The sequence below is a fragment of the Salvia splendens genome, chromosome 4 (assembly GCF_004379255.2).
Source record: "Salvia splendens isolate huo1 chromosome 4, SspV2, whole genome shotgun sequence".
In the NCBI taxonomy this organism is placed as follows: Eukaryota; Viridiplantae; Streptophyta; class Magnoliopsida; order Lamiales; family Lamiaceae; genus Salvia; species Salvia splendens.
The window spans coordinates 11,574,131-11,716,738 of record NC_056035.1 but is presented as its reverse complement, the minus strand read 5'-3'; the positions used below and the strand labels follow the sequence as shown (position 1 = coordinate 11,716,738).

The following is a 142,608-nucleotide window of genomic DNA, read 5'->3' as shown; positions in this document are numbered from 1 at the left end:
GGTCATGCCCCCCATCCCCATCCCCGGCCCCGGCATCATCATATTTGGGGTCATGCCCCCCATCCCCATCCCCATCCCCATCCCCGGCATCATCATATTTGGGGTCATGCCCCCCATTCCCGCAGCCTTGGGCATCATACCACCCATCCCACCCATCCAATAGTACATATAAGGGGACATCATCCCACCCATTCCACCCATCCCCGACATTGTCGGAACTATTGTCGCATTTCCGCTAACGTTTCCCTCCAGGTCGATGGGAAACGCCGGAGTCTGCGACTCGCTCGTGGCAGGGGAGTTCCTATCGTTCTCCATTAAGTAGAAATGAAATATGTAGTAAAAGAATAGAGAAACTTGTTAATACAAGTGGTGCGAATGAAATGAAGTTCAACGAGCCGTATATATAGAGTTTTAAAAAAAAAATAATTACCCGACGTCCGACCCAGTCCACAGTGGCGGACGTCCGCCCGCCCGTCGCCGGCACGTCCGAGGACACGCGACGTCCTCACGGGACGTCCGTATCCGACCTTCGACGCCACAATGGCGGACGTCCCGGTCTCCATTGGAGATGCTCTAAGGCACGCCCTATGGCGCGCCACGTCAGCAGTTTTATCCTCCTACCTCCCCACCTGCAGTGGGGCGCCCTAAGGCGCGCCCTATAGCGCGCCACGTCATCATTTTTTTAATATTTACAAAATCCATACGAATTTTAAAAAAATAATACATTAAAATACGAATTTCATAAACTTCATTTCATTTAATAAAAATTAATACATTACAATGCGAATTAAAAAAAACGCAAACTCAGCGACGGCGGTTACGAGCCCACACTTCTTCAATCATGTCACTCATGAGCTGTGCATGCTCCTGTTGGTTGCGCATTGAGGCCTGTCTAGATAGAACCTCTTCGAAGCCTAACGGTAACCCTCTATCGGGTGTGTCGGTCGATGTGTCGGAAGAGCTAGATGCACGGTCGTTTTCATTCCAGTCGGTGATGCTTCCGCCTTCACTCTCGACTATCATGTTGTGCATGATTATGCACGCATATATGACATCGGCGATGACTTCCTTGTACCAGAAACGAGCCGGCCCTTTCACAATTGCCCACCGTGATTGGAGCACCCCAAATGCCCGCTCGACATCCTTCCGCGCCGCCTCCTGTTTTTGCGCAAATAAAACCCTCTTCTCACCAATTGGGCAGCTGACCGTCTTTAGGAAAACTGGCCACCGTGGGTAGATGCCATCGGCCAAGTAGTACCCCATATGGTATTGGCGTCTGTTGGCAGTGAACTCGATGGCCGGGCCGTTGCCGTTACATTGGTCGGTGAAGAGGGTGGACGAGTTGAGGACGTTGATGTCGTTGTTCGACCCGGCTACGCCGAAGTAAGCATGCCAGATCCAGAGCCGATGGTCAGCGACGGCTTCGAGGATCATCGTCGGGTGTCTGCCCTTGTATCCACTTGTGAATTGGCCTCTCCACGCCGTCGGACAATTCTTCCACTCCCAGTGCATACAGTCGATGCTCCCGAGCATCTCGGGAAACCCGTGCGCCCTCTCGTGCATCTGCATCAGACCCTGGCAATCAGTGGTTGTCGGCTTGCGCAAATATGTGTCGCCATAGGCCTCTACTATCCCCCGACAAAAGCTCTTCAGACACTCGCGACCTATAGTCTCTCCATGGGTGGAAACAAATCACCATTTCTTTTCTCTCTACACGACATTAGGTTAGGTCTAATTAACTATTTAGTTTTTAAAATTACCCTTTTGACATCGTCTTTGTTTTGAGAAAGTAATCTGATTTTCAATTATTAAATTTCAATGTTTGGTAAAAATATGGAAAGTAATATGATTCCTAATTATTAATATTTCATGTTTGGTGAAATTATAAGGAAATAAGGAGAGTAATCTAATTCTTAGGTGAGGTGAGAGGTTTGAACCTGTTTTTTTTGGTGGAAGAAAATAAAAAAGGGTATGGATAATCATATTATTAATGTGGCAACCGAAGTTACACGATACTTATTTGTGTGACAATGTTTTTCTAAAGTGAATTTCTGCTGCCATTAATTAACTAAATGTATCCTTGCAAATCATGAATTAACTTTTGAATCAAACATTGGAACAACTTTATAACCTTGTCCATTATTTTGGCAACGATCAATAACATACATCAATCTTTTATTTCTCATCTAAGAGACAATTGTCACTTTAACTCATCCACATACAAAGATGGAACCTCATAGGGCCAACTCTCCTTTAAATTTCTTTAAACACGTGTCGAACTCAAATGAGACTCCTAAAATGGGACAAAGGGAGTAGTATTTTGCGCAATAAAATAAGAGACATAATGAATGAATGATATCTCAATAGTAGTATATATTGACAGAGAGTTTTTCAAAAAAATTGGAAATGAGACTATTCTTCGGCGATTTCAAAAGATGGGGACTCGTCGAAAACAAACTACTATTAAAAATAAATATTTTAATATTAATTTTTTAAAAAAATTTAGCTCCGGCTTATATAATTTTCTGATTCCGTCAGTGTCCATATACATAGATAGACGATGAAACACAACTTAATTAACCGCTCCTTAATCCTAGCTTATTATATTTAGGAGTCTTAGGACTAAAAAGGCCAATATTCACGTAATGTTCATGTCTTCTAAAACTCTGCTAAATTATTACCTTTGATGTCTGAATCTTCTACTCGACTCCTTGTGATCGAGTACGTTTTGTTAAAAATTTCATATCAATTATCTTTCAGTATATGTTTGACATTATTTCTTTCGAAGTGGCAAATTAATTAATAATAACCAAATCATATTACCCCTATAATTTCACTTCCACATATTAATCAACCACATAATACATGTAAACTATCGAAGTAGGTCGACTAATTCAATTCAAAGTGTCGACAAACACTTCAACTTACATTTCGGGAGAAATTTTCAGGATTATTTGGCTAAAAATTAGTGAATTATTCAACTGATTTTAAGAGAAGAACTAGAATATTTTTTTCCTATAAAGTATTTGATTTTTTTTTTAAATGATATACTTACTAGTAATAAAGAAGAGATAAATCTGGATGGGTGACGGTAGGGATGTCAATGTAGCCCGCAACCTGTGGGCTGGCCCGAATAGCCCGCCAAATTTATAGTGTTAGGGCTGGAAATTTCTAGCCCGATAAAATTAAAACCGGATTACCCCGCACCCGATTAACCCGCGACCCATTAGGGCCAGACCCGAAAACCCGATGGTCTGGCCCGAAAATCCGATAAAATTTCTATTATTATATTTTTTACTCCTAATTCGACACTTCATTGATTAATTTTATAATATAGATAACTAAAAAAATAACTTTCAATTTTATATTAAATATACAAATTATATATTAAATTTTTATTAATATAATAATTGATAAATAAATTAAAAACTTCAAATTCACTTAAAAAATATTTAAATTTCTAAAACATGCATTAGAATTTTACAAAATATCTCAAATATTAGTATTTAGTCATGTTTATGATTGAGTTTGACCATATATCTCAAATTTATCATAATTAAATATTTTATATTTTATGAATATAACTAATTTTCATCATTATTTATTGAATTGATGGTATGTTAATCTTATCGGCAGCAACCCGATTAACCCGCACTCAATTGACCCGCAACCCGAATAGGGCCAACCCGAAACCCGATGGGCCGGCCCGATTGACATCCCTAGGGGACGGTTTGTTGATTCAACTACCAACAGTTTAAAAAATAGGAGTACCAACAATGCACATTAATTCTGGCACAGCTCCTAATCGCAATGGCAGTAATCATTTTCACTATTCCAAAGACTAAAAATTGTTTTATTGAGTAAATAATAAGCATTCGTGTTTTCTGCACAATTACTAAACCGCTGTACAATAATCTTGGATTTATTTCAGGCACATTTAATTTTTGGTGCACTTGTCTTGTCTTTATTGGTGATAAGAATTCTGAGTCTTTTTATTTCAAATTTTAGAAAAAAAAATTACTATAGTTATAATTTTGTTCAAATTATCGACTGTAACAATAGTTTGATATTATCCGCTTTAGGTCAAGCCCGCACGGATTTATTTTTGGGTAATTCAAAAGGCCTCGTACTGATTAGGGTTGGACATGAATTATATACACCTTCCAACTTTCCTCAAACTCTCGATGTGGGATGGATTTATACTCAACAGTTATTTATAGTAATGTAATGTGTTTTTATCTATAAAACATCAATTCATATAAATTTCATTGTTAATTTATTAAAAATTGATTGGTGATCACAGATCATTAAATTTATTTTGCACGCAGATATTTTTTATTAGCAAATAATTAATCCCATAAATTTAATAGTCACGTTATTATGTATTTGAATAAGGAAATTTAGATCATGTCAATAAACCACTTTACTACTAGATCCACGCACCTATAGAAAGAATTAAAGATATAAATTTTATTATTATGAGTGAATTATAAAAACAGTCTCTGAGGTGGTCCATGAAATTTAAAAATATATTCAGTATTCCTTGAACTAAGAGTTTATTTCACTAGCAGTATTTTTGCACTTTTCATGTTAGATTTCACCTGAAAATACCCCCAAAAGGGAGATAGGGTATTTTTGTCCATCCACAATTTCACCTTTTCGAACTTGTCACTTTCAAACTAAATCTGATATTGTTTCAAACCATGCAATGCATGCGATATTAGTTTTTAGTATTGAATTTATTATGCATTGCATATACTAAATCTTATATTTTTTTCAAAACAATTTCTTCTTCCCTCTCCCTCCTCCACGCAGTGCAAGTAGTTTGAAATAATATCATTTGAAAGTGACAAGTCTGAAAATGTGAAATTTTGGATATACAAAAATGTCCATCTCACTTTTAGGGGTATTTTCGGGTGAAATTTGTCGTGAAAAATGCAAATGACCGCTGGTAAAATAAACCATTAGTTCAGAGATTACTTGAGATATTTTTTGAAGAACTACTATTATAATAAACTCTTAATTCAAGAATATTTTTTTTAGAGTTCACTCTATTATTATTACTTAGAACCATACTAAAGTTTATTAGGACGAATCAATTGCACAAATATCACTCATTCTGACATACATTTATTAAAAGTGATTTATAGGTTCAATTTTTACAATAAAATAAATTTTTTAACAACACGCTATATTGGTTTAGTTTAATTACAAAATTTATTGGTTATTAATTATTAGGCACGTATAAATGACATTGGTAGCTCAAGAATGTAATGATGAGACCACGCCGTCATAATTGTACATAAGTTGGGTACCATCATTCATGGCATTATAATAAAAATTTATGACGACGAGTTAATGAATAATTTTATCAAAGTAGATGTATACCTAAGATTAATGAATAGTGGGAATGGAGATAAATACATACAGTACTTTTATAATCAATCCGACAAGGGAGAATAATTGTGGAAAATCATTCAAGATTTCAAGTACTATAATTGATTACTGTAGTAAGAACATTAATGAGTCACACGATAATGGTCAATGTTGTATATACTCCTATAAATACATGACCACCATTCGTTATCTTTCATTTAATTCAGTCTCATTTAGTCCCTCCTTCCCACAATAATTCTTGCTCTTTTCTATCCGTCCTACAATAATTGTCACTCTTTTCCATTCTAGTCCGCCACACAATAATTTTCACACTTCATTTTTATTATTATTGGTAAGTAGGTCTCACATTCCACTAACTCACTTCACTCACATTTTATTATAAAATCAATATAAAAAAGTATATCTCACCTTCCACTAACTTTTCCAATCAACTTTTCTTTACATTTCTTAAAACCCGTGCCCACAATAAGAGTGACAATTATTATGGGACGTAGGGAGTATATCCTAAATATCTGCATGGTCTTTTTTTATAACTAATGATATTATTTATGTATATCTGGATAATCTTACTAATATGGACTTAATACTTATTTTTATTGTTTAATTAATAAAAAAAAATAAAAGTCACAGTCAAAAAGTGAAGTTGATACATACTCCTTCCATCCCCAAAGAATATGCACCCTCCGTCCCCAAAGAATATGTACTTTGGGTCTGACACGGGTTTTAATGCAAAATTGGGAAAGTAAGAGAGAGGTAGAGAGAAAACGTAATTAAAATATTTTTAGTGGAGAATGAGTTCCACCTCATTAGAGTGAGAAGAGTTTCCAAAATTGGAAAGTGCACATTCTTGTGGGACAGACTAAAAAGGAAAGAGTGCATATTCTTGTGGGACGGAGGGAGTACTATTTAATACTTCCTTCGTCCCTTAAAAATATGGTCAATGGGTATGGTGCCCGTAGGGGCAGCGTAGTTGGCAACGGAAGAGCAGATCTTGCTGCAATGCAATGGGTATGATACGGGAATTAAGATAAAATTAGTAAAGTAAGAGAGATTAGTAGAAAGGTATGATAAAGTAAGAGAGAGAATGATAGTTAAAGTATGGTTAGTGGATAATATGACTTACATTATTAAATTGATATAACTTCCAAAAATAGAATGCACATATTTTTATAGGACAAACGAAAATAGAAAGTGCACATATTTTTATGAGACGGATGGAGTAGTAAATATGACTACAAATAGTTGATACTTTAAAAATTAATGTTCTATTCATGTTCTCTAAAACTCCGTAACATTTGATGTTTGAATCTTCAACTCCAGTCTTCGTTATACATACTTAGGGATGAATACATATGAAATTATTAGAGAACACAGTAGGACAGAACGTGATTTGGAGGGGTAAATTACACATTACATACAAAATGTTTCATTAATGTTTCAATTTAGTATAAAAAGTTTTATGTTAGTATTATATCATACAAAAAGTTGATTAGTGTTTCAAATTAGTGCATCCCGTTAAGAATCACTAACATTGTTACTTTTTCTATTTTTCATCCTATTCCCTGTACATTCCGTTGAGTTTTTCACTTGTTTTTTATGAAACATTTTCAAGAAAATCTGCAAGCATCTGTAGAAGTTTATGCAACAGCCAAGCTCCCAAAAAAAAGGAAAAGGAGGAAGCTTTGTGTATATATCATTGTAGACAAACGTAAAAGTTAAAACAATAGCAATGTAATTACCCCTTAGATGGAAGAAGGAGACAAAAGGATTTCCTCAACATATCTCTAAATCATTGGCATCTATCTTCTTGAAGTTGTGGTCGTTCTGGACCTCTGAATGTATGATTGTGATGATATTTAGTGGCAGTAGATACAGTGCTAAGGTATGTGGACAAGCAAATAATGATTTGAAACGAGATACAACATCTTTAGTCTAACAAGAGATAAACTAGGTATTAAAGGATTCCGAAATCATGCTAATGCCTAATAGAGACTAAAACTTTATGCCAATAGTTTCGTAATCGTTCTCCTACTCTAGTTTACATTTCCTCTTTTTTTTTCTTATTTTGCAGGGAGTTTACATTTCCTTTTTTTCCTTCTTTGTATTAGATATTTTTTTTAGTTTACATTTTGCAGGGCATGATTTTAGAGATGAAAAATAAGAAAAATGTAATGGTGTTAGTGATATTTAACGGATGTACTAATTTGAAACACTAATTGAACTTTTTGTATGATATATGCTAACTTAAAACTTTTTGTACTAAATTGAAACATAGATGAAACATTTTGTATATATATATGTTGTAATTAGGAGAGAAATTGGTGGTTGTAAGAATGATTGGTTTTTCACGAAAGAAGAAACAGTAAAAAATGGAAATGATAAATATTTTATTTAATTCGTTGTTAATAATAATAAAAGACTCTACTCATTATAATATACTTAGGGCGGGCTCGGGTGGTAGGCTGTAAAATTATTTTCATGACTTTGTAGATATGGGCTTTTCCCACTTTCATAGTGGGCTGTTTGGTACATCCAATAAAAATTATGCAGCCCATTATGTGGTGTTTGGTTGAGTCCACCAAGCCTTGAAAAGGTAGATTAAATGACACAACCATCCCTGGCCGTACAATTCTTATCGATCGAATCAATGAAAAGGTTGAATCTACAATCTACCTATCGTCGAATTACAACAACAATTTGTGGCGGAATTCGAACTGCCGGTCTGAATTTGAGGAGAAAACGAGGTGGGAAAAGCTGCACACGCCTACACGGTGGCCGACGGGAGCTGTGGCGTGAGTATCCCCGAGGGTATAAACGGCCTAACACAGCGACACCTTGAAACTAATACCTCGCTTCAACCCTGATAGAGAGAGTTGACATGAATTGAGTGCAAAATAGTATATGGGGGTGTGAAACCCGGCTGCAATTTACCGGGTCGGAACAATGGTTTCAGGCGTACCAAAACACTCTGCTACCCTTCTCTTTCACCCCATCCCTTATGTGCTAAATAAAATCTCTATGGAAACAAATAAAATCTAAACAAATTAATATACTCAAATGTTAACACTTATCATTTTTCATTTGAATGTATGTTCGATGATTGGAAATTCTTCTTTCAATTCTCCTCTCTTTAAATCCCTTCTCTAATCGTGGTTTCTCCTACCTTACTATATTTAGCAAAGTACAGTTATGAATGATAATTATATTAAGCATATTTTTAGGGAGGTAATTTAGGAGTGTATTAATATAATATGTTAACAGAGAGTACTATATAATATTCCATCCGTCTTATATTATTAAACTCATCCCAAATTAATTACAGTATTTCTAGGAATTATGGTATTTAATTTATACTCCATATTATAGTAGTTAAATAAGTGTTCCCTTATTAAGTGATTTTTTTGTTTGATCACAAGTGTACCGAACTTGCTTTGGGAGGAATCAGACTAATCATGCTCGACCAGGTTTGCGGATTAAGGCCGAAAGTCACCCAGTGGGTAGTGGCGTTTCAACCTATGACCTCAAAGTCGCCACAACTCTATGTTGCCAACTGTGCTACCGACCAATTGATTTATTAAGTGATTTCTCATTACACTACAAAGACTAATTTAATTACACTAAAAAAATTCAATCTCAAATTATGACCTAAAAAGAAAATTACAAGTAACATATGATAGAGGGATTATTGCAAAACATATTTTTAAACTATGCTATAAATTTAGTCTAACAAATAAATTTTTGTTTAGGTAAGCAGTAACTAACAATTATCTCATACTTATATTTTGCTATTTTGTTATCTATTTATTTTAAATTAGGGTTGGATCGGTACGGTATACCGTACCGAAATGAGCATACCGCATACCGTACCGAAAAGTATGGTATGAGAAAACATGATACCGTATCGTGCCGATTTTTTCGGTATACCGAAAATTCGGTATATGAAAATATGAAAACCGTTACTGTACCGACATTTCGATATACCGTACCGTGCTGCGGTATACCGCAAATCATACCTATTTGATATATAAAAATATAAAATATTAAAAATAACATTTGAAAATATAAAATATTATAAATAATAAATATGTTAAATATATATAATTATTTACGGTATATAACGCAAAATTGCGGTATATACCGTAACTTTGCGGTATGATGCGGTATAACGCAGTATATACAAAATTCATACATTTGTCGTAACTAAATCTGTCGGTAAGGTATCATTGCGTACTGAAAAGTGCGGCATACCGAAAATTCGGTATTTTTTGATGGGGTAAGTGCGGTATTTTGATATTTCGGTATATTTTGCCAGCCCCATTTTAAATATAATTAGAGTACTTCTCATCTTTTTTACATTACATTGGATTATTTAATCAGAGCACGCAGATTTGATTTAATTATGCAATAACGTATAGAATGACAAATGCGCATTAAAAATAAAGGTTCTAATTCCACGTCATGAAACCCAAAGTGAGGTGTCAGTCGGAGCCTCAGGTCGTATTACCACGTAGGCTCGGACAACGGTTTGCCCTCCAAACCTCCCTCATTAAATTATTAACACTTCTCATTAAAAATATTGCTGTAGAAGTGAACCGTCTTGTTAATATCACCGCAAAAAACGCGCAAGGGAGAGAAAACACAACGACAACATAAACCTGAGAATTAGTGAGAGTAATAGACAACAACAAACCGCACCACATTTCCATCTACTCTCCTTCTCCAACACCATCAAAACCCCCACCATTTTCTTCATTCTTCATCACAACTTTCGATCTCTCTCTCAAACCTGCTAGTGAGAAAGAAACACAACGCCGACAACGATATATCTGCAGGATGCACACTGCTTATCCCTCTACATTTTGGGCATGCCTGATTCTGCTACTGCGATGCGGGATTCTAGCAAATGCATTGCTAGATCCGAATGATTTCTTGGCACTACAATCAGTCAGAAAAAGCTTCAACGATTTGCCGGGCTCCAACTATTTCTCTTCCTGGGATTTAACGGCTGATCCCTGCAGTTTCTCCGGCGTCTTCTGCGACGCCGACCGCGTGATCGCCCTCAATCTCGGCGACCCACGGGCCGGGTCACCCGGGCTGTCGGGCCGGATCGACCCGGCTATCGGCAAGCTCTCCGCCTTAGCAGAGCTCACCATCGTCCCGGGCCGGGTCGTCGGCCCGCTCCCCCGCACCCTCTCCCAGCTCAAGTCCCTCAGATTCCTCGCCATCAGCCGCAATTTCATCTCCGGCAACATTCCGGCGGGACTCGGCCAGCTCCGGCGCCTACAGACACTCGACCTCAGCTTCAACCAGCTCACCGGAGCTATACCCCGCCCCGTCGGCGCGTTGCCGGCGCTGGCCAATGTGGTTCTCAGCAACAATCACCTCACCGGCCCGATTCCTCCTTTTGTCTCTCTCCAGCTAGCCCGCCTCGACTTAAAGCACAACAACCTATCCGGTTCAATCTCCTCGCTCGGGTTCCCCCCATCGCTCCAATACATCTCTCTGTCGTCCAACCGCCTTTCCGGTTCGTTAGACCGGGTTTTCTCCGGTTTGAACCAGTTAAACTACCTCGATCTCAGCATGAACCAGTTGACCGGTTCGATCCCGGTCGAGCTTTTTAGTTTCCCGATCAGCAGCCTTCAGCTCCAGAGAAACCAGTTCTCTGGCCCGGTCGAACCGGTTGACAAGGTGACGATCGCGACGGTGGATCTGAGCTTCAACCGGCTGTCGGGGGAGGTATCGCCGATGCTGTCGACCGTTGTGAATTTGTACATGAACAACAACCGGTTCACGGGGCGGGTGCCGAGAAGCATGGTGGACCGGTTATTGGAGGGCAGCATACAAGTGCTGTATCTACAGCATAATTTTTTGAGCGGGATCGAGATAAAACCGACGGTGGCGATTCCTCTGAGCTCGTCGATTTGTCTACAGTATAACTGTATGGTGCTGCCCGTAGACACGGCCTGCCCACTCAAAGCTGGTCCGGACAAATCAAGGCCTACTTCGCAGTGCATCGAATGGAAAGGCTAAAATGGGTAATTCATTTATTTCGTTGGGTAAGGCTAAAATGGGTAATTCATATATATATTCATTTTCCTAATTAGACGTGATGACTAATTACTTAATGAGCCCATTAATGCTAATTAACCAAAATCATAGTAGTATTCTCTATTAAAGTCAAGTAATTCTCCGTTAACTTTTAAATCCCTCTTCTCCTCGGAAAATTTGGGAAGAGAATCAGCGCCCATTTTTATGAGTTGAAAACCGGTTTAGTTAAAAGTATCGGAAATTGGATCAGAAAATTCAGATTCTATACTTATACCAAAATGTAATAACGTTTAATTTCAACTCCCCAACAATACTTATTATCACTACTCCGTCAAAATATGCATCTCTGTCTCTCTCTAGCATACACATTAGGATTGGAAGAATTGATTGATCAATTCAAAAAACTGATTCTCCTGACTTTGCCAATGTCAAAAACCGCGTTGCGGTTGTGTTGCAGGAAAAATGTTTGATAAAATGCGTGTGTGGCGTCAGATTCTAAAGTGGCATTGCAGTGGATAAGTTCTTATCCTTTTAAAATTCCTACACATCAGCCACACTATCCCCCAAAGGTAATCTCAACATGAATAAAGGATTTTAATCCATAATTTACATCTATTTGAATATAAATTAGAATGTTGATACGAAATTATGCAGAGGAACTTTGTTGGTATAAAATTTGTGGTGGAATCATAATGAGTAACAACTGTACTTGTAAATGATGAGAGACAAATTTTCTTATCCAAAAAATCCTACTACATGAGTGTCTATCTATAAATAGAAGCATGGACAAGCCTCCTCTCAACAACATAGTAAGTAGAATTAAACACACAAGTATTAAAGGGGAATTAATGGAGATAGTGAGAGAGGTAGCAAGGAAGAATGCAGCAGTGATATTCACCAAGAGCTGGTGCTGCATGTGTCACAGTATGAAGGCCCTCTTGTACGAGCTAGGAGCCAGCCCGGCTGTGTACGAGCTCGACCAGCATGTGAATGGCACCCAAATGGAGTGGGGCTTGAGGGCTCTTGGCTGCTGCCCCGTCGTCCCTGTTGTGTTCATTGGCGGCACCTTGGTGGGCTCCGCCGAAGACATCATCTCTCTCCATGTTGATGGATCACTCAAGCACATGCTCATCAATGCCAAGGCTATTTGGTTATAAATATAATCTATCTATTTGGGACCCTCCCACCCTTGTAATTGTAAATTCATACTCCTATATACTTTCATCTTTCTTCAACCCAATCTTAACCTAATCTTGATTACCAGTTTTATCTCCACTTTCGTTTCTAACTCAACTCACATTTCTCAAAATTCATGTCAAAATATAACTGGACTTCTAATTATAGATAGAGAGAACATTAAATTTCTAAAATGTGTAGAATTCTTTATTCTCAAATTGAGTGTTCTGTGAATAAATGCTCTACTTTGACTGAGTATATTCTAACAAATGTAAAATAAAGTGAGTGAAAATAAGTCAGCAAAATATAAATCATATTTCATGGAGTACTTCTTATAGTAATAAAAAATAAGTGAAATGAGTTAGTAAAATTCATAATTTATTTACTTAAACTAGAAAAACTAAAATAAAACATTTGAGGGTACGTAGATAACTCAAAATGATAATAGTATGAGATATTTAATGATGAACATGTGCATTTTATGACAACTTAATTAATTTAAGTAGATAGTGAGGCTACTCAACTCATTTACACTAATTACTCGGGACGTTTTTTTAATTTAAATAGAAACATACGTTTTTTAATTTAAATAGAAACATTAATTTTTGTTCATAGATGAACCACGATGCTTCAAAAAAATGTCGCGATTGTTAGTATCTCAAATAAATATTGGACGCTTTTAATATTGTTAGTATCTTTTAAACTTGTAATGCATTTTCTAATTATTAATTTAATATAATTCTGTTTATCATTAAGCTCGCCCCTGTCAACATCATGAAACTGTGGAACCTCTTCATTAAATTAAAGACGTTATGTTAGTACTAAAACACATAGATTCCAAATCAATAAAACTATGCACCTACCCACACAAGACTTTATTTGTAGATATACAAAATTAAAATATTAAAAATTACCCAAAAAAGCCTTATGTGGCAGGCATTTAATTAGCATCACTCTCAATTTATAATATTAGATCGGATCAAGCAAAAAATAACTAACATATCAGGTCAGGCCAGATGGGCTTAGGCCTATAATCTTATTGGTTGTTCACTCATTTTTTTTTCTTGAGAAACATATAATCGTTACAACACCACTTCAGTAACATACACACATGCATGCACAAGTTTTAAGCCCAAATAGTTCCAACAAAAGTTCATAGTACTAATTAAATACGTTATTGCAGTCATTAGTACTTATGCCCCAATTAATTTCGCTGTAAACCTTAAAACTTGGAAATTATGTAAAAACAATAAAATTTAATAATAAAGAAAAATTAGTTAAGGTTTTAATTAAAGACTCCAAATAGTAAAATAGAGTATTTCGTGAGCCTAAAATAAATGTTCAACAACAATTAGGGGATAAAATTAAAATTGTTTTCACCACACATATAGTAGTATATTTATTGGGAAAGAGATTCAGTTGAAGCAGATGCAAGTTGTTCAAAGATTCACAGCGCACCGAAGTTATTCGTGATCACTTCAAAGACCAAGAAAGAATATATTATTCTTCCTTGAAATTATTTTTCAAGAATCCTGTTTCATTACTAAATTGACCACTCCATTTTCATTATATTCTTCTTATTTTTCCATAAAGCGTCCAATTATTATTCCAATAGTAGTATATATTTCCTCCAATAAATTCAGTATCTAAATTTATGGAATATTTACTACTACTCCTTATCTGTAATTCTGCATATCACACGGTCAAAGATGTTACTTTCACAAAGAATTTATTCATCATCATTAATTCAGTGGTCTAACTCTAACCACAACTACCTATCTCCCATTTTCTTCTTTTAATCGCGCTTTCGAATCTTCCTAAGCATCGGCATCACAAACTTTAGTTTTACATTAGATATTATATTTGTCATATTTACTTACTTTTTTTCGAGTTTAATTAATTAATTAGGATTTTTTCAAATTTATGTTGTTAAAATTTTACAAACAGATCTAAATAATAATTTCTCGCCTTTGATTTAGAGTTCTTCACGTGTATATATATTCAGAATACATGTAGAAATATATTTTAAAAATATTATTTGAGCATTAGACTACATTTTTATTATTTTATAGGTAATTTAACAGAAGAGAAGTGGATGGATGGCCTATTTTTTGGAGAAAGTGATAAATTCGTATTGGGATTTTAGACGCAATATATATGATTGAATATCACAACTATATAGTATTTTATCAAGTCGGTTCGAACTGGGATTGCATAATTTGCATCTCCTTGTGAATTTTGAACAAGTGTAATCAATTTCCTGTGGAATGGAGGAACGATTCCAGCAAGAATGAGATTCAATGTCCCACTATCGTATATATCTCGTTTACTATGCTTCACCACTTTATTAGTTACTTTTAAAATATCTATTATAAAATAAAATTTGTATTAATATAACACTTCATTATTTGTCGCGCTCAAATTATCACATCTTTTTGACATATTAAGCGCCAATGGGGTCGTGCATTTTGTCCTAGGCATGCGAGTGGTTTAACTTTTACCCCGATTTTAAATTTTAAACTATAAAAAATCAACTTTATAATGTAAAATTATTTTTTTAAATAAAATATAATTAAAATTTTACATGAACATGCATAAAGTTAGAACGTCCATAAATTAATAAATACGATTATATATTTTTTGCATATAATTCTGTGCATAAGAGAAGGAAGTAATTAATTTCTTTATTGCATGGATGGGGATGAAGCCTTTTATAGGTAGTTTTTCTACTCAAACATTGCTTATGATTTATGAGTAAAATGTATGTAATTTTGTATTTAAGGGAAGTTTTTATTGTTTTTCATAAACGTCTATTAGATATAGATACAAAATCAATACTTAGCTTCATAATATTTGTGCCTTATTAATCAAAATCTAAAGATTTAAACATGATGAATAAGAATAAGAAATTATATTAATAATACAAAATTTAACAAAAATATAGTAGTACCCAATTAAAAGAGTGAACAGTATATCCAAAAGTGAAAAGAGTACTGTACTAGAGTTTACATAGAATAATACAGTCTACATATAATAAGACACAAAAAGTAAACCATATTGAATCTCATGTAATCCAATGGTGGTTTCTATACTGGAATAGTGGTTTCTATATACTACTACTATAAAAAAGAAAATTTGTGATTTAAATCATGATTTTTGGTTGTTTTCTAGTTAATTCCATAACTTTTAAAAGTAGTTTATTAAATTATAATTTTATTGTCTCAAATAATTAAAATTTTAATGAAAATTTTCATTTAAATAATAAGTTTTAGTTAATTTATGGATAAATTTGGCATTGTTCTACATTATGGTTGTTGGTTTCTAGATGGTTATTATGTAAATGATGAAGATATAATGACGAAAGTACAAAATCACAACAAATTTCATCGAAAACTATATGGAACAATTGAGAAATGTGCAATAGTATGATTTAAATGACAAATTTTCCTTTAAAAAAAGTAAATGTATTGTCTTTTAAAATTTGGATTTCTAATGTATTTTTAATAAGAAAATATTGAATTCATTTATTCCAAAGCATGTAAGTACTAAAATGCATAAAATTATTAATTTTGGCCTTTTTTAAAATGTACGAAATATGTCGGGTGATCAAGAGATAGTATAATTATTTTTTATTCTCGATGCTATCCATAGAGTTATTAATTAATATTCATGGGATGTAAACATGCATCGTGATGCTTTGATTTAAATAGTTACTACTACACATTTTATAAACGCGTGGTTTGCGGCATGGTTATGATAATGCCTCTGGAATTAATATAATATAGATTATCAACAATTTGAGGTTTAAATAATGATAAATTCTGCTCCATTTTTTAAATAATTAATCAGCCTTTAATTTTGACTATACACTTCGGAACAAATCGAATCCTGTCCTCTTCCTACATGAGTGAAACATGACTTTCTACACATTCAAAATTAGTTTGGAAATTTCATTCAAGTGTTTAACACTAAGAACTCGATAAACACTAACTACAACGGCCGAAATCTTGCAACTTTAGGGAGTACTCCATATAAATATAAATATAAGTAAGTAGGGTCATCTGCTATTGCTTATAGTATCATAATCCAAAATTAATACCAAATCACCACCTTTAGATTTTAAAATGAGTGGATGAGATTAAATCTTACGAATCTCAATAAATAGTAAACAAAATATCAACAAAAGGGTAAGATCGTCATTCTGTTATATCAACATAGTGTATTATAAATATCAACACAATGACATGAATATTTCAACACAAGTACACGAAAATATCATTACAGTTTTATTGAGATTTCACATGCATTATATTGAGATTTTTTAATGTATTTATTGATAAAAAAAATTTGATTATCACCATGTACGAAAACTGAAATACAAATCATCAAATTTTATCATCCAAACGTCGTTGGAACATATGCAATTGAGATCTCGTTAGAATCCTTATAAAAATTACCTTTAATTTGATATATTTTTTGTGAAAAAATAATTTAAATTGAGAAAGTTACGTAAATTTAAAGTTTTAGGATAATTTTAATAAGAGAGAACGGACATTAATGCCCTTTACTTTTATTTAATAATTATTTAAATTTAAAATTTAATTCACTTGCCATTATATCAATCACTAGATTTCCAAATCTAATTGGTCTTAATTTTGAATTGCTAATTAGTTAGCAATTTATCACATCCATATATATAGTTATATTAGTATATTCTAGTAATACTTAAAAAATATTAACGCAATAAATTCCAAAAATTAATTAATTAAAACTTAAAGTTCAAAAGCAATAGCAAAACAATTCATACGGAGTACAACGCAAGTAAATGATTCTATTAGCAGCGATAAACAAAATACACGACTAGTATTGGTTTTGAATTATTTTGCTTCTCCAAAATATTCAGTTTTTTTTAAAAAAATGAATGATATTCATATACTCCTATTTGGTAAAAACAACTTAAAAGTTGTACTCCTATATTTTGTAAAATAGTAGACCATTATAAGTTAAAATATGTAAAAAAATTATTAAAAGTATTACTCAGTTTTTAAGATTAATACATGTAATATGAATTTTCAAACCTTCTTCTCCATAAAACCATCGTCTGTTTTATCTTTAGGCGTGTACCGTTCTTTTTACCATAGAGTCGTCGACAAAATAAATATTTTTATACGCAAAACAACGGAAAGAATTGAAGTATCTATATGGTTTAGTATCTTTAAAAAGTGCCATTCTAGCTGTTTTTTAGCATCAAAGAAGTGAAGCCCCCCCACTTTTCAATGTTCTTTTCTTTCTAAAAGTAAAACGAATAAAAGTAGTCCATTCTTTTTGTACCCTTGTTTTTATATAAATAGAGCTACAAATCCATCTCAAATTCAAACAATACAAACCTTAATCGCCCAAACCCAAGCTTCTTCTTCTTCTTCTTCCCTCCAATACAAAAAAAAAATCTAAAACATAACAAACCCATCATCACACTTTGTTGAAATACTATATTAATTTGGAAATGGAGAGAATAGTAAAACTTGCATCAGAAAATGGGATCTTGATATTCAGCAAGAGCACATGCTGCTTATGCTATGCAGTTCAGATTCTGTTCAAGGAGCTTAGGGTGCAACCTCGCATCGTTGAGATCGACACCATTCCAGACGGTCTTGAGATCGAGAAGGCGCTCAAGAGGCTGGGCAGCAGCGGCCCTCTGCCATCGGTCTTCATCGGTGGCAAGCTCGTCGGATCAACCAATGAGGTCATGTCGCTCCACCTCAGCGGCAACCTCGTACAACTTCTCAGACAGCATGCAGTTTAATTAATTTCAAGATTTTATCTTCAATTATAGAATAAGGTGTTGCCATGGCATGATGTTCATCACTGTTGATTAATTATCTCTAAGTGTGGTATAAATATAGGGTTAATTAGGTGATCAAGAATTATAGTACTATGTATATTTATGTCATAATGTGTTGCATTTGATTTTTCTCTATTAAATGAAGTTAGTTTTTAAATTACTTTTGTCGTGTGAATTGTGGTTTCCCAAGCTAATTTACTTTTATGTATAGAGTAGAGAATAAGCGACTAATGAATCTTGATATAAAGTCTCATTGATAGTTACTAGCTAGTAAGACAATATGGCCATGCACCACTAGTTATTGACATATATTTATATACTAGTACGTGTTAGCTAAATAGGACAGATAGTATACCTCAGGAGTAATAATTAATGGAGCTTATATAAATTTATGAGTAAAGGCCAAAATTGGTCCTGAACATATAGCCATTTTACGATTTTGGTCCTAAACATTATCTTTTGGATTTTTTGGTCCTGCACATATGGACATTTAATCATTTTGGTCCTCCGTCAATATTTCCGTTAAAAACTAACGGTCAACATTATCTTTTGGATTTTTTGGTCCTGCACATATGGACATTTGATCATTTTGGTCCTGCACATATGGAATTTTGATCATTTTGGTCCTCCGTCAACATTTTCGTTAAAAACTAACGGTCAACGGCCGATTTTTGACTAAAACAATGGGTTGGGTCGGGTCGTGTTTGGGTCGGGTTTGGGTTATACGTTAAGAAAAAAATAATATTTTCTTAAAATCTAAGCATAATATTTTCGTTAAAATCTAAGCATAATATTCTTAAAAAATTAATTAATATTTTTTAAATAATAAAATTAAAGTATAGTATTTTTTAATTAATTTTTTCATGAATTTGAAGAAAATATTATGCTTAGATTTTATTAAAAATAATTTTTTAATTATTTAATTTTATTATATAGATTTAATATTAATATACTTTAATTTTATTATTTTGATTAAAAATGATTATTTTAATTTGGTAATTTTTTATTTTATTGTGTAATATCATGTTTAAATCGTATAATAACATCATGTTTTAGTCGTTATAATATTTTTAATCAACAAAATAACTAAAAATTAAAGTTTTATAATTTTTTAATTAATAAAAAATAATTATTTTTTTTCTTAACGTGTAACCCAAACCCGACCCAAACACGACCCGACCCAACCCATTGTTTTAGTCAAAAATCGGCCGTTGACCGTTAGTTTTTAACGAAAATGTTGACGGAGGACCAAAATGATCAAAATTCCATATGTGCAGGACCAAAATGATCAAATATCCATATGTGCAGGACCAAAAAATCCAAAAGATAATGTTGACCGTTAATTTTTAACGAAAATGTTGACGGGGGACCAAAATGATCAAATTTCCATATGTGCAGGACCAAAATGATCAAATGTCCATATGTGCAGGACCAAAAAATCCAAAAGATAATGTTTAGGACCAAAATCGTAAAATGGCTATATGTTCAGGACCAATTTTGGCCTTTACTCTAAATTTATTTATAACTAGTTTACTCAATATTATAACACAATTTTATAAATTAAGCAATAAAACTATTGAATCACTACTTTCTAATTATGGTGTGTTTTTAAATATAGAGGTATAACATTTTGTTTGTATAGAAGTAAGTCTGATGCATTTTTATTCATATCTTAATTATAGTACTATTCTATATATATACGTGAAGGATAGTGATATAATGAAAACCATATATCTAATATAAACTCAAAACTTTAATCTTAGCCATTAATTATTATAGATCAACGCTTATTATGTTTCCAGATTAAAATTTTAATAACTTTTATGAATCTATCAACACATGGTTGAAGGGGCTGGCAGCGGAAGCGTGCGTTCAGAACGGATCACATGAATTTAATCTATTTAGCAGATTATTTAGACAAAATCTATTCGCGTAATTATCACATGTATCATGCTCATAACTTGAATTAAAACATGCTTTAGCACATAAAATTCCTAAAACATGCTTACTACGGAATTAGCCAATTTACCTCGTTGATTCAATCAAGAATCGATGATGGCTTGCTCCGTCTCCACGTGAAGATCTTCAATACAAGACCTCGGATCTTCTGACTGGTGTCCCGGACTATACGCTGATATTTGTGTGGGCAAATCTCACCAACGTACTAGGACTCGAATAATGGAAGACAGAACTCAGCTCACGGAGGGAGCACAATCTCACCAACGTACTAGGACTCGAATAATGGAAGACAGAACTCAGCTCACGGAGGGAGCACAATTTTCGAAAACTCTCTCAAGAGGGGGGGACGAGAATTTTGTAAAATAATTGTTGTGTTTTCTGTCTCCTTTATTCTCCTATTTATATAAGTCACATATTGGGCCCAGTCAGGGATCTAAGGAAGAATCTGGAACAGGCCTCACCCAATTAGCTTTTTACTAATCAAATTGAACCCACAATTTAATATAAGCTTATATTGGAATATTACGAGCAGCCACTACATAAGTAATATTGCACTGCCATCCAAATCCGAAATTACAAGTATTCCGGGTTTCCTTTAATTGTATTTGATTTATTTCCCGCGCTTAAGATGGAAACATCCATTAATTAATTAATGTCTGCTATAGACTTAATTAATTAACATATTTCGAATTCCAAGAGTGGACTTAGCAAGGAACTCTTATTTATTATTCATAGAGTAATCAAACTCCAACTAGCTAGGTTCCGAATAATAAAACCTCGTTTCGAGCTCCTCTTGTGGATGTTATCAAACGAGACTCTCCTCGTGCACGTTTCAACATAATAGCAATCCTAGCACCTCTAGATAATGATCACCACTACCCAATATACCTGGATCGTTGGGTTACGAAAAACCCGCACCTTTGGTAAGTCAAAGTAGTGGATACTCAATATCGTATGCTCAATGCTAACGTACATTGATTAAGAAATTAATTCTTAAGACCTCGTCTTTCAGTAGATAGCATAAAGACTCGTCTTGCTGTTAGATCCATTCAGTGCTATACCACACCAACGTCATCTTATTTCAATAAGGTTTAGAAATAATCGGACTGACATTGCAACCTTTCGCAATAGGTAGTCTACGCCTATCTAGGTTGTGAAATTCTTATTTTTCTTTGTTTAGAACTGACCGTGTTACCTTAAATTGGACGACGCCCACAACTGGTCTACTAAAACAAAGACTTAGACTTTGTTACGTTTGCTCATACATTTAAATATGCAATAAACAACCATTAAATGTAAAACATAAAAACATTATGACAAAAATAATCTGTTGCATTTATTGGAAAATAACCATTAGAGTTTTACAGTATCCAATCACTCGAAAGGTGATTTCTAGTATACAAAACCCTAACAATGGTATATTAGACATTTTCATAATACCGTGAATCATTTAATTATAGAATAATTGTGTAATACAGATTTCGTCGTTCTCTCTCCTTCCACTATTCACGTTAATTAAACTGTTTCAATTACTCCCCCTCATTCCAACTTTTTACCTTTTCGTCGTTCTCTCTCCTTTTCGTCGAAAAAATTGCTTGAATTTTGCGGTGAAATTGCGTTGATTCTTTGTTGATGTTGAATTTTGTGTTGAAATCGTGATGATTCTATGTTGATTCTAAATCTATGTTAATTTTATGAAGATTTTTTTGTTGAATTTATGTTAAATCGGTCGTGTTGCTTTTTTGTTGAATTCTGAAATATGTGTTGATTTTTTGCGCTGAAATTTCGTTGATTCGTTTGTTCTGTTGTTGGTGATTTTTTGCGATGAAAGTGTGTCGATTCTTTTGTTCTACTGATGTTGAATATTTTGTTGAAATCGTATTGATTATAAAATATGTCTTGATTTTTGGTAGATTTGTTGAATCAACCGTGTTGCTTTTTTGTTGAATTCTAAAATCTGTGTTGATTTTTTGCGCTGAAATTTCGTTGATTCTTTTGTTCTGCTTTTGGTGATTTTTTGCGTTGAAATTGCGTTGATTCATTTGTTCTGCTGATGTAGAATATTTTGTTGAAATCGTATTTATTCTATGTTGATTCTAAAATCCGTGTTGATTTTTTGTAGATTTTTTGTTGAGTTTGTGTCCATTGTTTGAATCGTGTTGAATTGCTTCTAGAATGATTGAGACTGATACACAAAGTAGCCAAATCTCAACAGAGAATTAAAAAAATGGACTCGCACAACAGTTATATATATATATCAATATAGAATCAACAAAAATGTCAATCGAATTGCAGCATAGAATCAGCCGTAGCTTACAAATGTCAACATAGGATCAGCCATGTGATACGACATATCAACAAAAATTCCAATAATTTCAACACAGGTTCAACGGAAAAACAAACACAATTTGAATAATAATTTGTATTCGCAATCGACTCAACATACGGACATCTACATCCTAAGAATCTGAAAATCACAAATCTGGAAATGAAAAATCTTTAAAATATGGAAATCACGAATCACGAATGTGTCAATCTTCGACATATAGAAAACACAAATCTGGAAATGAAAAATAAAAAATCAAAAATCTTCCGTGGCATTAAGATTAACCTATAATTCTCATTACCATGAAATTACCTTTATCGGCGTCAGAACCTTCCATATAATAAAAAACCATTGTGACACATAATACATGATTTTATGAAATATGAGATTCAGCCGGATAATATTACGCCGATGACGGTACATTCATAAAATAAATTCTTGAAAACACCGGTAAAGAAATCAATTTAAGTCTTCAAAATAAAGTTTTAACGTCAATTACAGTGGTGTTAAAGATCCTTTCGAAAATGTGAATATTTTCAGTTTTGGAAGGTAAGAGAGAAATTAGGAACGCAAGAACCGTTCAGAAACTTAATTTACAAAAATACTCCTTGTTGACAAAATACATGCTCTTGTTGAGATGGAAATTCTACGCAATATTAACCACATATCTGTTATAATTAATAGGTAGGATTAAAGTTTTGAGGTTGTATTAGATATATGATTTGCATTTGATCACATACTATATACGTGAACGTATCTATTATTGAAAATGTGACTTGGTAATAACTTAGTATTTGTTTTTTGTAACATCACTATTTCAAATAATATTTCAAACCTTACACAAACATAGTAAATATTTTTAGAGAAATGCTTTAGAGACATAATGGCAATGCCATAATGGGGGCTAAGTGGTAATTTTATATAATATTTCATTTCTTATTAAATTAACATTTTGTAAATATACATTCCTATCCTTATAACCGTTTCTCTCTTTTAATTAAGATGAATGAGATATGCTATTCCTATAATTATGGCATACTCCTAATACTTTCTTAATTAGATCATTAGTTACAACAAATTTCTATTTGATAATTGTATTGGTTAAAAGTTGATTGTGATTCATTTAAAATTCGCAAATGTTAATAAGTTAAATTGATTATTTTTTAGTTTAGTATTATTAATAAAATCAATACTAATATTAAAAAATACAAAATACAAAACAATAAAACATTTAATAATAAGTTAACTGAAGATATACCATGCAAAATGAAATAAATTAATAAAGTCATATATGAATTTCTTTTAATCAAAATAATTAATTAGTTCAGGATAAAATTTTATAAGTATTTTATTTTCTCTTTTTCTTTATAGAGGAGTATTAGAGTTAGCTCAATTACTGCATTATGAGACAAATTAAAATTTGATTAATGACTTTAGTTATATTAATTGAATTTAGGATTTTGATTTGAATTCTTTACATTCTAAAAGTTTAATTTCTACAAAGTCTTTTTAGAGTGTTACAGTTGAACTTTGATATAAAAAAATACATATTTTTAATTCATTTATTTAATAATTTAAAGTTGTGTAGTTAATATTTTGTCTTTTATGCTATAAAATTATTAGAGTTTTTAGGTCAATTTTTATTATGAAACAAATTAAAATCTGATACATGATATATTAATACTTACTGAGTTTATGTATTTGTTTTTAAAAATTTCATAATTTTTATTTTAACTATTTACTTTTTAAAATTCTAATTTCATTTAATTCTTATTTTTTAGAACATTGCAATTGAATGTATCTTTTAATCTAAGAACAAAAATATTAATTTTTGGAGTAATTTTTATACGATGTTGAAGTGCAACTTAATTGGTAACATGCTTCCATTCAATAGGTCGAAGGGTTTGAGTCATCACATGCTAGATGCAAAACGACTATTGATCTTTTAAAAGCAATACTTTCCATTGATCATAACAATAATTTTTATTCACAAAAATAATACAGAAATTTTTTATTCAAAATAATGATATTATATATTAAAATAATAAATTTTATTAGTAAGAAGAATAACCTTTTTTTAGTAAAAAATATTAACTTTTACTCAAAAGAATTATAATTAAAATAGTAAATTATATTTTCAAGAGCAATCATTTGTAATTTTATATATTAAAAATTATATGAGCTCTTTCTCGTACAACATATGTGTATTTTAAAAATTATTATTTAATTGATAACTTTTACACAGTTAAGTATGTATTAAAGAATAAAAAAATCAAATTGTCACACCATTTCATAAATTATAATTAAGACGTTAAATACTCTAACTAAAACTATGGATACATTAAATTACTAGCTAATTTAATTTTCATAATGTAAGCTATCTTTCTAAAACAACATTAGGGTATATAAGTCAAAATATAAATTATACTTATGGCAAACTGACATAGGGGCATTATGGCATAGAGACATTATGTCTCTAAATCACTACCCATATTTTTATACCAACGATAGTATATTAATTAATGCTATACCTCTCTTACCTAATCTTTGGTCGATACCAAACCCAGCTTCAAATCAATCCCTTCACACCAACCAATATGTGCGAGTAAAATGTCGAATAAATTGATTTTAATAGAAATATGAATTTTGTTTCTAATTCTGGGGGATGCAATTGAGTTAATAAGATGTAATTCCTCCAATTTGAAATATGTAATTCATTTTCATATTAGAACTATGCGCAAGTAAAATATCTGTGAATTTTATCTATCTGAAGGATTATGAAATTCCTCCAAATATATTTTATAATATGTTTAATAGTTCGATTTTATAACATTAATTATTTTATTCATAACAAGTATTCCGTACTCCACTACTAAGAGAGGCTTTTATATTTTTAATAGTCACACCCCATACAAATCTTGAATGCTAATTTTGAATATATTGATGCAAGAAAGTATGTTGGCATTATTTTGAATTGTGTTTTAGTTTTTCCCTACAATTGTAAATAAAACAGAAAAGGACTGATAAGCTGACAACAATAAGATTCAAACACCACCGTTTTCGCTCTGTAATCTTTGGCGGTCGTTCCACTTCTTTGGAAGTGTATCATAATCTCATTTCACCGGAATTCCTTTATCTCCCCCGATTTCCGATCTTCCTCTAAATGGGCTCTTGATCAGGTTATTCTACACTATACTTTTCTTCTTTTTTTTTTTTCCTCAAGATTTGATTTTTACGCCTTCTTGTTTATTGTAATCGGTCCAATTTCTGTATGATTTTAGAATTTATTGATTGTGTATTCGGTAGGCTCTGAAAGAAATTTTTCGAACTAGGGTTTTGATCCTTATGTGGGATTGAGTATAAAGTTTCAATTTCTATTCGAATTTCTGGTTGCTGTTATGCGTGATTTTTTCGGGAAATGTTTTTTATAATTACTTTTGAAGAGGAAGGTACTTTTGCTGTACAAATACAATTGTGGCAAACATGGTGCAAGTGAAGTTCATACGATTCATTGAGCTGAAGTTATGAAATTCTTGAAACTGGACATTATGTGTGTGAACTGTGAAGAGAGCTTCCACATGCTAGTAGATTCCTTAGACGAGCACTTTACATGTAGTGTGTGGTGGTTTGTGATGCAGGGGCCTCTTTGAGTTTTGTGCTAATTGGATCATATGAGGTGGTTACTCGGTTCATTGGGCGATTCACATGTACAATTGCTGGTGTGTTTTTACTTTTCTTCAATTTGCATGTGAAAGGGATTTAGTTTAGTTTTGTTGTCCTTCAACCGATGTCAATCTGTATACTATTACTTTCAAGCTTCAGCTTAAATTTTGTTGTTAAGAGTCATGGATGATTTATCTTCTTCCTGAATTCCTTTTTGACAGGTGGATTTTAGCGAATTGAATTGTTTTACGCATAAGCCTGTCAATTTATCACATTGGAATTCCAGTAATATAGCAGAGGGAGGCTACTATGGCTGAGGGAGTCGAGCAGCTTAAACTTAAGTTCAGAATCTTTGATGGGACAGATATAGGTCATGGTTCCTATTCGCCATCAGTCACTGTTGCAACTCTTAAGCAAAGACTTCTTTCCGAGTGGCCTCAAGGTTGCAATTCTGCTCTTTATGTTTGCGTTTGTTAACTTGTGTTAGTGAGGTGGTCTTGTTTCCTCTTGGCATGTGTTTTCTAACAAATACTCTGATTTCATTGTGTTGCACGATAGTTTTGTGATATGCTTAGTTTTTGTTTTACCTTTTCTTATATTATTAGAAAAAAGTTGCTAGAATAGCTAGCTTGCTTCTGTAGCTTTGTGTTTTGGATGTGAAGCAGTGGTAGAATTTCCGTCCGCAGTGATTTTATGTCTAGAGAAGCAACATGCATTGTAATAACTCCACCGAGTTAGAATTAGGTGCTAGGACCAGTTTTTGATTGTTTAATAAGATGAGCTGTTTATAACTTGTGTCTGTTTCACCAAATTTTATCTAAGACTTTGATTGAGCCTCTTTCCGTCTTCATTGACAGATAAATCAGTAGTCCCAAAGTCGGTAAATGATATGAAAGTAATCCATGGGGGAAAAGTTTTGGAGAATGACAAAACACTTGCCGAAGCTAGCGTGCACACCAGTGACCTTCCTGATGGAGCTATTACAATGCATGTTGTTGTACAGCCAGTTGTTAAGAAAAAGACAGGTTCGTTTCGCTGTACATTTGGCATGAAAAGTTTCCAGTTTATTTGCTACTTTATCGAAATATCCCCACTTTCGTATCATCCCAAGTTTGATCTGATGACAGTAACTATCAAGCATACATAAGCCTGTTTCTTGATCACTATTTACTTGTTGCACAATAGGGTCTAATCGCGAGCAATCGCCTTCTAAATTTCTTGTTCTTCTGCTCAATTCAGGTAAGAATCTATCCAGGAATCAAATACAGTGCTCGTGTTCCTGCACTATCCTTTAATAGTGCACGGGAGCATCAACGATGGAAAGGTCGTTCAGAAACGAAACAAATTGGCTTATAGAAACGAAACAAATTGGCTTCTATAAGTTGGAACTTTGCCTTCATACATGTACTCAATCTTTGTGATGTTTGGGGCTGGCTTACAATGAGGATCAAGATTTCTCCCCGCTCTTGTTTACTTATTCATTTATTTGTCTATTTATGGATGTAATTATCTTTAAATAAATTAATACCTTTACTTGTATTAGAAGTTTTTTTTCTTTTTCATTTTTACCACAAAAAGCCACTATAATTTCACATTCTAATCATATATTTTTGTCCAATTTTTTAAAGGGTTATTGGCGCCTAATATTACGAAACTTTCCAAAAGTTTGTTTTATCACACGAACTTTAAACTTGACACATAATATCATGAACTTATATAGTTATTGCATTTTTATCACTGCAACGAAATTTGACTACATTAAAATGAGATAAATAATCATATTTGCAATCTAGAGACTTTGTAATCATATAACTATAATTTTTCAGTGATAACCATATCTGACTTGTTATGATGGTAAGTGAAATGTAGTTGGATTTTGTCGCCGGTGATAAAAATGCAACAACTATATAAGTTCATGATATTATATGTCAAGTTTAAAGTTCATGTGAAAAAACAAACTTTTAAAAAATTTCGTGATATTAAGCGTCAATACCTCTTTTAAATGACCAACTATGTAATTCATGCTTAAAGGGGCATTTTGGTCCCAAAAGTAGTCAAAAACTGAAAAAGTACCATGAAAGCTATTTTCAAAATCCATGACTATTTATGTTCATACCTGAAAGATTAACGATTGTTTATGTAGTTCACTCTTTCAAAAAACATACTACACCGTCAGGAGATTGAGCCGTTTTGGACTGAATGAACCGGACGGTTCGACCGGGAACCGCCAACCGGTTGAACCGATTTTCAATATTTTCACCAAAATTTGGGGCCAATGGGATTCTAACCATAGACCTCTTGTAATACCCCGACTTTTTCTATCTTTTTATTTGTTCTTGAAGTGACGTCGTTTGTGTAGCCGAAAAATTTCCTTCAATTCATTTAAATGTTGATGGAATAGCCAGTGTTTTTATTATTGAATTTGGGTTAGGATCTTTTTTCTTTATTTGTACGAAGCTCAATTCTTCGTCACTAACTTTTGGAAGTCCTTTTGAACTTCCTTTTGGGCCTAGAGCAATTATTTCTTTTAGCCCAATTTAAAATCTAATTATTATGAGCCCAAATAATTTATTAATTTTCATCTCACTTTGAATATGCAAGAATTTAACGTGAGATTAGTCTCGCCCAATTTCTGTTCCATAAAATCCGGTTTCTACTTACCATGATTTCAAGAAATCGGTTATCTACGCATACATATCAGCCCACAACTCCACGATTTTATCTGATTCAACCAATTTCGCAATTATCACAATCCTTTTCACCACTTCCATAATTCCAAAGAAACAGAGAAACCGAGATTGCAAAGAGGAGTTTATCAAATGCAGTTCTACATATCAGAGATTAGAGAGAGTCGAGATGGCAAAGTCTCACTATCCGAGCAGCAGTGACGAATCAGGCGGTGGCGATTGGACATTGGAGTTTGTGTTTGGGAAGTCAAAAGAGAGGAGAGAAACCGAGAGAGAGTTAGAAAAGAGAGAAGGGGGCGGCGGTGGTGCAGTGTTGAGAAGCAGACTGCGCAAGCTCCAGCAGCAAGGACAGCGGCGTGGTTCCGAACGGAGCGATAACGGCGGGGCGGACAGCAGCAGCAGCCACGGTTGCTCATGATGGACATCAGCTATAATGACGGAAGCGGCCGGAGCAGAGATGGCGACGGGAAGAGCTGGCCAAGAACAGAGGAGAGTTGGCGATGGCGGCGTGACATCGAGCAGGCCTGAGCAGCAACGTGACTGGACAACGGTGGAGCTGCGAAGTGAGGAAGGGGGACGGCGATGTACGGAGGTAGAAGGAGAGAAAGAGAATTACCGAGGAGGCGGTGTGGTGAGCTCGTCGCTGTGAACGCGGTGGCTGTGGCAGAAATTGAGACCGGGAAGATGGAGAGAAACGACGGCACTGCTCGGCTACCCGGCGAATCTCGAACAACAGCAGCGGCGCTCTCCGTGAACAGCCGAGGCTGGAGTCAGCGAGGGCGGCGGTGTCTCGCACGCCAGTGAGCGGTGGAGGACAAAGGCGAGGGCGGCGGCAGAGTTTCGCGGGTGTGACTCGGGCAGCGCTGAAATTTCGTTGAGAAGAGAGGGAACGCAGCAGCGAGATCGATGGAGAGATGGAGGAGGGAAGCGAGTTCTTTTTTTCAAATTTTGGATCGGAGATGTCGACGAATTTGAGAGAGAGCAGCAACGAAAAGTAGAGGTACGAGCGAGGAGAAAGAGAGAGAGAGATTAGTTTCTCTGAATTTGGGAATTCTCAATTGTGAAGAAATTGAGGAGAGAGAGATCGGTGTTAGAGTTTTGGAGAAAAATCATTTGGGAGTTTTAGCTCCTTTTATTTATTGTTGGGCTTTTTTTAAATAGGTGGGTTAGGGAGTTTTAAATTGGGCTACCCTTTGATAAATGATGGACCAACATATTAATCTAAGTGTTGGGTTGATGGAGAATGATGCAAAGGCTGCTCTAATTAAATCGTGGGAATGTGAAACCAGCCGGACAAACGGAAAATTTCAGAATTTCGTAAATATGGTCCAAGGGTAAGATTTAATTTCAATGTTGTTTTAATTAAAACTATTTTCTTAAAGTCTAATTTTTTAGTATTATGGTCTTTTAAAAAAAGGGTGATTTTTGCATGCTATTTGAGAACGGAAAGGATTGACAAGTGAAGGATTTAAGAGAACGAGGTGGGCTTTCTTTTAAATAAGGATTATGTCCTAAGTATATTTATTTTTGTGAAATATGTTTGTCATGCCATATTTTTTGTGTTGCTATGGGACCTATCTGAATTGGCTTTTGCCATGTATGGTTAATCGAATTCGGGTCTGACTAGGGAGTGAGTCCCTACTCAGGCTAGTGTACACCCCGTAGACCGTGTGCTATCTCTTTGAGTTGGCCGGTCTAGTGGCTTGGAATGTGACCACATTCCTTGTCATGTATGTTCAGATATGGTATGGTGATGTGAGGATGTTGAGGTTGATGATGATGATGTTGGTGAGATGTTTTAGTGACTCGGGCCCTTTCAAAGTTAAAACCCAGAGGTCACTCGTTAATGGCATGATAAATATTTTTATGAAAATATTTTCGGCATGAGTCCACTGAGTGCATCAAGTACTCAGCCCTGCATTTCTTTTTTAAAAATGTGCAGGTTGAGCTGTGACGAGCGCGATGAGTGTTGAGTAGGGCTGGTGAAGAATTGTGTTTGCTTTTAAATGTTCTGAATATATTGTGTCTTCATACATAATATTATTCTTCTCTCGAATGCTTCCGCTAAATATTGTTTCTTTTGAGTTCGTGTATTGTTGAGATATTTTCATTTGGAGTTGTTGATTGTTAAAATGATACTCTGATTTTATTCGAGCTACTCCCGTTTGTTTCGAGCTATGGTCGAGTTGTGTTGATTTTCCCCTTTCTCCCCCGCTTCTTTAATCCTCCCCTAGTTGCGATCAACCGTGTTTTCTATCCTTAGAAAATGCGGGCGTGACACCTCTTGTGTATAAGTCCAATTCCATTACCACTCCATCACTTCAATTGTTGTGATATAACAATAACTTTAGTTATTCTTATAATCAATGAATAAATTCATTCTATGATTAATTATTAATTTTATAAATTGGTTAATTAGTTATAATTATTTGTAAAAAAAATTTGTTATTATATATTTATTATTTAATAAACTTTAATAGTAATTTATTACACTAAATTTGAATATTGTGTTATATATATACATATATATATTTAATTAAATATAAGTTTTAATATATTAGGTGCATATTTATATAATTATATTTATATTTCACTAAAATTTAATTATACTTATCCACAATTAAGTTTAAAAATATTTTATTATTCACTAAATTATATATTTATATATATATGAATTTGATCAAAACTACATTTAATTATATAATAAATTTGATGTATTTATATAATATATATTTAATTATATTTGCTACAGTAAAATGGTCCGACCAGTTGTTGGACCGGTCCGACCAGTGGTTGGACCGTGAACCAGTAGCTTCGCCGGTTCGCTTGCCGGTCCGGTTTTTAAAACATTGGTTTTAAGAAATGTAAAGAAAAGTTGGTTGAAAAAGTTAATGGAACGTGAGACCCACTTTTTTATATTGATTTTATAATAAAATGAGTTAGTGGAATGTGAGACCTATTTACCATTTATGTTAAAAATGAAGTGTGACAATTATTGAGGGACGGAAGAGTGACAATTAATCGGGGACGGAGGAAGTATATTATAAAACTATAATCTATACTAATATAAAGGGAGAGTTTTGGGGGTATTTATGGAATTATCATTTAACCTTACTGATGTGTAATTTTTGAGTTCAAATATCAAGTGCAAGATCACACAAGTTTAATAAAAAATAACTATAATATTACAACGATACTGCAAGAATACAACGTCGAATGTAGTACTTTGAGTGTCGATCCACAAGGAAGGCAAAGATTATTTAATTCTAAAGCAAAGAAAGTACATTAAAATAAGAACTTTTAGTTTGAAGATTTGGTTTCAAAATCATGTAACAACAATTAAAAGAAATAAAATGAGCAAGGCGAATCAAGGGATGAGATTGTTACTCCAAACATGCACGGATAAAACGGTGATTCATTTTAATATTCAACTCTATCTTATGAATTACGAGACTTTAAAATCAATTCATGATGCTAGCACAGAACATGCTTGACATACAACAGTTTAAGAATAGCTGAACACATATTCTATAAACTAATTTTCATTAATCTAAAAATCCTACGGATGCGCGAGACTCAAAGATCAACTACTATTAGCACATGAAATCCATTATCAAATTATCATTTGAACAATTCTAATTGACAACTCTTTACCACAAAGATTCATCTTATTCAAAGTTAAAGAGGCATTTGAATAAGAATAAAGATCTACTACAAATGATGCACCAAAAGTAATAGATTCAAGCACTAAAATTGTGATAAAGACGAACATAAGATAAAAGAAGAACATAAAATAAACCACACGAACAATTTATCCGTTACATGTTTGGAGCAACACTAAAATTTTTAGCCAATCATAATTAAACTAGGATTAATTACAAATGGATAGAAAACCAACCATGGAGCTTTGCAGAGACTGAAACTTTGACGTGGAAAATTTTCTCAGTTTGTATTCAATAGCAACCCACGTCAATTTCCCTTTCACTATCTTCTCCAAGTCTCCACAATTACTCCACGAGTCGTCCCTACCAATTACACCAAATCAATCCCTCAATATTTGATGAATCGAATTGCTCTCCAGATCCGTCTCCCCTCTCTCCCCAGATGCTACCCTCTCTCTCTTTTCTCTCTTTTCTTTTCAAAAACCGTCCAAAATTGACGAGAAACTGCCAATTTGCAGTTAGAGATAAACCACCCGGTCGGGTGGATTTTGAAACTGAGCAAATCACCCGGCCGGGTGATTGAAATTCCACCCACTCTGAACTCCTCATGCCTTACGAATCTCACCCGATCGGGTGTTTTGTTGGTGAAAAATTCACCCGACCGGGTGATACGATCTGGAGTCTCCACGCCTTGAAGAAGTGGCCCGGGCGGGCGGTGCGATGGCTACCCGGGCGAGTGATTGTTGCTGCTGTGCTGAATTTGGAACTATTAATCAGTGCCCGCCAAGTGTTCGATGAAATGCTTCAAAGAGGATCATGTACTTGTATTTTGCATAGCACACCAAGTGTTTGATAGAATGTTTGAATGAGCTTCAGCCAGCTTTTCACATCCTAAACTTCGATGAAAACACGATTTGATGAGTTATAATTTATATAAAAATGTATAGTCTAAGGGGAAAAATGTAGGAAATATGCTTCGCATCACTTACCATTTTGAAATTTAAAATCACATACGGAAGTTTCATATGTACTACTATAAATTTAATCCACGATGTAAAAAAATTAATTTTCCCAATAATCATGCGGTTAGGAATTTGTATCATATGTACTACTATAAATGTAATCCACGATGTAAAAAAATTAATTTTCCCAATAATCATGCGGTTAGGAATTTGTATTAGTATTATGTAGTAGTAATGCCCAATTGAATTAGATGTAATTTCCATATTAATTTTTAAATCAATGTGATGCCGTTGCGCAATTGAAATTAATATTAGTAAATGCTAATAATGCCCAATCATTGCACCGCTTTGCTTCATATGTATATGTAAATATCGAGTCCTCATTTTCAACCTCCAATTTTATGGTCATTTTCTTTCAAGTTTTCTCTTTTGTTTCTTTTCTTATTTATTTATGCTTCCTAATTATATTTATTCGTGTTTAGGTCTATTTTTAGAGTTTATGGATTCTGCTTCAAATACAATTGATATGACACTGAAAGAAAAAAGAGAGCAACAAAAGGAGGACGTTTTGCATTGCAGCAGTCTTAATATTCTTTGAAGGTGTCATTTTCTCTATTATCCAAATTTTTTCTATTGTCCTTTGAATGTGCAAGGCTTAATGCAAATAAGAATGCACCCCATGTCGACTATAAAAAATTAGCATTTAATGCCAAGGTCTTGCAAGGTCAGTCGTTGGGATAACAACGCAAATAGGAATTGTGCAATGTATTCATGGATCCATGGATCGACGTCGATATGGTGCTTATATCTTATTGTGTTTCCATTTGTTATCAATCCTTTATATGTTTGAAAATCTTATATAACCATCTATTACTTGTGAATTCTGGCATAATCTTATTTAGGATATTCCATGTTTGGTTTGAAAATTGCAGAAAATTAAGCGTGAAGCAGAAGATGAGGCGCTACAAGCATGACGAAAGGAAGCGATCATTTTTTTAAACATGGTTGACTCTATTCAATAGAAATAGGTCAATTTGATAGTTAACTTAATTGAGTTAGTGGGTTTCAATATAAATTGGCTCAATTTATATTTGTATAGCTGTATTCGGCTAAATTATTTAATGCTAAGAAATTATTGTAAAAAGGATTTAGGCCTTAGAGTTTTGGGTTTCCATAATTTTCTATAGAACCCAATTATAATATTTTTAAAAAAATATGACTCTAGACGTAATAAAAGGTAATATTACTTTTAAATACTACTCCCTTTGTTCAATAGTAGTGGAATCATTTTGTCATTTTGGTACGTTTCATAATAGTTGAGTCATTTTTTCTTTTAGTAAAATTCAACACATTTCTCCTCACTTACTTTATTCTCTTCACTTCTCTACCTTTTTCATTAACTACTTTATTTTTCCTTCACTTAACTCACATAACACAATAATTCTTAATTCACTACTATGACTGAGGAGTACTATATAAAATCACATAAAATACATAAATAAATAGAATTAAATTATTTACGGAATATCTTATTCAATGTATTTCTATGTGACGTATACTAAAAACAGAGTGCATATTGTATGTATATCTTATTCAAACCTACGAAATATATCAAAATAGTGTTGGAGCAATATAGAAAATTTAAGAAACTAAGTTAATGCATAATAATATAGAATGACCTATTTATGTAGGTGACAAATGAGAAATCAATTAAAAATAAATTATACAATGAAAAATAGAATTATAAATATATAACATAAGAAAAAGAATAAAATCTCAAATTTTTATTATACAAATGGAGTAGGACATTGCCTAACCTGTGATTAGAATTATCAATCTGATAAACTTTGTGCACTGACAAATATGTGTACATTATTAATTATAGTGATCCATGAATTAAACTATAGTTTATATTTTCAATTCTACTGACAAATTGAATATATGAGTTTATGAAATTTAAATTAATTTTCTGTAATTAATATACAAAATTTAATTTTATTTTAGGTTTAATACTCATACACAATATTTGTGTGTTATATTACTGATGAATTTCTTAAATTTAATACTATTAGTATAAGATAAATATTATGCATACATATTTATTTAGCGTTCAAAGCTATAATGGCAATTTTTTTTCTTATAATGTAGGTAGGGTAATATTAATTGTGGAATTTAAATGTTGAATCACAAAACACATTTAAATGTTTTTATGATAATAGACAATAATAAATTATTATTATTATGCATATTTCAATAAAATTAGAAATTGGAAATATTTTTTTGTTTTTATGATAATTAGGCGAAGAGGAAGTGAGAAAGTTTATGAAAATTAATACTAATACATATCTCCATATAATTGAGATGAAGGTAACGGTTTAGATCCAGGGTTCAATGTTTAGCGTTTAGTGTTTATGATTAATGGTTTAGGGTTCAAGTGTATCGAGCCATGCTAATTGATCTCAAATCTAGAAGCTAATAGGGTTCAGGGTTTAGTATTTATGGTTTAGAGTTCAAAGTTTAGTGTTTATGGTTTAGGATTCAAATGTGTCGATCGAGCCACTCTTATCGATCCAAAACTCTTTTTATATATGTATAGATTTGCACAAATTTAAAAAAAAAAACAGAATGTGATCATGTTTTTTTAATTAAAATTTCACTATAATACTATATAAAAATGAGACTCATGCTTCATCAATTTTTTTTATATTTATTAAAATTCTTACCGAACTTAATCGAGGCTCTAATCGCGTATCGATGAGTATTATTTTTTTATTTACGTAAAGCACATATCCTTAAAGCACAACAATCAATTCTTATAGTATTCGAAAAAGAAAATTATCAGTCAATTGCTATTTGCTACCATAAAATCCAAAAAATTGTGAATCCCAATTAACTGTAATATTTTAGTTATATGAAAATAATAAAATTGGAAAAGATGAGCAACCGAAATTGCAGGGCCACAACTTAAAGAGATAGTGCTGGGGAGAGTAAGCTTTTTCTTTTCTTTGTTAGTACTTTCTTTTTCGTTATTTCTTTTTCTTTATTTATATCTTTTGTTTTTTCAGTTGTGGAGTAGTATTTGTTTTTGTTTATCACGTTACTCTGTCTACATATGCATCTGTTGTCCCTCACAACCTCTCTGGTTCACTGTCAAAAATAGAAGGTAAAATTCAACAATTCCTTTAATTAAACTCAGTAAGCTTTCTTAAAATCTAGTTTTCTATCTGAATCCTTCACGTGTATTTTCTCTATCTTTCTCTCAAGGTAAACTTGATAAACATTGACCAAGCAAAGATATAGTGAGATTGTTATAAACAAGATAGAGACCCAAAATACCCAACTTATCAACAACCATTTCAACATCAAAACACACAGCAAATCGGAATCTGAAATGAAATTTAAACGCTTTATTGCTGGGCATAGACATCTAATAATAATGGAACAAAATCAATAATACAATTACAATAGTGGAAGTTTCTGTAAGAAAAAAGAAAACAATCAGCCTCCTAAAAGATTGACTATGTAAGTCTACATTAGTACACGAGTTACTCGTACAAACTCACACAACACAAGATACAACAGAGAGTTGGCCTCAAATGGGAACGGAACAGGTTGCGAATAATATCTCCGCCAAGTAAAACTCAATGCAGACGAGATGCCCATTTAGGCGTCTCCGCTCATTCCCACTTCCACTGGCAGTTCGGTCACATAAACCTTTTTTCTGATATAAAAAAACTTGAACAAGTGTAAATTAGGAGCAATACCTGCTTCAGCTGAAGGAATGTTTATAGCTCAACAGCACCATTGCTCACAAAAACCTCTGGGCTCCCTGGGTTTTTGTCCATCGTCCAGATGAAATCAGGCATGTCGACTCTCCGTCCTGCAACTGTCCGGTAGATGTAGAGTTTCTCAACAGGGCAATTTTCTGGTCGGGAATTAGGGTGACCTCTCTCATCTATAACTTCAACATTGAGCCTGGGCATCTTTTGAGCAAGCAGCTTACACGCTCCATAGCTCACCAAGCATGATGACATCCAAAGGGATCGCATTGTCTCTAGCTTTGCAGCATTTGCTAAGAGAGCTTTGTCCCCAAATGGACAGTCCCTGATTTCCAGTTTCCGCAGGCTATCACATCCAGACAAAACATGATGGAGGCCGATGTCACTATCCCCGGCAAAAGCTATGGAAAGCATCTCCAATTTCTTAGCATGCTTCCCAATACATTCAAAAACTCGATCCGTAAGGAGGCCGGACATGGAAAGGCGTCGTAATTCCTTGCAGTTCTCTACTATGGCTCCAAAACCAGTATCAAGTGGTTCGAGTGTCAGGTAGTCAGGAGCTTGAGGCTCAATGATACAAAGTCGAAAGCGGACCATCTCTGGCCGGTTCCTTGCAATTGTAATCAAGGCAGCATTTGACATTTGACGACAAAAGTATAGAACAGACTGGAGCTTGGGGCAGCCTTCAGAAACGGAGACAAGCCCCTGTTCTGTCAAAGCAACGTTAGCTTCTGCCTCAAGATCAGAAGGGAACACCCGAAGTTCTTGCAAATCCTTGCAAGATGCAGCCAGGGCTTCCAGACCAGCATCTTCAATGTAATCCAGAACCTGTTTGCAGGAACATGGTTGATTAGCCAAAGGAATTAATGCAACAAATGACACACAACCAAACTGAATATTAAAACTGTAGAAACATAAAATATTTAGGCTCAGAAGGCATAAATAAGTTATCATGAGCCAATGGAGCATTTACATTCAGAGATGGGGTACAACCGTACAAGTCTTCCAACCAGAGAAATGCCTTTATTTTGCTGGTAGGTTCTTCACAGTATATTTAATTATAACTAGTATCTACTACAGTCATTGGAAACTCTATTGAAGATAGTATTAAATACAGAAGGAAGAGTTGCATACCCAGAGACACTGTACATGCGGACATAGGCTAATAATTTTTACAAGATCAGGACTTTGAATCGCTGCAGAAGTCAAATCCAGAGAAGTGATTCCGGCACAGGCTGAATACATAGCAGGAAGATAAGCTGGAACAACATCCCAAAACCCGGACAAGCCTCTGAGTTGCTTACAGACTGAAAATGCTTCTGCCACGTTTGAGTATATATCAGGTCGGATTTCAGCTGAGTAGGCCCCGGTTCCAAATTCAACCAATTGGGGGGCCCGGTGAAGCAGGTTGGGCAGCTTCTCAAGGGGTACAGCACGGTTTAGCTGAAGAGTCCTCAAATTAGGGCACCGGCCAACCAGGCGCTCCAAGGCAGGGAAATTAACCTCTGAGCCTAAACAAGACATGTTAAGTGACACCAGTGAAGTGCAGTTGTCAGGGAAATCACTAAGCCAATTCCCACTTAGGTCCTCCACTTCACTCTCCCGCAAATCTATCTCTCTAAGGTTCCTATATGCAAACAAACCCTGATTATCAAGAAAGTTGAATGCTATGAAAGAACAATGTACCTAGAAAAAGTAATAGCTACAAGAGCACAATAGTTTCGTAGTTGAAACATTATTGTTGGTCCCAGAGAATCTTAGCCGAGCAACACTGTCATTACTGAAGATAAAATACCATAACAACCAACATTCAAACATGCCAGTAAACATTTTTCAAAGTCACAAAAATGCAGTTAATTTATTTGGACAGCCAGTAGAGCAGAGATCTATGCTCCATCCAGAGCCATCTTAAAAGAGCATTGAACCCTCACAGTGGCAAAGTAATTCCATGTTATGCGCATGATCATGGGTTAGCGACAGTAAATCAACTCGTCCCAGAATGGTCATTATGCCAAAAAAAGAAAAAGAAAGTAAAAGGATGAACTTCATTTCTCGCTCGCTGTATTTCCAAGGTATCTTTTCAGGTGCCCACACAAAGTATGTTATGCGGTACAAGATGAAACAACAAATTACAGCATCCCATAATCCTTCCACTAAAGCAACTCTAATACTTTGAGCAAACAATAAAGAAAATATATTATTGGTGTCCTAATTCAATCATTATCGCAAAGAAGGAAAGGTAGAATATTAGAATCTACTCAATAATCCAAAAAACCACACATCCACCAAAGAATAATACAGGTCACAATATTCCATGGACAACTGACAAGGAATCTTCCTCAAATGAGAAAATCAGACAAGCCAATCAAGCGGTTGTGTACTCAAGGATCCCGTTTATTCAATACACTGAACTTACAATTAAGAATGGAAATCAGTTTGACACAATAATATTCCCCCAACCAAAACTTACTATTCACCGCTACGGAAAGTATGTATTTCACGAGTGAGAAGAAAATCTAACTAACTCCATTTAGGGATCTAATATACCACAGGCAAGAGAATGGAGCAATGAGTTAAAAATGAAATGAATTATAGCATCAAAAAGTAAGCTTTTACACCTTCACAGTCGCAGTTTAAATACATCCAAATGCTGGACTTTCAACTAAATCCATATCAAATCCAATTTATCACACAGACACAAGAACATTAACCAGATATCAAGCTTGGACGCCGATGAAAGATCTAAAAGATAAAATTAAAAAAAAACACTGAACCCCATGGGGAAAAACTTACCTTCATTCATCCATTAGAAAAGGGTAAAGTCAAATTTAAGAGAGAGAAAATTGTAGTAGTAAGAATTAAAGGCATTATAAGTCCAGTTTCAAATTGAATAACCTGCAATTAGCAGCAATCGAAGCGAGGCCGTCAGTAGTGAAGCCCTCACAGGAAGCGAGCACCAAAACCTTGAAATGCTTAAACGATCTGGCGATCAGGTCGAGGCTTTCGTCGGTGACGACCATCCGCTTGAGCCTGATCTCCTCGAGCGAGGGGTAGGACGCCGCCATCGCCCTAATCCACGGCTGCACGTAGCCGCCCCAGCCCTCCGGCACGAGGTTGAAATCCGCGAAATGCGGCTTCCCCTTCATCTCCACCGCCCGCACCTCCGGGAACCGCCGAATCACTATCTCCGGAGACACGGCGTAGCAGTTCCCGATGAAGACGCGGTGGCGGCACCACCGCTCGATCTCGTACCACGACCGGCACACCAGCGACACCGCGTTCCGGTCACGGTCGGACCTTAGGAAAGAGAAAACATGCTCGAGGACCTCCTCTGGAAACGAGTACGCCATGAGCTGGCGGTTTCAGCTCTGGATCTGAAAGATTCCTGCAATGTCCAGTGAGAGAGAGAGAGAGAGAGAGAGCTGAGATTGAAAAGATAAGTTATTTGGGGTTTTTAACTTTGATGAGCTAATGACTGAACTAGGGTTTGAATTAACGGCTCCCGGTAGCAACACGTGGCAACGGCAGATCGTGGCCGCCGATTTCGGAGTGGGCCCAGTTATCTATTTGAAACGAAGCGCGACCGTAGAAATTTGTCTGTGTGACGTGGCGCCCAGGACCAGGTAATTTAATTTCACAATCTTTGTTTTCTACTGTAATCACTATTAATAACCACCATATTTTTTAATATATCTATATCCCTATTTAAAAAGAGGTATATAGTGAGAGATTAAAAAAACAATTTAAAATATATTAAATATATATGGGGTGAAAAATATGAGGTAGGGCAATTGGCCCTCCCCACCCACCTCCACGTAGATCCGCCCTCTATGTCAACCAAACTTAATTTTGTTTTTAGTTCCCATTAATTTGATTCTCAACCATCCAATCCCACTTTGGAATTACTAATTCTGTATATGTAGTGTTACATGATTGGTATAAGATGCAACTGCCATTATAGGATTATTGTTTTTCAATGCTCAAAATGTTGAAAATTACAAGAGAATATTAATACACTTAAAAGTTAAACCCCCAAAAACTAATAATTGCTTTATTAATGGTCTATAATGAAAATGAGGTTGATAAGAGACATAATAAATGTAGTGGATCCTCATGAATTGTGACGAGTCCCATTTTCACGATTTGCAATCGACCATCAATTACTTCAATTTTTTTTATAGCGTATACAGTAGTACATAAAATGGAATGTTTATTTGTGATCCTTAATTGAAAGGAAAGCTACTTTGCATTTGAGGTGTCTTTGGAGATGGGTCATCACTCAATCATCTCTAGTGGGGAAAATATTTGGATGATATACACGCTCAAAAATATTCACAACGTAGTAATCAACGATTAAACTCGAATAACTTATTTTTTGCAAAAGCAATGTTATATTTTGTAGTATCACTATATTATTATAATTCTCAATTTAACCATTTTATGACAATTAAAAAAATTATAATTTTTAATTCCATTTTCAAAAGTTATAGAATTGATTAAAAATCAACAAATTACTATTTAGATGATATTAATTCTTAATTAATTATTTTAGATTATCTCCAATATGAAAATAACAAACTCATGATTAGGGTATGCTAAGGGCATAATGCCAAGAGAGAGATTAATGCCAATGCCAACGGCAACACCAAACACCTTCACAGGTCCAATCACATAACTTCAATGGTAAGCACAAATTGAACGATTGTCATACTCACCAAAACAAAAGAAGTCAAGAAAAGCGCAGACTTGAAGTATCCAAAACTTTAGAGAGCAAACTGCTATCGGTCAAGCGGGAGGTTATTAACTGAGACTCACTCCATTCCCAAGTGCAACAAAGTGCACATCGGACTTTGTATAGATCGGGATTTGTATTTGTTGCAAAAGCAGACATTTCACGAGGAAGTACCTTACTTAGCCTTTAGGTGCACAAAAATGTTACGTGTTAAATTTTGCATTCAAATTGGATTACTTTTTCATTTGATTTGAACTAAGTACAGTCACATGAGTTGTAATGCTCGTAAAATTGAATATTTAGCTTTAAAATATTACAATTAAGAAAGAATAATCTTATACTATATGATTATTAAGCACACGCATGGCTCTCCGGGAATTTCTCTTTCCCCTCTAGGCTCTAGTGATGTATGAAGACTGAAGTTCACCTATGATAAATTGTTGTATGTATTAAATAAAGTCCAAATTTTAAAAATTTATTTGTTTCAAGCTGTCAATTTTTTATACTATCAGATTTTATCTGCAATATGAATAAATAGCAATCACTACATTGATACTTAATATACTCCATAACGTTTGTGTACTCTTTGCGCCTCCCTTTGTTGATTTGAGTATTTAATTTGTTGAATGAAAACAATACAGTATATAACTTGAAATTGAGCATTTTGTTGAATCGAAAATATGTAAACTTGAAACTTGTGGTGAAAAATATGTTAATTCATGATACATCCGTAATTGCATTCGTGACATAAAATGATAAATAACTATCACGAGAATTAATTGTCGTTTGAATTATGAATTGACAAAACAAGATGTACTATAATAGTTTTATTTTATAATACCCGAGTAGATCGGACTAATGCTATATTCTACTCCATTTCTTAGTAAATGCATTCTTGTTTATGAGAAATCAATAATTGGAGTATTTTAATGATATTAAATTAGTAATTAAATGCAAAAATTTACAGACTTTTGTATGCATTATTTTAAATGGCCATTATTAAATGCTATTGTATAATGCTATGCAGTATTTTATTATGGACTATTTGCCCATGCTTGGAGGTTCATTGTTGTTTATGCACATGGACTACATGTTACAGTAGCTTGTACACTTGTTTGTCGTCCTATATTTTTTTCAAACAATTGTTAGTAACGTGATTAAATAAACATTGGACTTTTAATGATTTATAAGGCCATCTCAAACCTTAAAAACTTTACTTACAAGTAGATAGTGCAAGAAACTCAACTGATATATTTTACTAATCCAAAATTCTTAATAATTGAGATGATTAGAGACAATTGTTTTTTGAATTCGGATTAGGTAAGAATTTTGTGGGCTACGAACCACTTATTGATCACACCGGAAAACTCAGTTTGCAACAAAAATTTACTAAGTGTCCTGTCAAATTATTATGTGGGACTTTAAAATTAGTGTGATTCATTGAGTAACTTTTAGTGTTCTTTTATTACAATTATGGTGTACAACTAATTAATATCCGTCGACATTGATTTAATTTCGTATGTTATTTAATTAACATAAGGTGTATATAGTATTTACAATATCTTTGGAATGTGCTAGAATTTCTAGCACGAAGTATTGGTGTCAGACTATAGTATATGACAAATAAAGGAAAGTTGTAAGTATATGACAAATAAAGGAAAGTTGTACGAAAATCACTTGATTAACACCATTATTGGAAATCTCTCACTACAATTTACAGATCTAATTATAGTTATCTTAGTACATTAATCAAATTCTCTGATCACAAGTATAGTTTTTTTATTACCTTAATCAAAGATCTAGAGATTTAATTTTTTTTAATAGTTATGGAATAATTTACAGTAGTCTAGATGCATAGTTATAATGTCGTAGACGCAATGTACATAATAAATTTGATTTATTGTTATAATGTTGTCAACATTTCAAATTTTTTATGTTGCATATTACTTTCAATGAAAGTTGGAAATTTTAATATATTTAAAAATAGTTAAATTTTAATATATTTAAAACTAGTTCAATTTTACATAACTCTTCCAGTTCAAATTATTTTTTCATATACTATATATATCAAATTAAATGTAATTTTTTAGGATTCTAACAAAATATCAATTGCATATGTTGCATAAAAAGTTTTGTGCTAAAATATATATAATGTTTATGATGCCTCAGTTTAATTATATAATGATCTAAAGACAATATATATAATGCAAAACAATATATTATACTAATACAACTAGTTCAAATCGTTTGGTTTAAGTTTTTTAAAACTGTAAACCTTGTTTGGAGTGATAATTCATATCAATACGTTTTTTTCCATAATTTAATTTTAAAATTTGTCTAACTATTTCTAAACTGAATTGACCATATACACATCTCTTTGTATTCAAGAGCAGCGATGTGAATCGTGAACCAATGACCTGATAAACTTGAGTTAAGTTTTAAAAAATTGATAGTTATAACTTATAATAACCCCACTAAAATACTAGCTTCATTTCCCACTCATTGAGACAAAACATGTTTCTTCCAGAAAAGTAGAGATTAATTAATTTAGGACCTAGAATCCTATTCATAGTTTTTATGATTAATTCCATTTTGTGCATGCAGCTGGATAAGTAGGGTAGGGTGGTTAATTATGAGTTTAGTATTATTGGACTTGCAACAAAAAGTCTACTCCTAACTCTCCTTAACCCAACGATTAGGCATGCTGATAATTCATTATTATGGGTCTTTATTTTTCTAATATTTTACTTATGTATGGCCTTAATTTCAACGAGTGCACTAACCTATGAGACTCCGCCGTTCTACAATATAATTACTATGTTAAACATGTGAATAAATGAAAGTTAAAGATCGAAGGGGATTGATTACCAAATACTACTCCACATATGAGATGATACTTATTTATTAAATATTATGGGTGTTATATATTGGACGGAAGGAAAGGAAAACAAGAAAAAATAAGGGTAACAAGATTTTGGTATGGAGAAAATGTTTGGTCCTACCAAACTGCGTTGTTTAAGTTTACTATAGAGATGTTAAAAGCAATACTATTAAATAATCGAAAGGGAAAGAAAAAGAAGTTAAATTATGAGGCATGGCCCCATCAATGAGTGAGTCAATAAATAAGGCGAAAATAATCTTCGTCTACCAAACCTTTTTGGTACATTTTGATCATTTGGAGGGTCAATTTTCTTCTTACTTGCTAGAAATTTGGTGGATAAGAATTCTGAAAAAGTTAGACTAAGAGCATAAATTTGTTTGGGCACGAAATTTTTTGCGAGGTTGCCGCAGAGAACAATATTTCGAATACTAGTTCATGCAGTCTTAGTAAATTTATTTAACGTGTTGATATTAAAAATTAATTTGAGAACCTGGTTATTTTGAAAGTACTTGTTGCTCGTTATCTGAATGAAACAAATAGCTAAAAATGACTACAATATATGAAGGATGAAAATAGCGTAAGTACTACTATGGATGTCAATTTAGCCCGAAACCCATGGGCCGACCCGAATAACCCGATAAAATCATAGGGTTAGGGCCTGAAAGTCGGAACACAAATGTAGAATAGGGCTACATGGGCTAACCCGTTCGGGTCAGCGGGTTGGCCCGGGTGGGTTGCAGGTTAGCCCATGGGTTGAGCATTTAAAATAAAAATATAATTAAAATTTTGGGTTGTATATCTTTATGAAGTATATATGGTAATATCAATATTAAACGCAACATTGATATGAAGTATATATATGATAATTATGTCTACTCTATCAAATTGAAAGTTAGGATTATATGGAATATGGTTGACATGAAGTACTATTTTTTGACATATTACTATCTATACTATTTTTTTTAACTGCTTAAAATTTATTTTTTGGGTATACAATTAAGAATGTCATTCAATTCCATTGAAATACATGATTTTCATTTAATTGTAGTCAGATTCAAGTGTGCTACTAATTAAGTGATATATGTTTATGTATTTTGTTTTAATTTTCAATTGTTATTATTTTCTTTCTCTTGATAACTTTGGTAATACTTTACTATTTGTGACAATATGTTTTTTTATAAATTAGAATATTGGATTGGATAGAAAGTAACACGTAAGATCATTTTTTACCCGAATAGCCCGCCGGTTAGCTCGAAACCCGAAGATTTAGGGCTAGGGTCGAAAATTTATAACTTCAAAAATTCACAACCTGAATAAACCGCACTCATATAGCCCGAAAACCCGAATGGATTGGTTCAAACCCGGATGGGTTAGCTCAATTGACATCCCTAAGTACTACTATTAGATTTTGGCTTGATAACTGATTTGGGAGTTATGAGTATATATTTAAAAACACGTTTCTCAAACTCTTCATGATTTTTACAAATTATGATGGCTTTGTCAGGAACATGAGCGGTGAGCCAATGGGATGATAACAGATGGATTTGGAAGTTTACATGAATGTAGGAGTATTTATTTAGGAGGAGAAATTATTGGAAAGTTTATATGTAGTCGTGGATCGCAAGATTGATGTGAGAGTTTGGACTATTGATAAATCAAACACTTTCTATACTTTTGGTTTCTATTTGCAAAGTTAATCGTGTTATGGAAAAGAATATCAACCAATTTTGTAATGAAAGAATTACAGTCTCAACATCAAGGACGTACTTTATAGATTCGGACTATACTTGAAATTGCATGTGACCATTGTGCATTTTTCAAGGCAGAGCAAGAAATTTTCAATCACATTATTTACAAATTTCAAGGTATATGTTCTTTAGTAGCTTTAGTATTATTGTTGTTATCAATGGAATCTTGCCTTCAGCTTAGCCCAAAATCTTGATCTTGTGCTAGGGTCTATCTTTCTACATGTTCGATAAAAAGTTGTGAACGTCCATATTCTTTATGATTTTATGTCCTATGTAGTGGATAAAAATAGCATATCTTCCCCCCCAAAAAAAAATCGGGATGTTGAAAAAGACTCATTCTTTGGAGACTTAGCTCATGGATAAGGAGTGGCGCCATATATTTTCCTTTCTACCGTTAGAGTTATCTGACGAGTTGCTCAAAGTTAGAAGATAGCCATGAAGTAACCAAAGAACCAATATTACACTTGTCGAACAATGCAAATATGACATTCATCTTGCTTCTTTTGTCTCCTAATGTGGGTGTTGTGTTTTCTTTCGGTCTTTGGTGACCATATAGTTGGCTATTTCTTTTCCTTCGCGCTTTTTTGTGTTTGGTGGCTAAGTATGTTTAACTTGTTTTTGTATTTTGTTATTGTTTGTTGATTTTTCGTTTACCAAGTAAAGTTGATATTGTACAAGTGTTTCTCTTTAACTTCGTACAAATGTTACTCACCACAAACTGTAAGTTTGATCATTTTTGAAGGGCGAAATTATGGTAGTTTAGTCCAATAATGAGTTAATAGCACATGCATAACTCTTGCTTCATACTACTCCATTTTTTTGGAGCAAGCAGGAATATAATGCGTGATGTATATCTATTCGAGCTCTTATCACAGGTAGCAGACAAGCAACCCTAATATGAAATTACGAGAAAAACTTAAATTAAATTAAAATGAAAACAGTAGATAATTATTGTTAGGAAATTAACAAACACCCTAATAAATACAGAGACCCCAAGCTTAATTGTCTTGGACCTACAAATCGTACGTTATTTACGTTTCATTATTCGCTTTTTTCTGTTAACTAATAAAAACTTTACTATAAGTCTAAAAATAAGTAAATGAGTTAAAAACTCCCGACTTTTTCCCCAATGTTTCATATTCCTCATCGTTTTCTTGTCGATTTTGGCCCAAAGATTCCAAACCTTAATTATCATAAAAATAGTAGTTTTAAATATATAAGTGATCAAGTATTTTTTTAGAAACTTCCATTTATACCTGTATAATGCATTGACCAACTTTTATTTCTAAAACAAGAGTTTAGCTCATATATTTTTCTGCAATTATCGTACTTTACTATAATCAATGCAGTCATACAATTGAAATATGATTGACTATCATAAATTAAGTGGACCCATTATATTCATTGATCAAATGAAGCATAAAACATTATACTAAGAAAACATTTTTAAAAATTAAAATCCAACAGCCGAATGCGTCGATATGAATCGACAAGCCTAGTATAGTAGAATTAATATAAAAAAAAACGAAATGAACTGATAAGGCTCGCATCTATTCTATGTCTAAATTCTGTGTTTTCCATGGTGCTAACGTGTAATTATAAGTCCAGGTGCGTGAATATTCTGCCGGACCCAGGAACGTGTTCTATTTACCAGGGCAGAGGAAATAGGAGCAAAAAGTGAAGAAAATGAGCAGAATCCTCAAGGGCATAAACGTCAAACCACAAAGGCCGATTGCCCTAGGGATTGGAGCCGTGCCTATAAATACGAGGAAAATATCAAAGTAATGAGGTTTTTTGGGGGGGGAGATAGGAAAATCCTTAGTTAGTTTCGGCTCACTCTTCATCTTCACTCACTTAGCTCACGCGTTTGGTTTCATATGGGGAATTCTGGGTAGTGGTGTCGTTTCAGTGTCTTTGGAAACGTAACACCGTCCTGATAAGGGCGAAGAAACAATTATAATTTTCTGCACGTACTTACTTTCGCCGACTTCCTTGCCGGAAGTTCGGCTACTGTTTTGAGGCTACATTTGCAGTTTGATGCTTAATCTAGTTTCTATTTTCTATTTCCGCTCTGATTCTGATGCTTTACTATTTATTTACTGATCTAGATGCTTTTCGCAACTGTTGGATATTTGAAGTTGAGATCGGAGAGATCTGAGTGGATTTGTTGGTTGTTGGTTTGAATCGGAGTTGGAGGTTATGGATCTGAGTTTTGTTGGTGTGAATCTGATGGATCTAGTGTAGATTTCCTTTTTAATGTTTAAATCTGAGTACGTACTTTTGGATCTGCATGGAATTTTCTGTTACTATTGATTTACTTAACCTAGTAGATTAGATCTGTTAATTTTCTACTTAATCATCATATTTAACGTCCGATCTGAAGTTTGCTCTGTTTCTATGCTCTGTTCTGTTCCAGTTCATGTTTGTTTACTGAAGAAGATGAAGATAATCGGTAGTTAGAATCAGATCCGCTTTAGTTTGTTAGTTGCAGCTTTCTTGTCAGTAGCTATTTAAGGAAATATGTTCTGTTACTTTTTCTTATGTTCTGTTGTCTCGCTGTTTTAGGAAACTTTACTTTACCTGACCTAGTAGTTTGATAACTGTTCCAAAGTTAATTTCCAGTTTCGAATCATGCATGTGACTACGTTTGAAGCACTTTCAGTTCTCTGGATCCAGTAGATAAAATAGATTAGTTTTAATTTCCTAGGTCTAGTAGTAAAACTCAACCCTCTTGTTGCGTGGCAACAGCCAAACCCTCCAAAATTCTCTTAATGCATTCCAAACCCTTCCGTCCTCGTGGATTCGATCCCGACTTCCCTATACTAGCCAATAGTATAGAGGGTTGAGGTTTTAAAGCGGGATTGTTGTGACAGCGACTGCATTCTGAGAGTTCATGATCTCCTAGACCATGTGCTCTAGCGAATCCTCTGAATCTAAGAGTTTACTTTTACATAGCAGCAACAATCATCTTTCCGCTCCTCGTAAACTTAGCCAGTACACAAATAGAGTAAAAAAGGTCATAAATTTTACAAAGTGTGACAAAACTATTCTATAATTGAGTTGCAATGAAAAGATTTTACAGAGGCAATAAAAGGAAATAGGTGAGAAAATGAATGTGGGGGTCGCTATCAAGAAGGGGGGGCCTAAGTATTTTATTTCCCTTCCACCAATTAGGAATGTGGTCCTCAACCACAATATCCACTCTTAAATTCAATGATTGATATTCATTTGACAATTTGTAGCTCAACTCTTAATTATATTATGGTGGACCACTTATGTAATACAAAATGGTAAAACAAAAACAATAAGTGGGTCACAAAAGTTATTGCAACTAAATTTACCATGTTGAAAAGTGAGGGGAAAGGGTGAAGACATGTGCTACTCCATTAGCAAAATATTTGTCACGCTTAGATCATAAAATTTTTATTAGTTCTGATATTTGGACTGATGCAAATTTAAAAAATTACTATACTTAAATTACATGTCCTTTTATAAATAGTAATAGGTTGACTCTTGATAAACGTAAGATATTTTTATTTTGACTATTCTTATTTAAAATTGATTTCAATTAACGAGCCTCTCATATCCCAGCCCGAAAGTATTGTGAGGGGTACTATTCTTACAATGCATCTACTAGTACGCCTAGTATTCATGAACTTAATTAAAGCATGTTAACTTGATTTGTTTCTCACTAGTTATGGAGCCTAAAGGGGAACTATATAATGTGGTAGCATGTACGACAAGACTGGGGTCGACGCTCATGGCTGCGTAACCCATGAGCCTCAACCTCCAACTTTGCAAATGTCAAACCATCTTCATGCCTAAAAATCATTGTATGGTCCGCTTCTAGCACCGTTGGTTCAATTCTTGCTTCAACCAGTACCAGATGATCTTCATTACAAGTTTATACTGTAGTATAACATAGAAGGGGCCAAGCCAGCAGTTCCAGTTTAACCACATAGGGAATTCAACAGATTTCATTTAACCCTAACCAAAAACATTTCTCTTTTTAAAGTTACTCGCAATAATCGTTTATGATTTACGAATCTACAAATTTTGACATGAACAATATTAGTCAGGTTTCATACTCATGAACCGAGATCAGTTGAATAAATTTTGATTCTGTTGCTTACTCACAAATTCAAGGCATTTAATTTTTTTTTATATTTATTAATTAGGTTAACATATCAGTTATACTACTATTATTCCAAAGAATTCAGATATATATAAAAAAAGAAATAAACAAATATCAACATATGAATTATCAGCTGTTGCTGCAAAGTAACAACATCGGCTCATTTCCTATAAATTCAAGTTGATGATTCTCAAATTCAAATTCATGCAAAAAAAGAAACATTTTTTTTTCTTTTTTTCTGTTTCTTCTGCTAAATTAAGGAACAATTCAGATATGTTTCACTGCGGTCAGATTCACACACCCTTTGTTATGTCCAAAGACTAGGAAACTCACACCTGGTTCGTCATTCGCACGCAATCTTGGTGTCAAAGCTGCTGAGGCATATGGCAAACGCCTGGAAAGCAGATATCGGGTACTGATAGTCCATGGTGAAGATGTCCTTCCCGACCTTCCCGAATTGGAGGACAACGTTCTCCTGCTGCTGCTCTTGCCCTCCAGCTCCATTCTCAAGGGATGCAACGAGCTGGAAGTTCTTCACTGAGGCGACAGTGACACGCCCATTAAAGTTGAGGCACCAGCATTGGAGTTGATCGTGCCATCTAGGAGTCTTGTTTTTTAATACTAGCATTTCGTCTTTGGGTGTTGATAGGGGTCCAGATTGGAAGCTATCCGAGCGCATAGATTTTGACCTAAAAAATGGGAGAGAGGGAAACGAATCGAAGTTTCCTGGTATGAATGCCGTTTGTGTTGGAGCACTACCTCCTGTCTCGATCGCAACAAAAGGGATAGCATCCATGACACACTGCATCCGCCTTGGTCCCCTATACGATAAAGCTTATGTGAATTAGCAAGAAGAGAACCTTATATTACAGTCACAGCATGTTTTGTGCAGGCACAATAACACCCAACACAATTTATCCAAGCACAAACAAGACCAGAAACAAGATTATGTTAAATAGTACTTTATACAATAATAGATACTACACATATTGAGGCACCGTATTATATAACAAGAGAATTATAAAAGCCCATAATAAATGTAAAACACACAAATAATTCATACAAATTTGAGGAAATGAAATCTATATCGTTCCAATAGAATTGCTAAATAAAATGATAACTTGGTGTCGCAGACTCGCAATCGTTTGAACAATGATATTGGCAGACTCAATAGGTTTTGCATTAGTCCATTATATTGTACTCAGTCAAGAAATGACAACCCTAATTATAGTGGTACCAGAGATTCAAGAAAGGTATCCAGCGTACTATCGTTTCAGTTATAACTCTAATACTATGACAATTCTAACTGAGGGGTTTTAGTTCTCACCTCGAACCTAAGACATTCAACTCATAAGCAATGTGGGCCACCGGAAAGTTGCCAGCAGGGACCCTAGGAGCAATTTGTCTCATTCCTACTAACCTCGTTGAACGAGATTTAGTAACTTTAGCTCCAGCATTTGGGGGCTGAGCATCAAAGACTGTGAACTTGGTTCCCAAAAAATTAGACCTGTCATGACCGGAACAAGATGAAAGCTTAGTCTTTTAAAGTTTTGAAATAAAAAATACCCTAGTCCAAAAGATTCACCTCAACTTCCCGATGTAGTTGCTGCTGGTCTTAGATATGTCTCCAACATTCAGAGATATTATGTAGTCAGTGTAAGTTGGCCGTCGACATCTTCGAGCAGCAAGAAGAAACTTCCCATTATCATTAGAAGCTGTAGCAAGATGAAGACATAAATATAAATACGACTTAAAGATAAATTTGTAATCAATCATTTCACCAAATAACTCTAGACTGAAGTAGGTTAGTATTATTTTCAATAAACAATGGTGGGAAGGAAAAAAGAGGGCAGGGAAATCAATTTAAGCAGTTTACCTTGACTATAGTTAAGGTATAGGAGATATGTTTGAGAGCTTCGATTCCGCTTAATGAAACACTGAATTAGGGTGTTTCTTGGACCAGGCTGCGAGGGAAGAACAGCAAAAAAATATTTCAGCACTCACTTGAGAGAGGAGTTCAGGGTTAACAAGGATCCAGGCTACCAAAACAGGCAAAACAGAGACATTTTGATAAAAATCAAGTATCAGATTTTCTCAAAAAGCTATAATGCCTACATACTAAAAAATTCAAATATATGCAAAGTCTCGTTACAGAAGGTCAGCTGGATTAGTTATCTTTTGATTTCAACATTAGCAACCATCTGCTACATCTGGACTCTGGATTCCTTTTATTTTGTAAATATTTTAAATAAGAAAATGGCATACACTTTCCATCAGAATGGGCTAAATTGAACAATTTTGTTAGATAAAACATTTGGAAGACAGAGAGCAATAGAGAGGGGGTTGGATACATTATATTCTGTAAGACTTTCTTTTTATAATTGATGGGCATTTTGTCATCCATACAAATTTCAAATATGGCAATGATAATATTAGCACCATTCCAAATTAAACAAGGGAGTCGACATGGACTATGATTTTGAATGAGGACTAAACAGTGGTCCTACATCCCAACAAGTTGTACAAATCCACTGACCTTCCTTCCTCGTTTCGAATGTATTTCACCTCTCGAACATTTAATTTTTAAACTGAATGGCTAGTGCATCTCCAAAGAGTATGTCATGATTCAAGATTGTGCATTTATAAATTATACCAAAGATTAAAAAAAAATTAAAGGTTTTGAGCAATATTATGAGATTAATCTTTGAAGGGAACTAAAGAGAGAGCTCTAAAATGTTTACAGGCTGTAAACATCACATAAATGGGAATGGAAGACAAAAACATTAATTCACACCACATGAAAAAAGGACAAGAAGCATCCAAACACAAACCTGCTTCACAGAAATAGGAAAGGTAATCTTTCCAGACACTTCCAAGTTTCTGACAATCTCCTTCATGTTATCCCTCCAGCTTCTACAGACACCAGCACAAGCAACAACATTCTGCCTCGAGGGCCAATCACAATCTGATTCCTCAATACGCATAAGCACGTCCCTCAAGAGCTCTGGTGGCATATTCGCCCAGCAGCTCTGCCTCAGAGCATCCACAGCAGTCACCGTAGACTCCTCGACTACCCGGTGAGACCTAGACCTCCCAAACCTCCCTTCAAACCCTTTCCTAGATATGCTCCCGAATTCACCCTTCATATCCTGAAGTATACTCTTGAATGACATAATTGACAAAAATGATGTATCAACTCAACAAACTGATTCTCTCTCCTACTTCAGCAATCAGATAATACCAAATCTCATAACCCTGTAAGGCTAACGCCTAAATTCTCAACTTTTGATGAAAAAGTATCATCAAAACCCACCAAAATTACTCCAGGAATGCTATAGTTAACAAAGATGCCTGGCCCCATAAAACATGCTAAAAAAGTATTTCTACTAAAACCCCGACAAAATCAATCTTTATGACAAATCAAAAATATTCCAACAACGGCAACTAACAAGAAATTTCGGCACAAAATAAACCAAACTCGATCTTCAAATCGAGACAAAATTAGGTTCGGCACAAGACAAAAATCCAAAATTTACATACGAAAGTAAAGCAAAACAAGCCCAAATCACAAAAATATCAGCATTTAGGCGCGGAATCCTCTAACGAGCAAGAGCCACACAGATCTGTACAGAAACTATTCCTTCAAAAACTCAATCTTTTTCTACATGGCTTAATTCAAGATAAATAATTACAAAAGGGGGGGTTCACGCAAGAAGGAAACGGTTACAGGAGACCTATTTGATGCTTAATTAGAGCTTGATGAAGAGTTTGTGAAGAAGATTGGAGTGGAAGTGAAGATCAGAGAGATTAGGGTTGGTGACTGTGTGCGAGTGTGTGTAATGTGAAGCCCTTTTTGATACTATGAGTTTCTCCACGAAAATGATTATGCTTATGCTAATGGCGACTACACTCTGACATAGACGTCACCACGGTTCGGGAACCGGCGGTTCACGGTTCAGAACCGCCGGTTCCGGTTCAAGAAAATCTTGAACCTAAACCGGTCCGTCCTAGGTTCGACGGTTCCGGTTCCTGAACCGTGAATCGGCGGTTCATCTCAACCGCCGGAACCGCCGGTTCCAGGGCGGTTCGGCCGGTTCGGCGGTTCATGGAATTTTTTTTTGTTAACATAGTAATTCAAGTAAAAAATGTAAATATACTTGCATAAATAAAATTAGAATAATGCGATGTACAAATGCAATTTTATTGATACAAATTACAACTTTAAAATTACAAATTACAACTTCAAATTTACAAATTACAACTTAAAAATTATAAATTACAAAAGATTTAAAGTTTTGATTACAAGTTACAAATTACATATTCGATACAAATGGGAGAAAAAAGAAATAAAAGAAAAAGACTTGAGCTCAACTTAAATTTAAAATTTAAGTTGAGATGCCTACGTATCCTCGATGTTCAATTGCATTTTTGAATCAAAGTCCACGTAGTTCTCTTACCTTGCTTACCTATTTGGCTTGATCGGAGGAATTGGCCTACTCTTCTTCGTCGGGGAAGTAGTCTTGGTCGGGTTGTACTACTTGGTTGTCCCAATCCGGTTCTTGGTCTCTAATTTCGGCGGAGCACCAATCATCAAGTAACATGGTGGCTTCCATGTTTTACCCGGCGAGTCTACTTCTTCTGTCGTCCAAGACGTTGCCTCCAACACTAAAGGCGGACTCGACGGCGACAGTGGAAGCCGGAACCGAAAAGATCCCCTTGGCCATTGATGCAAGGATGGGAAAATCTTTCTCGTGTGATCCCCACCAATCTAGGATGTCGATTTGTTAGGGAACGGGACCTCCTTCTTCATCATTGAAGGAAAAGTGTGAGTCAAAATATAAATCTAACTCACTTGCTGAATTTGTCGTCCTTCCTCCGCTGCTGTAGCCGTATAGGTCCCGCCAATTGGGATTGGGCGTCGGGGTCATCAACTTAGAAGAAGCCAAAGTTATGTGTTGGACGGGGGGGTCTAGGTCTCACTTGGTGGGTACTGTTGTACTTGGCTTCGTAATCGTGAAAGAGAGCCCTCAAGTCGAACTCAAAACTTCTTTGCAGGGTTGGGAGGTGGGGGAGGTTTATTTGGAATGTTTGGGCTAGGTTTATGTAGTTGTCGTCGTCCTCGCCATTCGATTGCAAAGCTCGGAGTGGTTCAATATCAATAGAAGCCAAATTGTTGTAATAAAATTCTAAAATTTTTAAAGTACCAACTAGTCTCCATTTTGGATCCAAAACTTTTGCAAACAAAAAAACCGTTGGGATCTCATTGAAATACTTAAGTCATTTTTCAACCATAAAATATAAAACACACATTAATTCAGGATTATTTGCGAAATTTTTCATTGCAGTTTTAAAACCAAGTGATATATACATGCAATGTTCTAAAACACGAACGAATGTGCAATAATACACACACGATAACTCAACGGTGGCATTTCTAAAACCTTTGAATAATTTAAATAAACTCATGCTTTGATCCCAACAAGAAGTGTTAAGATTGAGATGTATTTGCGAGAATATGTGTGTTTGATCGGAGAAGAAACAAGAAAGAATTTGTGAAAGAAATCTTATTGAAGACTGGAGAAAATGAAAAGCTAACACACGAGCTAAAACTAACAGTAAAAGAAACTAATCGGCTATTTAAACTATTTCTAACTAACGGTCGAAATGAATCGAACGGTCATGATTTAATCCGACCCTAAGCTCGCGATCTAATGGCTGCTGAAGCGTCTCAGCATGCTCGATCCTTTTGTGTTGAAACAGTAGCTTGATTGCAGTGATTCATCACTTAATCTTCACAAACTCCACCTTGATGATTCGACTGCCAATCAGCTAACCCTCTTAAGGTTTATCAAATTCATGCACAGTACCAGCTTCCCTCTCGGTACCGGTTTTGTCAGCATATCGGCTGGATTCTCAGCTGTGTCGACTTTGAAGACCCTTATCTCTCCATCCTCTACTTTTTCCCAAATGAAGTGTAGCCGCACATCAATGTGCTTACTTCTTTCATGATACACTTGGTGTTTTGCCAGGCATAAGGCACTATTATTATCACAACCTATGCTCACCGAGTCTTGATGCACACCAAAATCCTTCAATATTCCCCTTAGCCATGTACTCTCCTTTACTGCCGAGGTTAGTGCCATGAACTCAGCCTCAGTAGTAGACAAGGCAACCACAGATTGAAGGCTGCTCTTCCAACTAATGGCTGATCCATGTAGTGTGAATATGTACCCCGACTGAGACCTCCTTGTATCTAGGTTCCCAGCATAATCCGAATCACTCCATCCAACCAGAGCATCCCCTACACATTCAGCACCACCATCAAACAAGATCCCACAATCAGTAGCCCCTCTCAAGTACTTCATCAGCCACTTCAATGCAGACCAATGCTCTCTGCCATAGCTTGTCATGTATCTGCTTGTAACTGATATGGCTTGAGCTATGTCCGGCCTCGTGCAGATCATTGCATACATTATGCTTCCAATGATGTTGGCATAAGGTATATTCTGCATTTCCTTCACTTCAGCTTCATCCTTTGGCTTTTGATCCGCTGTCAGTCTGTAATGTTGAGCCATAGGTACTGCCACCCTTTTTATATTTTCCATCTTGAACCTTTTCAACATCCTAGCAACATAATCAGATTGTGTGAGGTAGATTTGCTTTCTTTCCCTTCTTCTGACTATGGACATGCCCAAGATTCTCCTGGCCGGTCCTAAGTCTTTCATCTCAAAAGCAGTTCTAAGATCCTTCTTTACCCTCTGAATCTCATCCAAATCTGCCCCAGCTAGCAGCATATCGTCCACATATAATAGCAGATAGGCAACAGCTGCTCCACCTACACTCTTTATGTAGACACATTCATCATATGAAGATTTCTGGAAACCACTCTCTTCCATATGCTTATTGAACTTCAAATGCCACTGCCGGCTGGCTTGTTTCAAGCCATAAATGCTTCTTTTCAGCAAGCATACCTTGTTCTCATCTCCATGCTTCACAAAACCCTTGGGTTGAGCCATATATATTGTTTCCCTCAAATCCCCATGCAAGAATGCCGTTTTGACATCCAATTGCTCGAGTTCCCAATCCTTTCTAGCAACAATGGCCAACAATATTCGGATTGAAGTATGCTTCACCACGGGAGAGAACACCTCATCATAATCTATTCCATGCTCCTGTGAAAAACCTCTTGCCACCAGCCTGGCCTTGTGTCTGACCTTATTACCCTCAGCACCTTCTATTTTTCTTTTAAAGATCCATCTGCAGCTGACTATCCTTCTCCCATCAGGTTTTTCTACCAACACCCATGTACCATTCTTCAACAATGAATCAATTTCATCAATCATAGCTTGCCTCCACTTCTCAGACTCTCTGCTGGCAACTGCCTCTTCATAGGTGTTTGGCTCAGAGCACTCAACTTCCTCAGCAGCAAATAGACAGAAAAATAGGTACTCTGCATCTGAATATCTTGTAGAAGGCTTCACATTTATTCTTACTCTGTCCCGAGCCAACTTCCAACTGCCTTCAACTTCAGATTCTGGTTGTTGAGGCTGTGATTGCAAGTCATTGCCTGCAGGTGATTGTGGACTATTATCTGCATCAGCTTCAACCTTTTCTGAATTTTCTTGAGCCTTCTGATGCTCCACCTCAACACCAGCAACCCCAGAATCATCCAGCTCTTCAGACATCACTGCATCAGTTTTCCCTTTAAATGGCATATCAGTCTCCCAGAAAACCACATCCCTGGACACAATGATTTTTCCTTTTCCTGGCTCAATACTCCAGAGCCTATAACCCTTTACACCTGGTTGATAGCCCAACATGATGCACTTTATGGCTCTTGGCTCAAGTTTTCCCTGCCTAATATGAGCAAAAGCCTTGCAGCCAAAAGTCTTTAGATTTGCATAGCTGCTTTCTCTGCCATACCACCTATTATCAGGTATATCTCCATCTAGGCTTGATGTAGGGCACTTATTCATCAACACAACTGCTGTAGAGGCTGCTTCTGCCCAAAATCTCTTCTCCAAACCAGCAGCAGACAACATACACCTTACTCTCTCCAAAATGGTGCGGTTTACTCTTTCTGCCACACCATTTTGTTGTGGATTTTGAGGGACTGTCCTATGCCGTTTAATTCCCCTCGATTTACAGAAGTCATCAAATTCCCTTGATAAATACTCCAGGCCATTATCTGTCCTCAAGCAGCCCAAGATTGAGCTCTTTTCAGCCTCCACAACATTCTTTGAATTTCATGAAGGCCTCTGACTTTTCCTTTAATATGAAGATCCATATCTTTCTGGAGTAATCATCAATGATGCTCATGTAATATCTTCCACCACCAATTGATTTTACCTGAGCAGGTCCCCACAAGTCACTGTGAGCATAATCCAATGGCTTTGTGGAGGTGTGGATAGCCTTCGGGTAACTCAGCTTCTTGGCTTTCCCCAGCATGCAATCTTCACATTTCAATGAGTCATCACCTGAAGTTTCAGTACACTGCACAAGCCCTCTTTTAACTAGCTCCTTTACAGTCCCAATAGCTGGATGTCCAAGCCTGGAATGCCAAGTCCTCAAGTTTTCAGCAACAAGAACATATGCCTCCCCCACAATACACCTCTCCACAGTTGCTGTCATGTAGTATAGGCTCCCTTTCCTCTCTGCCCTCATCAATATCTTCCCAGATTTACTGATAGTCATGATCCCAGCTTCAGATTCAAACTTACATCCCTTCTTCTCAAGGGATCCCAGAGATATCAAGTTTCTTTTAATTTCTGGTATGTATCTGACTGAGTTGAGTAGTATGTCACATCCCTTCCGAACTTTCAGTCTGATTGTCCCAATCCCCTTGATTGAGCACACCTGATTATTCCCTAGGACAACAGATCCTGAAGCTTCCTTCAGCTCCTCAAACCATGACTGATTATGACTCATATGGAAGCTACAACCCGAGTCCATAATCCAAGAACCATTCTCCTTCTTGTCTGCAACATTCAATGCTACTGGAAGCTCACCATCATCCACTTCTTCGATGGAATTCACAACCCTTCCCCCACCTTCTTGTTGTTTCTTCTTCCAAGCAAAACAATCTTTCTTGAGGTGGCCGAGTTTCTTGCACCAATGACAAGATCTTGTCTCATTTTGTTCATTCGGAGTCAGCTTAGGAGTATCACTATACTTCTTGTATGGTTTCTTGCCCTTGAATTTCTTCACATTCAAGCTTTCATTGACTGGGGTTCCTGGCTTTATCTCAACATGTTGCAGCTCCTTTGATCTCAAGGCAGCCTGCACCTCCAGAAAACTCACAGTCTTCTCCCTTCCATACAATATAGCATCCCGGAGCTGATCATAATTGGACGGGAGCGCATTCAACAACAGAATCGCTTTATCCTCATCCCCAATCAACACATCTATATTTTCCAGATCGTCAATTGCCTTATTAAAATCCTCCAACTGCTCCAAAACCCCTTTTCTCTCCAAGAACTTATAGGAGTACAATCGCTGCTTCATAATCAGCCTATTTGCAAGCGATTTAGTAAGATACAAGTCTTCCAGTTTAGCCATTATACCTGCAGCCGTTTTCTCCCTCGCAATCTCTCGGAGTACTTTATCCCCAAGGCAAAGAACGATCGTGCTATACGCCTTCGCCTCAACCTCCGCGCGTTGCTGAATCACTTTTTCATCAAGATCTTTGCCCTCTGCCTCCTTTTCTTTGGGCGTCAAAGCGGACACAAGACCTTGCTGGGTAAGCATAGCCCTCATCTTCATCTTCCACAGGGCAAAATCGTTTTTGCCGGTAAATTTTTCGGCCTCAAACCTTGCTGTCATCTCTGTCGCAGATCCGCTTCCTTTCGCAAGAATTGAATCGATTCTCAAATCGCAGTTCCCACAGACGGCGCCATTTGTTAAGATTGAGATGTATTTGCGAGAATATGTGTGTTTGATCGGAGAAGAAACAAGAAAGAATTTGTGAAAGAAATCTTATTGAAGACTGGAGAAAATGAAAAGCTAACACACGAGCTAAAACTAACAGTAAAAGAAACTAATCGGCTATTTAAACTATTTCTAACTAACGGTCGAAATGAATCGAACGGTCATGATTTAATCCGACCCTAAGCTCGCGATCTAATGGCTGCTGAAGCGTCTCAGCATGCTCGATCCTTTTGTGTTGAAACAGTAGCTTGATTGCAGTGATTCATCACTTAATCTTCACAAGAAGAGGTTAGATATAAATCATCTACAAGAAAAGTTCTATAAAAATCAACCAAATATTCTATATGATCTAATGTAAAATGCAACATATCATATGTAGAGTTCCATCTAGTAGACACATCTAAAGTAAAAGTTGTGTACCTTACTTTCTTCGAATGACAATACTTCTTCCACGCCTTGGCAATATGAGGCTTCCAGTGGATCAATGATACAACTGTTGTAATAGGTTGAATATGTCTTTGCCATAAAGACAAAACATCTTGTACACATAAATTTAAAATATGACATATACATCATTGGTGAAAATACTTACCACTTATCACAGGGGAGCAAGCCGCAATTAATTCAGGTATACTTGCAATGTTAGCGGTTGCGTTATCAAAACCAACCGAAAATATTTTGTTGCATAAATCATAATCATTCAAAACTTGAATAATTAAAGATGCAATTGCTTGTGCGGTGTGTGGTGAAGAAAATTGTCTAAAACTAATTAAACGTTTATTTAAACTCCAACTATTATCTATAAAATGACATGAAATTCCCATGTAAGAATTTCTCTGGAAAGAATCCGTCCACACATCAGAGCAAATATTAATTTTGTGTCCCAAGTTAGATAAAAATTTTCCCACTTCTCTTTTTTTTTATCAAAAAACTGCCGGTTGTTAGATCTTTGAGCAGTTGATGGGGGAATTCTTTTTGTAGCAACATTAAATGCGGTTTGCATAGTAACTTCATATTTTTTGTCATTAAAAAAATTAAACGGCAAATGCTTCATTGCCGCCCATCTTACCATAGCATCGGTAACATTTTTTGGATCATATTTAAATAGAGGCGTACCTATTTGAGACGATGGGCCGACCGGGAAGTTTATTTGGCTTTGGGACTTAGTATGCCCATATTCCACGGGATGTTTTACCTTCAAATGGCGATGAAGAGTACCATATCCCCCACCGGTTCCAAATGGATAGACTTTCTCGCAATAGTTACAATATGCTTTGAACTCACTTGTCTCGACGGTAGTGGTCGGATCATTAGGATTTGGAATTACCACCGGGACCTTCTTGTAATGTTTGGTGAAAATATCGGATTTCAACTTTGGAGGCATCTTCTTCTTTTGTCGCCCTGAAGGAGGAGGAGCATTGGCCTCCTCATCATTTTCGCCAACTTGGCCGGCGCTAGAAGTGGGGAATTGATGTGATCCATCATCGCCTTCGTCCAATCATAGATTCACATAGTATTCAAAATGCGAAGCCGAATGTAAATGCCCCCTTGTTGGTCGTCGGCGAGGGCAAGTAACAAGGTCGCATTTCGATCTTCTTCCTCCTACGAAAATTATACAATTAAGTAAAAATACTAACACAAAAATAAAACACATAGACACATAAATGTTAAAAAATGAAATTATGAATTTAATAAAAATGAATTAACAAAAAACAAAAACATATTAGAACTTACTTGCGCTCGAAGAGCGGCTCGCCTTCCCACCTCCTCCGCAACTTGTGCTCTAGTAGGGGCACGTCGACGACGAGTATCACTTTGATCTTGGGCAATTCCCTTGCCCCGATCACCACCACGACGAGATGAGGACATGATATTTATGGAAATTGAAAGTGGAGAATAGAGAGTAGTGTGATTGTGTGAATATGATAACGTGAACAACGTGAGTAAATTATGAGCGCAAATAACGTAAGCAACTTGAGCAATTAGAGAGAATGAGGATGGAGAATAGAGAAATTGAGATTGAGAAGAGAAAGACTTGTTAACACAAGAATGATGTGAGTATAAATGAAGAGGAGGGGGGTATTTATAAGGGAAAAATGTGATTAAATAAAAAAATCAAAATTTCAAAATTTTGAAAATCCGGCGGAACCGTCGGTTTATCGCTGGTTTTTTGGCCGGTTTCATCAACGGTTTCTGACGAAAACCGGCGGTTCCTGACCCGGTTTCTGAAAAGGCTAGGGGTAGGTCGGAAATAGGCCTGAAAAGTTGTCGGGAACTGCCGAACCGCCGGTTCAAAACCGCCGGTTACGGTTCGCATGAAATTGAAACCTGAACCGGCCCGGTGGAACCGCCGGTTCCGGTCACAGTTCGAACCTTCGCCGACGGTTCCGGTTCGGAATCACCGGTGACGGTTCCGGGCCGGTTCGGCCGGTTCGGTTCGGTTCGGTTTGGGGACCTCTACTTTGATACTCCATTAGACTAATTACATTCCACAACCATAAAAATAGACACAAATTTAATGCACAATGGATAACGTAAAAAAAATAGTAAGAAAATTTATTGAAATATTTTTACCAAATATGCAAATAGACTATTTTTATAGAAAGTGCTAAAATAGATAAATGTAATACGTACATATTTTTATGGTAGTAAATCTCTTTTTATAATAATAATAATAATAATCTCATACAATAACGTGCATGTCTAGGGAAACTTTTATAACACACTGTTTTTTGAATGGTCGAAAATTCATATTCATGTGTTTTTACTAACAAAAGAAGAGGTTGTGTATTATTGAACGATGTCGATATATGTAGGAGTATATAACAAGAAGAAAATTTTATTAGACATGAAAAGCTTTATGTAAGATCATTTGACAAGTTGAGATTTATCAATTGGCTAAAATTTTAAACGAAATATTATTGAATAACTATCATATTAAAAATTATAAGTATGCACGTAATTGAAATCAAAAAAATATCAAACATCTGTTAATTACAAATGTACATAATATCAGAAGTATTCAAATATTCTGTAATAACTAAGTCTTAGTACATGCTAAATAAAATTCATCGAAATCGCATGATTTCAAAATTTAGGAAGTGGTCTAATTTTGGTAGATAACCTAAAATGATAAATCTATTTTTTGGACGAAGGTAGTATTAGTATTATCTTTCTTAGATAATTTATGTCAGTTTATAGTATTTTCATATATTAGAAAATATTGAATTATATTTATATTTATGTTTATGTTTATTTTAAATTATCTTTTATAAATATATAGTAGTACTAATTATTATCAAGATAAGGAATTCACATCTAACAACATTAATTTACCAATTATGCATTAAAATCTGATTATCGGGTCATTTAATGCATAATTGACATGAGTTTTAATACATACTCCATCCGTCCCACTTTAGGATTCCCGAGTCCCGGTTTACCATTTTTAGGTGTTTCACTTTAGGAGCTCTGGTTGGAATATTCCATAAATGGTAATAGGACCCACATTTCACTATTTTTTTCACCAATTTTTTTTTACATTTATTAAAATCAGTGTTGAACCCAAATGGAACTCCCAAAATGGACGAAGGGAGTAATTAGTAAAAGATACAGATTATAATAGTATAATATTTTTTTCATCTATAAGAAAATTACCTAATTATCTTGAAACACTACAAAAGAAAAATACTCCAAAACTTCTCTACCTTACTAGTAATATTAGGTGTTTTTATTGATAACATACAAATTTTATGATGCTTTTGACCAGCGTTATAAAATTCGAGTGAATCTCCATAGTGAAAATATGATGAGTTTTTCTGTACATGATTATATTCTTTTTCATTGTGTAAAATATCAGAGAATCAATAATATAAACACATAAGAAAAATAACTAATGGTTGGTTAAATTCGTTGGTCTAATATATGGCTTGTGTTATTTGAGAAAAAATGTACTCCATTTAGTAAAGTAATACTCCCTATTAGACAGATTATATTTGCTGCAAAAATATTGTACTCCGTAGCTACTCCAGATTAAATTGGTGGTAAAAGTTACACGTGGAATTACTATTTATATAGGTTTACTAAAGGTAAAGTACGTTATTAATACAGGATATTTCATGTGATTAATGATGAAAAATAAATAAATAGTACTACTACTAAATAAGTTGAGGAAAAAATTAATGAGTGAAGATCCATAAACGTGCCACCTAACTCCCGAGAAAGACTAGAGAACCATCAATTCTACTATGACATAATAATTAAATAACATAACACTTGTCAGTTGTCATAAATACAACTATAACAAAAAAATTTAAACCTTGCATAATACAGAAACCGCAATATTCTAATTTCCCCAACTCCTAAGCGGTTGAAATAGCATGTTGTTTCATTACTTAATTACAAATTGGAATTCTTTTTGAAATATACCCAAGTCAATCCAAAATTGCGACAATATTTCATCTATTCCAATATTTTGAAACATCTTTAATGATTTTTTTAAAGAATCTTTAATGAATTTTTAATTTTAAAAAAACTGTTTATTTTATCTTTGACCATTAGGTAAGGATATAGAGTACTAATAGCATAAGGCTTCTGCCTAAATATATATTTTAAATGCTTCCGAGAAACTCGGTCAATTTTTTTTTCTTATTCTTAAAATGCTACTATTATTATTATTTATTCCAATTCAGTTTTTAATGGAAATCTTATTTGAGTTTTTTTAGGGAGATTTGTTCTACTCATCAACACCCTTCCAAAAAAGTAATATACAAATAATATGTTCGTTTATTTCGTTATTTATAATTATTTAATAGAAAAGGTGGGTAGCTGAGTTATATAGTGTTTCAACATTCACTCATATTTTGCTTTAACTGGAGTTCTTCGCCAACTCAACTCTTACACCTTAAGAAAGCCAGACTTCAAGTTTTAGGCAATTCTCGGTTGAGGTAATTCTTTTTTCTTCTTTTTTTTGGTGGGGGTTGCTTTTGATCAAATTGACATGTTTTTATAGAATTATCCTTGCGAATTTTTATGTATTTGCTTAGTTTTTTTTAATTCTGAACAGATTTTTGGGGTAAAATTGTGGTTGATGCCAATGTTTTCCATGAATAATCATTTTTATTTATTTGCATTTTATTTTTGTAATTTGTCGCTGCACGTGTCTGCAGATTTTAGTATTTTTTATGCCTGCTGATTTTAAGTTAAATTGGATTTTGTTGAGATTTTCTGCATTTAGAACTTGAAATTTCTAACTTTTAATTCAATCTTAGTTTATTTTTTAGCTTTTCTTTATTTCGATTAACGCATAATGCACGTGAAACTTATTCTCTGAATTTCCATGTTTTTTGTGTTTCTGACTTTACTAGTTGGATTAAATTTGAATTTATATTTATAGGTTGTATTAGCATATTTTTGTTGGATAGTAAAGATCGTGAGTATTTCTGCATTCTGCAGTTTTATGTGTCTCTAAATTGGTGTATAATTTTTTTCTGAAGCAGAAAGCTCAAAAGGGAAAAACTATGGGTGTTGGTTTAGGTTCTGTGTCGAGGGCCATTTTAGGGAAATTGGCCTCTAGTGATCCTGATGAGGTTTCAGTTAGTTCCATTACGCTCTTCGTCACGCTCCTCTGCATCTGCGTTGTGCTCGGCCATCTACTCGAAGAAAATCGGTGGATTAATGAGTCTGTTAATGCACTTTTCATTGTGAGTTACGCTCATTTGAATTTGGAGAACAATTGCCTTGTTTATGTGTTTTTTTTTAATTACTTGGTGTAGTTATGCTGTCCTTAGAGATTAAATAGATGGTTTGATGGTAGGGTTTGGGTACTGGAACCATTCTGTTGCTTGCTACTAAAGGAGTGAGCTCGCGGATCTTGGAATTCAACGAGGAGCTCTTTTTCATATACCTCTTACCGCCTATTATATTTAATGCTGGGTAAGCTCTTGGTCAAACCTCCAGAGTTCTTGATCAATGAATATGATTGTTTACTTTATGAGTTAAGAAGTCAAACCTTGGATAATCCAGATGTTCAGTGTTTAGTAATAGTGTCATTTTATGTTTTTACCAGGTTCCAGGTGAAAAAGAAGCAATTTTTCAGGAATTTCATGACCATTACTTTGTTTGGAGCTGTTGGGACGATGATATCCTTCTGCATCATCTCATTCGGTACTTGATTCACTTTGAACTAACGGATTTGGACTAAGCTGAATTAAATGCTGTTAATGTTCCAATTAGCTTACAACCTATAAGAGTATACAATTCCACAAGATCTTCATTTTCAAGAATCTTCATAATGATAATTTTCACCATGTGTAGGATCTCATCTAGTATTGATACTTAATGCGTTTTCCCCAGAACAGGCGCTATTTGTGCAGTTTTAATGGTTTAGTTGACTTTTAGAGTATAAAATGACTAGATCTCATCCAACTTTGCACGTATTACCTTAGACATTACAGGATTGCATGGCCAAATTTTTGTTCTACCCAACTCAGGAACTGTAAATAGTAGCACTTCAGTATAAATAGATAGTTTGTATTGTATGCATTACAGCCTCTCTTTGTCTATTACGTGTAATCGAGCTATTTGTTCTTGTATCTCATCTATGGTATCTGATGTGGCATATTCATGAACTCTTTTACTGTATCAGGTGCGAAAATGCTTTTCGACCAATTGAATTTGGGCTATTTGGAACTTCAGGACTATCTTGGTGAGCTTCATCATCTCTGCTTTACACTTTTCTAGTATTTTACTGTCCACCGTCCTCATGTTACAAATACTTTTTCGATATTCCAAAACACCATCATCTGTTTCTCTTCAATTTAGTTATCCCCTCGACTGCCAAAATCACAGAATACCAGATTGATACTGATTCTAATTATCTGTCTTTAATGCTCATGTTTACTTGCTACTGAATCACTGATCAATATGATAAGTTGAACTTGAAACCTTTCAGCTATTTATGCAGTTTCACTTTTTATGTTAATTTCCACAAAGGTCTGCAAGTTTCTGCGACAGACTGGTTTCCATGTTGCAACTGATTTCGTACAAACAAAGTTCAAACCTGCCTATTTAGTAACAAGACATGTCGTATAGTTTTTCAATTGTTTAATTCGCTGTTGTCTGCATATTGTGTATTTGTGTTGTGTTGTAACTTGCAAAGCACAGGCTTGAGTCAGGACGGCTAATAATTTACATGCATCATTTGTGCAGCTATTGGAGCAATCTTTTCAGCTACGGATTCTGTATGCACACTGCAGGTATTAATGCACAACTTATTGTGGTTCCTCTTCCAAAAAGTGGAAGGAAGACTTCCTGTCAAGTGTCAACGATAAGGATTGCAGACCTAGACTCCTAGAATTAATGACTGACAATTTTTTTTATGTGTGGTAACCGGCAGGTTCTTAATCAGGATGAGACGCCATTTCTCCACAGTCTAGTTTTTGGGGAAGGCGTGGTCAATGATGCCACGTCTGTGGTGTTATTTAACGCAATTCAGAAATTTGACCTCTCAGAGATTAATTCCACAATGGCCTTTACGTTTGTCGGAAACTTCTTCTATTTGTTCATAACTAGTACGCTGCTTGGTGTCTTGGTGAGTTTTGATCTGATTCGTTCATCATGATTAATCTCTCTCTAATAAAACTCTTCGCTTTTCATTTATCAAAATTTGTCACTTAACTAAAGTTAAGGCTTCAATTGAAAAAATAGGCACTTGTATGGCGTAGGAATTCATTTTTATCTGTGAACTTCCATTTGGTTAGGACTTGTCTTTTTCCGTACATCAATGCATCTTTGCAATGGATAAGAAGTTTCTAAGCATCACGTGTTCTGGAAAAGCATTTATGTCACTTCATATTCAGAGGCAAAAGTTGTTTTTAAGCATCCCTTGTTCTGGATTTCTTTCATGACAGTCATCGTTTTTTCTTTACCAAGATCTCAATTTTTTCTAACCATTTGGATTTTCTTACTGTTCAATTCCAGATGGGATTGCTTAGTGCTTATATTATTAGAAAGTTGTACTTTGGAAGGTATGTAATTCAAGCCAATTATCTTCACCTCATCTTTGATTACTACTGACACAAATTGTGGTGTCACAATTTATCATTCACTGTTAAAGCGAATCACCAATTTTAATCAGGATTCAGGAATTCATTCAGTAATAGGATAAATAAGAATTGAACTTATCATGGTTTATTGTCACTGCTTTGGTTCCGAGGGTCAAAATATGCTCTATAGGCTTTGACTAATTCTAATTCGTTTTTTTTGTTATAAATAAAATACGTAATAAAAAACTTTAGTTCTCGTCTAGCTATTCAATATCTATGTGAAATATGCTGTTGTAAGACTCAAACGCCAGGGCCATCTCATGATATTTACCAAGTGGATTTGCTTTCTTAGTTCTTATATACTGTAACATTTATGTCAAAATTAGATATGCGTGTGGTTTCATGTGCAAATTGTTGAAGATATTTGTTCCAAATTTTCAGGCACTCAACGGATCGTGAAGTTGCTTTAATGATTCTCATGGCTTACTTATCTTATATAATGGCCGAGGTAGCCTTTTCTCATTATTCCATTTCTATGCCTTGTGCAGTGATGTTTTTCTATCAGACAATTCATTAGTTTCTTTGATTGCTAATCATATGATCCACTTCCATCTTGCAGCTCTATGATATGAGTGGGATCCTGACAGTGTTCTTCTGTGGAATTGTTATGTCGCACTATACCTGGCATAACGTTACAGAAAGTTCTAGAGTTACGACCAAGTAAGCATCTCTTTAGGAAACTTTCCACGCTGCTCTCAGTCTCAGAACACTGTCTCATGTACCAGCTTCTTTGCAGGCATGCTTTTGCAACTTTGTCCTTCATTGCAGAGACATTTATCTTCCTGTACGTTGGTATGGATGCACTGGATCTTGAAAAATGGAAATTCGCAAGCAGCAGGTATCCCATTTAGACAGCTAAAGAAGTAAATCATGTTATAGTAGTAGTAGTAGTAGAACTTAATTTCAAAAATTGAAATGATTGTTTCAATCTTCCATCTGTGGTCATGTTTGACAACGTTTGTTCTGAAAACTTTTGCAGCCCTATAAAATCTGTTGGAGCTAGTGCAGCTTTATTTGGTTTAGTTGTTGTTGGGAGAGCGGCTTTTATCTTTCCGCTGTCCTTTCTATTTAACTTTACGAAGAAATCCGAGAGCAGCAAACTCAACCTCAAGCAGCAGGTGAACTTCTTGAAGAGCTTACAAAATTTGTCCTGTTGCACTAAACGTATTGACTTACACAGGTCACAATTTGGTGGGCTGGTCTAATGAGAGGCGCTGTTTCAATGGCGTTAGCTTATAATCAGGTACAAGGAAAGAAGCGAAAATTGAATAGTTTATGTTTCAATGGTGTAGCACTCGTGCTGAACTCGTTGATGCAATTTGCAGTTTGCCAAATCTGGCCATACCAAGCAGCCGGGGAACGCGATCATGATCACCTGTACCATAACTGTGGTCCTCTTCACTACTGTGGCAAGATACTAATTCTCCTCTCAAACGACCATCGATTTTCTTCTAGGTCATATGTTTTTGTCATCCGTACTCATTTTCTTTTTTGTTCTTTTAGGTGTTCGGATTGTTGACAAAGCATTTCGTGAGGTTTATGTTTCCTCCATCGGACCATATTAACGATGACGATCTATCGGAACCTTCAAGTCCGACGTCGGCTCTGTCATTGCCCCTTCTGAGCAATGGGGAAGGATCGGAAGTGAATGGAGAGAAGAGGAGCATTCGACCTCCGTGTAGTCTGCAGATGCTTCTAAGTGCTCCAACCAACACTGTCCACTATTATTGGAGAAAATTCGATGACTCGTTCATGCGGCCGGTGTTTGGAGGTCGGGGATTTACGGAGTTCGTGCCGGGCACACCAAGAGAAGATAGTGACAACCAATTAGTATGAGAGGAGATGAAACAACTGAAGACCATGTTTGTGTATAGTTGTTGGGGAGAAAGATTTACTGGATCTGGGCTCATATTATTTAATAATCCATGTATGTAGCCGTAATATGTCGACTGATGTATAATGTTTAATGTGAAGTCGTTAATTGTTAATTAGGCAGATTCTTGATAGTGATTAGTGAGAGTGGATATCTATATAGAATCTGCCGATTTTGTGTAACGGCTTTTGTAGATATAAATTCTCATTCACTTTGCTTGGATTCGTATAAAACAAATATACTCTTCCTATTCTAAACGTAAATTATGAGGCAAGCAATTAATGAGGAATTTCGTGTCACCTTAGATATCGTTTATATTTTTTATAAAGAAAAATTAAAATATTGACTCAAAAAAGTAGTATTGATTTTCGTGGGATACTTCTGCTCTATCAAATCCAACGCATTAAAACATTGACCCTAAGTTAAATGTTTTTTTGTTTGGTTGCTCCAACTTTGTTGTAACGACCTAGCGTAATATATGCCCATGGATCTAGCACAGTTATTTTTAGAATATTTTTAATTACACGTAAAAAAAATGTAGTATTAGTATGGGTATCAATTGTGAACCAATATTTACTCGATGATTACTCCGGATGTTACATAAATATATTGGGTGACTTAGGTCAATTGATTTTCTTAGACTATCTGAATAATACATCAAATCTTATTTTTTGTATGGAAAACTTACCCCAAATCCACACTTATTTTTGCGTTCAGTGGCAGACGCAGAATATTTTCTGGGAGGGGGCTGTACAGTAAATGTTTTTAGTTAATACTCCTTTCGTCCCACAAGAACATGTACCCTTTCTTTTTTAGCCCGTCCCACAAGAATATACACTTTCTAATTTTGAAAACACTTTTCTCTCTAATGAGATGAGACCGATTCTCCACTAACAATACTTTAATTATTTTTTCTTTCTATATCTCTCTTACTTTACTAATTTTGCATTAAAACCCGTGCCGAATCTAAATTGCATATTCTTTAGGGACGAAGGGAGTATATACTTCTTTCGTCATTTAAGAATAGAGATTTCTGCAGCGACACGAGTTTATAGTGAAATTGATATAGTATGAAACATAAATTGATAAACTAGTTGAAATAGTATTAGTTGTAGTGGATGGAATCCACGTCATTAATAATATAATATATGATAAAAAGGCTACCAAAATTTTAAAATGACTAATAAATCAAAAGATAAATATTTGTCGTTACTGTATTTAACTATATTTAATAAGAGTAGTGAAAACATGAGTAGTGAAAACATGTACTTATTTAGTCCCAACTAAGTTGAGTTGTATTCCTCAAATGTTCTAACTAAGTTGTGTCATTTCATTTTTAACAAAAAATAAAATATCCAATCAGTCTTACTTTATTCCATCATCTATTTTACTCTTTATTTATATTTCCTACTTTATTCCTTATCTCCTGCTTTTCAACAAAATTTCTTAATCTCCGTATCCAGAAGTTTCATCTCAACTTAATTAGGACGGAGGGACTAATATTTTTAAATTACAGTGCAACAATTAAACATTTGTAAAATACTAAAACGTACTAATAAATGTAGAACATGTGATATGGGTGTAGCCTATAGGCAGGGGACTTGACATTTGCAAATTTTACTATTATTATTAATTTAATTAGCCTTGGTTATCTCATCTTCTTCTTCAAGCGGCAATGACAACCATTTTTTTTAAAACTTTCTTCTGCAATTTCAAGTTTCAGCTCCTCCTTCTTATTCAATCTTTTACATTTTAGACTTTAGATACAGTAGTTTGGTGAGGGCTAAAGATAATTTTTCAGACATTTTGAAATTTTTTAAAGTACAAAATATAAAAAAAATAAAATTTGGGGAGGGCTTAAGAGCATCCACAACCGTGCTCTTGCCAGCGAGCACGGTTGTGGGCCCGGCCCCACTTTTTCTTCCGGCTCTCTGGCAAGAGCACAACACCCACAGTTGTGCTCTTCCGCAAGGACGAGCACAATTCAATTTAAAATTCAATTAAACAAAAACATTTCCATAATATGAAAATTCATTAAAAAAACCGAAATAACATTACAAATTACAAATAAATTTAAAAAGACATAATTAAAAACCTAAAAATTAAAAATTACATAATTAAAATCCTAAAATTAAAAAAACCACTACTCGTTGCCGAATAATATTACAAATTATAAAAATAATAAAAATTGCATAATTAAACTCCTAAAAAATAAAAATTACATAATTAGACTCCTAAAAATTAAAAATTACATAATTAAAATCTTAAAATTTGAGATTGAGATAGTTGTTTGGTATAGTGTCATTTTTTTGTGTTTGAAATGAGAGTATTTATAGATGAAAGTATGAATTTTGGGGTAAAAATAATGAAAAAAATAAATTAAAAGTGTGGAAAAAATGGATATATTTTATTAGGAAGTGGGAAAATGTTTTTTTTATTAATTTTGAATTTTTCAGATTTTTTCGATTTTTAAAAAAATAAAAATAAAAAATGATAAATCAACGGGCCAATCAGAGCATGCCACGTCGCCGCCTCGTGCTCTTGTCGTTGGCACGGACGTGCTCTATGCATAGAGCAGCGCCCTGCCGTCGGCAAGAGCGCAGCAGCGGACAAGCGTGTCCTTGCCAGCGGCACGGACGGACGGACGAGCCGTGCTCACCGTTGTGGATGCTCTAAGCCCTTCCTCCCTTGGTTGTGTGTCCGCCACTGTTTGCGTTTTTCAATGCAACAACACTAAATAGGAGTGTATTTATAGCCATTGCAAAATTTTGTGAGGCGTGCTAAAAAATGGCGTAAAATTTGAGTTTGGTGTAAATAGTTGGAGTAAAATTATTTATTATTGTAATATATGCTTAAAAATTAGTTTGAATTTGGTGTAAATGTTTGAAGATGACTTACAAGAGGGTCATTGGAATGCCCTTAGAATGAACAATTGTATGAAGTGAATATGGACTGTAATATTATGGATCAATATCTTAATAATTTAGAGGTAAAATTAAATGGGACGTCCTTAATTGTTTAGACAAAAAACAATCGAGTCAATTCAGTGTTAGAATAATAAAATACATTTTATTTTATATTTGATTCTTTCCCACGCACTAACAAATGTTAATGATATAAAAAAAGAGTAGGGTGGCGCCGACTTTGAATTGTAGATGCATAACGTAATCATTAACAATGACGCTCCTCATCACTTCTATAATGTTAGGTACTAATTCAGAGCTCCATGCAACTCATTTTCAAAATGTTTTATTTCTCCTCCTTTATTTAAAGTGACAATCTAATAGCTCCATTTCATTATCTCAGACAGAGAAAGTGAATGTTTTCTAGAGAGAGAAAATTTTGATTTGATTTGATTTGATTTGATTTGATTTGATTTGATTTGATTTGTTTTTATTGATGCAAGTTTGATTTGATACAATGATGTTAAAGGGAGAAGACAAGTTGAGATCATCACATTGGCGGTGGCTACACATAAGGCCATCCACAACGCTGTTCCTATACCGTTCCTATACCGTTCCTTAAACCACTATTTGAGGGTCCCACTGTACTTTTTTACTCCATTCCTTAACTAAGGAACGGAACCTGCAACCCTCCGTTCCTTAACCGTTCCTTAACCGTTCCTTAAATTACTATTCATTCTATTTCAATTTTTATTTTTATTTCCAACTAAATTAAATTAAATAAACACACTTTATTAAAAAACAAACATACTTTATTAAAAAACAAACATACTTCATTAAAAAACACACAATATTAAAAAAAATTACAACTTAAACGTGGGAAAATAAAAAAACTACTCCGCCGGCGAATCATCCTCCGGAGGCGGTCGAGGTTTAGGGGGAGGGGGAAGACCAAGTAGTCCTGCCATATGCACAATTCCGTTCCACCAGGCCGTGTATTGGGCGTACGAGAAGCGGGAAGTGTCCGCCATTGTGGCGGTTATGTACGCCACCATAAGTGTGTTCGAGCCTCCTTGTGAGCCCGATCCCGAGGCCGACTGGCTTGATTCTCCTCGGCCCTTCCTCGCTCTAGCCGCTTTCGCCGCCTTCGTCCCTTGCGGACGACGGCGCCCACGGCTAGATCCCTCGTACTCGGCGGCCGTAACCCCAACCTCCTGCGTGCCACGATCACTGGGCGCATCGGTGTCACCAGACGAGTACTGGCCGCTCGTCGTGTGCTTCGTCCGCTTTGAGGTTGATCCCGAGCTGGAGCGGACACCACCGGCCCACCTTTCCTCGTCCTTGACGAGCTGCCAAATATCAACATATTTGAACTGTACACCGGTGTCCTGGTGGAAGGCGCGCATAGCCGCCCTCAGTATGTCGGCGCCCGAAGCTCCGCTTTGGTAGTGCGCCGCTTCGGTGGAGTAGATCCCGCAGAATTTTTTGACCTGTAAATCGACTCGGCCAAAGTGAGCACGAAGCATTGTATATTTGCGCTTCCGGGCCCCTTTCGGCTTAGTCTCGTGGTAGACATCACGGACCTTTTCCCAGAAGCACTTGGCGGCTTGTTGGTTGCCGACGATGGGATCATATGAGACGGTGAGCCAGGCGGTGTACACCGCCTTTGTTTCTTCGTTGGTGTAGGGATGCCGGCCCAGATCCTCCGGCTCCTCCTCCTCATCCTCCTCGGGTGCCTCAGACGCAGCCCTGTAGCTTCCACCGCCTCGGCCTCCTCCCTGAGTGGGTTCAACGGGGATATCCTCCCGAATCTGGGACAAACCCTGGGAAAGCCGCGAGCCGGAGCCTCGAGCGTAGGCATCCACATCGAAAGTGGGTGGTTGGTACCCACCCGGCGTCGCCGACCCCTGCGTGCCCGGCGTCGATGACCCAGAACCACCAAGTGTGTTGTACATGGTCTCCCAATCGCCGAACGCGTTGAGATCCCACCCTCCGGCGCCGCCACCACCGTAATTGCCGTCGCCGGACATTTTTTGAAGAGATAGAATATGAAAATTGGAGAGAAATTGATGTTGATGTAGGAAGAATAGATGTGTAGTTGTGTATAAAATGAATGAATTAGGTGTATTTATAGAATAAGAAAATAAAAATAAAAATTAAAAAAATTAAGAAAAAGTTAAAAAAAACGGTAATGTTACCGTTTAAAAAAAATTTTTTTTTAAAAAAATTCGATTTTTATAAAAAAAAAATAATTATTGCGTCATTGCTGACGTGTCCCACTCGCGGGCCGGCGAGTGGGAAGCACGCACGCACGGGGATCGGCCACGTCGCCCAGGCGCGTGGCGGCTTGTTCCGTGCCGCGTTACGTGCCGTCGGCACCCGGCACGGAATGGAAACGAGACGGGAGCGGAATGCAGCGCCGCAACGCGTTCCGCGGCGAAACCGTTCCGGCGGAACGGCACGCGGAACGGTTTCGGCACGCGTTGCGGGTGCTCTAAACAACAAGGCTCGTTCCAATCGATCCCTTTCACTCAATTCAATTCTTACAGGTACTTCAAATCCATTATTAATATTATTATTCATGTATAAACAATGTGCATATAGGGATATACTAATATGCTAACTAATTTTAAATATTAATTATGGAGCCTAATTTATCTCCTACCATGTTTAGGATTTGTTTCCTTGAAGTATTTTTTCCTTGTGATATATGTTTCCTAGTTTGACTAGAATTAGGGTTCTCTAGTTGCTTATAAATAGAGGTGCTCTCTCATTGTTAAATTATGCTTATTCTGAAATTATATAGTGAAATCCCTGGCTTGGCATCGCCCCCAGATGTAGATACACATTGTATCGAACTGGGTCAACAATTTCTTGTGTTCATTCTCTTTCATATTCGTGATTACCTGTGTTTATTTCCCAACAACTGGTATCAAGAGCCTAGGGTTTAAGAGGCAGAAATCACGATGGGGATCGACGAGAAAATTGTTGTAGAGAAGTTCGACGAATCTGATTTCGGATTTTGGAAGATGCAGATTGAGGATTACCTGTACGGTAAAGATCTATGGAAGCCTTTAAAAACCAAACCCAAAAAGATGGAACAGGAGGAGTGGGAGTTGCTGGACAGAAAAGCGATGAGCGCGATTAGGCTATCGTTGTCCAAGGATGTGGCTTATCACACAACTGCAGCAAAGTCGACAAAGGAGATGATGAAGATCTTGGAGGACATGTATCAGAAACCATCAACGGCAAACAATGTACATCTGATTAGACGATTGTTTAATTTTAGAATGCAAGAGGGAAAGCTGGTGCAACGACATCTCAACGAGTTCAACATGATTACTTCGCAACTGAACTCGGTTGATATGAAATTCGATGATGAAATTCGTGCCCTGATTTTGCTATCGTCTCTGCCTGAGAGTTGGGCTGGCACAGTGACAGCAGTTACTGCTGCAGAGACAAACCTAACAGTTGACAGAGTAAGAGATCTGATGATTGGTGAGGAAGTTCGCCGGAGAGAATCAGAATCTTCTACTTCGGGATCAACACTGAATACAGAACAGAGAGGCAGATCGAAGGGAAAGCAAAATCGTGGAAGATCAAATTCCAGAGGGAGGAGCCAATCCAAGAAGGATTTGGATAAAGTTAAATGCTGGAATTGTGATGAGTTTGGGCATTTTAGAAATCAGTGCGAGGCACCGAAGAAGTATAAGAATAAGGATCAGAAGAACAAGAAGACAGCAAACGCTACCATGTCTGATGACGATGGCGAGGCGTTGGTCTTGAGTGTCAGTAGTCCGATGGAATCGTAGGTATTGGATTCTGGAGCGTCGTTCCACTCCTGCAGCAATGTGGAGATAATGGAAGACTACGTTTCAGGCGATTTTGGGAAGGTACATCTGGCTGATGACGAGCCCTTAGATATCGTGGGAAAGGGAAACGTGAAGGTAGTGACGTCCAATGGATCCGTGATAAAACTGAATGGAGTCAGACACATTCCTGGATTGCAGAAAAGTTTGATTTCGATTGGGCAGCTTGATGCAGAAGGGTACACTGTGACGTTTGGCTGCAACAATTGGAAGATTACCAAGGGAGCTATGATAGTAGCTCGAGGTAAGAAGAAGGGTACATTGTATACCACAACTAACTCCAAAGATTGCATTGATATTGCAAGTGAGGCAAATAATGCAGATTTGTGGCACTGTCGTCTTGGCCACATGAGCGAGAAAGGGATGAAGATAATGTGCTCAAGAGGTTTACTGTCTGGCCTGAAAACTGTTGAAGTTGGCCTGTGCGAGGATTGCGTGTTTGGGAAACAGAAAAGGGTGAGTTTCTCAAGAGGAGGCAGAAAATTGAAGACACAGAAGTTGGAGATGGTCCACACGGATCTATGGGGACCAGCACCTGTGAAGTCCCTAGGAGGCTCTGAATATTATATGACTTTCATCAACGACTCTACTCGAAAGCTATGGGTTTATTTTCTGAAGAGTAAATCCGATGCGTTTGACGCTTTTAGGAAGTGGAAAGCTCTTGTTGAAACTGAAACCGGGCTGAAGGTGAAGTGTCTAAGATCCGATAATAGAGGAGAATATGAACTTGCAAAGTTCAAGGAGTACTGCACCGAGAATGGAATCCGCATGGAGAAAACTGTGAAAGGAACTCCACAGCAGAATGGAATCGCAGAGCGCATGAACAGAACGTTGAACGAGCGAGCAAGATGCATGAGATTGAAAAGTGGATTGCCAAAGAGTTTTTGGGCAGATGTAGTCAACAATGCTGCATTCCTAATTAATAGAGGTCCATCAGTTCCCTTGGAGTTTCGGATACCCGAGGAGGTTTGGACAGGAAAAGAGGTAAATCCATCTTTCCTACGCATCTTTGGTTGTGTTGCTTATGCTCATGTTAGTTCCGTTGAGAGAAGCAAGTTGGATGCTAAATCTATTAAGTGTACGTTCATTGGTTATGGAGGCGATGAGTTCGGTTATAGACTCTGGGATGAGCAGAACCGTAAGGTTATTCGCAGTAGAGATGTCATTTTTCAATGAACAGGTATTGTACAAGGATAGATTGGAGGCGTCGAGTCCCAGCAGTTCTAAGCCACAAGTGGTCGAGCTAGACATCTCAAACTCGAGTGGGAGCAAAGAGAGTCAGAATGCTGAAGAGGTGCTTGAAGAAGAACCACGCACTCCACCACCGACTATTCCGCTGCCTAAATCGACTAGAGAGCGACGTGCACCTGATAGGTACTCGCCCTCTAATTTCTATTTGTTACTTACTGATGGTGGTGAGCCCGAGTGTTATGCAGAGGCAGGAGAAGGCCCTGATAAACGAAGGTGGAAAATTGCCATGGATAATGAGTTTGCCTCTCTTCTCCTGAATGGCACATGGGAGCTTGTGGAACTTCCTAAAGGGAAAAAGGCATTGCATTGCAAGTGGGTCTATCGAATCAAATGTGAAGCTGATGGTAGCAAACGCTACAAGGCTAGGCTGGTTGTCAAGGGATTTGAGCAACAATACGGTATTGATTATACAGAAGTGTTCACTCCTGTTGTGAAACTAACTACTATTCGTTTAGTGTTGAGTATGGTAGTTGCAGAAAATCTATTGTTACATCAGATGGATGTAAAGACGGCATTCCTTCATGGTGATTTGGAGGATGAGTTGTACATGACACAGCCTGAAGGATTCGTAGTAAAAGGAATGGAAAATCTTGTGTGCAAGTTGAAGAAGAGCTTGTATGGTTTAAAGCAAGCTCCAAAGCAGTGGTACAAGAAGTTTGATGGATTCATGATGGAGATTGGCTATAAAAGATGCTACGCTGACCATTGTTGTTACTACAAGAGGTTTGACAAGAGCTATCTTATCCTGTTATTATATGTTGATGATATGTTGATCGCAGGAGGTGATCAAAAGGAGATGGATAAGTTGAAAAGGAAATTGTCTGAACGATTCTCCATGAAAGATCTTGGAGAGACTAATCAAATTTTGGGCATGAGAATTGAGCATGACAAGGCGGAAGGAAAATTGTATCATTCGCAAGCTGCTTACATTGATAAGGTTTTGGAAAGATTCAACATGGATAATTCGAAGCCAGTAAGTGTTCCTTTAGGTAGTCAATTTAAGCTGTCAAAGAAGGAGTCGCCGAGTACAAAAGAAGAACGTGCTGAAATGAAGAAAATTCCTTATGCTTCAGCAATTAGCAGTATTATGTATGCAATGGTGTGTACGAGGCCTGATATTGCACAAGCAGTGGGAGTAGTGAGCCAGTTCATGGGTGATCCGGGCAAGCAACATTGGGAAGCAGTTAAATGGATCCTTCGATACTTGAGAGGTACTACAGAAAGTGTCTTATGTTTCAATGGCAAGAATGTCGAGCTGGCAGGTTATGTGGATGCAGACTTGGCGTCCAATGATCTTGATGGGAGAAGAAGCACAACCGGGTATGTATTTACTTATGGTGGTACTGCTATTTCATGGACTTCTAAGTTGCAGAAGACCGTTGCTTTGTCTACTACGGAGGCTGAATATGTAGCTGCGACAGAGGCAAGCAAGGAGATGGTGTGGTTGCAGAGTTTCTTAGATGAACTTGGGAAGGAGAACAAGAGTAGCATACTCTACAGTGATAGTCAGAGTGCTATTTTCTTGGCGAAGAATCCAGCGCTTCATTCTAGGACAAAGCATGTGGAGTTGGAGTATCATTACATCCGACACCTAGTGGAGATGAAAATCCTGCAACTTGTGAAGATACTTGGAAGTGAGGATCCTGCAAACATGTTTACTAAGGTGGTGACCTTAGAGAAATTGAAGCTATGCATAGCTTCAATTGGCCTTGGAACTTGAAGAGAAGGTTAGGCGATGCTAAGCGGATGAAGGGATGAGATCACGAGGAAATGGTTGTTTAGGAGTTGTTAGTCTCCAAGTGGGAGATTGTTAATTATGGAGCTTAATTTATCTCCTACCATGTTTAGGATTTGTTTCCTTGAAGTATTTTTTTCCTTGTGATATATGTTTCCTAGTTTGACTAGAATTAGGGTTATCTAGTTGCTTATAAATAGAGGTGCTCCCTCATTGTTAAATTATACTTATTCTGAAATTATATAGTGAAATCCCTGGCTTGGCATCGCCCCCAGACGTAGATACACATTGTATCGAATTGGGTCAACAATTTCTTGTGTTCATTCTCTTTCATATTCGTGATTGCCTGTGTTTATTTCCCAACATTAAAGTGCTAACATACATCCAATCACGTGTTTGGCAGATTGCATTTTAGTTATAGGCAGATTGCTGTTGAGTTTTGCATTTTAGATATTGACTATTTTATTTGCATTTTATATATAGACGGATTGCATTTATATATAGCTTATTTTGCATTGTAGACAATTAATGTTGAAATGCAAAACTTAGCAATATAAAATCCAATATGCGGAAACGCATGTACAACTTCATAAATATATATTGCATTTTTGTGTTTACAATATTGCATTTTTCATGCCACGTGGCAGCGCACGTGTGTTAGCACTCTAATTAAGGATGGACAGTAGTGCTCCCCAATACATATATATGTAGTTAAATAATCTGAGTGATTTGGTTGACAGACAAGTTCAACTCATCGAGCAAGATGTAGAGTCATTTTCACAACGTGCAGAGGCGTATTACAACATGAGGCCTAAGCTAATCAGCATGGTTCATGATTTCCATCGAATGCATACTTCATTAGCTGTGAGTTATGATCAACTCATCAAGTTCGAAATTGGGATATCATCTTTCGGTCCACTTTATGCGGCTAAAAACCGACTGAGGAAGTCGGTGAGCTTGCAAGAAAATGTGCTGCATAGCTACTCCAATGGCTGTAAGTTTGACGGGCCTGAAGTTGATGATCCGGAGGAACGAGAAGGAAAAGAGTCGAGTGATTGCGAATGGAAGAGGTTGAAGGAAGATTTGGAGAGACTTGGAAAAGAAAATAAGGTTCAAAGGGAGGAATTGATGCAGAAGGATGAAGACAAGAGAGATGTTATTAGACAGCTGAGTTTGGCCATGGATTTGTTGATGGAAGAGAATTTGATTTTGGAAAAGTGTATCTAACATTTTTTCTGGTTTCATCTTTGGGATAATCTAGTACTAGTACCTCACTGGCCTCATGATACATACATACCTATTCATCATATTCATCGAATTCTCGATTTTCTTTCGTGTTTCAGTCACTATGTAATTTGGATTTTTGAAGGAAATATGATATTATGAATTTATGATGTATGTAGCGATGTGATAATAAAAAGAAATTGTTCCAACATGGGGTACAACGGAGAATCTATAATCTCATTTGTAAGTAGAGTACAAAGGGGCTTTTAGAATATATTATCTCTTTCCAAAATTCTAATTATTTTATTTAATTGGGATAAAATAACTAAAACAAAGGGAAGCAAATTATACTCCATGATTTTTCCAACTTCCAATTTTTTTTGATGGTTTTAACTTTTTTACTCTTCCTAAAGAATATAAGTTCTTTAATGGGGAGAATGATTTCCCAGCAAGAAGAATCTTAGCTCATGGCACTTTAATTAGTTCCCTGAATCATGATGTAATCTGTGGTTGTGAAACATGTGTGTGTGTGAATGAGAGAGAGAGAGAATGGAAAAGTGTGTGAAGGCCATTATTGCAATACCGGAATTAGTTACATGTTCCACACCACTCTTTTCCAACACACTTACCTCAAATATATCTATAATATCCATAATAGTATACTATATAATACTACTACTAAACATGAACACAACAAATTCATTCACATTCTATGCAATGCAGAAAGAAAGTAAATGGCTAACAACACTAAGCTGATCAAAGCTGCAGAAGAGCAAATGGCAGCAAAGCAGAAAGCACGAGTGAGGTGGCGCATCCCCGGCCAGTTAGCAGCCCGAGAGAGGAAGAATCCGGCAAGATTCCAGACGGCACAACAGCCAAAACTGGGGCTTGAGCTGCCATTGCATCATCATCCGGCTTTGGAGGGCTGGGAGTTGAGGGAATTATGGGGAGAGATGATTCAGTTGGAGAGAGCTGAGGTGTGGGGAAAAGAGGAGAGATGTCAGGAGGTAATGAAGGTGAGATAGGAAGAGAAGCAGCAATGGTGGAAGCACTGCTGTCTGAAGCTAAGAATGTTAGAGAGATTGTTGTAAGAAGAATCATGAATGCTGATATGGGTTGAGCCATCAATACTCTTTTCACAAGAGAGAACCTTTTTGATCAAGGTATATATGCAGCCTTTTTTATGAGGAGTGAATGGTTAGAGACATGAGTTGTATGTATAAGGGATTGGGGCATGTAAGTGGTGCTTCTTGTGAAATGCATTATTTAGCATCTATGGTCCATCCCTTCATGTTTCAAACTTCTCATTTTATTATTGTTTTCAGTGTCAATTCTTGTGTTATTTGACTTTTTTATGTAGAGGTAAGGGACATGAATTGGTAAATAGGACTGTGTTGTGGAAACATATCAAGTGAATTGGTTGGTGCTATCGTTTTCTAAATTGGCTGTTTTCTTCTGACATAAAGCCCCTACACTCATTTAGTGCCTCATTTTTAAAGAACACACACTCTCTCTCACTCACACACATAATAGTTTTTGGACCTTTTGATTCACCAGTGCCTATGATTCATGAATAAAGATAATATTAAGAATTGAGGAAAAATCACCATAGCCAAGCAAAAATCACTGTTTCAAAATTTGGGAAATCTTATTTGGTAGTAGTACAGAACATAGGAATTGAATACACTATTATATTCAGCCAGAGCACAGATACAAATAGGATACAAATATAAGAGGAAGAAACCTAATGTTCTATCAATTGGTTAGAGAATATGAGTATGGAGAGCATACCTACAATCTCCAAAAGAATAGTTTTCCATAATAATGAACCAAGGTAAAAACATGAATAATAACTCATAAAAACTTGAAATGCAAGTGACCAGATTATTAGAATGTTTATGCCCAAAGAAGGCCCTCGTACCCGAACTCTGAGCTTGAAATGGGACTGTCACCAAACTCGCGTTGATCTGCAGCTTCATTCTGTCCTACAGAGTCCAAATATGGTTCCATTAGATCAGGAGATCTTTGGGATGGAATTCCATATGCTTTGAGGATGCTGGGAGAGGCCGCTTGAGCTGATTGGCGCTCCAAAACGACCAAAAAGTTGTCTTCGAATTCAAAGATTAGATATCTGTCCTTGCAAGCTGATACAATTGAAATGCATGCCATAGTTATCATTCCTAGAACTATTCCGTTTCTAAGGAAATGAACAAATGTCGATTGAGAGTTTCTCTAATAACGTATCAACAGTTGATAAATCATATACTACTCAACTTGATACTCAACCTTTCAACATTTTCACAATTATACCCTACACTTGAAATGTCACATTACACACTTGTGGAAACACATGCTCAAATACACTTGTGGGTCCCAAACGACAGCATGTCACTTGACATTTTAGGTAATGGGAAATAATTGTGAAAATATCCAATAACTGAGTATAAGTTTGTAATAATTGTATTAAAAATTGTGACATTATAAGGAAATCCAAAAGCGGGGATGCTACAACTTACAGTCAACTAGATGAGCCAGGTGGTGAATATTTTTAATCCAAGTGCCATTTAACTTCAAGACCTGTTTCAGATTTCATATCAGTAAACTGCAGAATGAAAGGGATTTTAAAATTTAGATGCATTTGACTCACCTGCTCATTGCATATTTCTTCGTATCCAATGTTTTCTTCATTTGCAAACACCTGTGAATAGTACAAAATCACAGATGGGCCGACAATATTTTGTGGGCAGAATCACGATATCGAAAGAATACACTGTTGTAATTACTATTAAGCAGTCTACCAATCTGAAGGAGAAAATGTGTATCTTGAACTAATATAAACTCATATGTACCTGTGATAGAATCACGATCTGTTCTCCTTTGAACCTCGCCATAGAGTATCGTGCTTTAGCCAACAATTTCATCTGATCATAAAAAGCAGTCAACCACATAAATTAAGCAAAAAAATGCAAAATGATCCGGTGAAGGCCTAGGAACAAAAAAGAAGGAAAAAATTACCCCGATACTATCATCTTCACTTTCTTCCCTTTAAAATAGGACCAAAACTGATCATGGTTAGTCTTGAACATCACCAAAAATAACAGTAGGAGGATAACTGGAGTCAAATAAACAAGTACCACATACTCTATCAGAGGCTCCGAAAGGGATGTAAAGACTAAACCAGCTATGATTAAGTATGATGGCTGATCTCCTTCAATGTGGTATGGAACCTTCAGATAGTAAGGAAAAAGTTGATGACAACGATTTAGATCATATTTTGAAAAGTAAACAGTTAATCCCCACAATAAAATCATTCTAGTTACCAGGTGCACTCGTGGAATCAAAACAACTTTAACTTTCATAGATTGCCCTCCCCTGATAATGCCAAGTTCAGCTTCATCACCACTAAACCTGACATTAAAAATCAGTATCAGAGATATGGCCATCAGCTTGCATAAGACTCAAGGCACTCTAATGAAAACTCAGGGATGAGTGCTCTTTTTGAATTACAGTTGTTTTCATTACAACAGCATAAATTAGGTGAAAAACTTTCACCTTGAGGATTTAAAGGTGTTAATGCAGCCACAAGTCCATTGTGCATTTGAGTGATTGATGCTGGACAGCAAAAATAAGCGAAAGAAAAACAAAAAAAGCAACCGACAAGATATTATTACTTTTGACTGATAAGATAGCGAAATGCAATGCGCTCAGTTGACCGGAAAGGTACTGTTCCTTCACATCCAACACGAATATTACCAAAGCTTACAATGACATCACCCTGAAAAGGTAGTTAGAGAAATAATGATTATGTGCTCTAAAACAAACCCATCCTCTGACTGTTGCCAACTTGCAGATAACTAGAAATGGCGTGTACAATGTTAGGGAATCACCTGATCATGCAAATAATCAGTATCCATTAAATAAAAACCTGATCACGAAAAGTTAACTCTCAATTAAGAAAATACTCCATAGAAAAACCTGACAACAAAATCTAATTGCAACAAATCAATTTCATGTCATGTAACTTCACATTTCTGTGAACAATAAGCATGGAAAAGGGTACATAATCCAGTCAAGAAAAAAGAATGTAAGTTTTTTTTCCAGCTTACTGCATACTGGAATTTATCCCTTTCTTGGAGATCACAATGCTCCAGTAGTTGCAATGAAAAACTGTCTAATATTTTCTTCCAATTTTGGTAGCATTAATAGCCAAGGAATAAGGACACATGTGTGATTATCTAGGCTTGATAACGAATCCAAATTTAAATAATAAATAATTATCCGAACCTATTAAATTAGAGATACCTCATTCAAGACATGACTGGCAGGGCAAGTAGGCTCAACTTTCCTCACAAGTACACCCTGCGATGCGATGTGGTCAGACTTCAAAGTTAAAAGGAATAAGGAGTCGATAAAAAAAGAAGCCATTCATCTGCCTGTTAATGACCTGGGCCACTTGGCAATTAAAACACCATGTCTAAAAATAAATTTCTTTCTCCAGAGCCCAAACCAGCCACAATGTTTGGCTACTAGGGGTTATACAAATGTGATAAGGAAAATTGTTTTCAAACAATGACCCATAGATTACAACATCTACGCATATCAATATCAGCATATAATGAGTGCTCCGAGGCACACAATTTGGATCTAACGAGAACACATAAGTTTGAGAGTAACCTCATTGGTTGGAACATTTAAGCATGCCCTCAGAGCTGGATTCTCCAATTTTTGCAATAGCACTCCAAGACAAGGGAAACCTGATTGTATGATATATGATTACTAATATCCTTCCATCAGTATCATAAAATATATTCTTCAGGTTTAATTAATTGCTGTCTCTAACACAGATAGAGATCATATTACAAGAAGATGAAGTAAATATATCAGAACAATCAAATTATATTGCATGAAGAAAACACATGAAACATCTCCACCATATTAGTCTGCTAACTAAATCCCTAGTTACTAGCCAATTAAATCATTAACTAACTCATCAGATTGCAAAAATTTATTATATACTCTCTCCGTCCCACGTTACTTGAGACATTTCTTTTCGGCACGAGATTTAAGAAAGTTGTAATTAGTGAGTAAAATAAAGTAGAAGAGAGAATAAAGTAAGAGAGAGGAGAGATGGTAAAGTAAAAGAAAGAATAAAGTAAGTGTGATTAGATGTTTTGTTTTTAGCCAAAAAGAGAAATGACTCAAGTAACTTGGAACAACCCAAAATGAAATACGACTCAAGTAACTTGGGACGGAGGGAGTATGTGGTTGTTGTAAGGTCAATCACTACCGCACCCCTAACTAATTTTGTGTGAAATGCCTTGTCTTGAAAGGCAAACATATTATGGACCGCTGGAATGTATAAAAGCAAGCAATAAAGATATAACCATAAAAGCACATCATATATTCTATGAAAATTTACAAATGAATAGTTGTCTAAGAGACTAGATTGTGTAACACACTATTCACTTCTAAGAGATCGCATGAATTTAAGCAACCATGTTGCATTAATCATTCTAAATTAAGTAATTAACACATGTGGTGATTATTGGAATTAAATTTTGAACATCACAATAATTTCTTCAGAAGAAGGAAGCCTCACCAGTGTATTTCCCATTTTTTTGGTAGTCTTCAAGAAAATGAGACACGACTGTCGTTGGAATTACATATCCTATATTCTCAACATCATTAGATCTGTATACCTAGAGGAAAGATCCACTGAGAATATGATATTCATAAGAAAACAGCTGATGATGGCCCAAAAAAGAGCTGGCGTTGCAAATCAGCCAGGAGAATAGCTTAGGGAAATATGAAAGAAGTCACAAGGCATCGTGACTTTGTAAAAGAGGATCAGCATATAACATTTAACCTCTATCCTCTAACATTCAAAATGTAACAAAAAACCTACCTGGAAGGCGACTCCAATGCATTCTCCTTGGTCATTGAATGCAGGCCCACCACTATTACCTATAAATGATTAGAAAAAAGATTCAGAAGTACAGTATACAAATCAATATAACTAGATATATGCATCTCGAAACGTTAGCAATAGAAACAAAGAATTCATCACTCATCTACATATACAAGCTGACCATTGCCTAGTTACTCACCAGGATTTATAGCTGCATCAATTTGAATACCAAGTAACTCCGAAGACCCATGAGCGTATGATGTCACCTGAGATTTATGGCAAGATTGGCCCATACATATGAGACAGTAAACTGAAGTACCAAACTGCGGAGCTGTATATCAGCTGCACTATTTAGGACAACCACTACAGTGACAGTAAATATCTTGTGCAGCTATTCAAACAAACAGATCGGCTGCATGAGTTATATAGTTTCACATTGGACAGATAAAAAGTAAGGAAATACCAAAATAGATGCGACAAGTTAATCTTTTTTAAAAACTATATTTGTAGTCAACACGGTAAGGAAACCTTTGCTTAAAAGGTGGATGAATCCTCAAACAGAACAATGACTAGCAGATTATACAATACTTGCAGTTGTCATAACTACAAAGTCAAATGTTACACAGGTATTGTTGAACAAACCTCAATTCTTGATATCACACCCTTAGACACAGATATCGTTTCTCCTCCAAGTGGATATCCGACAACAGTGACAGCATCCTTAAAAATCGACGAGAAAAAAGAGAAAATACATAGAGATAAGTGAGATATAGGTCTCCAAGTCCAACTGTCTACAAGTGAATAGATGCTATCGATTTTTTAAAAAATATAACTTTCTTCTGCCTCTTTGTGAGCCAGATCCTCATGAAGGACAGAAACTATTGTTCTAAAATAAGTCCATTCACTAGCAGTTGCAGGCACGGAACATCAGACTTAGGGCTACCCGCTAAATTTGATACTCAAATATGAATACAAATTATTAGAAAACAAGCCCAAAGGACATCAAGTTTAAAGTTACAAAAAAGATAAATCAAGTGAACCTGTAGATTAGGCAAGTTTCCAAGCTGAATTGGCTCAGCCCCTTCCCAGAATTCCTTGCTTTCAACAGAAAGCAGAGCTAAGTCACATTCAACTCCTCTTGCTAGAACCTGTAATAATCACTTGCTTCAGGGTAAGCTCCCATGAAAGATTCAGAATAAATCTATATCATTAGCAATGGGAACAGGGTGATGTGAGAGGAGCTTGTGTGTTTGCTCAAAACTAGTCTTTTGAGAACAATATCAAGGTCCTATGCCTTTTGGTTGGCAAAGGTGGTTTTAAATAACATTTGTTCCTTTCAGCCATTATAGAAAAGACATGTAACTGACTTCCATTACTCTTAGGAAATAATAGAAGTGTTGTGTGGGCCAAATGACATTCCATGTAACAACAAAACAGAGGGCAGAGTGGTAGACAAATATTCAAACTTAAAGAGAGCTACCTTTGCAACATATTTTGTGTCGTCTCCTCTTCTTTTCACTTTCACCTGCAATCGCAAAATAACACAAGAAATAACTGACAATTATATTTGCACATGGTGCAACTATTGCAGTGGAAAGATGTTCAGTGATTACCTGCGTATCATGTTCCACGCAGTGAGCATTTGTCAAAATCTTCCCTTCCCCAATCATAAAAGCACTGTCCACAAGTTATTTTTAAGAGGGGGGAAAGAACATTGAACCTTGACACATAATTAATATTAAACTGTAATGTTCCTGCGAAGGAAAAAAATATGTACGCCATAGACTTGTAGATACCTTCCAGTACTTGCATACTGTCTTTGCTTCTGCCATGGTAGGGAATAGTCTGGTGCAGTGTGGGTGCAGTAAACCTAAAAGAAGAACAGACTTAGCAATAGCTCAAAACATAGTATTAGACCTAGCAAGAATTTTAGATAAGTATTTAATCATGACATTTCTAGAAATTGCAATTATTGTTGGGATTGACATTGGCAAATGACGATCAGCAAAAGGAAAATGATACTTACAGTCTTACCATTGATAATTTTACATATAATTTGGATAACTCAGTGTATACACAAATAATTATCTCATGTGACATTCAAGAGTCATACACACTGTGAATAGAAATTCAGAATTAAATCATTGTAGCCCATAATTGGTGAATACAAGTGTTATCATGGCAGATCTCAGGATCAGCCCACTTTTAACCATGTTCTTTTAAAAAAGTTCGGTGAAATGCAATGCAATGTACTATAAATCTGTGCATATGAAGCTATTGTTCAAACCTTGATTGGCTCTTCTGCAAGACAAAACAAAGACTTTAATTTTATAATAGCAAGCAGGCCAGATCCTAGAAGTCACAAACCGTTCTTACTAGGACAGGAGAAAATACAAGATATTTACCTTGACAACAGCATTGAGAAAAGCAGCACCTTGAAGATTTCCTGCTACCTGGGACAGATAATAAATAAAGCTAAGTAAAAAAAAAATGCAATGATACAAACAGCTGCAGCAGAAAAAAATGAACAAGGAATTAGTTCCGAAAAATAACATGAAACCATAGGTATGTAGTTACCAGTTATTACATGATAATCATAAGTAGAACGTAAATGAAATAATTGGCGGACTATATTAAAAATATTAACGTATAATTACAGATTCAAGATATACAGTAGGTTCAATTTTGTAAATACCACACCATAATGTGACTAAAGATGCAAATGCGTTGGATTTTATATATCTGAATGAAATGTAATTACACATTATTACGAACTTCATCATAGAGTGTCAATTATGCAAGGGCTTAAAGAAAAAGGCAAAAGGATACTGGATATGTTTCTTACAATCCATTTCCACCAAAATTATGAATAAGTGTGGCTAGATTTCATATCTCCATTTCAGAATTTTAACCAGCTGCCTGAAGAATTATTCCTTGTATCATGGAATCTATACGTCCGATGATTTAAAACAGCAACTTTTTATAAATACATGCCTAGAGCCAATAAATTCACTTGGGGTTCTATTTACCTGTTTCTCTACCGAGTCAACCACATTGCCCTTCTTTCCTTTCTTCTTCTGTATGCCAAATGACGTTAGGGATGAAGGCTGGGTTCGTCCTGTTGGAGTCTTGGTACTTCTTCCTCCAGCATTTGAATGAGGATATTCATCACTTTGACGTTGTTGAAACTTCAGTAACTTAGCTTCATTCTGAGTTCAAGAGACCGATGTGAAGATGTTACATTGGCATTAATAGCCTCTTTTTTAAGGTTATGGCGATAGGTTGTGCTAAGGTTTGCCTCTTTCAAAGAAAAGTATGTAACAGGACATGTAATGTAAAAACCTCACACATTTGCTTTACGAATAACCTCTACAAGAACGAAGATGGATGATCGCTTGGTGTAATTCAGTGTTTCTAGAGTAATGTTATATATAACAACTTAACAAGCAGCTTATATTAGGAATAGGATACACCTCTTCAAGCATAAAATAGTGTTCACTGTGTTCTCCACGTAATTCTTTCTTCCATGCTCGCTTCGTTGGAAATTCATGAGCCTTACCTACTTACTTGCTCTTTAAAAGCAATACTACTACCCATGCGAATATTAGAACACATTAAATAAAATAAACCATCCCAATACCTCAGTCCTCCCCCCTCCCAATAATTTAATCTTTCGCTATCACAATTCAATTAACTTCATAAATTAACACTTAATTACATTAATAGGAAATACTTGTAATTCAAAAACTATATATGCTGAGCTAAATAAATCATAATTCAAGTTACCTGACTCCCGTAAGTTTAGTTCATAAATAGTAAGTAGGAATAGTATAGAGCAAATGAAATATGGCATTACCTCCGGGGCGGATTTAGGCAGTAATTTCGTGGTTTCCCCTCTAATAGGATAATGATTCGGATGGTGAGATGATTTGAAAACGATAAAGGAATGAGGTGCAGAGCGGCGTGAGTTAGGTGTTAAGGAGAGGGCAGAAAGCCAGCAGCTTGCAGCTGCGAGTGACATTCAGAGAATAAGGAAGAAAAGAGAGAGACGTTCTCGTTCTCGTTCTCGTTCTCGTTCTCCTTATCCTGGTTTAAAGTTTATTGGGAGAAGTAATTAAATTATCTCTGTTCCGCTTTAAATGGAGTTGTGTTTTTTAATGATATTTTAGGTAAAGCTATTTTAATAGGAGTACTAGTAAAAAAAATATTTTTTTATATTAAAAATATGCTATTTTCATGATATATGTCATTCGTCAACATGTTTGTTAATAACTTATTACAATAGGGTTAATCCAAATTAAATCATTAAATATATATAGGGAGTGAGATATTAGCTTAAAAAGAGTTAAACATATGGGGGGCATTCCGAGAATTGAACTCGGGACCTCTCGCACCCTAAGCGAGAATCATACCACTAGACCAAATGCCCGTTGGATACTAAAATTTCAACAATCTTCAATCATTATCGTTGGACAATTAACCAATACTGTCAAAAGCCTGAAATACACAAAATTAAGAACAAAATTCATTTTTCAGAAATATCTCATTTCTGATTGAATTGGCATCACCGATTTTCTAATCATCTTTAAATTTGTTTCTTTTCTTTTGGGGCTGGGAAGAAGTTCAGTAGAATCCAACTCGAAATTTCTCTTATATTAGTACTATTAGGTGGTGTTCGGTTTCCATGATAAAATAATACCAAGATATAATCTAGGATTGAGTTGTGAGGTTATTTTAGTCATAGAGGGTTAACTATGACTAATTATCTCATGATTATCTATCTAGGATTGAGTTGTGGGGTTGAATCTCATGAACCAAACACACTAAAAATTTGATTTCGGATACAATCTTGCAAACCGAACACCCTCTTAGTTCCACCATTTCATAATTCAGATATTCCAAATGGATGGCACTCAAGCAAATCCATGCTGTCAATTTTGCTCTCTGATTTGCAACCATTGCAGAGGCAAGTGTAAGTGTTTACTCGCCAATTTTTTAAATGTTGTGGAGTATTGCATGATTGCATCAATAGAATTCGTTCATTTTTTACAAAGACAATACAAGCAGTCCAACTGTCCAAGACCCAAGATTTTTTCATACTAGTGGAGTAATATTTTTTTTTATCAATGCTCCTAAATACATTTGAAGGACAAGCTTCTCGGAAACAGAACACAGCCTTTCTTCTACAAATCAAAAATTCTTTGTACAAATTCTCATCATCATCTTAACATAAAAAAAAATACCAAAGAACAATACAGAACAAACACAGGACTACTGATCAGCCTGCAGAAGCCAGAGCGCTAGGTGCGGAACCATCACTGCCTCCACTCATAGGTAACGACGGCATGTTACCTTGATATGGTGGAGGAGGAAACATTGGTGGGACACCGCTTGTGGGGATTCCACCACTTCCAGGAACCATTGGAGGAGGAGGAGGAGCTGTCACGGGTCTTTGGAGTTCGTTCATTTGATCTGGAACAGGCGCACCAGGTGGAGGCAGCATGTGTGGTGACATTGGTGCGTATCCTGTTGGCAGTTGAACATGAAAAGTTAGACCACATTTCACGCTAACGAACATACCACACAACACAGAGGGTTTCTGTCATGCATTAGTTAACTTCGGACTGTCAAGTCGCACATATGCATGCATATGAACACATAACCCCACAGCAGTGCCAGTGATGACCCCAAACTGTTTTCCGGAATTGGTGTATTAACTCAAACATTCATGAATCAAGATGCAAGCAAGTTATAATGCCACAAAGGATAATGAGAAAGAAATAAAATGCAGCATACCAGGAGGTAAAGGCATCGGTCTTGGCAACACTGGAGGTCTAAAAGGGAACTGTCCTGGAAGTGGCGTAGGCAGAACTGGAAGACCGGGCCTTGGGTAAGGAGCAACGGGAGGCCTGAATGCCCCAAGATGCTCCTTCACTTTTTGGTCTATCAAACTTTGATTTAGTTGTGCTTCGTACTGTTGATAATAACTTCGTACATTTGCCTGCTCCAGTCAGAATATAGAACCATACGTCCGTCATATAACAAAAAATTGCTGAACGAAAAATAAAAAGTAAGCGAGGGATGGGGGCAGATTATACCTTGTGCTTGTATCCTGAATTATGTTGTTTCCTAACAGAAGGCTGCAATGACAGCCAACAATTTCAAAATCAGAATTCGCAAAATAAAGCAAGCAGCACTACTACGAATAAGAGATACTGTCACTCAATAAACCTGATTATAAATATTTATAATAGAAGAAATGAAAAGAGCTACTGTTTTGCTCAAAAATTCCAAATCCCGAGCAAAGAAACATCAAAATTAATCGAACAACCATACACTTCCACATTGCTCAAGTACCAATTCCAAACATTTTCAACTTCAGCTTAAGAATTCAAAAACATCACTGAAATTATCCACCCATCAAATGCAGCTTACTAAAATAAAACCTCGACTAATAAACAATAAGACAAACGAAAATTCACAAGCCAGAAAATAGTGGGATTGGAAAAAAAGTTACAAGAGAAACTTACGGAATCGTGCGTGAGATAAGTGTCGCAGTAATCGCAGTAGTATCTGAAGAAGGAGAAGCAGACAATGGGGGAAAGATCAAACTTAATCCAGACGCAGAAGAAAGAAACATCTTAGCACTAATAAAATCAATGGTCGTTAAATCAAGGAAAGAAACAAAAACAATACCTCGGCATCTCGTAATTGGAGCTGAGCGAAATCGGAATTTTGCGAGGCTTCCGATCAAGAATTGAGCTCGTCTAACGCACTGAGTAGAGTAGAACCCTAGATGAGAGAGAGAGAGTGAGAACTGAGAAGCGCTTTCACTGTAAGATTTCAAGCTTAATTTCATAGAGAGGGTAAAGATTACCAGCGCTTTTATTGTTTACTTGTAATTCAGGAAACAACTTTTTCTACTATACAATAAATATTGGGTCCAAGATCAATTGAGATTTTTTTGGCTAATTGAGAAATGAGATGCAACATCAGCCACTCATTTTTATTAAATGAGTGGTCCAGATTTTGCCACACAAAAAATAATTTTAAATTATTTTATTATGAATGGGTCAAATGGTAATTTAATCCTCCAGAAGCCACAGCGCAGAATATACGCTAAGCTCTCCACTCTCCGCAAACTCATCCCCAAATCCAAGCACCTGTTCGCCGTCGATACCACCGTCGGCGCGGCCTGGATCTGAGCCTTCTCACTTCTCAGGGAGGGAGATCAAAACAGCCACAACCGGCGCCGCCGCGTGATGCGCCGGAGAGGAGGAGGATCCGGCGCCGGTCAACGGGGCGGAGAAGACGGAGGTGGAATCGACGAAATTTCGCTCCAATCTTCGACAAATTTCGCTCCAGAAGCTCGCTGTCTCCTCAATCTTAGACAAATTTCACTCCGCGCCGCCCTCCGACGCTGGAACCGACGTCGTCAGCCGCTGCCTCCGCTCCGCCTCTGCGGCGGTGGTCGATCAGTCCACTCGAGAAATTCGATCTCGCCGATGGATTGTTGGAGCTGCAGTCCGCGTTCGAGGATTCATCAAATCCGCAATTCGCTGCTGTCTTTACTAATAAAGCAATTGGTTTGCTCACTAGACTTGGTTTTGAGCGGAATCCGTCGTCCTTTCTGTTTTTCTCGTCGGAGAATCACCCATTCGTAAAGGTGTGGCTGTTATTTTTGAATTTGAAACGATTTGAAGTTTTGAAAGTTGAGCTATGTCTTTTCCCCAATGAATTTCTGGATTGGATTTCACAGATTGTATGTGTTATAAGTGTTATTTTTTAGTTATTGACATTTTAATATGAGTTGTTGACATTTGATATTTTGATATGTGAATTGTAAGTGTTATTTTTTAGTTGTTGACATTTTAATACGAGTTGTTGACATTTGATATTCTCCGTATTCAAATGTGAATTGTAAGTGTTATTTTTTAGTTGTTGACATTTTAATACGAGTTGTTGACATTGATATTCTCGGTATTGATACATGAATTGTAAGTGTTATTTTTTAGTTGTTGACATTTTAATACGAGCTGTTGACATTTGATATTCTGGCTATTGAATTGAAATGACACTTATACCCCCGTGTTGACATAATGTGATAGCTATTGACATTTAGTTAATCTTGTGGATTAGTGGCTGATATTGCATCTCATTTTTCAATTTAGCTAAATAATCTCAACCTAACAGGACCCATAAATATTGTGTATGTATCAAATACGGAGTAATTATAGAGAATGACGAAATAAATCTACACTACAAAGTTAAATTATGTTAAATCGTAAAAACACCTCCAATGTTCACTAGAAAGGTAAATAAGTCTATGCCAGTTAATATTATGTGTGATTAAATTGCGGCCTGTAATAAAATACTTTAATGGCATAATCCTTACAAAATTCAAACTGAACTAATGCATAATACTTTTTCATCCATGAAAATAAGTCTTTCTTTAGGATATTGATTTTAATGCACGATCAAAAATTAAAAAGGAAAAAAAAACGACAGAGCAAGAAATGAAAAGAGAAAAATTGGTGAGAGAGTTTCTATAAATAGAAATGAAATTGATTTTAGTAGATCGATTAAAGTAAAAAAAATTAACTATTTTTAATAGATAGAGGTAATATTAAAAGGTATTATACAATATAAATAGTTATACCACGTTCTTACTAATAATCATTGTTCTCACTTTTTTATTCATAATGAAAATTAATTCAACAACAATCAGTGTATAATACAATATGAGTGAACTATGTTTAAGATACGACGAAAAAATAGAATTAGTGTTTATTATTTTTGAGACGAATGAAGTATATAGTATTGGCATATTATGTAAGCCACCTCAGTTGGGTAGCCTCGTGCATTTGAATGTTGGCCTAATGGGACAACAACACCAACATATCAACTAATACTTAGCACTCATAAAGTTTAATGGAGTAGCATTCATAAAGTTTAATTGCTCAACTAATGTTTAGTACTAGCTTATAAAGGTAGTTTAGAAGATCCTACACCAAAATTGGGTGAAAATGATAGATTGTAAATGGCAACTAACGAGTTAGCTCTCATTTGTTTCCTGCAAAGTTGAATATCTAAGAAGTTAGAATTCAACACAAACAACCAATGTCTGAAATGAAACTATACAATCTTACTAGGAAGAGAAGAAAATTTCTTCACTGAGGTTACAAACAATCCACACCCTAAGTCATAAGATGCACCGCCTCACTTCAGGTGAAACATCGGCTTCTCAGCTATCGATCTCGATCTTGAGCATTCTTCATCACTCGTGCTAGTGCTAGTGTTAGAACTCCCTATTCGGCTCCCAGAAAACGCGACACCCGAATCAGCATGCAAGGCCGAACCATATATGGGGCTTGACTGATCTCTGCACAGAATCCTTTCAAGCTGTTTGCGGAAGCCATCTTTAGCACCGTCATGCTCGCCTAGCTGTCTCGAGAAGCAGTACTCAATGTCACTCAATGAATCAGACTCGTATTCATATTCATCATCTGAGGCTAGATCTGCAGAGTACCACTCATTTTGATTCTTGTGTTTTCTCCCATGAGAGGAACGAGGAGGGATGGGCGCATCTCCGGCAGCTGCCTCTGCACGCTCTCGTACTCTTCTTTCAATCAATGTCCTCAGCAAGTTGGTTACTTGCACAGCACTCATCAGAGCTGTCAATGGATCAGGCATCTTACCAATAGAAAACTTGTTATGATTCTTGAAATGCTAAATCAGTTTAAAGTGTGGAATTTTTTTTATGATTAAATCAATTCACCTTTGTCATGTTGGGAGCAAACACCATGGCAATGTTTCTTACACTCATCTTGTTTGAATCCTCATTCTCAACGACGTCTGCCATGAGATCAACGGCCCATCTCAGGAGACAGCTCTCAGTCGGCCTAAGCTGATCAACTAGTTCGACACAATCATCCTCTGCTTGACACTGCAAGACCTGCTGAGGCGAGAGGCCATCAAGGACACCGGATGGAAGCTCCCGGAACCATGCCTTGATCAGGCTTGCCAAACAATGGACATCAATTTCATCGGGCACAATGCCCTTGTTGAGGTGCTCTCTCACATGCCCCTCTTTGCTGTTATCTGGATTTATCCGGAATATCCCTTCTGCCTGTCGCGACATTCAAGCAAAATTTACATGAGAACGAGAGGACCTTGAAAATTACAGCAGCCAAAGTGGCGTAGTGAAGCAATACAATACTCGATGTGTATATATGCACAAATACAAAGAAATTTGAAATGTGGATTACCTTTAGACCACCTAGTGCATATAACTTCTCCTGCATTAGCAGCAGAATAGTGGGGACACTGTTGCGTCTCGCGTCATAAGACCACTTCATTGATTCAGCCGAAACACCACACACGCTGATACTGCAACATCAAGTAGATTATAGAGGATATAACAGCAAACTTGTGATAAAATCTTGTAGAATTGAAATGGGAGACTATATCTATCTGTCAACATCCATAAATGATAGTAGTACTTAAAGCCTAAATTGAAGATCATAAACTATATATGAACACCCATAAATGCATGAAATAACTCTCCATGTGACCAAGAGCAGGTTTTAACTCAAATTTATTTATATTAATACTGAAAAATCAGTTTTGCAGGTCTAGGTAGATGCTCGAGAATCCCAATGTGCATGAGCAGATTTTGCACAAATTCATGTATATTTGAGAAATTCTGAAGAATCAACTGATAATAAATCAGATCTAAAGTATGGTGCAAACAAAAGCAGAGAAAGTAAGGAAGATGCTCCACTTTCAATTAACTCCCTAAACTTAGTTGAAACAAAGTTACAGCAACAAAAACAACCTAAAAATCCAGCAAGAAAAGCATCCCTTTTACCTTTAGGATTAGTTTCTTTTCAATTCTGTAACATTTACATTTACTACGTGCAAAGTTCCAGCAAGAAAAAGCAAAAAAAGTTTCCTTTTTTAGAAATCCAAGAACAAGGGCTAAAAAAGGATAGCAGTTAAACTTTATAGTAGTACCAGTACCAATAAAGATTAGATTTTTTCAACTTCTTTAACATATACACAGATAAAGAGAAGAGATACTACCTTGCACTAGGAGCTTTACATGGAATCTCGACCTCAAACTCAAGAGGCAGCCCCAGAAAGCCATTGAATCTGTCGAAAGTGACATGAGTTATGTGCTTGACGTTGGTGGGCCACCCGATTTCCATGTCGTGGGCGGCTGAGACGGCCTCTTGGTCATCGACGGCGCACATGGATTTTCTCAAAGCAGCTAAAATGGAGGGCAAGTAACACAGCTGCTGCTGCTGCTGCTTCTCATCCTCAGCCGCACCGGATTTTGAGGTCCTCCTCCTGCCACACCCACCGCTCCTTCTCACCATCCTCTCGCTCTTGCTGTGACTGAGTTGCAAATTGCATTCAAGAAAGTGGGCTTTGGTTTGGAGATTGAGCTTTATTAAAACGGCATAAATTTCAAATTTTGAGACGACCACTCTGGAAAACTCGCTTTCGGAAAGTATTTATGTTTTGGAAAAGCTCTCAAATCCAATACCTATAAAAGGGAAATTACATTAAACCAGATTTTCTTTTAAAAATAGTATCTCAACTTAGAGCATCCGCAATGGGGCGGACGATAGCCTGCCCGATGCCTCGGGCGTGCCATCGTCCGCCCACTGGCATCGTCCGCGCCATCGGCCGCCCACTGTGGGCGACGTTGACGATGCAACGCGTTTTTATTTTTATTTTTTTTTTAATTTCAAAAAATTTATTTATATAAATACCCCCTACCCCACCTTCATTTGTAACCTTTCCATTCACTTTTCCATACTCAAATTACACTATAAAATGGATTACGATGAATACCCAAGTCCGAATAGTTTGTTTTTTGGGGGTGGTGCACGTTGGCCGGGTACAGACCCTGACGAATATCGGCCGTTCGACTTCAACACGCAGTACGATCCCGAATTCAGTACGGATTCGTACGGACCCAACCAAAGTCGAATACCTCAAAGGGATGATCGATGAGCTGCACCGCAAGTTGAGACTTTTGTAGAGTAGTCAACTTTTTTTTTCATTTCTAACTCGTGTAAAACTTTTTTTTAATCAATGTAGGATTTGCCGTTTTTAATTAATCGTGGTATTTTTAAATTATTTTGCATTGACATATTTGAAAACATTTAAATTAATTAACAAAACAATAGTGAAACCTATAGGGTAGCCTTTAGAGCGGCTTATAGGGCGCCCCACTGCAAGTGGAAGGGTATGAGGATAAAATGCTGACGTGGCGGTGCATAGCGCCCCACTGCTAATGCTAATCCTTGCTCCACAATTTTTATGGAAATAATATTATTAACATATTTCGTCCCAGTAGTTGATATGGTTCGAATTCAATTAATGATAAGGGAAACATACAATAATACTCAAGACAATAAACATAAAAAATACTCAATCACTTACTTTTAAACTTAACTTATTTTGAACTACAATGTTGTATAATTGTTTTGATCTGAACTCTTCAAACTTAGTAAAAAACATAGAAAAGATGAGTTTGCAACAATTAAAAGATTGATACCTCATTCCAATATTTTCACAATCGAATCTTTTCTACAATAAGTTTGAGATTTTAATTGTATCTATATCTATGCTAAAATAAGGACTTGGATTATTACTCCTTATAAAAGTTCACATGACCGATGCAACTGTTGAGCTATCTTTGTCATTGTGAGGTAAGTTTGGTCACCTGATTTCGTTATGATTATTACATAATTTGTTGAATTTTCCTTTCTGGTTTCTTTACTGTTGACTTTCTTCATTTTAGACAGGGTTTTAGTTGACAATTTTATGTCAATTCTGAATTTTGGAGCACAAATATTAGTATTAAATTATGAATTTATCAATCTGGGACATTTTGTTAATTCAGTTAGCATGAAAATACCTGCGAGGTTATGAAGTACTACTACACAAATTTGATGGCGTGTATTCTAACTACTACTACTACTACCATTTGACTATTAATCGAAACTGAGCATTGCTTGATTGATGCCTAAACTCTTGAAATTAAAATTTGGAACGCACACGTAAATTTTAAACAACTTTTGCATTTTAAAACAATAATAAAACTATAGTCACATTCACACTAGATTTTTTAATAGATATACATAAATTCATAACTTCAGCACAAATAGCAGTAGTATGTAATTGTTCTATAATAATGTATCAACAGTACTATAATAAATCTAACATTTTAAATTTTACTTTACAATTTTTTTTAAAACACAATCCGAGTTAAATTAGATAAAATATAGACCGTTGACATTGAGCCCAAAATTCCCGACCCAAAGTAGTATTATATGGCTAATTTAATTTATTTGGACAGATGTATAAAGGTATTTTATGGAGTAGCACATAATTAACAATCGATCACATATTCCAATCAAATTTTATATTCATGTTTGGCCTATCCGGGAATTATGGCGGAAGGGGGGCATATTGTTTTTATTTTTACTGTGAATTAGTGAGGTATTTTATGTTAGTGAATCATATAATATCAAGAACAACTTGCAAAGTTGACTCTTTTTTTTTCAAATTTGTTGAAGAGAGGAATCATATTAATAGTATAAAAAGTTTCGTAATGGTAGGAACATATAAGATTGACTTGTTTGGGACGAAAAGTTAATAAAGCATTACAAAGCCGTATCTGACACATGAATACAAAGATAGACTTTAAGAAAGTTACACAAAAATTAACTTAGGCATCATTGATTTATTTGAAGTTTTGAACTATATTCGAAGAAAATTAAACCTGATGCTTTGAATACTTTTAAATTCTTTAAGTTAGATAACTTGAATCTTTTGACGCTAAGGGGGGGTAACAATTTTATACTACTATTAATGATATAACACAATGCTTTGTATTGGGTAGCAACTTTATAATGATATATATAGGTCTTCATGAAATCATACTACGCTCATACTTTAAGCGAGCTTTACTTTATACTTCAAAATAAATTAGATTTACAATCATTACATACATTACGAATCATATCTCTAAACTTTAGTTTCGTAATGAATAGGTTTAAAGTGGATCGAAATTTTATATCTAAACGACATCAAATGTGGTTCATTAGATAAAAAAATACTGTCTTCGTTCATAATAAATTATATATTTTTGACTTGATGTGGGTTTAAAAAATTGTTTGAATTTGTAATAAATGAGGTCCCATTATTGTTTTTGTTTGATAGTTGTTATTCTACTTTCCTTTAGGTTTTAAAATTGAAATGCTATAAAAATAATTGAAGTTTTTAATTAATGGTTAATGAAAATAGAGTTATTAATTAATTTTTTAAAAAACGATGAAAGCTACACAACAATCATAAATAAATTGCACAAAAATTTTATCAGTCTTTCCAAATTTGTAACATCGTTACACAAAAAGTGCACAGATTTGATCAAAATAAAAGATTGATAAACGCTCCATTCATTACTGCCTCCATTCATTTCAGCCAACAACCTCAGTAGCCACACCTAAAAGTTTTGAAAAAACAAAATCCTTTAATCGCGCACAACACTAACAACCTCAGATGGAGGGTTGGAAAGAGTGCTTGTTATTGATCGACCAGCCGAAGGCTAAGGTTGAATGACCTAAGTACACTCAATTATGTGAGGAGATCAACCCTCACTGAATAGATCAATTACAGAAGTGTAGATCTAAACTAGCTAAATGATTAGATCCTCCTGAAACATCAATACACGGTTAATAACTTCAAGGAAACAATAAACTCCACAGATTACAAGTGATAACAGTAATAAAAAAGAAATCAGATCAGAAAAAACAATAGGCTCAAGTTGCACTAGGTATAACCGCACAGGTCCTTTTAGTACCAAGCCCACAATATCCCAAATCACAGTTGTGTGACAAGCAGACCGCAGTCTACCAAGCGCTGTATCTCAGAAACCCTAGATCCAGTAGACTTGCTGAAGAATCTCCTCAAGAGCTCACACCACACACATTAGGTATTCCCTCGCAGAAACTCCCACCAACAGCAGAAGCCTCACAAACGGTCAAGAATCACAGACCAGAAACCAGAGGTTTCCACACCACTCCTCACTCACACACACCAGTGTTTACACACACAAGAACAGAGATGAGGAAGTTCTCAAGCCAGAGCACAGAGAAACACTCAAGGGAGAAAACCCTAGAAGTATCAGAGAAAAGCTGCGGAGAGAATAAAGAATGAAAAGTGAGAAAGAGAGATTAGGGTTGGAGTATATAAATGACTCAACCCTTTCCACCACCTAACAGCCAACACGTGGCACCAGGCTCAAACACATGGGCCAAACACTAATAAGGCAATGGGCCACTGGATATCAGGTCTGGTTACAAGTTGGCTGAACTGGGCTTCTTCAATAAGGGCCATACACCATCACAATGCTTACCAGCTTCGGAGAAGAACGTAGTGTCACAATTCCTTCTCAAAAACAGCCATAAGGTAAGTTGTGTCATGAGGTACGAAAGGGGCCAAAGAGGTATCCGAGGTTAACGCACATACTATCAACAAGATCTGAAGTTGGCAATGTAGTAGCTTCAGATGGGGCAGCCTATAAACATGAAGTCTAAAGTAAATGGCTATGAACACAAAGAAAATTCAAACTAGACATAGATAAAGTAAAAGCACTGTCTATTATTGAGAGATCATCTACTAGGAAAATGAGCATCAAACTCTCGAGGTAAGCAAAAGCCTCATAGGTGGGTCAAGTAGAAGTTGTTATGGCCTCACACTAATGCCATCAAGCCAACACTCACTAACAATAACAAGATTTCTAGACTGAGGTGGTGTCTAACCTAACTAGGAACACAATTACTAGATGGAATGGAATAGTCAAGTATAAAACCATGCACAATGTGATTCACATTGATGAAAACTGGTTTTACAAAACTAAGTGCTCATACAAATACTATCTACTACCTGAAGAAGATGAGTCTTATAGAAATATAAAAGGTTTATCATCAAGATAATGTTTATGGCTACTGTGTTAAGGCCACATATTGGCACAAATGATCAAATAGAATTTGATGGCAAAATAGGTATCTTCTCTTTACAACAATTGAACCAGTAAAGAGGGCATCAAAGAACAGATCCAATGGGACAATAGAAGTAAAGCCTATTAAATCAGTGACGAAGGCAGTCATGAAAGCATGCATTCTCCAACAGATATGTACTTATTGTGTTATGACTATCAAATTCGTTATAAGAGTCATCACATATTCAATTTTGATTCAGTATTCAGGTCATACCAGCTATCAAAGCCAAATGGCCATTCACATCAAGCAAACACATATTCATCCAACAAGATAATGTCAAGCCATAATATCAGACCGAGATCAAGATTTCATACAAGCTGGGACATCACAGATGGGTTCACAATGAAACTAGTCCGTCAACCAGCCAACTAACTCTCCTGACACAAATATCATAGATTTGGGATATTTCAGGGCAAACAATCAATACAGGATGACAAGATGGCAGTAAGCGTTGAAGACTTAGTTAAGAATGTGTATACTCATTCAGTGAGCTGTCACCATGTACTTTAAACAAAGTTTTCATCACACTACAATCCTGTTTGATGGAGAGAATAACTACAAGATCCCACATATGAACAAAGGCATGCAGGTAAGGGATGATGCTCTTCTTGATTCACTAGATGTGAGTGAGGTAATTATCAAAGAATGTTTGGAATATCTTGACCTCCTGAGAATGATTGCGAATCAAACTATAACATTACCCACTTAAGAAAACTATGGGTACTAGGCAAGATTGCTGTCAGTTTACAACATAACCAACAACTTGCATGATTGTTGTTTAGACTGTAAACACATCTAGAAATCACACATTTTGTAAACATCTATTTTATTGGTAGCCACACTTTTTTGTAATGTTGCAGTCAGTTTTTTGTAATATAGGCGGTCACTATTTTTATTAATGTAAAGATGTGATTACATGTTATTCTCGGAATAATTTCATCATAGGGATCAAAGGTGGAGTTTTAGCGACAAATGTCTCCAAGACGGAATACTCTGAAACTGTCTCGCGACCGTCTCCAAAAAGGGCTCCTCCAAATCTAATCTGAGATTCTTCATCGCGTTTGATCTACCCTCTAATTAAGATAGAACTGATTTCACACTAGGCAGTAAATGGTGAGGATTTGGAGCCAAGGCTCCATCTCCGAGAAAGAGTCCTCTAAAACCATCTCACCGACCACCATCTCCGAAGGTGGACTTTCACCGACCACCGTCTCCGAAAAGGGCTCCTCCAAATCTGACCTGAGATCCATCATTTCTAAACATGAATCATACAATTCAAGGGGGAGAAATCACAGTGTGTGAGTCGGCATGAGAATTGTGAGCGGAGGTGGAACACGTGGAGAGGGATAGTGGGTTTGCTAGGGTTCGTGGGAGAATGACGGCGCCGATTAGGGTTTGTGGGTAAGAGAGCTTCAGAGGGTCTGTGGAGAAATTAAAAGAGAAGTTGTAGAAATGAGGTCCGTTGGAATCGGTCACCCAAATTTTTCCATTTTCAAAAAAAATTAGTAATGGCATTGAGTGTAATTATTGTATAAGGGGTAACTTTTTTTTCCCCCCTAAAATGGAAAGGACGAAAGTGGACAACTTTCGTTGACGGACCGAAATTAACAAAAGTAAACAATATTTCGTGGACGAATGGAGTACTATTTTTCATTGCACTTCCACCGCTACAAGAACACAACACCATTTAACGTATTACTACTCCATCTATCCTAAATAAGTTGAGTCGAAACTTTTGGGCACAGATATTAAAAAATTGTGTTGAAAGGTAGGAGAAAGGAATAAAGTAGGAAAAATAAAGAGAGAGTAAAGTAGATGATTGAATAAAGTAAGAGTAACTAGATGTTTTGTTTTTTTTACAAGAAAATGACTCAACTTAGTTGGAACATCCCAAAAAGTAATACGACTCAACTTAGTTAGGACGAATAGAGTACTATTTTTCATTGCACTTCCACTGCTACATACTATTCTACCAAATTAGCAAACTAACTACTCTTCAACTCGAGCAAAAACACTTAACGATCTGTTGACAACAAAATCAAGAATCACACACACTAAAATCCCACTAAAAAATACATCTTCCGTCCCACAATAATTGTCACTCTTTTCCATTTCGGTCCGTCCCATAATAATTGTCACACTTCATTTTTACCATAAATGGTAAGTAGGTCCAACATACTACTAACTCACTTCACTCACATTTTATTATAAAATCCATATAAAAAAGTAGGTCTCACATTCCACTAACTTTTCCAATCAACTTTTCTTTACATTTCTTAAAACTTGTGCCCACAATAGGAGTGACAATTATTGTGGGACCGAGGGAGTATAGCTGAGTTCTTAGAGCAAGAAAAAGGGGACAAAGATGGATGAAATTTGAGGATATAGTGAAAACAAGCAGATTTTGTTCAAGGGATACATTGTAGGAGTTTGGAATCAAGCATGGGTTTAAATATTGAGTAACGAGACAGGCTAGAAGCAATTGTATTCAATCTGCGCATACTTGTTGCCAACTTCTAGACTAAAAGCCCAAAATGGTCCATAACATTTGGCGTTTTTATGATTTTGGTCCAAAACATTATCTTTTGGATTATTCGGTCCCGAACATTTGAAATCGGGCCACTTTTAGTCCTAATTTGACGGAATTGGTTAAAATTGACGGAATGCAGTGGTCAATGCGATTTTAATTAAATTGACCAGATTAATAGTTATAAATATGTTTTATTAAGGGTTAATACCTAACTTAAAAATGTAAAATTTAAACATGAAATAAAAAAACAAAATTTTAAGGAAAAACGACGCACAGAATTCTTCAACCCTTCTAAAGGCACAAAATTTTTAAGGAAAAGCGACGAACAAAACCCTTCTTCAAAAGATTGGGCGATTCAACCCTAAACTCTTCACAAAATTCTAATAGATTAAGCGATTCAACCAGTTTCGAGCCGGCGAATCCAAAGCAGTTCGCAATGAGTTGGTACGTGTATGACTCCTATCACCGTTGCTTCGGCGATCCGCGTGATAACAAATACACGTTTGAGAGGAGGAGGAAGGCGTTGCGCAGTCAACCAGCGCCGAGTGAAAATCGAGAAGGTAAGCTTTACTGCATGTTTAATCTAGTTTCGAAAGTGGTCCCTAATGTTTGTGTCAATTTGTCCTCTATTTGTCTCGATTTTGTCTTATTAGGAATTGAGTTGGCTCGATTTTGTCTTATTATGAATTGATTTGTCTCGATTTTCATGTAGGTATGTGTGTATATTCTTTGATTTGTGTTGGTGGGGACCAAGGTTGGGGATGTGTTTTGCTGCTTCGAATTTTAAAGGCTTACAGTCTGGAGTTGGGGAACAATCTTGGTAGTGGGGACCACACTTAACATAAATATTTGATTGTTTACGGTATATGTTTAGGACTCATATGATTCTCATTTTCTTTTTATTGCAGATGGTACCTTCACAACAAAAGTGCACTATTCTGGATATATGGATGAAAGCCGTGAAAGCCATGGAAAACAATACGTGGATGAGATGACTGAGAACATGCACGGATGTGACCCGGACAAATGGTCGAAACTTGAAGTAGATGAGTTTGTTGAGACGAAGCTTGGTCTAGATGTAAGTGTATTGGAATACTTTTGGCTGATTTGGTTTATTTTGGTTTGGGCAGTGCCCATTGTACAGGTTTAGTGCCTACTTGTTGTAGGTTATGGTGGTTTCACTTTATAAACTTGTGGTTGCTTTTGGTGGTTCTCATTTTGGTTAATGTATGTTGAATATGGACAGCAAGGGAAATGAATTGTATGCTGCTAATTCATTTTGAATATACTTGTTATATCCCAATCTTATGCAGCATATTTACATAAGATTACATTGCCAATTTGGTCCTTAACATTTTGAATAGAGAGAAGAGCTTAATATTTATTTTATTAAATCAATTTAACCAAATTTACATTTATTTAAAAAAGAAAAAAAAAACGAATTTTTAAAAAAGTTAATCTTGTCAAATTTAATTAAAATCGCGTTGACCACTGCATTCCGTCAATTTTAACCAATTCCGTCAAATTAGGACTAAAAGTGGCCCGATTTCAAATGTTCGGGACCGAATAATCCAAAAGATAATGTTTTGGACCAAAATCATAAAAACTCCAAATGTTAGGGACCATTTTGGGCTTTTAGTCCCAACTTCTACGATGGTTGTTAATAGCTCTATTAGCACGGAGCTATGAGCTGCTAACTGCATAAGCATCCCCATCCGTGCTCTTGCCAAAGAGCACAGATGTGGCCCCGAACACACTTTTATTACTTTTTTACTTCATGCTCTTAGGCAAGTGTACAACACCCATATCCATGCTCTTACGCAAGGACATGCTCAAGGGTCCCACCATTCTATTATTCAATTTAAATAAAAACATTTCCACAATATTAAAATGCATAAAAATATCTGGAATACTATTACAAATTACAAAAAAAATTAAAATTACATAATTAAAATACTAAAAATTTAAAATTACATAATTAAAATCTTAAAAAATAAAAAAATACATAATTAAAGGCTAAAAAATACCCCCGTGGAAGACTATTCCTCTGGCCTCATCCCCAATGTTCTTCGGAGACCTCGTATCATTGCCAAATATGAATCATGTTGCTCGGGGGTCATATTTGACCTATCGGCCAAATTGAGTTGGGTCAAAAGGGTCCACAATGAGTTGGTGGGGGGTTGAGGTGGCACAAAGGGAGCGGGAGCGGGGGCGGATGGAGTCGCTGCGCGGCGGCGGTTGGTCGTCGCCTTCTTCCTTCCTTGTGGTCGGCGTTGGGAACTGCCCGGGCCGGCGCCGGGGCTACCCAAATTAGCTCTGGCGAGCTGGCTAGCCACCTCATCCTCGCTGGTGTCGGATAGGGATACCGACCTCGACCGTTTCCTGGAGGAGCTGGAGGAGGATGATACGCATCCCCTATACTTCAGATGCACACTCACCTCCTGCCCAACGCTGAGGTACTTGAACGGTTTGTAATTTATGGATTGGTAGTTCGCCAAGGCGGCACTAATGATGCCGAGCTTGCTCCTACCGCTCCCCGCCGACCGTTCTTCCTGTAGGTAATACCCCTGGAACTTTTGGATTTCTTCGTTGGCTCTGAATATGGCATTGCGCACCATACTCTCATTGCGCTCGATGGTTCCAGCCGGACGGTTTTCATTGTACCGGTGAGAGACGCGCCACCAAAACATATCCCCGCTTTGGTTCGTGCATATCTCCGGATCTTCGGAGATAATCAAATAGGCTTTGAATAATTGATCCATTTCCGCTGAATAATTAATCAAATGCGACGACCAACCGCCGTCGCGCCGCGACTCCATCCGTCCCCGCTCCCTTTGTGCCACCTCAACCCCCCACCAACTCATTGTGTACCCTTTTGGCCCAACTCGATTTGGCCGATAGGTCAAATATGACCCCCGGGCAACTTGATTCACATTTGGCAATGATACGGGGTCTCCGAAGAACATTGGGGATAGGGCCAGAGGAATAGTCTTCCACATGGGTATTTTTTAGCCTTTAATTATGTATTTTTTATTATTTAGGATTTTAATTATGTAATTTTAAATTTTTAGTATTTTAATTATGTAATTTTTTATTTTTAGTATTTTAATTATGTAATTTTAATTTTTTTTGTAATTTGTAATAGTATTCCGGATATTTTTAATGCATTTTAATATTGTGGAAATGTTTTTATTTAAATTGAATAATAGAATGGTGGGACCCTTGAGCATGTCCTTGTGGAAGAGTATAGATGTGAGTATTGTGCTCTTGCCTAAGAGCAGTGAGTAAAAAAGTAATAAAAGTGGGTGCGGACCCATATCCATGCTCTTTGACAATAGCACGGATGAGGATGCTCTTAGCGTCAATCTCAGAAATTTAGTGTCAATCTTGGAAATTGTGAGGAGACTTTTGATCTTTTTGTAATTCAGAAAGTACAATCACATAAATGTCCATGGATCAGTTTCCTCGATGTAGTGTAATTCTTTTAATTCTTGGTATATCAATCCATTATCTATTGCAGTATTTTTCGGTGCATACTTTATCAAGATTTTGGCTACTCCCTACATAAAACAAATGAACTTGTAGATGTGCTAAAGTCATTGGCGGATCCAAAATTTTTGGTTTGGGGTACGATAAATAATTATAGCAATTTAAAATTTTAAATCTGGCTATCTTTTTTCTTCTCTTTAATTTGTTCTCTCAATCATATTTTATCTTTATTTTTTAATTAATGACTATTCTTTGTATATGAATTATTGTTAATTTAGTGTTACTACTTAACAACTTTCATTATTCAAAATAAAGGTTCTTAGAGTATACTATAGATAAATTACTTTAGCATTTGTAGAGTATGTTATCTTAACCAATAAATCATTTTTGTGTCATCTTTTTTGACTTATTTGAGTAATGTTTCAATTATTCAAAAAAATATATAATAGAAGTAATACTTCAATACATTAGAAAATAATTAAAATGCATAATACTTTAGAAAATAAGGAATTGTTTTAAAAATAAAATGCATAATATGTTAGGTAAATTTAAATAAATTTAAATATTTACAAAACAAGACGGATTAGAAAGGGAAATCAGCTTGAGTGGCTACATAGGCAAATGAAGAATCTATCGCTGGGCTAGGGAAGAAACTTATTTATGTACTGAATGTATAGTAGTAATATTTCATTTTGGAGTATAACTGTACCCTTTGCTCCTTAGTGGATCCGCCACCAGCTAAAGCACGAGAATGGAAACACAACCTTAGTGGACCTGCCACCGGCTAAAGCACGAGAATGGAAACACAAGTCTCAAAGACCATGTAATGACAAATTTATCATTCATTTTAACTACCTTCCCACATGCCACGGTATATTGTTAGATTATATTTTTTTATTGATTTATGAGAAATATAAAAAAAAATTATTAAAGTAATTAACTACTACTATCTTACAATTAAAATGTTTTATTAGTTAAATGTTGGAGTTCATATTCGGTCAGGTATGGCATTAATATTAATACAGGGATTAATAGAGCGTTATTTTGTTAGATGAAATAAATTATATCTTCTTAATTAAATAGTAGCGCAAGAAGTATCATATGGTGTTAGATTTTTTTAATCCAATTGATGTCTTGGAAATAATGGAAAAATCTAGAGAGTTTTATAATTAATATTATAGTGCCATTTGTCCCAAAAGTTAGTCATATATGCGTGTGTGTTTTCAACGTGATACAAAAACAAAAATAAGATCTTGTAGAAGTAGGACAGGAACAAAAAGTTAGTAAAAGATGAGATTATATTTTCAATTAATTGTTTAGGACTATTCTAAAGATAGATATTGATAAGTATATTTTAATAGTAAATAAGGAAAATTATGGAAAATGGGATATCCCTGCAAATAATAGATCCAAGCGAGCCTTTCATTTTAGGGGCTTCGACACTCATATACTTTAAACAAAGTTTTCATTACACTATAATTCTACTTAATAGATAATGAGAGGACATCACTACAAAATCTCACATATGAACAAAAGACAAGCTGGTAAAGAATGATGCTCTTCCGGACCATCCTCAGAATGATTGTGGATGTTTGGAGCATACTAAGAATGATTGTGGATCAAACTACAATATTACTCCACTTAAGCACACTATGGGGTATTGATTTCAGCTTATAGCATAACCAACAACTTATATGATTATTATTTAGACTGGAAAGCACATATTTTATGAACACCTTTTTATTAGCAGTCATAATTTTTTGTAATGTTGGTGTAAGTTTTTTGTAATATTGTCAATCACTATTTTTATTAATGTAAGTATGTGATTACATGTTACTCTTAGAATAATTTCATCATAGGAATAAAATTTGCATGAAACCATCCCTTATACCATCATCATTGGGAGAGCAACAATAACCATCACATAGATGCAGCAATAACCACTACAAAGATCAAGCAAGAGTACATAATAGGGATTTAAGGATCAAGATTTCATGAAGCCTCCAAACCTAACAAAGTAAGGGTGGCGTGGCTTTATGAAATATCACCATCAACATTGGGAAGAAGAGCAATAACTATCACATAGATAATCACCACAAGCATCACACACTTTCAAGGCAATAACTGTTCATACACAAATTTCAGAAATTAAACAACTCTTATATCAAATCTTCATCGACTTCGATCTAACCTTCAATTCAGAGACAACTGATTTCACGCTACGTTGGGTTTGGAGGCAAGGCTCCATATCCAAAATCAAAGGTGGGGTTTTGGCGACAAATTTCTCCATGAAGGACTCCTCTGAAACTCTCGCCTGCCACCATCTCCCAAGGTGAAGTCTCGCTGACCATCGTTTTCAAAAAGGGCTTCTCCAACCTAACATTCTTCGTCGCGTTTGATTTACCCCCAATTCAGTTAGAACTGATTTCACAGTAAATGGTGAGGTTTTGGAGCCATCTTGGCATCAAACGGTGGGGTTTCTGGCTACGAATGTCTCCGGGAAGGATCCCACTAAAACCATCTTGTTGACCACCATCTCCGAAGGTGGAGTTTCGCCGACCACTGTCTCTGAAAAGGGCTCACTATCTCTGAAAAATGGCTCATTATCGGATCAATCTAATAAGGACCCAACCCAAATAAGGCCTAACCTGATCTGTTAAGGAAGCTGTCGACCCAAACCCCTTAACGAGACCATATACGATAACGACTCAAACTCAATATTACACGATTAAAACCTGATATTAGATGATTAAACTTGATTTACATGATAAAAAAGACTCAAAAAGTGAAAATGGGCTAATTTAATAGTGGAGAACAAAACTCAATTTATTAATACCAATATTAATAGGGGAGCACAAAACTCAATTTATTAGAAAAAAGAAACTTGGTAAAAATAAAAATGGACTAATTTTGGCTAGTGCTGACCAAAATGACAAAAGTGGACTATTTTTTTGGCAACGAGTTCTGATGAAACATGCAACTAGTTTTCTCTTATCAAATAAACAGAAAGATGAAGCAGTTTTCATTGCAACCTATGTGAACCAAAAATGATTCTATGTCAACAAAAAAATTGGCCTTAGACAACAATAGAACAGAGATCAATCCTATAAAAAACACATAATCTCACTAACTTCAGCTTCTAGCAGCAATCCTCAGCATCGGTGAAATAATGCCCTGTATTTCTAGCAAAGATTGTTGTATTCTGATCTCTTCTTCAACATCCCTCTTCAGATTTCTAATATAACTTCTTAGTTGATCCGAAGATTTTATATCCTCGGCTCTCAACTCAACAACCTTATTCGCCAGCCTTGTCAGCAGCCCTGCGTATCTTGGCATGGTCGAGTACTTCTGTAGAAACGCCAACAGCAACGCCAGCTCCTCCGTGTCCAAATTGGACACACATTTCATCAACTTCTTACGCGCCACCAACTCCTCCATCACAGCCACAACACTCTCTGGATTTCTCCGATTCAAAGCAGCCACCAGCGCCTCCCTGTGCCTAAACTTCTTCAAGAGCTTATCAAACTCAGCCATCTTCACTTTCTTACGCCTTTTAATCAAGTAATCCCCTTCCGAGGGCTTCAAGTTTTGCCCTCGCTGGAAGTACTTAAAATACGAAGGCCTTAGAACCTTCCTGCCAGGATCATCTTCCACAATTTTCCACTGCATACCACCAACCACTTCCTCACTCTCCACCTTCGCCTTCCTTCTACCGATATACAAATTCCCTTTGGATGTCCCTATAACACGAGTCGAGCAATCAGGCGAAAATCCTACAGACAGAAGTGGCTCCGGGAACCTCAAGGAATGGGTGATCTTCAACTTTGCATAATCAAACACCTTCATATATCCATCCAATGCAACACTCAAGATCCTATTCTCCTCGGCCTCCTCTCCACTCCCTCGTGCAACCTTACCCATACAAAGTGCAGTCACCGTCTTGATATGGCTCTCCATCGAATACAGCAACTTCCCACCACCAATCACATCCCATATCTTAACAAAATTACCACCCGCTGTGGCGATTAGGCCACCAGAGGGAAGGTACAGCACGCTCTCCACAGGCTTCTCGTGATTCAATTCCATCACAGAGCTCACATTCGACACTCTCACATCCCAAACCCTAACCCTATGATCGTACGATCCAGAAACGAACATTTCATCACTAATAGGCGAAGCATCGCCGCACCGCACATAATCCTTGTGGCCTAAGAGATTAAACACGCATTTCTCAGTCGTAACATCCCAATACTTAACAACGGAATCATCTCCGCCTGAGAAGAGATGGAGTTTATCAGCGGCGCGAGGGTAACTTACAGACCGGACAGCGGCGGCGTGGCCCTTCAGACGGCGGAGATGGCTGCGGGAATTAGCGTCGAACACGTGGACGGTGCCGGTCAAGTCTCCGGCGGCGAGGAGCTTCCCGTCGCAACGGAAGGATACGGCGGCGGCGGTGTCGGAGAAAGAGGAGATTGTGGGTTTAGGCTCTAGCGTTTTTCCGGAGAAGATGGAGACGCTGGCGGAATGCGTGGCAACGAAATCGTGAGGGGCTACTGGCGAAAATGCGATGGAATTAATCGGGAAAGTGAAGGATTTGGACGGTGTGGTTTCGATATCTTTAGGGATTTTGAATGATCTCCAGTACTTGGCCTCCGGCGTGGGAGTGAGTTTGCTGGAGGTGGGGCGGAGCTTGGGCTTTACCGGGAAGGCTTCCGCCATTGTTAAACGGCGAAAAAGGGGTGCTAGGGTTTAGGGGATTGGGGGATGATTGCTTCTACAAGACGAGTAAGGGTTTACCACGTTATATATATCTATATATATACAGAAACACAATTAACAGTCCTTTATTTTCTTGGTATTTTAGTTTTGTCGTTGAGTTCTTCAATTTTGCTTGTGTCAATTGAATCTTTAAAAAAGTTTGGGATAATAACATCATATATATAACATATTTCACCAATATTTTAAATTGATACAAAAAAATTCAATTTTATATGAGTAATTTTTACAAAAAGTTTTAAGTACTATTTTAATTAATAGTACAAAAATGGCCAAATGAAGACAGAGAAATTGGGACTGAAATGTATTAAGTTAAAATATTAATAAAACATTTGTAATAATTTATGCAAACTTAGTTTTTTATTAATTTGAAACATTTTATGCATACTATGATGTAATTATCCAAAGAAAGTTTAGGTTTATCTTTAAGTTTTGAACTAAACGAAGATTTAAGAAAAGGAACATATTATTGTGGACGATGAAACTCACATAATTCAACTCATGCCTCAAATCGAAACCAATTAGAATCTGCTAATTACATTCTCTCTAAAGAAATATCGGAATCAGCAGCCGGCACACGCACATCATACCCATATATTCTACATACACACAGATCTTTGGTTTCTATCGTCAACTTACAGTAAACTGATTCTGTATTTTACCACTCAGAAAAATGCAATTCTCCATTTTCTTGTCATACCCCATCACCGTGTATATGTATGTATCTCCCTTCTATACACCAATAATCCTATTCTTCTCTGAGTGAAAATACAACAGAGGCGTCCGCACCATGAAAGCAGGGCCGACTGCTCCGCCCCGTGCCAGCAGCATTGGGATGCGTGCAAATTCCAGAGCGTGCCGCCACATTATATATAGGCAAGTGAGCCTCGGTCGAGATCAGGCTGCGGGCGTCCTCTCGTGGGAGTTGGAGGTCTTTGGATGTTAAGCTCCTAAAGAAACCAAAATTCAAGATTATCTTCTACAGTACTAAAGAGAACTGCACGCACCCCAACAGGGATAATCTGAAACCGACGTACCTGCATCCATGTCTCCTCTGTCATGCGTTCTGGGGATGTTTCCGGGGAGTGGAAAGGTGGTGGGAGTGGATGAATCAGTTTCGGGACAATTACTAATCCCCTGCCAACGACCAATATTGCACCGGCATTGTTTGCCGTTCCTGAAGGTGTTTGCATAAATCAGATTAGTATTCACTATGGGTGTGTAAAAGAGATAACATAGATGCTTTGATGTATTGAACAATCAATCTTGAGCTCGTTTTATCATGCAATCCTTCAACATAATCTGGAATGCTAACATGATGAGTTCAAAATTACTTAGAAGCATACCGCAATAGTTGGTTGCAGAAAAAAGGGTGATCAACTGGCCCTGGGCGAATCGTTCGAATCCATCCATAACACACTCGTGGGCTCTTATGATCATTTGCAGCTTGTTCTTCTTACAGAAATCTGTGACTCGATCAGGCTGCAGGCAGGAAATTCATCGATAAACAAACCGTATGTCATTAATCGTGACAAGAAACCGAATATTGTGATGACAACATGAAATCATCAGATGCATACCCCAAATGTCACAAGCCCGGGTCCCCTTGCATTTGGTCTCAAGCCCTCAACGCTATCATTTTCAGTGGGATCCGACCTGAGGAGGCACGTGATAAGCACAAGATGGAATCGGATGTAGGCAGAATAAGGCTGAAGCAAAACATACCATAACAAATCCATTAGCACTATCGACCCAGCATCCATCGTTATGGGTCTCTCCAATTTCTCTATCTGTTCAACTGAATTAATCGACCTCCCTATGCCACCATGCATGCAGATGATCTTTTTCTCGATCAATGCAGCAAGTGGGAGATAATTAAATAACTGGTTGAATCGCGTCCAAGCCCAAATTCCATCGCTTTCCCCCTGCAAGAATGTCGATCAACCTTTATTAGGTATCACGTATTGATCGGGGATATTACTGTAGACTCGAGATATGCATACCATTCTTTCGATACATTCGATGCGAAAACCAAAAAGTGCATTGATGTCAGCAGCTTCATGGTTTCCTCGTATCAGGTGAACATTTTCCGGGTATTCGATCTGAGGGCCACGTAAGTCAATAGTTAAGATAGGCAAAAATGTAAATATGCAATTGACAAACCAAATGTTCAGATATTAGTTCATAATTCTTGCCTTGAGAGCAAGGAGCAAAGTTATAGTTTCCAAGCTGTGCTGTCCACGATCGACATAATCTCCCAAAAATAAATAGTCTATGTAACTGAAACAGGAAAGCTACAAATTAGTGTCGCGAGTAAAAATTAAGAACTTGCCAATTGCAGAGTAAAAGAGGTAATCATGTCAGCCACCACAGGCTATAACATAGTAGAACTTACGTAATGTCTCCAGCAGTTGAAGGAAACCCATATTCGTCAAATAGCCGCATCAGATCACCAAATTGTCCATGAAGGTCACCGAAAACTTTTACAGGAGCTTTTAATTGAAGCACTGTCTGCTCTTGCATGAAAATCTGCTCGGCAGCATAACAAAGCTCACCGACTTCATAAGAGTCCAAAAAGAATTTTCTGTTTACAGGAGGCTTCCAATTTCGAGGCCTGAGCAAAGTTGATATGATCTGCAGTACAAATAATAATCAAATACCCATATAAGCATCAGACTGACATTTTTCCGTGTCAAGAAACTTTTGCTTTTAACAGACTGATAAAGACTAGGCAATAAATTGAATCCAGTAGAGCTTGCCTTTTTATGCAAGCCTTGAGGTGACTTCTGCCTTGCAAACTTTTTAGTAGGATTTGATAGGTCATTATGTGATGGTAGCATTCGTCTACTTTCATTTTCAAATTGGTCCAAGGATAACTGCCGAACCATACCCCCCAAGTTTCCAACAGTTTCTTTTGCGACAACAACCTGCAATATTTGAACAATATAAAGTTTCATGGTTCCTTATACAATATACTGCTGTACAGGAAAAACGAGCTCAAATCTTACCGCTCTAGGATGAAGGCGGACATCAACCTCTGTGTCACTACCCTCAGAAGTGGTCTCCACAGACTGTGAATTGACATCTGACAACGAAGCTTCCTCCGGAGTAGCTGAAGCTGCCTGAGCGGATTGCCAGACAGCGCTCGCAACCTCAGCTTCTGCAGCAGATGCCTCAGCGAGTTTCTCCAAGGAGTGTTTGTCCATTCTATGGAAATCAAGACGCGAGAGAGAGAGAGAGAGAGAGAGAGAGAGAGAGAGAGAGAGACAAACATGTTATAGATTACTAAAGTAGCTGTCTGGACTACAGAAAAAACCATCATAATGGACAAAAATAACAGACCCAAATTTTCCAGATGAAGGTGTTTCAAACCCATCATCTGGGGTTGATCCAGGGGAAAATGGAGCAAAAGTAGCATTATTTGACCTTGGGCTAGAAGTCATTGAGGCTCTGTCTGGGGATAATGGCGGATTGATTTCAGATTGATATTGAGAGTTCTCTGCCACAAGCAAATCATCTAGCAAATTATCTGCAACAAAAAAAATTAAACATCTTAAAGCAGTTCACATATACAAAAAATGAGCCATCTTGTCTGAATAGACATTCACTCTTAGCTTTACAAGCACAAAGAACTATTGGAATCATGTCCAATATATACAAAAAATTTCAGCCAATACTCACTAGTAAAGATCATACTGACAGTGAATCGTCAACAAAGACACCATAAGATGGAATCCTGAACATTAGATTTGGAAACCATTGGAATCTACCATTTGACTAAAAATTTAATTTGGGATATAGAGTAAAGTTGTCGGCTCAAAATTCCATGGACTGTAATTCCTATAGCCAGAAATTCCCATTTCTTAATTATATGGAGTACTAAAATATTATCCAGATGAAATGCAAAATGAGTTTTTCATGTACACTTTTAGTTTCATGGGATTGTAAGTAATAAGAGCAAGAGAGCATCTCAAATTATAGATGAATGCATATGGCCAGAGTTAATGCCTTTTTCTGGATATCTGGATGGAATGCAAAAAAAGATTTTTTCATGAACTCTTTAGTTTTATGGGTTCATATGCGATAAGAGCAAGATAGGGCATCTCAAATTAGAACCGTAATCACATTCCAAAAGTATGAGAAATTTTCGTGTAATTTCTTCATATTGTGGGTCTTGATGAAATATTATTCTAGATAAGAAAAGGGCCTAGAGCCAAGAAAAAAAGATATGGCTAAAGGCAGACTTCACCTCCTTTCAGACCACCATGAACATATATTCGGAAACCGACAGATGCAGCTGCATGGCGACATCGACGCATAATCTCCAGGGAAGGATCAGGATCGCTCTGTGTTTTGTTTCCCCGTGCAGTGACCAGACCATTTCTGTCAAGCCAAACTCCAGCGGCGGTATCCAATACTTCAAACACAACAACAATAACATCATGAATATTCTTAATGGAAAAAGTCCCAAGACTTGCAACAATTTCCAGTAAACAACTAAAAACAACATTAAAAAGTCACCTGCAATTACAGCATCACCTTCTACTGATCGCCCGCCTCTAAGAACACCTCCAGTTACATGCAATCTAGCACCTACAAAGACCTGGAAAAGAGCGTACAACAACTCTAAGCTTCTCAGTATTCATATATAATTGTATGAACTCCAACCTCTTAACAATCTTACCAACAAAATAAGAATGTAATATCAAGTTGTTTATGGTTTAGAATCTGGAATGGTACCAAGTATATTGACATCTACAAGTCTTCTACTGCCAGTCCCATTTCTTATTGTTAAGGCCATATGAACGATTATTTAGAAAAAAAGATAATCAACTATTTATTAGCAAAAGAAACTCTAGTTAAATCATAAGTGAGTTTACATTCATAGATCAGATAAAACTGCAGGTGTTATAGATTCAAAACCATGTTTCTTGTGATCGCATAAAATGACAAGGATAGATAAGAAGTCATCTCATTTTGACAGTAGCAAAGAACAAACAACTGGATCAATGACTTACCGCGGCATGCTGATACCTGGGCGAAGGTGACACTCCTGGAGCAAGTGTCCATTCCCACAGGCCATTGCGATGCATAAGTAATCCATAGGCATCTGCCAGTGGCTGTACAGGTCACAAGCAACTAATACATTAGTCACATAAAGCCTTAGTAATAGACCTCAATTATAAAACTACCTCAACTATTTTGGAGAATAAGCAAATTATCAGTAAAAAGTAGCAATCAAACACCTCATCAGAGCAAATGAACAATATGGCTTAGTATGCACCTGCCATATTATAACTTAAATAAAAAAAATGTTTTCAGAGTTAATTATTTTCTAAAATTGGTACTAAGAGCATTTCAGTCCATGCCCAAAAAATGTCTCTTGCCAGAAGAAGTTTAGAGAGATAAGTATTCCACTCTTTTCCAAAAACAAATGCATGAAGATAACAGATGAGTTCATCCAAAGGCATGCAAGCAATTTGAAGCCACCTTCGTTTAACTGGAGTTGGAAACACCTTGTGGTTTGACAATGGAGGGAATTCATTTATTATCTCATGAAAATGAGGGAGCTATATTCATTGTGAAGCCATTTACATGAAAAATGAATGGCTTCTATCATCAAAACAAATAAGCCATACCGTGCCAGAAGCATCTCTTCCACCACAGAGCAGAAACATTCCATCTGACCGAGCACTAGCCGTTGCATACCTATAAACATGGTAAATTGATATGGTAAAATACTTATTGTGCAAGTTAATGAAAGTGTAAACAATTAGAATCTAAGGAGTCAGATGAGAAAACAGAAGCCATGTAAAATTGTTCATTAAATACATCGAAGGGTCCCTTAGAGAACTAGTTCATATTTAAAGGCAGACTAAACAATCTGCATCAGGAGAAAGGCATTCATTAAAAGAAAAATCCAACTTTAATGTCCATAATTTGTATTAATGCCAATAACGCCACAAATTAAAAGATTAGCAAAACTACTTACATCCTTGCAGAAGGTCTGTCACCTTCTGGATTAAGCCTCTGCCACGCATATGGTTTCTGTGCAGTATCCAAGGCCCAAGCATCTGATAGCACTCTCTTACCTGCAAAATCTTGTTCAGTTAGTGCCAGCTAAGAAGAACAAGATATTGAAAGCCATTGGTAAATAAATGATGGAAAATTTAAGAATACTTATGCACAAAAGATTCAAATTATTCCAAACCAGATCGATCGAACAGGCTAGCATAGTCAAAAGTGGTAAAATATGCCACCTGTAATTCATAATGCCTACAGCAGCTAAGGCCTAAGTTCCCTTAATTAACAGAAACCACTAGACAATCTCCCACAAGTTAACAAATATTTCAATTGAAGCTTGCAATAACAACCAGTATCATTTTAGATTATTAGAAAGACAAAAACTTTAGTACATTGATAAAGTTCTTCACTGCTATACATGCAGTAATATCCTTTGTTTAAAGTGATATTAACGGGCAACATATCTTTCAATAAAAGATCAAAATGTGCATTTTTTGGATAAGATAAGTCTTGCTAGCTCTCACCATCATTGCCACTAACAGAGACAAGATATCGTTGAGCGACCAAGTCCATGACATGTCCGTATCTAGGCCCGGGCCCCTGTCCTTGAACTACAACTCTGGCCTCGGCGAAAAAAGAGTTACAAGTCAAACAAAGCTCATTTACTGCAACACCAGATAAAGGAATAAGCAACAATATCCCATAGAAACGTACCGATGCCACTTGAACTTGTCATTTGTCAAATCAAGCACATAAAGGTCATCCGTCGAATGCCCAGCCGGACCTATCCCACCCTGGCAAAGAACAGACCCTTAGTAATTTTACAGAGCCCAATTTTTCAGCCATTACAAACTCCAAACTCCAATCACCTGAAACACAACCATGGTGCCAACAGCTGCAGCTGCGTGTGCAGCTCTAGGTGATGGTGGTTCCCCAGCTGGTCGAAGCCTAATCAATTCATTCATAAACTTATGAGCACTAACTCCTCTCTGGAGCAAATTTCACCAATTAAAGTATAAACTAAAATCCAAAAACTGAACCCAAGATTTCAACTAAAACCACAACACATACACAGAGAGAGAGAGAGATAGGAAGAGAAACCTGGTCCATTTTCTAGTAAGTACGTCGTAAGAATGAATAGAATTCGTCACTCCATCCAACCCTAAAAAAACACCCGAGCTTAGAACTTCAACAACTAATCAGTTCAGTTCTAAACAAAAGCAAAGCCAGCAAGCAGAAATCAAGAGAGAGAGAGAGCATTACGAATGCCAGGGGCGCCACCGTTGCCACCGCCAATTGCGGTGGCGCCTCCGAACAAAATGAGGCGGGGACCGTGGGTTTTTGTCGCCGCGACGGCGGTGAGCGTGTGACCACAGCGGGGACCCGGGGCGTCCTCATCGGTGTCCCAATAGCTCTCCAAATGTCGATATTCCGGCGCCGGATGCAGCCACGGCTTCGATCCCATCCACAAATCGAATCAATCAACTCAGCAGAAAACCTGAACAACAAAAGAAATCCACGAAACTGGAACCGCTGATTGAAGCACAAAGGAACAGTGGGATCCAGAGCAGCAAACTGGACCCTTCACTGAGAGTTGATGCTAGATAATTCCAGTTCAATTTTTATCGAAAGTAAAAAAAAGCGGTTTTTTACTCGTGGATTTGTATCGAGTCACTGATAATTACCAAAAAAATTGCGTAATTAGGAAAAGGGTTTCAGCCTCAGGGATTGAGATGAATGAAGTTGCGATTGACAGCTGATAATTGAAAGATTTTTTTGGCAAGAAATGAAGAAAGCCAACTCGTCCACAGTCAACCGTTATTTTACGCTTTTCAAAAAAGTTTCATTTTTTTTTCTTTTTTAATATTCTTGAAATATCTGGATTTCACAAATATTGCAAAGACAACTTCTAAATATGAATAAATCAAATAAATTGAGTACATCTACTTTTCCATGTTGATACAGAAAATGTTGGACATATGTAATTGATGTGAACAAACACACACGTTCATTAATCGTGCACAAAATATATCAATCTATAATGTTTTAGGAATAAGTTCGTTGTTCCATATTTCCCTAATTGGGCAACTCCTAATAACTTACAATTTTGGTTAAATAAATTGACCCTGGACTTGATCTGAGAAGTAAACAAAGTAGTTGAAAAAATAAATCCAATAAACTATAATAGTAAAAGATGTCGACGAGCTTATGATTTTATTAAAAAAAAAATTGCATGTGGGAATGGCATACTTCCATCTATTTAGTATTACTTTTTTTATTTGAGTTCATATTTTCTTATAAAATCAGTTTATGTTATAAGTTATTTTTCTTATTTTAAAGTCATGTATTGTGTATATTAGGATTAATGGGGAGTGATCAATTGCTAATTCACTCTCTAGTTGCTAACTACAACTAATTTAAGACCATAGAATTTTAGAAATCTAGTGGTCTAAAATTTGTCCCGTATAATTTTCGTTTTTATTAATTAAATCGAAAAAGATAAAAAAAAACTACCAAATTAGGATTTTGGATGAAAATGTCAATATAGTGTTTTGAAAATATAAGAGCATCCACAACCGTGCTCTTGCCAGCGGCACGGTTGTGGGCCCGACCCCACTTTTTCTGCCTGCTATCTGGCAAGAGCACAACACCCACAGCTGTGCTCTTCCGCAAGGACGAGCACAATTAATTTAAAATTCAATTACACAAAAACATTTCCATAATACTAAAATTCATTAAAAAACCACAATAAATATTACAAATTACAAATAAAATAAAAAAGACATAATTAAAATCCTAAAAATTAAAAATTACATAATTAAAATCATAAAATTAAAAATTACATAATTAAAAAATTAAAAATTAAAAATTACATAATTAAACTCCTAAAAATTAAATATTACATGATTATTGGCTAATATTACCCGAGGAAGACTACGCATCCGGCGGCACCAACCCCAAATGTTTTTTGAGACCCAATATCATGTCCTCGTGCGTTTGAAGTTGCGTGGGGGTCATAGTTGACCTATCGGCCATATTGAGTTGGGCCAAAAGGGCCCACAACGAGTTGTTTGGGGGTGGAGGTGGAACATAGGGTGCGGGTTCGGGGGCGGGGGCAGATGGAGTCGCGGCGCGACAACGTTCATGGATTGGTAGGTGCTCAGCGCCGCAGTGATGATGTCGACCTCGCTCCGGCCGCTCCCGGCATTCCGCGACTCCTGGAGGAAATAGCCATTGAACTTGCCAATTTCGTCGTTGGCTCGGCCGATGCAGTTGCGCACCATACTCTCGTTGCGCTCGATCGTTCTCGGTGGCCGGTTTGCATTGTACTGCCGAGAGACGCGCCACCAAAAGTGATCGCCGGATTGGTTCGTGCCAACCACCGCATCTTCGGAGATTTCCAAGTACGCCTTGAACAATCTATCCATCTCCACCGGTGAGTACGGTGTGCGGACACCGGCGCGAGATGGAGGAGTCGGAGTTTGGGAAGGGACGGGAGGCCTAGGCTCCGGTGTCCACCCGTATCGCCCATCGGAGGCACCTTGCTCGTCGACCAGGTATGGCCGGTAGCCACCCGGAACTCCCGAATATTGGGTGAGAGGAGGGGCCGAATAGTCCGTTTCCGGACTAGGAAACGGTTGTGAACCGAACCATTCGGGGTTCCAACCGTGGGAGCCCGTAGGGTTATCGTCTTGGCCGGACATAGTGATGTTGTAGGGTATGAGAGAATGAAGAAGATAATGGATATGAGAGATTGAAGATGAAAATGGATATGAGAGATTGAAGATGAAAATGGATATGAGAGAATGAAGATGAGAATTGTGTAGTTTGATGTGAATTTTTGGGAGTGAAATTGGGGGTATTTATAGATGAAAGTGTGTATTTTTGGGGTAAAAAATGAAAAAAAAATTAAAAAGGGGAAAAAACGGTTATAAACGGATATATTTTTTTTGGGAAGTGAATTTTTTTTTATTTTTTATCTGTTTTTTTAATTAAAAACCGATTTTTTAATTAAAAAAAATTTAAACACAACGGCTATGCCGTTGACGAATCCCAGCGCGCCACGTCAGCTGCTCGTTGGCACGGCGCGAGCGCAGCGGCGGCGGGTAGCGTCCGTGCCAGCGGCGCAAACGGCCGTGGCGACAGACGTCATCGTTGTGGATGCTCTAAACACAATGCTTTGAGAATGTCAACACATTGCTTTAAGATTGACTTTCTAAATGTATTATATTGACATATTTTATATATTATGTTGACATTTGTTGTTGTATGAAAAAATTGAAAATTTTCAATTTTTTTTTAAATTTTGACATCGGAACATATGCAATTGAGATCTCGTTAGAATCCTTATGAAATTATCTTTAACTTGATATATATTGTGCGAAAAAATAATTTAAATCGAGAAAGTTATATGCGTTTTAAAGTTATGAGATATTTTTCAAAAGTTAGTTACAACTAATTTGTTATAAACTGACCTTAATACCATATTGTCGTCTTTTGTTGATCGTATTGACATTTCGGGGCTGATAATCTAGGCCCTTGATTTGAATATCTAAGGGCTATTATTTAATTATAGTTAATAATTAAATATTGAGTTAGCAATATAACACTCCCCTCGTTAATTATATTATTATTAGATTTTCGGATTTATCAAAAAATTCTGATGTTACATAAAATTTGAAAGAATTGAAGTAGAATTTGACTACCCAATAAAAAATGAAAATATCTAGACTCGGTTCAAAATAAATTTAATTGCGTTGGAACTCAGGTTTAAGACAGAGGGGGGGGGGGGGGTGGGGGGGGATATTAAAAGAATAAAGTAGACTTGATATATGATTTACTCATATTATACGTAACATGAGTACATGATTGTTTCATCTTATTTAGAAAAAATTGGTGATGAGGAAATATAGATCGATTCATATTTATATGTGCTTAATATGAATCAGATATTTTTTCCACTAAAGGGTTTATATGAATACAACATTAATGATAATTAGAGTTGGTGATTGTTTTAGACTTCCAAAGAATCAGTCCACGTACATAGATTCATAGAATATTCAACTAAGATTAGTATGAACAATAAGTTAATTAGTAGAGGAAATTTAACTGCAGCTGTACATTGAGTATTAAAATTATCAGAAAAGGTCACTAATTGGTAAGAGGGGAAGTAATTAATTATTTAGTCAAACCTAAAAGGACGGCAATTTCTGTATCTGGTCAAGGTATGTGATATTGATCATCAACATGCTGCATTATTTATTGGATAGTGATAATAAGCTGGGAATGTTGTAAAATCTTGGTCAGATTTATTATAGATCACATTTGTTCATGATGATGCACCATAACTCATATACCTAGTAATGACATTGAATCTTCTTTTTGGAATAAATAGTAAAATCATAGGTAGCGTGGTCTACTTAGGAGAGATTCGAAATACTAATTTGTTTCAACATCTGACAATAGATTATACTAACATTTTCAAATGATTCAATTTGGGGTAGCTTCCACTCTCTGACCAATGTCTTTCAACTACTTGTTCAACAAAAAAGAAAAGATCGCTAGAGAATTCACCAAGTCAACTCCACTCATTTCTTTTTTTTCTTAATGTAGTCACATTTTGGACTTGCCTTTTTTAATTGCTGTAAGATTGATAGAGCTCCTCCTAAATTAATAGTGACATTTAACAACAATCACGAGCAACTATTAAGATCAATTAAAATTTGGGGCCCAACCCACCAACCCAAACTTTATTCCAAATGGAACTCAAATTCATGAGTCTACACGCGAAAGGTGTTCCTAATTACAATAACTACAATAGTCCTACCTACTGTTTTTCGATAAAAGGAAAGCACAAATGCAAATCTCAGGAGAGAGAGCCAGAAACTTTATTAAGGCGAGTTCAAAACAGTATGCACAACATTATTAGCATCGGCACATAAAAGTATCAATGCATGTACATAACTAACACCCTTCAAGCACCTATATCAAGAATTCCTCTTCCAATATAACCAAATACCCTTATAATTTTCAAGCAATGGCGAAGAAGGACGAGGCTATGATGAATGGATTGACTAGCAGCCGCTCTTTCTGGTTATATACGAAAGCATTGGTTGGGAATGCCCTTCACTCTTCCAAGCACGAGAGACTATTGTGCTACAGCGTTTATCTGAACTGTTCCGAACACTGGACAAAAGTATAACTTCTCAGCATATAAAACAAAGAAGATAAATTGATTCTTTAGCTTTTCCATGCTAGGGAAAACATAGGTGGAAGACTGACCTTTTCTAGGGACAGGGGTTGGGAAATGCTGAATGCACCTCATTAATTTCTGCAATTATCTCTGGAGTAAGCTCGACTCTGCAGCCATCGAGCACCTCTTGGAGCTGCCACAGCTTTGTAGCTCCAAAAACAGCACTGGCCACAAGAGGGTGTCTCAAAACAAAAGCTGCCAATTGCCAAATAGTTTCATAAAGAACAAAGGATGATTTGAACATCAAACAGGGATGCAGTACAGTGATAGGAATTGTAATTTTAGAATCTACAACCTTTTCATCACCTTGTGATAAGAGAATACACTATTAAGCTTAATGCACAACAAATGCTAGTAGGAAATGAACACACAGCTAAGATTCTTATTTTGAACACTGTTAGCATCTCCGCATCTTGGAATGTTGTGCACATAAAATTACAGTTACGGGTGGAGGTGCTAACAAATTGAATCAAGTCAAAAGCATAATCATCCAATCGAGCTAAGCTATAACTTATTCTCTACAGACATTTTTCATTCTCTTAGTTTTCAAATCAGGCTTTGGATAATTGAATTAAAAATTATGTGTAAATTGGACTACAATACTACCAAATATAAGTATCTAAAATAAAAAATGAGGTTTTTGACAATGTTTGGCTAAGCTTAAAAAAGAGCTCCTAAAAACATTAACAAGACGAATACAAATCTATACAAGCTAAAAAAATCCACAAAATGAGCTCTATAGTACCCACAAATCAGATTCTGGTCTTATAAACCCCTTTTTTAAGTAACTCATCCAAAATTAGAACTATGACTATTGCCATTTTATACACTTAACTTTTGTTATTAGATAGTACGGATGTACGATAATACCTTATAGTTTAACTGTATGAGGTATCAATATTATGTTTGATTGTATGAAATATATTCAACCATACATACATTGAATTTATTGTTAGGTTGGATGTATTAAAATGCACTATCATATTGCACTTACTAAAAATCATTTGGTATGAGAGCAAGAAAGTGGAAAGTTTAATCTAATAATAATCAATTTAGTTACACTTATCTTTCGTAATAAGTAACACATTTAGGAGTACAATACTTGATCAAGGGCTTTATTTTTGAAGCAAACAAAATGGAGTATTAAATTGTCATAGATATTTATCACCTTCTTCTCACGCATAGAAAACAAGGCCATGCAGTTTTAAAGGCGATCAATATAGCACATCCCAGAAGTGCAACTTATCAGTGTAGTAAATTAGCTAATCAAAGACAATCTTTTACTAAAAGAATATCGGGGAACACAGGTTGGAATCTAATTGATATAATTTCGTACTTGGAAGGTCTCCCCCATCCTATCAAAATACACAAACACGCAGATTTTAACATATCCGAAAAGAAAGTTAGTATTTTAGCATTTAGCACGGAAAAATAAAAATCATTAGCTACAAGATGCACAATGTGCATTGAGAAACTTTATTTTCCTTGACTAGGCTTCATAGCAAACCAAAATAAGTTCACACTAGGAAATGGAGTCCTCTTTAATCTTATTGCACAATGCTAAAATGATTCTCCAATTCAAAATTAAATAGCTTTTCTTTTAAGCTATATTAATTTCCTGGCTCACGTGGCAATTTGTGCCACGTCCCTTTAACCAATCAGAATTCACCATCCATCGAACACTTTCCGTATAAATCCCGCTTCGTGCACTCCGCTGCCTAACTTAGGGTTTCTGACTACCTAAAGTCAAATTGAAAAAATGAAATCCTCTTCCAGAGCCGCCTCCAACAGTACGACGAGCAAGTCCAAGGCCAAAAGATCTGTCCTCCATTTCTCCATTAGCAGAGTTTCCCGATTTCTCAAGAAACGGAATTATTCCGAGCGCGTTGCTTCTCGAGTACCAATTTTTTTAGCTGCAGTCCTTCAATGCATGGCTGCTGAGGTTATATAATAAATGCATTTTTCATATGTTTCCATTATTATTTATATATTCATTTCTCGAATTTGCCTTATCTGTTTAAATAAGTTTCTTGATTTAGGTTTTGGAGATCTCTGGGAAAGAGGCTAAAAATGAAGGAAAGAGCAGAATCAAGCCTCGGCACATAGAGCTGGCAATTAGGAATGATGAGGATCTAAGCAAACTGCTGGGTGATGTTACCATTCCGGGTTCAGGGAAGAAGATCCACTTTCATGAAGCTCTACTGCCAAAAAGCGCAGGAAAGAAGAACAGAGACATCGGTCCCAGCTCTAAATGAAACTGAATGTTTAGGTTGAATAAATATTCCTTATCCAAATAAATAAATATTTCCTGGGCCCAAGATTATTTGTTTTAATTTTTCATGGCATTGTAGTTAAGATCTCCTTGGTCACTCTGCTAATCAGTAATCACAATATGGTCATATATACCTAATAACCAAGTCCACATCAAATGATATTGCTTGAACAAATTTCCAATGATCTACTGATTAGGGTAAGCCATAAGTTCAAAGCATAATTCCAGCGAGCAAATGGAGAAAGCAAATCCACTAAATGGTGGTGTTAAAACCTATTACCTATTAAGGTTCCTAGCGAAAAAATTAATACGTATGTAATACCAATTTTAAGCAGATTTAATTCAATAGATATAAGAATTTAACAATCTAAATACGCTAAGAAAATGCACTCACCTATAGCAAATGATACAGGATGAACATCATACTTCTTTGCAATGGAAAAATATAACTGCAAAATAGTGAGAAGTGACATTAGTAAAGCCATTATATTCTCATTGATGCAACTAAGCATTGAATAATATTTTAACTTTACTCCTTACATTGCATTTCAAATTAAGGATTTGATTTGAGAAACTTTTGCTAAGCTCAAAAGGTCTTCATACAATGTCATACACAGATCTACCAAAACCACTTAAAAAATAACTCAACACAGTGAACTCACCCTAGAAAACTCAACAAATTTATTCTTATGGATTTCAGATTTATACTTAAATAATGCACTATATATAGTTAATAACTAAGAGATACGGGAGCATATTTAACATGTGAGTAACACTGTGAAGACCACCAAGTATGATTATTTAAAGTAGTACAAAAACATGGAAAGTGAAATATTCAAAACCAAAACAGAACACATATTGTTTGTACTATTGTAGTATAACCAAGTAATGAGAAAAAAGACTCTTGCTTACCCTGGCAGCTTTTCCAGTGATACCATCTGACAGATTGTATCTTGATTCCCCTTCAGCATACCTCCCTGAAAATGATACAAGCAAACTGTCTGATAATAAACCAATCGCAGTTGCTCAAACCAAAAGGCCTGGACAAAAACCTTTGAACAAATTCAAACGAGCATCGCTTGGACCTCCATCAAGAGAGAGATATTTCCCGGAGAGAATACCCATTGCCAAAGGGCTATATGCTAGTAAGCTTACCCTAGACAAAAAGTAAGAAACATGAGAATTGACGGCCAAACTATTACGAACCAAACAACCAAGAAGGATTGTAAATTTCCAATTGTATCAGTTCACATTAGGTGGCCGATGTACAAAGGAAAGGCCAATAACATTCAAGAATTAAAGAGAAAACTAATCCCCTTAGTATTTGACAATTCATAACAAAAATACAAATGCTTAAGAAAGTCAAAATTCAACAAAGTTAACATAAAAACACAAGCTAAAAAAATATCTCGTTAAAAGACCGGAAGAAGAGATCGATGAATAAAGACGGGATGCCAGACATCAATAAAACCCCTTACCAAACAATATATAAAAATTAAGATGATGAAACACAAAAATAATGGGGAAAAGGCAGTCTATAATCAAATAAGGTGATTCATGTGAGACACCAAAAATATCACTCTCATTGAAGCACATGGCAAGTTCATTTCGTGTAATATTCATAATTAAGGAGTAAGGGAATGCTTGCACTCTGGTTGGGATATGATATATCAGATATGAAACTATTGTATTACTGTCTTTACGTTACGGTGTAGATCTATGCCATATCATTTTATGTATCTTCATCCACATTTGTAGTTTTTTATTTATTTTGATGTTATACATGTCTTGAAGAAAGGAATATATATCTTAAGAACATTTTCTTGAAATTTTGAGTGGACTAAAATATCCCATCGAGTTTTAGCAAAACCATATAGTTCCATATGAAAATTAAATTAACCGATTGTAATTGACCCTATAGAATTTCTATGCAATGCAAATTCAAAACTATATCTAGAGCACATTTAGTTGTGCTTAGACTGAGGAATTTGACAGTAATGAATTCATTTGAATCCTAAGTTTAATTTTGAGTGAATTTGTTCAAACAAATCAAGTTTACAAAGTGTGCTCATGTCAGAGTGTATGAGTGACCATGTCAGTGATTTTTTGTGTGTAAAAGGAAGGACATGGAATCGCTAGGTTTTCAGATACAAACCCATGGATTCAAAATTCATTGATGGGCTTTTTGTTAATTCAGTTAAGTAGATTTGATTGTGGGTTTCAAATACCTCCATCCAAACACAACCTTAGTTGTGATGCTCACTCATTTTTAGTTGACTAAATATTGGTCAATGATTTATCTCTTTTATCACTCACACAAGACAATGTTCAGTGCCTTCTCATGTATATCCCCATATAACAAATAGAAGGCAAAACATCGGAAAACACTGGTTGGAATCTAATTGATATACAACATGCTTGAAAGAATCCTACACAGAAGGATGGCATGCTAAATGCTATAGAGAAGAATAAGACTTGAGGATGAAGTAGAAGGACCAGTTTGAAAAGTTTAAAGAGTACACTTGAAAACAAGTCACATAAATGTTTGTAAGATTTACACAAAGGGAAGGTAGCCATATAACTGTGCGCAGCACAGCGCACTAAGTAGAGATAACTAGCTTGAGATGAACCGGTTGAAGACGTATCTCACTAGAGTTTGACAATTGACACTAAGGATGTAAGTTATTTAAGCATATCCTCGATCCATAAATAATTTGATAGACAGGTAACAAATTCAATCAACCCTATCAAAATCTTGGAGATAACAGGAGTGACTTGTAGAAACAGCTTTATTTCCAACATTATTTACTAAATTCAGGGCCATATATTGCAGTGGGGCAAACATGTAAAACAATAAAAAAACAGTATTTCAAGTACTTGGCAAAGTCCTTCACTTCCCAGACTATACACCAAAAGGTTGAAGCTGCTAGTGCAGATTGAGTTGGTTTGACTACTGATTGATTAGGATATTCAAGTATCTATTTGGGACATGTCACTTGATAAAGTAGGAAGCAAGCATGATGAAAATGAAGCCAAACCTTCATAAGAAGCTTTAAATCACATATGTGATGTCACTGCGTAAAATGGGTAGTATAGTAGAGCTAAAGATACCAATCAAGACGCAAATAGAGTTCCGCTGCCATAATAAGGTTCTACCCAGTTTAAACCTTTGTGCATATGCCATTTTCTCTGGAAACTCAATTAATAGCTAATACACTTGCCATATGGTTTTTCTTACACGACTTTGAACTTCTTCTCAACAACTTTTGCATGATTAACATTAACATCTATGGTACAACTTAAGGGTGACACTGATGATTTTGGTAGTTAGAGCAATAAAGCAATTTGAATTATTTTTCTTCAAATGTTTTGACAAGTTAGGTTGTTTCCAATTTCTATCCAGTAACCATGCAATGAATCTTGTCCTAATGTTGCAAAGGAGTATGGAATTGTTAGTACTCATCTGATTTCTGTCTAAATTTGCTACATATATACCGATGCTTGAGCACATAGATGTTGTGCATGTTCTTTTTACAAATAATAAAGATCGAAGCATAAGTTTATTAAATCAATAAAAGCAGGACATTGTCATCCATCAGAGTTATTTATGCGCAAAAAAAAAAGGATCAGCCAGGCCAAGTGGCAAGTTGTAAACTGAAGCAAATATTTTCTTAGCCATGTCACAGCTTAGGTTATGAATGCTAAATAATTTCAATCCTTTTCAAATTTTACTCAATCATTTCTTACTGCTAGTATTTGTTAATAGATCACTACATAACAGGAGTTTATCTGAAATACGAGTGCTTTCTCATTTGAAACTAAACCACAATGATATAAGCACCAGGTGAAATTATTACTGCTTCTCGGACTTATTACCATATTCACTTCTATTATAGTATTGTACAAATCCATGTATTATGCATGTATATTTTACACGTATTTGAATCAAATTGCATTCTAACTATGACATTGTCAACTCTGACCACCTAATAATTAGTACTAGACAATTTACATTATCATGCATGTAACTCATAAAAGACGCATTCTCTATCAACACAGTCAAAAGAAAATTTTTATATAGGTACCTCTCATGGTGACAGCATTCTGCCATTCCAGAATCAAAATTTCGGCAGAGGAGATTATAAGCATTCTGAAAAGAAGAAAAAAAGTAGATCCATATCTAAGTATCAATAAATCACGTAACACACAGAAACACACACAAGCATACACAAAAGGTTTGATAGGACAAGCCTCACTATTTTTAAAAAGGGAGACATAAAACACCTGCACAGAGACTACTCTAGGATTGCGAGAGAGACCTTCAGCAACATGAAGGAACTTCATAAGACCATACGGTGTCTCATTACTTAGTCCAATATATCTTATCTGCAGCAATATGTCATTCCCCCTTTAAAAAATACATCTCCAAATATGTTAGTAACAAGTTACAGAACCACTGACCTTACCAGAACAAATAGCTTTCTCTAGAGCAATAAGTTGTTCCTCAAAACTAACATAGGGAAAGTTCCGGTGAGAATCGAACTCAGTTTCTCCAAACATAGGTACATAGCTGCAAGAAAACCATGGTTGTGACAACTAGCTTCAAAGTCCCGCAGCTCTAAAGCCATCTTTTAATGTGACACATTATAGTGATCTTTACAGCCAGAGGTTACAAGAAAGAAACAACGCACGAACCGGTCCGGCCAATGAACTTGATACAAGTCAATGTAATCACTTTGTAGGCGCAGCAAACTGTAAAAACACAAATCTTATTAAGTTTTAAGGCCAGACAATCAAGGGCAGTTCACAGAAGAATTGGCGAATGATAACAGAACTATTACGAGTTAACATCTAAGAGAGCAAAAGAACTTGATATATGCTAGCACAGTGCAGATCAACCTATTGTCAAGTGCCTCTGCTATATTCCTGGAATCAACACTTTCTGGTCCATTTCGTATCCAAGTCATTTTCCCCGATGGGCCACAAACCTATCTCCTAGAAATTAAGCAATTCAGCAAAAGTTTATCAAGGTTGAAAAATCAGGGTTAGACTGGGAGACCATATTCTAGTCTTCTAGAACAAATAAATACCACAGTGCACTTCTGAATTATACTGAGACATGTCAATGACATTTGTTTACTTGGATACTGGTACTACAAGTTAGAAAATAAAAAACCTATTTTGAGATCACATGGCAAGGAGCACTGATACAACATGGATAAGCAAAGAAGTTCGAAAGCTAATGCCTGTGGCCCTATCTTCTAGATAGTCCTAGCTGGACCAGCATCTACAAATAGAACCAAGTGAAGCATAGTCAAACACTCAAGTCTGTCACTGTAATTTTAGTCAGCTTTGGAAATTTTCACGATAAAAATTCTCAAGCACTAAGCTCAAGATCAAAATTGAACAGGAATACCAAAACCTTACACAGTGAAAATTAGATAAAATTGTCTTAATGGCTATCGTTGCCATGTGACTCTTAACCATATGCTTCAAGCAATAGCTTCAGCAGAAGTTCTAGAAACTTGATTTTAGAATAAAATGATTCTACAAAATTGTAGGCGATTTCATTCTGACACCTAAAAGAAACAATAGTTTAGGCAGGAAAATGGAAAATGTGACAAAACGGTCCACTAACTGTGTTTAAAACTAGACTGGGTTAGTAAGACCTTAGTAGCAAGCACCAAACGGTCCCGCGGGATATTGCGGGAGCGAATCCAATGTCCGAGATACTCCTCGCTCTTTCCTTGTGTCTCTGCACGCTGCGGCACCGGATACCTACAAGGAGCGGCGCAGCTGGAAATCAAAAACATCGACAGCGAATGAAACTGCAATATTAAGTGACTATACATTTCGGCGGAATCGAAGAAATTGATTCCGGATTGGAAGGCTTTGTCGAGGAGCTGGAAGGACTGAGACATAGAGTTCTGCTCGCCGAACGTCATGGTGCCTGAGAAGAACGAGCAATAATGTTGCTAGAGAGAGATATGAGGTTGCAGAGAGAGAGGGTGAGAGACCGACCTAGGCAGAGTCTTGAGACAGCCATATCGGGAGCGAGATTGAAAAGCGGCACCGCCATGGTTGAGCGCACACCGCCGGAGGGTTTTAGATAATGTCAGGCATGAAAGCGTGGACGTTTTAGAAGAAGCGTGTTGACACCACGACACGTAATTCTCATTTTCTTTTTTCCGTTTAAATTGGGTGGGAATTTTTTTTTTGTCCCGCCAAATATAACTTCGGGAAAACTTCGTTCCAAAAGAAGTGACAATAAAAGGTTGTAATTTAATTTCTTATTTAAACCATTAATTAGAAAATTCGGTCAAGCTATTTTAAATTTCCACATTTCATGTAAACTCAATCGTTTAAATTTGCATAACACCAAATTCAATCGTTTAGGAATATCATGTCCAATATCAATCTAACAACAACGGGAACATTTTTTCAAATTAAAAGAAGAAATATGATTTATTTTTTAATTAAACTTAGATATTTTTTAAAAGTACTTGCATATCTCATAAAGAAAAGAAAGAGAAATGGATAAAATCGGTTTTACGCAAGATTTAGTGAAGAACAAGTCCTGACAACACAAAATAAATGTAAAAGACGAACAAAGCGGTACAGAAATGTTGAAATGAATTGAATATCTGTTTAATAAAAACGTCTATTTATATATTCCAGCCAGAATAAAATTAGGGTTATATATGGGTCGACATTTAACCGATCCACACCCTTCCAACTTAACCCATCAATAGCAATTTAATTCACAACAAAACCCTAAAATTCATGTGATGCAGAACCTATCTCCTTGTCTCATCCGCCACCCATCTTTGGCAACAAAGTCTGGTGAATGTTTGGCAGAACACCTCCATTAGCTATTGTGACATAGCCCAACAGCATTCCTCACTACCAGCTGTATGTGACGCAGAACAATCTTGTTCTTCTTGTTGTCTCTAGCAGCATTTCCAGCAAGTTCCAACACCTGGGCGAGGAAATAGATTGAATTAGTCAAAAATTACAAAATTTAGAGGAACATAAAAACAAAAGGACCGATCAAAAATAAAATGGAAGTAGAAATCTGAGATAATTAAAATCGACTAACACACACTTTACGTTATTTTTTCCGTCTACAGTTATTTTAAAACCGAATCATAGTAGTTTGGTTGAGCGAGACATTGAGAATGTGCAAATATTAGAGATTATCTTGACTTTTGATGCCAAATCATTCCACAGTTAGAGTGCTAGTATTATTTTCTTGCCAATGAATCCAACATTTCAATTAGGGATACCACATCATGTGAATTTGAAGTATCATTAGGTCGACACTTATTGGAAACGGACATCCTATAACTTGATAGTTGATAAGATATTTAGAAGTGCGAATTCAACAACCATGTTTTTTGAGCTAGGAACCTCGGAAAAATTGAAACTATGCATAAGTGCAATTGATTTCTAAGAGAATGAGATGTGATAGCAAGTAGACGGAGGATGGATATTAAGTATATATGGTTATTTGGGAGATGATATCTTAGAGTGCAAAACCATATATTGGATTTGTTTCCTTGTGACATACTAGTATTTTCATATCATATGTTTTTTAGGGTGACCAAAATTAAGATTCTTTGTATTGTCTACATATATAGAGTTGTTCTTCCATTATGAATTGCATTCGAAAATTATAGTAGTATGAAATTTTTTGTTTAACATAGATACATACTAAATTGAGTAGACAATTAACGTAGTATTATTTATCTATTTATATTCGTAATTATTACTTTATATTCTGATTATTGTGCTTTTTCCTAATCATAACTCCTGTTTCGATCGTTAATTTAGATTTGTTTGTATTCGTTCCGAGATCGTGACTTTTACCATTGGTCATTTACGTAATGTAGAAGAAGTATAATGCATTCTCCATTCGATTGCACAATTAATCAACTCACACTTTCAAAATAGTGTAAAAAACACGAATGCAATTAATTTATCAAGTGGGCAATAAAAACTTGCGACTAGTTATTTTTATAGATTAAAATATCAGCCAATTATGTAAGCAAAAAAGTGGACTTTTGTTTTTAGCTGTGATTATGAAGGCATGAAATGACATTCCAACTAACTCAAGAAATATTATACATATTACAAATCTAATCTCGCGTCATTGGCACTTAATTATATGTAATTCTATAAATAATTGAAAGCATTACTACAGCTTATCTGATAATACACGTAACCGCAAATAAAATAAGTGTTAGAAGAGATGATCATACGCCTAGGCTGGATCAAGCTACTGCTAATCCACTTATCAAGCCACTACATACCGACGCTCACATTGCATGCCACAACTGGATCAAGCCGCTGCTAACCAAGTTGATCAAGCCGCCACGTGCCGAGTTGATCAACAAGCCGCCACGTGCCGAGTTGATCAACAAGCCGCGATGCCTAATCTCATGTCACCTGACGGCCAAGCTGATCAAGCTGCAATATGTTGTCTCAAGCCACTGGACCGTCAAGCTGATCAAGCTGCAATGCGTTGTGCACGAGCCAAAGCAATCACGAACTCCACGAGAGCTAAAGCTGAGAATGAGACAAAGAAGAGTAAGGGGTGTGCGGCACAAAAGGAGCCAATGATCAACCTCGCACGCGTTGAAACCACGGACAAACCAACTAAGATGGAGGACCACATATGTACTTGGCGCGACGTGGTGTTGCGCGGTTTAAAGAGGAAACATGTCTTGCAGAGTTTGTTAAAGTAGATTAGTACGATGTTTAGAGTTTGTTAAAGTAGATTAGTACAATGTTTTTAGATCGTTTGAATGGAGTATATATGTATCGCATCTGATTACATTTGAAGCAACGAAAAATGTCAATTTGAGAGCTCTCTCCAAATTTATCTCTAGTGTGTGTTCATGGCTTCCGCAGTTTTCGTTCAATAAGCACTACTCCATGAGAATAACATAATACAAGCGATAATAAAAAAATGAAAAATGCTACTTTTGTTAGTGACCAAAGCGACAATATCAGGAAAACCATTGCTACCAATGAAGTTGATTCGTTTGATTGAGGCTTTGTCTAATGAGATGCTAAAATCATAAAAATAGAACAGAAAGAGGGCATTCTGTAAATGTGGGGTTAATAGGGAATAACAAACAATGGTTTTAATTATTGTAAAAAAATTGTGAATTAGGGTGTGCCACCTCGACCGGATAGATCTTGTCCCGTAAGATACTCGGTCGGGTGGCATCTTAGTGCCTCCATCGAGTCGTTTAATCCGGTAGGGTGGAGTGCTGCCCGCAACTCACTCGACTAGATGGATTGAGTGTCTGTATCTATATTTCAGATATTAAATAAATGAATGTTACTATGTTATATGCTTTTCGAAGAATGATTTGCTAATTAACTAGCATCTTTTAAAGATAGTTCAGTCTTCTAGCTAGCGTGATCTCGGACTATGCAGCTTGTCTTTTTTAACACTTGTATAGCACTCCTATTCTTTAAAATTAGGTATTTTGACATACTAATATTATATGGTGACTATGTCACATGGAAAAGTCTTTTGCTTGTGAAATATTCTACCGAATATCCATATTCAAATTACTTTCTAACTAAACCACAACTAGCTGCGTCACCAGACCAGAGTTTAAGTAAATCAAAGTAAGAGTTTAGAAATTCCTATATTCTTACCATAAGAGTTAGACAGAATCTTATGAATCTCAAATACATTCCTTCACATATTTCAATCAAGAACATCAAAAAAGTAAATCAACTTACTGTTAAGATTTCATTTTGATTCCATTACATGAGTTCAGTATTCAAGAACATCACCCAAATAGAACAGAGAGAGCAGGGCTAATATCAACAGATACAAAAATCTGATCACATTCTTCTCATTAACTATACTAAACCCAAAAAAAACAACCAAAATTTCATATGTACAAATATCAAAACCCCTCTCTCCATCTAATGTAAAGGGTTGACAAGAGAAGGATGTTTGTTGAAACCCTCCAAATCAAACTTGACCACCCCACTCAAACTCTTGAGGCTGGCCTTAGCCCCATGAGACAACAGGTACATGGCTACCTCCACATGCCCCGCCTCCACCGCCCTCAGCAGCGGAGTATATCCCGACCCATCAACCGAATCAACCCGAGCCCCGTGGCTCACGAGAAGCCTCACACTCTCCAAATGCCCCTTGAACGCCGCCCTATGCAGGGGACTCCATCCATTCTGATCCACCCCATTCACCTTCGCCCCCTGAGCCAGGCAGCTCTTCATCGCGTGCACGTCGTCCAGCCTCGCCGCCCTCTGCAGCGCGTCCCCAAGCTGCAGCGCGTCGTAGAGGTGCGAGTTCCCCCTCTCCACCGCCAGCCCAAACGCGGTCTTCCCATCCCTGTTCACCGCGTACTTGGCAAACACCGCCTGGCCTAATAACCGCTCCACCGCGTCCAGGTGGCCATTCTCCGCTGCGAAATGCAGCGGGGTCCACCCCTCGCGGTCGGTGACGTCCACGTCAGCCCCCACTGAGATGAGAAACTGAATGGCCGCAGTATGGCCATTCAGCGCAGCGATATGCAGGGCAGTCCTGCCCTGCACATCGACTGCGTTTAGATCAAGATCCACGTAGCTCAGGCACACGATCTCCATCATGTCCACGTGGTTCGCCGCAGCAGCCACGTGTAACAGAAGGTCAACGCTAGGATCAACCACGCATCCGGATTCAATCAAGATCTCCAGAGACTCAGTCTTACCAGACTTGACAGCTAAACACATGAGACTCTCCTCATCACACCTCTCTCTGCAGCTAACAGCATCCGCCCCTGCCTCGATCAGCGTCGAAATGAAGTGAGATTTCCCATTTGCAACTGCGGATCTGAGCAGAGAGGAGAGCTGCTTCTCATCACAGACAGAGATGGCCTTGGAGAACTGGAAATCGAGCTCGAGGGAATTGGAACAAGGCGAGAGGAGAAACTGCGCGACATTTAGGCCGACGAAAGAGATGGGAATGGTGGCGTCCTTGAAGATATGAGGGCCGGGCTTGGAGAAGAGGTGGAGGAGGTGATCATGGCTGGCCTTTCTCGTGGGGAGCATCGAGGAGCGAACGACGACGGCTGGAGGGGTGGAGAGAGGAGGCTGGTCGAAAGGCTTGGTCAAGGAGAGGGAGAAGGAAGCAGTGGAGAGAGGTGGGATGACAGAGAGAGAAGGGTGGAGGGAAAAAAGAGATGGATCGGTTGATGTGAGGGAAACAGCAACCGGCATGGTGTGCATCAGGTTTGTGAGGTTGAAGGATTGGGTGCATTTGTGGCCTTTGGTGAATGAGAAGTTGAGTTCTTGAACTTCTGGTTTGATCAGTCTGTCCATGGCTTTCACCTTTTCTTCTTCTCAGATGTTGTTTTTGATTGGGAAATGAATGATGGGGTTTGTGTTGTTTGTTTATATGATCACTGTTGATATTTTGTTGGGTGGTGTGACGTAGTAGTACTTGGCATTGTTTGAATTCTTACATCAAGGTTTTTTGTGGACAAATTAAAATTAGTTTGAAAACTTAGTGCCTTATTGTCAATAAAATGACAATAATCTTTTGTTAATGTATTGGTGGGAAAAGACTAAAGAAAGCCCAACTTCCTTGACCAAGCCTAACATATTACTAGTAGCTCTTTTCCCTTCTTTTTTTTTTATCGTATTACTTAATTACTGCATATATAATGTTGAGAGATTTATACTTGTAATTATTTATGTCGCCTTCTTCTTCATCCCAAGTTTAATGATGCATTTTTTGGACATAAAAAGTTAAAAAAGGGTGTTCAATGAGTTAACTGGAGAAATACAAAATCAAAGAAAATATTATATACTATAAGTGAAAGGGAATAAAGTGGAAAATTAAAAATATTGTTTTTTGTTAAAAGAAAAGATGACTTATTTAGTTTGGAATGTTAAAAAGAATATAAATTAATTATTTGGAACGAAGGAGCACTATTTTGTACACCCATTTTATAATTTCATATTTTGTTTTCAGTACAAATCACATTAATGTAATCTAAGCTAATAAATTTTGGATTTCGTATATTTTGTGCGCCTCTGACTTGTATTATAATTAATACTTGAAAAATAAAGATTTTTGGTATAATATAACAAACTCTAATAAAATTTTTACTTCAATCCAAAGCTTGAGAAATTTGTATAACTCAATTATAAATGATCAATCCTAATACTAAATCACTCCCTCCGTCCCATAAGAATATGCACTCTTTCCTTTTTAATCCGTTCCACAAGAATATGCACTTTCTAATTTTGGAAAGTCTTTTATCTCTAATAAGGTGAGACTCATTCTCCATTAACAATACTTTAATTACTTTTCTCTCTACATCCCTCTTACTTTGTCAATTTTACATTAAAATCCGTGTCGTCCCCAAAGTGCATATTTTTTTGGGACGGAGGGAGTATTATGTAAAACTTAAGAAAAAAATGCAAAAAATAATTATAGATCTGAGTAGATATAATCAATCATAATTAATAAATGTATAATAAAATCAGAATAAAAAACGATGTTGAAGAAGATGTAAGAAAAAACTAATTAGGTTGTATTCGAGTAAATACCAAACAAAAGGTTGTGAAATCTTACACAAAATGCTTACAAACATAGGATAGGACGCAACATGTAGGAATAATTCAATAAAATGACTTTGTCAAAGAAACTAAGAAGCAACTTCTTAGAAACTGACTTATGTCTCAGGCAAATCCAGATGTGGGTGTCATAACATTTTTTTCACAGAATCAGAATGAGAAGATTTGCTATTTGTTAATTAGGGGTAGAAAAGAGAGTTGAATTTTAAATTTTAGAACAAATACTAATTTGAATTAGACATTTATGACTTAAGCAATGAGTTTGGCAACCGAAAAAGTACATTACTTCGTTTGTCCCATTTAAGATAGCTACATTTTTTAAGAACATAAAATTTTAAATAAAATTGTTGAGTATATATTAACATAGAGAGACCCTGAAGTAATGGAATTAATATTTTAGCAAACATAGAAAATAGACGAATTATTTATTAAATATGAAAATAAGACATCTTCATATGGACAAATAAAAAAGGAAATTTAAACATAATAAATGAGACGGGTAAATTAATTTATAATTTGCAAGGTGTTTCGTGAGTCCGTGACAATTTAAGCATAAAAATGCAGCATAATGTCCTAACATAGTAATTAGACTATTCTCCACAAAGTATTATAGAACTTTCACAATTCGTTTGTCTTTTCTATTGGCATCAAGAATCGAGACAGAGTGCTTTGATGTCTTTATAGCATTGTTAGTTATACTATATGCCATCAAATAGTGTCAAAATCCTGTTTTTGCTTGTATGTAATGGATAGATAATCAATGATCCCAAGGTGAAAC

General features: G+C 36.2%; 15 protein-coding genes and 1 non-coding gene across 20 annotated transcripts; 5 read left to right on the top strand and 11 right to left on the bottom strand.

Annotated features, from left to right (window-relative positions):
• The first annotated feature begins 9,999 nt into the window (after positions 1–9,999).
• Positions 10,000–12,393, top strand: LOC121800484 (LRR receptor-like serine/threonine-protein kinase ERL1). 2 transcript variants are annotated; one of them, XR_006050519.1, is made up of 3 exons: positions 10,000–11,453; positions 11,903–12,014; positions 12,371–12,393. XR_006050519.1 is itself a non-coding variant. In XM_042200051.1 (2 exons), the coding sequence occupies exon 1, from the start codon at positions 10,231–10,233 to the stop codon at positions 11,425–11,427; it is 1,197 nt and encodes a 398-aa protein (XP_042055985.1). In that variant the 5' UTR covers positions 10,000–10,230; the 3' UTR covers positions 11,428–11,432; positions 11,903–12,007. The 2 variants fall into 2 exon arrangements, 1 of the variants encoding a protein (XP_042055985.1); XM_042200051.1 differs by lacking the exon at positions 12,371–12,393 and having other exon boundaries at positions 10,000–11,432; positions 11,903–12,007.
• LOC121800485 (glutaredoxin-C11-like) lies at positions 12,228–12,708 on the top strand. Its single transcript, XM_042200052.1, has one exon. The coding sequence runs from the start codon at positions 12,228–12,230 to the stop codon at positions 12,600–12,602; it is 375 nt and encodes a 124-aa protein (XP_042055986.1). The 3' UTR covers positions 12,603–12,708.
• A 12,927-nt stretch (positions 12,709–25,635) lies between these two features.
• LOC121799087 (membrane-anchored ubiquitin-fold protein 3-like) lies at positions 25,636–27,979 on the top strand. 2 transcript variants are annotated; one of them, XM_042198426.1, is made up of 5 exons: positions 25,640–25,927; positions 26,387–26,467; positions 26,633–26,853; positions 27,269–27,436; positions 27,651–27,956. In XM_042198426.1, exons 3-5 carry the CDS (start codon positions 26,721–26,723, stop codon positions 27,704–27,706), a joined length of 357 nt encoding a protein of 118 aa, XP_042054360.1. In that variant the 5' UTR covers positions 25,640–25,927; positions 26,387–26,467; positions 26,633–26,720; the 3' UTR covers positions 27,707–27,956. The 2 variants fall into 2 exon arrangements, with proteins under 2 accessions (XP_042054361.1, XP_042054360.1); XM_042198427.1 differs by lacking the exon at positions 26,387–26,467 and having other exon boundaries at positions 25,636–25,927; positions 27,651–27,979.
• A 9,130-nt stretch (positions 27,980–37,109) lies between these two features.
• LOC121798582 (protein TRANSPORT INHIBITOR RESPONSE 1-like) lies at positions 37,110–40,931 on the bottom strand. Its single transcript, XM_042197657.1, has 3 exons — positions 40,397–40,931; positions 38,636–39,128; positions 37,110–38,329 (listed from the first exon to the last, which is right to left on the bottom strand). The coding sequence occupies exons 1-3, from the start codon at positions 40,849–40,851 to the stop codon at positions 37,508–37,510; spliced, it is 1,770 nt and encodes a 589-aa protein (XP_042053591.1). The 5' UTR covers positions 40,852–40,931; the 3' UTR covers positions 37,110–37,507.
• Positions 40,932–51,101: 10,170 nt separating this feature from the next.
• LOC121798581 (tubby-like F-box protein 3) lies at positions 51,102–54,878 on the bottom strand. Its single transcript, XM_042197656.1, has 5 exons — positions 53,829–54,878; positions 52,874–52,961; positions 52,583–52,712; positions 52,325–52,504; positions 51,102–51,818 (listed from the first exon to the last, which is right to left on the bottom strand). The coding sequence occupies exons 1-5, from the start codon at positions 54,168–54,170 to the stop codon at positions 51,341–51,343; spliced, it is 1,218 nt and encodes a 405-aa protein (XP_042053590.1). The 5' UTR covers positions 54,171–54,878; the 3' UTR covers positions 51,102–51,340.
• Positions 54,879–65,643: 10,765 nt separating this feature from the next.
• LOC121798580 (sodium/hydrogen exchanger 2-like) lies at positions 65,644–71,165 on the top strand. Of its 2 annotated transcripts, none has more exons than XM_042197655.1 (15): positions 65,644–65,870; positions 66,420–66,626; positions 66,740–66,858; positions 66,992–67,089; positions 67,571–67,630; positions 68,134–68,180; positions 68,321–68,515; positions 68,905–68,951; positions 69,411–69,477; positions 69,589–69,689; positions 69,766–69,867; positions 70,009–70,147; positions 70,210–70,272; positions 70,355–70,438; positions 70,533–71,165. In XM_042197655.1, the coding sequence occupies exons 2-15, from the start codon at positions 66,444–66,446 to the stop codon at positions 70,863–70,865; spliced, it is 1,638 nt and encodes a 545-aa protein (XP_042053589.1). In that variant the 5' UTR covers positions 65,644–65,870; positions 66,420–66,443; the 3' UTR covers positions 70,866–71,165. The 2 variants fall into 2 exon arrangements, with proteins under 2 accessions (XP_042053589.1, XP_042053588.1); XM_042197654.1 differs by having other exon boundaries at positions 65,645–65,870; positions 66,423–66,626.
• Positions 71,166–81,464: 10,299 nt separating this feature from the next.
• On the top strand, positions 81,465–81,887 carry LOC121800657 (protein NETWORKED 3C-like). Its single transcript, XM_042200180.1, has one exon. It carries the CDS (start codon positions 81,465–81,467, stop codon positions 81,885–81,887), a length of 423 nt encoding a protein of 140 aa, XP_042056114.1.
• Positions 81,888–82,431: 544 nt separating this feature from the next.
• Positions 82,432–83,219, bottom strand: LOC121799911 (classical arabinogalactan protein 26-like). Its single transcript, XM_042199427.1, has one exon. The coding sequence runs from the start codon at positions 83,007–83,009 to the stop codon at positions 82,641–82,643; it is 369 nt and encodes a 122-aa protein (XP_042055361.1). The 5' UTR covers positions 83,010–83,219; the 3' UTR covers positions 82,432–82,640.
• Positions 83,220–83,511: 292 nt separating this feature from the next.
• On the bottom strand, positions 83,512–91,888 carry LOC121798579 (protease Do-like 2, chloroplastic). Its single transcript, XM_042197653.1, has 21 exons — positions 91,649–91,888; positions 90,822–91,001; positions 90,198–90,245; positions 89,589–89,662; positions 89,406–89,469; positions 89,273–89,317; positions 88,833–88,940; positions 88,435–88,512; positions 87,992–88,058; positions 87,790–87,848; positions 87,484–87,583; positions 86,559–86,638; positions 86,187–86,243; positions 85,556–85,659; positions 85,205–85,292; positions 85,026–85,111; positions 84,900–84,927; positions 84,734–84,805; positions 84,532–84,582; positions 84,401–84,461; positions 83,512–84,028 (listed from the first exon to the last, which is right to left on the bottom strand). Exons 1-21 carry the CDS (start codon positions 91,811–91,813, stop codon positions 83,781–83,783), a joined length of 1,863 nt encoding a protein of 620 aa, XP_042053587.1. The 5' UTR covers positions 91,814–91,888; the 3' UTR covers positions 83,512–83,780.
• A 261-nt stretch (positions 91,889–92,149) lies between these two features.
• TRNAP-AGG lies at positions 92,150–92,221 on the bottom strand. Its single transcript has one exon. It is a non-coding gene; the product is annotated as a tRNA-Pro (tRNA).
• A 732-nt stretch (positions 92,222–92,953) lies between these two features.
• On the bottom strand, positions 92,954–94,653 carry LOC121798374 (U1 small nuclear ribonucleoprotein C-like). The gene is made up of 5 exons (XM_042197340.1): positions 94,489–94,653; positions 94,323–94,365; positions 93,891–93,932; positions 93,589–93,793; positions 92,954–93,318 (listed from the first exon to the last, which is right to left on the bottom strand). The coding sequence occupies exons 1-5, from the start codon at positions 94,494–94,496 to the stop codon at positions 93,071–93,073; spliced, it is 546 nt and encodes a 181-aa protein (XP_042053274.1). The 5' UTR covers positions 94,497–94,653; the 3' UTR covers positions 92,954–93,070.
• Positions 94,654–96,833: 2,180 nt separating this feature from the next.
• LOC121799168 (rho GTPase-activating protein 2-like) lies at positions 96,834–99,293 on the bottom strand. Its single transcript, XM_042198509.1, has 4 exons — positions 98,878–99,293; positions 98,061–98,181; positions 97,571–97,921; positions 96,834–97,485 (listed from the first exon to the last, which is right to left on the bottom strand). Exons 1-4 carry the CDS (start codon positions 99,171–99,173, stop codon positions 97,012–97,014), a joined length of 1,242 nt encoding a protein of 413 aa, XP_042054443.1. The 5' UTR covers positions 99,174–99,293; the 3' UTR covers positions 96,834–97,011.
• Positions 99,294–111,792: 12,499 nt separating this feature from the next.
• On the bottom strand, positions 111,793–114,684 carry LOC121799001 (protein SLOW WALKER 1-like). Its single transcript, XM_042198301.1, has one exon. It carries the CDS (start codon positions 114,610–114,612, stop codon positions 113,026–113,028), a length of 1,587 nt encoding a protein of 528 aa, XP_042054235.1. The 5' UTR covers positions 114,613–114,684; the 3' UTR covers positions 111,793–113,025.
• Positions 114,685–115,154: 470 nt separating this feature from the next.
• Positions 115,155–122,492, bottom strand: LOC121798576 (serine/threonine-protein phosphatase BSL1-like). The gene is made up of 21 exons (XM_042197651.1): positions 121,957–122,492; positions 121,795–121,855; positions 121,563–121,641; positions 121,408–121,487; positions 121,218–121,312; positions 120,662–120,761; positions 120,309–120,378; positions 119,688–119,789; positions 119,191–119,272; positions 118,919–119,086; positions 118,012–118,198; positions 117,678–117,876; positions 117,429–117,596; positions 117,065–117,303; positions 116,865–116,949; positions 116,673–116,771; positions 116,395–116,594; positions 116,250–116,325; positions 116,016–116,151; positions 115,707–115,846; positions 115,155–115,619 (listed from the first exon to the last, which is right to left on the bottom strand). The coding sequence occupies exons 1-21, from the start codon at positions 122,156–122,158 to the stop codon at positions 115,536–115,538; spliced, it is 2,652 nt and encodes an 883-aa protein (XP_042053585.1). The 5' UTR covers positions 122,159–122,492; the 3' UTR covers positions 115,155–115,535.
• Positions 122,493–126,409: 3,917 nt separating this feature from the next.
• Positions 126,410–135,398, bottom strand: LOC121798575 (protein tas-like). 2 transcript variants are annotated; one of them, XR_006050072.1, is made up of 13 exons: positions 135,240–135,398; positions 135,069–135,168; positions 134,888–134,996; positions 134,118–134,206; positions 133,914–133,970; positions 133,680–133,788; positions 133,503–133,604; positions 133,304–133,368; positions 130,271–130,374; positions 130,131–130,195; positions 129,613–129,667; positions 126,976–127,110; positions 126,410–126,879 (listed from the first exon to the last, which is right to left on the bottom strand). XR_006050072.1 is itself a non-coding variant. In XM_042197649.1 (13 exons), the coding sequence occupies exons 1-12, from the start codon at positions 135,295–135,297 to the stop codon at positions 126,981–126,983; spliced, it is 1,074 nt and encodes a 357-aa protein (XP_042053583.1). In that variant the 5' UTR covers positions 135,298–135,398; the 3' UTR covers positions 126,410–126,879; positions 126,976–126,980. The 2 variants fall into 2 exon arrangements, 1 of the variants encoding a protein (XP_042053583.1); XM_042197649.1 differs by having other exon boundaries at positions 126,976–127,141.
• Positions 135,399–139,169: 3,771 nt separating this feature from the next.
• Positions 139,170–140,567, bottom strand: LOC121800656 (protein VAPYRIN-LIKE-like). The gene has a single exon (XM_042200179.1). It carries the CDS (start codon positions 140,565–140,567, stop codon positions 139,170–139,172), a length of 1,398 nt encoding a protein of 465 aa, XP_042056113.1.
• Positions 140,568–142,608: the final 2,041 nt, after the last annotated feature.

Bases quoted from the DNA above. Each gene is read 5' to 3' on its own strand.
- LOC121800484 (XM_042200051.1), top strand. From the start codon at position 10,231: ATGCACACTGCTTATCCCTCTACATTTTGGGCATGCCTGATTCTGCTA.
- LOC121800485 (XM_042200052.1), top strand. From the start codon at position 12,228: ATGGACAAGCCTCCTCTCAACAACATAGTAAGTAGAATTAAACACACA.
- LOC121799087 (XM_042198427.1), top strand. From the start codon at position 26,721: ATGGCTGAGGGAGTCGAGCAGCTTAAACTTAAGTTCAGAATCTTTGAT. The intron at 26,854-27,268 runs GTTGCAATTCTG...CTTCATTGACAG, and splicing joins TCTTTCCGAGTGGCCTCAAG to ATAAATCAGTAGTCCCAAAG. The intron at 27,437-27,650 runs GTTCGTTTCGCT...TGCTCAATTCAG, and splicing joins AGTTGTTAAGAAAAAGACAG to GTAAGAATCTATCCAGGAAT.
- LOC121798582 (XM_042197657.1), bottom strand. From the start codon at position 40,851: ATGGCGTACTCGTTTCCAGAGGAGGTCCTCGAGCATGTTTTCTCTTTC. The intron at 39,129-40,396 runs GTTATTCAATTT...GTTTGCATATAG, and splicing joins TCGATTGCTGCTAATTGCAG to GAACCTTAGAGAGATAGATT. The intron at 38,330-38,635 runs GTATGCAACTCT...TCCTGCAAACAG, and splicing joins CGCATGTACAGTGTCTCTGG to GTTCTGGATTACATTGAAGA.
- LOC121798581 (XM_042197656.1), bottom strand. From the start codon at position 54,170: ATGTCATTCAAGAGTATACTTCAGGATATGAAGGGTGAATTCGGGAGC. The intron at 52,962-53,828 runs GTTTGTGTTTGG...CTTCCCTCGCAG, and splicing joins TTCCTATTTCTGTGAAGCAG to CCTGGTCCAAGAAACACCCT. The intron at 51,819-52,324 runs GTGAGAACTAAA...TTTATCGTATAG, and splicing joins TTGAATGTCTTAGGTTCGAG to GGGACCAAGGCGGATGCAGT.
- LOC121798580 (XM_042197655.1), top strand. From the start codon at position 66,444: ATGGGTGTTGGTTTAGGTTCTGTGTCGAGGGCCATTTTAGGGAAATTG. The intron at 68,181-68,320 runs GTATTAATGCAC...GGTAACCGGCAG, and splicing joins ATTCTGTATGCACACTGCAG to GTTCTTAATCAGGATGAGAC. The intron at 69,868-70,008 runs GTATCCCATTTA...AAACTTTTGCAG, and splicing joins TGGAAATTCGCAAGCAGCAG to CCCTATAAAATCTGTTGGAG.
- LOC121800657 (XM_042200180.1), top strand. From the start codon at position 81,465: ATGAGGCCTAAGCTAATCAGCATGGTTCATGATTTCCATCGAATGCAT.
- LOC121799911 (XM_042199427.1), bottom strand. From the start codon at position 83,009: ATGGCTCAACCCATATCAGCATTCATGATTCTTCTTACAACAATCTCT.
- LOC121798579 (XM_042197653.1), bottom strand. From the start codon at position 91,813: ATGTCACTCGCAGCTGCAAGCTGCTGGCTTTCTGCCCTCTCCTTAACA. The intron at 86,639-87,483 runs GTGAGGCTTCCT...TCATACAATCAG, and splicing joins AAAAAATGGGAAATACACTG to GTTTCCCTTGTCTTGGAGTG. The intron at 84,806-84,899 runs GTAATTTTTTCC...TTTTATGATCAG, and splicing joins GTGAAGATGATAGTATCGGG to ATGAAATTGTTGGCTAAAGC.
- LOC121798374 (XM_042197340.1), bottom strand. The intron at 93,933-94,322 runs GTAAGTTTCTCT...CTGTCATTGCAG, and splicing joins CTTATCTCACGCACGATTCC to CCTTCTGTTAGGAAACAACA. The intron at 93,794-93,890 runs GTATAATCTGCC...TGACTGGAGCAG, and splicing joins ATTCAGGATACAAGCACAAG to GCAAATGTACGAAGTTATTA.
- LOC121799168 (XM_042198509.1), bottom strand. From the start codon at position 99,173: ATGGTGAGAAGGAGCGGTGGGTGTGGCAGGAGGAGGACCTCAAAATCC. The intron at 98,182-98,877 runs GTAGTATCTCTT...TTGATGTTGCAG, and splicing joins TGTAAAGCTCCTAGTGCAAG to TATCAGCGTGTGTGGTGTTT. The intron at 97,922-98,060 runs GTAATCCACATT...ATGTCGCGACAG, and splicing joins ATGCACTAGGTGGTCTAAAG to GCAGAAGGGATATTCCGGAT.
- LOC121799001 (XM_042198301.1), bottom strand. From the start codon at position 114,612: ATGGCGGAAGCCTTCCCGGTAAAGCCCAAGCTCCGCCCCACCTCCAGC.
- LOC121798576 (XM_042197651.1), bottom strand. From the start codon at position 122,158: ATGGGATCGAAGCCGTGGCTGCATCCGGCGCCGGAATATCGACATTTG. The intron at 119,273-119,687 runs GTAAGTCATTGA...GCTCTTTTCCAG, and splicing joins CCAGGTATCAGCATGCCGCG to GTCTTTGTAGGTGCTAGATT. The intron at 117,877-118,011 runs GTCTGTTATTTT...TGATTTCCATAG, and splicing joins CCTTCATCTGGAAAATTTGG to AATGGACAAACACTCCTTGG.
- LOC121798575 (XM_042197649.1), bottom strand. From the start codon at position 135,297: ATGGCGGTGCCGCTTTTCAATCTCGCTCCCGATATGGCTGTCTCAAGA. The intron at 135,169-135,239 runs GTCGGTCTCTCA...CGTTCTTCTCAG, and splicing joins TGTCTCAAGACTCTGCCTAG to GCACCATGACGTTCGGCGAG. The intron at 130,196-130,270 runs GTTTTTGTCCAG...TATCATTTTCAG, and splicing joins TCGTTTGAATTTGTTCAAAG to GGAGGTATGCTGAAGGGGAA.
- LOC121800656 (XM_042200179.1), bottom strand. From the start codon at position 140,567: ATGGACAGACTGATCAAACCAGAAGTTCAAGAACTCAACTTCTCATTC.